The 144,179-nt window shown below is 42.8% G+C and overlaps 3 protein-coding genes across 7 annotated transcripts; 1 reads left to right on the top strand and 2 right to left on the bottom strand.

Annotated features, from left to right (window-relative positions):
• Positions 1-14,303: 14,303 nt before the first annotated feature.
• On the bottom strand, positions 14,304-38,659 carry LOC137269968 (lysophosphatidic acid phosphatase type 6-like). Its single transcript, XM_067803797.1, has 11 exons — positions 37,916-38,659; positions 36,580-36,711; positions 31,910-32,040; positions 29,938-30,026; positions 29,584-29,742; positions 22,955-23,025; positions 22,211-22,311; positions 22,034-22,123; positions 19,890-20,058; positions 16,326-16,461; positions 14,304-15,464 (listed from the first exon to the last, which is right to left on the bottom strand). The coding sequence occupies exons 1-11, from the start codon at positions 38,150-38,152 to the stop codon at positions 15,397-15,399; spliced, it is 1,383 nt and encodes a 460-aa protein (XP_067659898.1). The 5' UTR covers positions 38,153-38,659; the 3' UTR covers positions 14,304-15,396.
• LOC137269969 (uncharacterized) lies at positions 34,754-36,511 on the bottom strand. Its single transcript, XM_067803798.1, has one exon. The coding sequence runs from the start codon at positions 36,509-36,511 to the stop codon at positions 34,754-34,756; it is 1,758 nt and encodes a 585-aa protein (XP_067659899.1).
• Positions 38,660-46,843: 8,184 nt separating the features above from the next.
• Positions 46,844-139,637, top strand: LOC137269970 (adenomatous polyposis coli protein-like). 5 transcript variants are annotated; one of them, XM_067803799.1, is made up of 13 exons: positions 46,844-46,895; positions 53,945-53,975; positions 84,482-84,752; positions 107,627-107,789; positions 108,389-108,497; positions 111,657-111,842; positions 116,220-116,309; positions 117,006-117,210; positions 119,068-119,231; positions 125,110-125,227; positions 127,232-127,498; positions 127,688-127,789; positions 128,321-139,637. In XM_067803799.1, exons 3-13 carry the CDS (start codon positions 84,512-84,514, stop codon positions 137,092-137,094), a joined length of 10,419 nt encoding a protein of 3,472 aa, XP_067659900.1. In that variant the 5' UTR covers positions 46,844-46,895; positions 53,945-53,975; positions 84,482-84,511; the 3' UTR covers positions 137,095-139,637. The 5 variants fall into 5 exon arrangements, with proteins under 5 accessions (XP_067659900.1, XP_067659901.1, XP_067659902.1 ...); XM_067803800.1 differs by lacking the exons at positions 46,844-46,895; positions 53,945-53,975; positions 84,482-84,752 and adding an exon at positions 103,286-103,513; XM_067803801.1 differs by lacking the exons at positions 46,844-46,895; positions 53,945-53,975; positions 84,482-84,752; positions 107,627-107,789 and adding an exon at positions 108,176-108,184.
• Positions 139,638-144,179: the final 4,542 nt, after the last annotated feature.

Genomic DNA, 144,179 nt, shown 5'->3' with positions numbered 1-144,179 from the left:
AAATTATCAGAGGCCACTCGTTGGCAAATAATCGGCATGAGGAATGCTGGTATGTCTCTAAGACAAATCGGGACTCAAATCGGACGACATCATTCCATAATTTCAAAACTTTTGAAAAAATACCGGGCCACTAATGAAGTTAAAGACCTGCCTAGACCAGGAAGACCCAGGAAGACCACAGTCCGGGAGGACAGAGCTTTACTGAGACTTGTACGGCGCAGGTCCTTCGACTCGAGCTCTCGGTTGAGACAGGAGTGGCTTCCAGGGAGACCCATCTCGAACAGGACTGTTCGGAATCGTCTGAAAGCTGCAGGATACCGGGCAAGGAGGCCAATCAAGCGACCCAGACTGTCTCCAGCCCATAAGGCAGCCCGACTGGCCTGGTGTAATGACCGTTTGCACTGGAACATTGCCTCTTGGAGGAAGGTCCATTTCTCAGATGAGAGCCGGTTCTTGCTGCACATGGTGGACGGTCGTACTCGGGTCTGGAGGCAGAGGAACACAGCAATGGCTCCACGGAACATCCAGGAGACTGTGGCCTTTGGGGGAGGTTCCGTTATGGTATGGGGGTGCATTTCCATGAACTGCAAGTTGGATATCATTACCATCCGTGGCAACCTTAACGGTGTTCGTTACCAACAGGAGGTTCTTGACAGGGCTGTGGTACCTCATTTTGAGAACCATCCTCTGGCAACGAGACCCATATTTATGGACGACAATGCTAGACCTCACAGGGCGCATGCTGTAAATGATTTTTTGCGGCAAAATGCAATTGACAGAATTCCATGGCCTGCCATGAGCCCTGACCTCAACCCCATTGAACATTTGTGGGACTTTATTGGCCGTCGTGTGAGGCAGAGAGACCCACCAGTCCATAATCTCAACGAATTGACGGCTGCCCTGCATGAGGAGTGGAACAGGATCCCCCAGAATCAGATCCGGAGACTCATCCAAGGAATGAGGAGGCGTCTGGAATCGGTGGTGCGTGCGCAGGGAGGACACACTAGATATTGATGAAAGTCGGTGTGCAGACTCTCAGATGACTGTTCTTTCTTTCCATGTGACATTTGTGTTAATACACCTGACAACAACGTCTGTGGATGAATAGTAAATTGTGTCCATTTTTTCATGAATTTAAGACAGTTTTAAGAATTTGGATTTCGTTGCAATAAAGCAAAGTCTTGATACTTTTTCCCTTTAAGTTGTTTGTCAGAGATCGTCTGTTGAATAAAAAAGTGTCAAACTATATCAACCCGGCATATTTTGATTGTCAGAACACTTCAAAGTTGCTCCAATAGAAAAAAATGGGGTGTTGCTTGATTAATTTCCAGGTGTATAGAATGCACAAGAAATACTTGTCTAAAGTACTTACTTTGGATCATGATTTTATATGCCAATGCTTATGTATAAGACTCCCAGGGTCCAGAAGGTCATCAAGTTTGACTAGGAAGGTAGTCAAGATCAGTTATGTTCTTGTGTTTAATGTTATTTATGTACTTGTTCCCAATGTAGACCAGTGTACACGCCATACTGTGTGTGTCAACTGACATCACCTTATTTTGTCATTGCTCATCTTTCTCTGGTATCTCTAACAATGTACTACCAACCAAATGTTATAGCTGTGGGTTTCGTCATCATTGTTGTAAATCTCCTTGTCCATATACCTTTGGTCATTTAGAGGTCAAATTCAAAAGCGAGAACACCACCTCACCTTGGTCTTGGCTTTCCATGTTGTCTCTCGAAAACCTTTCATTCTATGCCCACAATGTGAAGGGTTTTCAGGACTATTTCTATGCCCACAATGTGAATGGTTTTCAGGACTATTTCTATGGGGAACAGGTCAAAATGGCCACACGAAAAAATGGCGACACAAAAAAGTCAAAATGGCCACACAGAATAGTCAAAATGGCCATACATTGATTTATTGGTTTTTAATGCTCATGACATTTGTATTATCGGATATCAAAGTGTGAGAATGACAAAAGAAGATACATCACACAACAAAACGGTGTTTATTATTGAGGTACTTTCCTGTCATTTCAAGACCCGTTAATCATAAATAAATAATAAGTAATGTTATGATTACACGATGCCATTTAGAAAGTGGTCAAATGCAACATATGTCATATTTGGGATTTCACTTTCTTAGTAAAGTACAAATTCTAGTACTTTTTTCGGTTGAGTCCCATCCGGGATTCGAACCCGCACCCTCAGACTTTGTGTGCTGGCGATTAGGTGCCTGACTCTGAGGGTGCGGGTTCGAATCCCGGATGGGACTCAACCGAAAAAAGTACTAGAATTTGTACTTTACTAAGAAAGTGAAATCCCAAATATGACATATGTTGCATAAGTAATGTTGTACATGAATATAGAACATACACATATATATTTGTTAATTCACTAGAATTAAAAATGGTCACACGAATGACATGTAAAAATAAACAGTAAAAAGGTGTTTGTACTTGAAAAACATCTCGAGTCACCTCCTCATGTTGGGTGCTGGGTAATGCTAACAGCCTGTCTCGAGTCACCTCCTCATGTTGGGTGCTGGGTAATGCTGACAGCCTGTCTCGAGACACCTCCTCGTGGTGGGTGCTGGGTAATGCTAACAGCCTGTCTCGAGTCTCCTTCTCATCTTGGGTGCTGGGTAATGCTGACAGCCTGTCTCGAGTCACCTCCTCGTGGTGGGTGCTGGGTAATGCTAACAGCCTGTCTCGAGTCTCCTTCTCATCTTGGGTGCTGGGTAATGCTGACAGCCTGTCTCGAGTCACCTCCTCGTGGTGGGTGCTGGGTAATGCTAACAGCCTATCTCGAGTCTCCTCCTCATGTTGGGTGCTGGGTAATGCTAACAGCCTGTCTCGAGTCACCTCCTCGTGGTGGGTGCTGGGTAATGCTAACAGCCTGTCTCGAGTCACCTCCTCGTGGTGGGTGCTGGGTAATGCTAACAGCCTGTCTCGAGTCACCTCCTCGTGGTGGGTGCTGGGTAATGCTAACAGCCTGTCTCGAGTCACCTCCTCGTGGTGGGTGCTGGGTAATGCTAACAGCCTGTCTCGAGTCACCTCCTCGTGGTGGGTGCTGGGTAATGCTAACAGCCTGTCTCGAGTCACCTCCTCGTGGTGGGTGCTGGGTAATGCTAACAGCCTGTCTCGAGTCACCTCCTCGTGGTGGGTGCTGGGTAATGCTAACAGCCTGTCTCGAGTCACCTCCTCATGTTGGGTGCTGGGTAATGCTAACAGCTTGTCCAAACAGGATAATGCTGGTTTAATTGGTCTGGTATATAGAATGCACAAGAAATACTTGTCTAAAGTACTTACTTTGGATCATGATTTTATATGCCAATGCTTATGTATAAGACTCCCAGGGTCCAGAAGGTCATCAAGTTTGACTAGGAAGGTAGTCAAGATCAGTTATGTTCTTGTGTTTAATGTTATTTATGTACTTGTTCCCAATGTAGACCAGTGTACACGCCATACTGTGTGTGTCAACTGACATCACCTTATTTTGTCATTGCTCATCTTTCTCTGGTATCTCTAACAATGTACTACCAACCAAATGTTATAGCTGTGGGTTTCGTCATCATTGTTGTAAATCTCCATGTCCATATACCTTTGGTCATTTAGAGGTCAAATTCAAAAGCGAGAACACCACCTCACCTTGGTCTTGGCTTTCCATGTTGTCTCTCGAAAACCTTTCATTCTATGCCCACAATGTGAAGGGTTTTCAGGACTATTTCTATGCCCACAATGTGAATGGTTTTCAGGACTATTTCTATGGGGAACAGGTCAAAATGGCCACACGAAAAAATGGCGACACAAAAAAGTCAAAATGGCCATAGCCCCTAGTCAAAATGGACACACAAAAAAGTCAAAATGGCCACACAGAATAGTCAAAATGGCCATACATTGATTTATTGGTTTTTAATGCTCATGACATTTGTATTATCGGATATCAAAGTGTGAGAATGACAAAAGAAGATACATCACACAACAAAACGGTGTTTATTATTGAGGTACTTTCCTGTCATTTCAAGACCCGTTAATCATAAATAAATAATAAGTAATGTTGTACATGAATATAGAACATACACATATAAATTTGTTATTTCACTAGAATTAAAAATGGTCACACGAATGACATGTAAAAATAAACAGTAAAAAGGTGTTTGTACTTGAAAAACATCTCGAGTCACCTCCTCATGTTGGGTGCTGGGTAATGCTAACAGCCTGTCTCGAGTCACCTCCTCGTGGTGGGTGCTGGGTAGTGTAACAGCCTGTCTCGAGTCACCTCCTCGTGGTGGGTGCTGCGTAGTGTAACAGCCTGTCTCGAGTCACCTCCTCGTGGTGGGTGCTGGGTAATGTAACAGCCTGTCTCGAGTAACCTCCTCGTGCTGGGTGCTGGGTAATGTAACAGCCTGTCTCGAGTCACCTCCTCGTGGTGGGTGCTGGGTAATGCTAACAGCCTGTCTCGGTTCACCTCCTCGTGGTGGGTGCTGGGTAATGTAACAGCCTGTCTCGAGTCACCTCCTCGTGGTGGGTGCTGGGTAATGTAACAGCCTGTCTCGAGTAACCTCCTTGTGGTGGGTGCTGGGTAATGTAACAGCCTGTCTCGAGTCACCTCCTCGTGGTGGGTGCTGGGTAATGTAACAGCCTGTCTCGAGTAACCTCCTCGTGGTGGGTGCTGGGTAATGTAACAGCCTGTCTCGTGTCACCTCCTCGTGGTGGGTGCTGGGTAATGCTAACAGCCTGTCTCGAGTCACCTCCTCATGTTGTGTGCTGGGTAATGCTATCAGCCTGTCTCGAGGCTCCTCCTCATGTTGGGTGCTGGGTAGTGCTAGCAGCCTGTCTCGAGTCACCTCCTCGTGGTGGTGCTGGGTAATGCTAACAGCCTGTCTCGAGTAACCTCCTCGTGGTGGTGCTGGGTAATGCTAACAGCCTGTCTCGAGTCACCTCCTCATGTTGTGTGCTGGGTAATGCTAATAGCCTGTCTCGAGTCACCTCCTCGTGGTGGTGCTGGGTAATACTAGCAGCGTGTCACCGACTGATCGTTCCCAGAACCTGCCCATGTGGCAGGAGTAAGGTGTGTTGAAGATCCATGTCACTCCATTTTCACAGAGAAAGTTCTGTAACTTCTCTCGAATGGAACTGACACCCAAGGAATCAGTAGCACCAACAAAACTAGTTCCACGATGGGACCTGCAGTGTTTCATTTGACTTCGTAAAAAAGGGAGTCATCTGACAGTAAGTGAAGGAACTGCTGCTCATGTGGTTTCCTGGGAATAAAGATGGGATGTGTTTCGTCAACATTTAGGTTACTTTTGTTCAACCATTCACATTGCAGTTTATTTCCTCAGAATAGTACTATTGTTCTACTGTGTGAATCATATAACTTTGAGCTTTACTATAACTGGTAGCTTACTTGAAAGTATCACACTGACGCCAACCTCTCCATGAGATATTGGGTTTGGACTTGAATGATTGCACAAATATGTTGCAGAAATGAGATTCCTTTGACAAGTTTCTTCCAACAGGAAAACTTTTCAACACTGAACACTCATTGTCGCCTTGTAAGGACATGACATGAGGTTTCTGAGCAAGATGTTTCCTTTAGTAACAACAAAAGCCAAGAAACCAATTAGATCACCGAGGCTGTGGAGTGAGGATAATATACCTCTTCTGGTGAAATGTTTGCTGTCAACTGGTACTTGAAATGTGGAAGCATCGCGAGTCAAGTCGTAACAGGGTTAGGGTTAAACGTCTCTGGAGTGGAGGAGTTTCAGTTCATAGGGCAAGATACTTGACTTGATGATACTTGTAACGGTATGGATTTAATGGCATGGATCTAATTGTATGGTTCTAATGGCATGGTTCTAATGGTATAGATCTATCGGCATGGATCTAATGGTATGGTTCTAATGGCATGGATCTAATTGCATTTATCTAATGGTATGGGTCTAATGGCTGATATTTTCCATGCGTTTTTTCTCACACTCAGCTCGTGCAGCCTGCAGTTGCTCCATGGCCAAATCGAAACGTTTCCATTCCGCTTCCATCTCAGTGACATTGTTCGATCATAATTGGGAGAAGAGGTAATTGCTTCTTAAAATTGCCAATGCTTAACAAAAGCCCTACCGGCCATCAGTGCGATTGTGGCCATCTTCATCTGCATCCCATTTCTTATTTCAATACGCTTTTTGTAATGTGTGTGTGTGTGTGTGTGTGTGTGTGTGTGTGTGTCTGTCTGTCTGTCTGTCTGTCTGTCTGTCTGTCTGTCTGTCTGTCTGTCTGTCTGTCTGTCTGTCTGTCTGTCTGTCTGTCTGTCTGTCTGTCTGTCTGTCTGTCTGTCTGTGTGTGTGTGTGTGTGTGTGTGTGTGTGTGTGTGTGTGTGTGTGTGTGTGTGTGTGTGTGTGTGTGTGTGTGTACTTTTTTGGAATTGTAACATGATGTGAGGATGTACTTTTAATTGAGCTGCTGCCAGTGGTGTTGGCACTTGTGACCCGTAAAGGTCCCATGGTAGAATAGGCCTTCAGCAATCCATGCTTGCCGTAAAAGGCAACTATGCTTGTAGTAAGAGGCGAATGACGGGATAGAGTGGTCAGGCTCGCTGACTTGGTTGACGCATGTCATCGGTTCCCAATTGCACAGATCGATGCTCATGTTGTTGATCACTGGATTGTCTGGTCCAGACTTGATTTTTTACAGCTGCCATATAGCTGGAATAATGCTGAGTGCTGCGTAACAAATAGTCACTCGATACTAGTGGTGGTGCTGTTGCAGTTCCTATTGGTTTGACTTTGTACGGCAATGCAGCCATGACGCTATGTATGCTTCTGATACAGAGTATGCGGTCCATTCATGGTTTTCTTCTGCTTTGGGGGGATTCTTTTTCAGGTGACAGTCTTAATCGGTTTCTCTGCCGTTGCTTGTTCCGGGAAAGGTTCTTGCTCCATCGGTTGTTGTTGTTCCTCTGTCACGTTGTATGCTAGGGTCTATATCTTTTTCTTTAAATCAAGAACCGTTGTTATGGCCACGGTCAGAGTTGTCAATGTCTTCAATGGACATTTCTTGAATTTTGCAGACAGGGTAGTGTTCTGCTTGGTGTTCATTGCACAGCGCCACGCCAAGAAAATATTGAGCATGCGAGCTATTACATATATATTTGCTTAAGTTTGTTTGAATGTTGCTTGAATGTTGCCTGAATGAATTTTCAAGCACATGAGGCACACCCAGACATCAATGCCGCCGACCGTAAGTGCCGTCTTATGATCGAGGTGTTGCCGAAGTTCAGCCTCCTTGTATGACAATATAGGGTGTGGGGGTGCGGATCGACCAATGACATAGCGCCTCGAGAAACCGTCACAGGCTTGAAATTGCCGAGTCTTGTCCCTTACCATGAACAGTGCATTCACCTTGATCGGCTGAGCATGACGAACAACCTTCAAGGCAAATGCCCTTCGACACTGTGCCGTGCCATTGAAAATGGAAAAGTACAACTCATTCAGAAAAGATGCGTCACACTGCACCTCAAACAACAGTGACAAGCTTATAGTCTGGGAAAATGTTTGACCCTCACAATCTCCAACTTCAGGAAAATGTGCGCTTTTGATGAACCTGGCGTCGAAGGCAAAATATATGGTTTAGAATTAAGAAACAATACTTACAGGTGAAGTTGTCCAAGATGGTGGTGAGGGTAACCTAGCAGATTTAGACGATGTCGACTCTGGACCTCTCTTTTAAAATGAGCAGTACAATCTGGTTTGCAATGACAACAAGAAATGGGTGATGGTTCAGGGATTTGATGGTAATCTAGACGATTTAGACAGCGTCATTACACGAGGTCTCTCTCAAAATACGTTGTACCAGCTCATCCTCACTGATAACAAATGGACATCGATCTCAACCCAAATTGATTGGCCGGTTTGTCCCTACGTGTTTGTGGAGTCAATAAGGGGACTCTCATCAGGGCAACTTACGCCCCCACACAATGAAAGAGTGTGACCATAAGCCTCATCCCAAATAAAGCGGGCCATTTAATAGCGAATCAGTGGGATGGTCGAACTGTGAGTATACAGTTAGTACTTGAATTCGAAGACAGAGTGTCCAATTTTGAGCAAGGGATTCCGAACAATTCCATGTTTTATATCAAAATCTTTCTTGGGAAGGTATTAAAATAATGAAGTTATACTGGGCATCAACCTCAAAAATAATCAAAATCATTAATTTATATACAGCAACACGGCACTGCTTATGCAAGTCTCAAAGACTTCACAATTAGATTGAATAATGCAAGAATTGTATGAGAACCAATTGAAACCCTTCCCTTAGTACAAGCGTAAAATCATGTCAACCTCAAATCAAAGTGCCACCATCGCGTTCTGTGCTCGTGGGGACAGGTTAGGAAGCTATCATAAAGCTATGAAACAAGGGCATTATACAGTTTTATTCCCTATTTTGAAAAAGGAATATACAAATCACTATAAACAGATCAAACGGGTTACTCACTTGTCACGTGTCTGAAATACAGAGAACAATATATGCAAATGAAAATTTCTGGAAAAGCTCCATGGAGACGTGCCATACAAGGTTCGACCATTATCACTAAAGTTTTTCTTAGAGATGCTGCCACACAAAGGTGAAACTTCATAGTATGTTGCACATACGCTGGTGTAAACATCAGGAAAATCAATGCTGTCATATAATTTTTCAAATGGAAACAGCATCCACCACAAATTTTGATGGAGTCAAGATTATTCACGATGACGATGATGATGATGATGATGATGATGATGATGATGACTCGACCATATACGATGACATTACGCTATCAAGATGTTTTGATTTTGTTAGCTTGAAGTATATTTACAGCCGATTGATGGAAGAACAATTATCATTTCATGAGAGAGGCCACAGCACCCCATTGCTTGTCGTAAGAGGCGACTAAATTGGGCAACCTGGTTGCCGTGGGTTGAGTCCTGTGTCGGTGGAGGACGGGATCCTGGTGCTTGTGGACAGTTGGGCTTTTATCTGCGTTCCATTTGCCCAACACACCACTTTGGCCCTTACTTCACCTAGACGGGTGGTTGAATTGGCCCGATTCAACCAATCGGCTGGTCATGCCAAGCCCTGTGCATGAACTATATATATATGTCATTGCACAACTTTGATTTGGACATTTAATTTCGGGACTGGCTAAATTATTCACCGACTTTCCTGGTTTTGAAATATATTTTTAAGTTCTGAATTTTGCCTAGAGTCTAATGCCCAGAAGGCGGTGGCTCATGGGCCGATCTGGTGGATTAATTATTTATAATTCTTCTACTGGAGTATATCATCCGGGTATCCTTGGTGCTGCAAACTGGAGGCCCGCTTGCTTCAGCATTGTCCTTGTGATACACCGTGGTGGGTGGGGAGCTCGGATGATGAACCATATTATACTTACTATGGCGTATGAAACCCCAACAAAAAAACAAACATCCACTTGATATTGACCCTGTTGATACTGACCAGAGACCGTCTGCATCGATTGAATATTAGCCACGTTTCATTGTGATTGAGACTCCTGACAAGACACTGTTAAAACCCCTTTGCTGTGTCCAAGGGTATTCACGGTATTGCTGGGGAGGTGAAAAACATTAGACGCTTGCGTTCGGGTGAGTGCGGGAAAAAGCAACAAGCAACGAACCTGATGAACATGAAATCTGTCGTGGGCATTCCGGTCACGGTCTCTGCTCACAAGACCTCAAACACCAGTAAAGGTATCATCAGAGATCGTGATCGATTGTTTGCTGATATGTCCGAAATTGACATAGCATCAGAAATGAAAGATCAAGGTGTGCTGTATGTCAAGCGCTTTTCAGCCCGAAAAAACAATGAAACATTCCAAACAAATACCTATCTGTTTACTTTCTCATGCCCAAATGCTCCCAAATCAGTGAAGGCAGGTTATTGTAACATACAAGTTGACCCCTACATCCCCAACCCGCTCAGGTGTTTTAAATGCGTGAAATATGGACACGGTGTAAATACTTGCACATTTTCTGTTGTGTGTGCTCACTGTGGTGAGAAAACACACACAACAGAAGACTGTGACAGTGATTTAAAAAAATGGACCAACTGCTCAGTCGACCATTCGTCATTTTCTAAACAGTGTCCTATTTGGAAAGAGCAAACAGAAATAAACAGAATAAAGTTTACTCAAAATATCACCTTTTCTGAGGCACAAAAACTGATAAAGAGGTCTGATCTTTCAGAAAGTTATGCTACAGTAGCAAAAACATCATCGGAGTCTACCTCTAAAATAACAAAATCATCCACAGGCTCCCAGACTGCCTTGACTTCGATAAATTGATATTCTCCACAGCTTTTGTACCCTGCTATATCATCACAGACTGAGGAATCACTTCCTAGTACATCAAAGTCTTCTTTTGATCACAAATCATCCTCATCATCTCAGTCACACTCAAAGCCTCAATCGACAGCTGACAGTCAACAAACTGTGAAAAGTAAACCGAAGCCAAAGCCTGATGCTTCAAAACAACAAATGTGGCAGAGCTCCTAAAGGGTCACAGAACAAAATTCAATTGTTCAATAAATACAGGTCTCTTGAAGATATGGACGTTTCTGAAAACGTCCATTCTAGGGCATATAGCTTGTCGCCCTCCAAAAGAGTGCGGGGTAGATCCCCCATAAATCCCCCCAAAAGATAGTTTATTCCAATAATATTGTAAAGTGGAACTGCAGAGGATTGAGGACTATTTTACATGAGTTACAGCTATTAGTCCCAGATTTTACACCTTCAGTGATATGTCTCCAAGAGACATATTTAAAACAAACAGATACATTTGACCTTCGTCAATTTAATGCATATCATTGTTTTTCACCACCGGGTGATAGGGCCACTGGCGGGTCATCCGTTCTAGTCAGACAAAACGTTCACTCAATACTAATATGCAGGCTGTTGCAGTGAGAGCTACTTTACATGTAGCGTTTACGCTATGCTGTCTTTATATTTCGCCGTCTTCGACATTTGCCAAAACTGATCTTCAAGCTCTATATGACCAACTCCCGAAGCCTGTATTATAATGGGAGATTTAAATGGGCACAACCCACTCTGGGGTAGTGTAACTACAAACACTAAAGGTAAGTTGTTAGAGGACTTTTGTTCTGACAATGACATGTATTTATAATGATGGTTCCAACACATTTCCTTCTGCATGGCGTGATGTCATAGTAGTACCTAAACCTGGACATGACCATACACATCCATCCAATTAACTATCTTTAACTAGCTGTGTTTGCAAGACCATGGAACGCATGATAAATAATCGACATGTTTGGTATTTGGAAACAAATAACCTTATCACAGATATACAATGAGGTTTCCAGAATAACAGAAGTACTGTCGATCACTTAGTGCGTTTAGAGTCATTTGCGAAAAACGCACTGATTAATAAACAACACGCTGTGTCTTTTTTGATCTCGAGAAGGCATATGACACAACCTGGAAATATGGCATTTTGAGAGATTTACATGATTTCGGTTTGCGAGGTCGTTTGCCTGAATTCATAGCCAAATTTTTAAATAACAAACAATTTCAAGTCCGAGTGGGTTCTACCCTGTGTGATCATTACAATCAGGATCAGGGTGTTATTCAAGGCAGTATTTTGTCAGTCACACTTTTTAGTATAAAGATAAATAGTTTATCCAAAGTTTTAAACGATTCAAGTGACGGATCGTTATTTGTGGATGATTTTAATATTTCTTGTCGTGGTAAAACTATGAATACTATTGAACGGCAACTGCAGCTTTGTTTAAACAAAATAAATAAATGGTGTCTTGAAAACGGCCTTAAATGTTCTAAATGCAAAACTAATTGTATACATTTTTGCAGAAAATATAAGCCACATAAGGACCCTGAACTATCTCTAGATGGCACTCCCATCAAAGTTGTAAAGGAGGCCAAGTTCTTGGGCCTAATCTTTGACTCCCATTTAACATTTCTGCCTCATATTAAGTCCCTTAAAACTTAATGCCTGAAGGCTCTTGACTTGTTGAAACTTATTTCCAACTCAAAGTGGGGAGGGGATCAAGCAACCCTCTTACACCTATATCGATCACAGGTCCGTTCGAAACTTATGGCTCCATCGTATATGGTGGAGCCTGCAAAAGCAACCTTAAACTTCTTGATTCTGTCCACCATCAAGGCTTAAGACTTTGTCGTGGGTCTTTCAGAACTTCACCTATTGACAGTCTCTACGTTGAGGCCGATGAACCGTCTCTTACTCAACGTCGTATAAAATTGTCTTTACAATACATTACTAACTTATATTCTAATAAATCTAACCCTGCCTATAACTGTGTGTTCAATCCGCTTTATGAGGATTTGTATAACAAAAAGTCTTCTCTTGTTCCACCTCTTGGGCACAGAATTAAACCATTTATTTCTTCTGCCGGCATTGAGATGGAAAGTATATCGCCTTCCCGTCTTCTTTCTTCTCCTCCTTGGCAACTGGTTAGGCCACAAGTTGACCTAACATTATCATCATTTAAAACATCAGAAACAAATGACTTACAACATAAACAAGAATATCATCAATTAAAACATAAATATAGCAATTACAAATCCTTATTTACAGATGGATCCAAGGACGATGGCGCAGTGGCTTGTGCCACCGTCATTGGATCCAGAACAATATCTTCTAGATTACCAGATAATAGTTCTATTTTTACAGCAGAAGCTAAAGCCATATTAACAGTTCTCAAATATATTCAAAGACACCCTAAACGTAAACAATATATAATCTATTCCGATTCTTTCTTGCCTTCAGGCTATTAAAAATATTTCTTGCAAACATCCACTTTTAATTGACATTATTGAATTGTATAATGATCTTGCAACTAGCCAATGCGACATCGTCTTCTGTTGGTTACCCAGCCATGTAGGCATTTCTGGTAACACATTGGCTGACCTTGCTGCTAAAGCAGCACTCAACAAATCTGTGACACCACTTCTTATTCCTTACAGTGATTAGAGCCACCATTAGATCTTATATCCGTGATCTGATGCAGAAGAAGTGGGACACCCAAGTGGGTATAAATAAATTACATGAGATAAAACCTTACATTGGTTATACCCACTTGGGTTGTCAGTCCAGATTTGAAGAGGTTATTTTACGACGATGTCGTATTGGTCACACTAGATATACTCTTGCATACCTGTTAAAAGGTGAGGATCCTCCATTTTGTATCCCTTGTGATGAGAGAGTCACGGTCAAGCATATTCTGCTTGACTGTGTTGAATTCTCCATCACAAGGGATATGTATTTTACAGTTAAAACAATGAAGGATCTTTTTACCAGCGTTAGTTTTTATTTCGTTATTGGTTTTCTAAAAAAAATTGATTTTTTGATTGAATTTTGAGCAATATGTTTCTGTAAAAAGATATATTTTAATAATTGGTAGTTTGGATTCGTAACTAGAATTGTTAGTGGCTGTACCCTCAAAGGGGGTTGAAGTATTGTAAAATTATTGTCCTCCTGAGAGGGTACGTAAGTCCAAAAACATTCACCGTAAATTTAAGTCTGCCAGGCTTGTAATCGTAGTATTCCTGTTGTTTTAGTTTTGGCTAGCATATTGTACACTCGCAAGCACCTGAAGGGATGGTGTAAATCGAAATAGGGTCCATGCAGGTAGCAAAGGTACTGTAAGTCCCCATAGTCCTAGTATGGCGATCTACCATCTGTTGTTTGCGATCTATAGCCTGTTTTTATATTGTATTGTCTAAATATTGATATTAGTTTCCAGGCTAGTCTTAATTCAAATTGTGATACTGTAGTTGTTTTACTGTCCTTTGTCGACAGGTTTTATAACACACATATATTCCTTTTCAGTATTTTGTTCCCGTCACGATATGGCTAAAATATTGCCGATGTGCACTCACTCACTCACTCACTCACTCACTCACTCACTCACTCACTCACTCACTCACTCACTCACTCACTCACTCACTCACTCACTCACTCACTCACTCACTCACTCACTCACTCACTCACTGCGATGACATCCCACCGAACCACTACAGGGGTTCGAGCCCTGGCTGAACTTCTGACATGTATAACATGCCAGCACCATCAGGGTTAGGGTTAACACTGCTTTCCCAACCCGCCACAGGGTTAGGGTTAACCCTGCTTTCCCAACCCACCACATGGTTAGGGTTAACCCTGCTTTCCCAACCCGCCACAGGGTTTCCACACATGTATATTACATCAAAGATCGTTAACCCTAACATCATAACCCTAACCCTGATCGTATGTTTTCTGAACTCCATATTTATTCAATTTGACACTTAACACCTTCCTGATACAATTTGAATTCACAAGCGAAGCAAATCCTTTTGCTGACCAACCTGATTGATATAAATGGCTGTGCAAGGCTTCACACATGATTCAAGCATTTAGAGGGTTAACCCCAACCCTAACCATTTAGAGATGGTTTCAGACTGTCAAGTGTTTGGAAATGACGTGAAGCTAGTAGTGCATTCTATTACAGTAAAGCCGATGTGTTACCGCTTCCATTGTGTCTTAAGAAACTGACTGTCAGATATGTAGATGGCATCCATTGTTCCTGAAGACACTGATATGTCCAGAGTATCAGAAACGTGGCCAGCAACTGGTATGTTCAATGTATGGAGATTGTAGAGATCTGGAGGCTTGAGATCCGACACAATTTAAGTATTGGTTAGTCTTGAAACACATGACAGTTTGATCCTCAGCAGACTCCGGAGCGTTGACTATGTCTGGAGCATTGCCTATGTCTGAAGAGTCAGCTATGTCAGGATTGTCTGGAGTAACAGTTATGTCTGAAGTGTTGGCTATGTCTGAAGTAACACCTATATCTGAAGTGTTGGCTATGTTTGGAGTATCAGCTGTGTCTGCAGTGTCAGCTGTGTCTGGAGCGTTGGTTATGTCTGGAGTAGCAGATATGTCTGGAGTGTTGGCTACGTCTGTAGTAACAGCTATGTCTTGAGTGTCAGCTGTGTCTTGAGTGGTAACTATGTCTGAGTGTCAGCTGTGTCTGGAGTGTTGGCTATGTCTGGAGTGTCTGAAGTAACAGATATGTCTGGAGCGTTGGCCATGTCTTGAGTGTTGGCTTTGTCTTGAGTGTTGGCTATGTCTATAGTAACAGCTATGTCTGGAGTGTCAGCTGTGTCTGGAGCGTTGGCCATGTCTTGAGTGTTGGCTATGTCTTGGGTGGTGGCTATGTCTGTAGTAACAGATATGTCTGGAGTGTCAACTGTGTCTGGACCGTTGGCCATGTCTTGAATGTTGGTTATGTCTGTAGTAACAGCTATGTCTGGAGTGTGGGCTTTGTCTGGAGTACTGGCTATGTCTGGAGCATCTGATCACAGTCCTGCAGGTCTTTCAGATCTTCCGTCATCATCCTCTTCTTTGCTGTCATGCACGAGCAGATCTGAAACAGCACAATCATTCTGTGTAACAAAACAACATTATAACCTGAAACAACACATACGTTTAAAACAAACATCTGTTAGTTTTGACAACCCTCCTCACTGTGTCCATGAAGTGTTGACATCCCTAAACAGTTCATGGACACAGTTCATCACTAAACAGTGTTCATGAATTGCTGACATCCCTAAACAGTGTCCATGAAGTGTTGACATCCCTAAACAGTGTTCATGAATTGTTGACATCCCTAAACAGTGTCCATGAAGTGTTGACATCACTTAACAATGTTCATGAAGTGTTGACATCACTAAACAGTGTCCATGAAGTGTTGACATCCCTAAACAGTGTCCATGAAGTGTTGACATCACTAAACAGTGTTCATGAATTGCTGACATCCCTAAACAGTGTCCATGAAGTGTTGACATCACTAAACAGTGTTCATGAATTGTTGACATCCCTAAACAGTGTCCATGAAGTGTTGACATCACTAAACAGTGTTCATGAATTGTTGACATCCCTAAACAGTGTTCTTGAATTGTTGACATCCCTAAACAGTGTCCATGAAGTGTTGACATCACTAAACAGTGTTCATGAATTGTTGACATCCCTAAACAGTGTCCATGAAGTGTTGACATCCCTAAACAGTGTCCATGAAGTGTTGACATCCCTAAACAGTGTCCATGAAGTGTTGACATCACTAAACAGTGTTCATGAATTGTTGACATCCCTAAACAGTGTCCATGAAGTGTTGACATCCCATCCACAGTGTCTATGAAGTGTTGACATCCCTAAACAGTGTCCATGAAGTGTTGACATCACTAAACAGTGTTCATGAATTGTTGACTGACAGCATGGAACATCTCACCTTTAGCTATTTTTTTCAGGATGTTTGATGAACATATCCTCTTGTAATCCTCTTTCTCTACCAAGAACTGAGAAATATTCTTGATGAAGTCCGAGTATTTACAGAAACTCCCATGACAACCTCGTATGTTCAGGGCCTGAAACAGTCAGTCAAACTTTACGGAACACACAAATAACATTTGAAAGACTTGGGGTTAGTCTTTACCAGAACACCAAATTCATTCTTAGAAAATGTGTGATTAATTAACACCGAACATTAAAAGGTTACCAAAAAGTCCCCTGCTTCACTCTCGTCCGCCAAGGAAACAACAGACAGGTTACGTAACTCTGTCGCCAGAGCCCTGCAGTGACGTCACGTGAGGAAGAAGTTTCATTCAGTTGTATATAAAATGTGTAAGAAGCTGATTTCCCAACATAAGCAAAGACATGCCGAATCATTGTGTTGCCGTCAAATGCTCCCAGGTGTCGATTTATGGTGTCACTATTCAGAGATTTCCACCAGACCCCTGAGTTTGTGCTAAATATGTTGTTTGTGAGTGTGAAGCGAGCATCATGGAACCCGGTATGTTTAAATAAGGTGGTTCGACACCTACCTCACTTCCAAGATAGAAGATGCTATTTAGATGTGTTTTTATTGAGTTAAAAATATCAACACTACTAAGTAGTTGTAGTAAATGGTTGATGACCAAGAGGATTTGCATGACACACTTGTACCATAATGATTTCTTCCTAGGCTGTGGTCGAAGTGACAATAATATTGAAATCAGTATAATATTGACACCTACATCGCTTCCAAGAAATTGTTATGTTATAAGCATTTACATGCAAAATCCTTTTGTCCATCAATCAAAAACATATTTTACTTTCAGAAAAAAGAAGTTTAGATTCTGTAACCCTGTGAAAACAATCGTAAACAGCATTGATTCTCAAACTGACAAATGTTTGCAACAGGGAGTCGTCAAATTTTAAAAACAATGGCATCACAGTCTACAGTCAGTGTGAGAATCAGTAAAATTATGGTTTGTTTTCTCATGTTAAAAGATCAAATCTACTTCCTACACGTAGTTAAATGTTTTTGAATCATGACCAAACCGCTTGTAAGAGAACTACAAGAACAATTTATAACCAATATAATCAGAAGTGATCTTGACAGAATCGTCAGTGAAAACAAGTTGTATCTCAGAAAATATAAGCAGGTAACAATATTAAGTGGCAGTAGATTGTGAAAACAAAGTTTTCAAAACAATTTTCATGATTGCAGGTTTAGACAAACTTTTAAACAAGAGTTATCAGAAGATGACACATCACCCCAGCCCCCACATGTTTGAAAGGACAACTCATCTGACAGTTACTTATTGTCCTTTTAGACAAAGTTTGAATTGTTTCCATGGAATTCATGGAAAATATAATACCATATATCTAAGTAATTAGAAAAAGTCAAAATGTCAAGATCTGACTCATATCACAGTGTCAATATCACACACTTCACTATAACAGTGTCTACATCACACACTTCACTATAACAGTGTCTGTATCATACACCTCACTATAACAATGTCTATATCACACACTTCACTATAACAGTGTCTATAGCACACACTTCAATATAACAGCGTCTATATCACACACCTCACTACAACAGCGTCTATATCACACACCTCACTTTAACAGTGTCTATATCACACACCTCACTATAACAGTGTCTATATCACACACTTAACTATAACAGTGTCTATATCACACACCTCACTATAACAGTGTCTATATCACACACCTCACTATAACAATATCTACATCACGCACTTCAGTATAACAGTGTCTATAGCACACACTTCAATATAACAGCGTCTATATCACACACCTCACTACAACATCGTCTATATCACACGCCTCACTATAACAGTGTCTATATCACACACTTAACTATAACAGTGTCTATATCACACACCTCACTATAACAATGTCTACATCACGCACTTCAGTATAACAGTGTCTATAGCACACACTTCAATATAACAGTGTCTATATCACACACCTCACTACAACAGCGTCTATATCACACACCTCACTATAACAGTGTCTACATCACACACTTCAATATAACAGTGTCTGTATCATACACCTCACTATAACAATGTCTATATCACACACTTCACTATAACAGTGTCTATAGCACACACTTCAATATAACAGCGTCTATATCACACACCTCACTACAACAGCGTCTATATCACACACCTCACTTTAACAGTGTCTATATCACACACCTCACTATAACAGTGTCTATATCACACACTTAACTATAACAGTGTCTATATCACACACCTCACTATAACAATGTCTACATCATGCACTTCAGTATAACAGTGTCAATATCACACACTTCAATATAACAGTGTCTATGGTACATACCTCACTGAAACAGTGTCTATATCACACACCTCACTACAACAGTGTCTATATCACACACCTGACTATAACAGTGTCTATATCACACACTTCAATATAACAGTGTCTATATCACACACTTCACTATAACAGTGTCTATATCACATACTTCAATATAACAGTGTCTATAGCACACACCACACTACAAACAGTGTCTATAGCACACACTTCAATATAACAGCATCTATATCATACACCTCACTAAAACAGTCTTTATATCACACGCTTCAATATAACAGTGTCTATAGCACACACCACACTACAAACAGTGTCTATAGCACACACTTCAATATAACAGCATCTATATCATACACCTCACTAAAACAGTCTCTATATCAAACACTTCAATATAACAGTGTCTATAGCACACACCACACTACAAACAGTGTCTATAGCACACACTTCAATATAACAGCATCTATATCATACACCTCACTAAAACAGTCTCTATATCAAACACTTCAATATAACAGTGTCTGTATCATACACCTCACTATAACACTGTCTATATCACACACTTCAATGTAACAGTGTCTATATCACACACTTCACTTTAACAGTGTCTACATCACACACATCACTATAACAATGTCTATATCGCACACTTCAATATAACAGTGTCTATATCACACACTTCACTATAAGTGTCTATATCACACACCTCACTATAACACTGTCTATATCACACACTTCAATGTAACAGTGTCTATATCACACACTTCACTTTAACAGTGTCTACATCACACACATCACTATAACAATGTCTATATCGCACACTTTAATATAACAGTGTCTATATCACACACTTCACTATGAGTGTCTATATCACACACCTCACTATAACAGTGTCTATATCACACGCTTCAATATAACAGTGTCTATATCACACACCTCACTATAACAGTGTCTATATCACACACCTCACTATAACAGTGTCTATATTACACATTTCAATATAACAGTGTCTATAGCACACACCACACCATAACAGTGTTTATATTACACACCTCAATATAAACAGTGTCTATATCACATACCTCACTAAAACAGTGTCCATATCACACACCCCACTATAACAGTGTTTATATCACACTATAACAGAGTCTCTACATCTCACCTTCCCACAGTATCGAGCGCGCACCCAGTGTTCCCCTTGCTTGTCGGCATACAGCTCCAAGCGGATGTCTGCCGCAAAGGGCGGCCATCTTCCATCATAGCTTCCCAGGATGACCGTGAGCGGCAGGATTAATGAGTCATGGACAGAGTAGAGACACACCCGCTGCTGGCTGACAACACAATCACCAGTTAGATAGCTGTGATTTCTTCTGTGTGTGGCATGTGTGTGAGGTATGTGTGATGTTTGTGTGATCTGTGTGAGGTATATGCCATCTATGTGTGATGCTTCTCTAGTATCTTTTCGATGTGAGAGATATGTGGGATGTGTGTGTAGTGTGTGTTATGCTTGTCAGTGTTGTGTATCTGATGTGTGAGATATGTGGGATGTTTGTCTGTGGTGCATGTGTGTGTAATGTTTGTCGGGACAGAGTTGAGTCATGTTTCACGTCACATCACTATTACTCCAGCCATATAGTGATGAGATCAAATTTGCATCTATTTCATTTTACTACCATTTAACAACACAAAATGTCATATCACAGAATAGAACAGCAGCAATTCGCTACTTTTTTGCATCATTTATGATGTGTGTAATGTTTGTCAGGGTTGTATGTGTGATGTGTGTAATGTTTGTCAGGGTTGTACATGTGTAATATTTGTCACGGTTGTATGTGTGATGTGTGTAATGATCATCAGGGTTGTATGTGTTATGTGTGTAATGTATGTCTGGGTTGTATGCGTGATGTGTGTAATGTTCATCAGGATTGTATGTGTGATGTGTGTAATGTTCATCAGGGTTGCATGTGTGATGTGTGTAATGTATGTCTGGGTTGTATGCGTGATGTGTGTAATGTTCATCAGGATTGTATGTGTGATGTGTGTAATGTTCATCAGGATTGCATGTGTGATGTGTGTAATGTTCATCAGGGTTGTATGTGTGATGCGTGTGATGTTCATCAGGGTTGTATGTGTGATGTGTGTAATGTTCATCAGGGTTGTATGTGTGATGTGTGTAATGTTTGTCTCGGTTGTATGTGTGATGTGTGTAATGTTCATCTGGGTTGTATGCGTGATTTGTGTAATGTTTGTCACGGTTGTATGTGTGATGCGTGTAATGTATGTCAAGGTTCTATGTGTGTAATTTTTGTCAGATTGTATGTGTGATGTGTGTAATGTTTGTCAGGGTTGTATGTGTGATGTGTGTAATGTTCATCAGGGTTGTATGTGTGATGTGTGTAATGTTTGTCTCGGTTGTATGCGTGATTTGTGTAATGTTTGTCAGGGTTGCATGTGTGATGCGTGTAATGTATGTCTGGGTTGTATGTGTGTAATCTTTGTCAGATTGTATGTGTGATGTGTGTAATGTTCATCAGGGTTGTATGTGTGGTGTGTGTAATGTATGTCTGGGTTGTATGTGTGTAATGTTTGTCAGATTGTATGTGTGATGTGTGTAGTGTTGGTCACGGTTGTATGTCTGATGTGTGTAATGTTTGTCAGGGTTGTATGTGTGCAATGTTTGTCAGATTGTATGTGTGTAATGTTTGTCAGATTGTATGTGTGTAATGTTTGTCAGATTGTATGTGTGATGTGTGTAATGTTTGTCCAGGAGGCATGTTTGATGCATGTACTGTTTGTCAGTGTTTTATGTGTGATGCATGCAATATTTGTCAGGGTTTTATGTGTGATGTGCGTAATGTTTGTCAGGGTTGTATGTGTGATGTGTGCAATGTTTCTCAGGGTTGTACGTGTGATGTGTGTAATGTTTGTCCAGCTGTTATGTGTGATGTGTGTAATGCTTGTCAGGGTTGTATGTGTTATGCTTTTCATGTTTGTCATTGTTGTATGTGTGATGTTTGTAATGTTTGTCAGGGTTGTATGTGTGATGTTTTTGATGATTGTCAGGGTTTTATGTGTGATGTTTGTAATGCATATGTTTGTAAGGGTTTGTGTGTGATGTTTTTGATGTTTGTCAGCTTTGTATGTGTGATGTTTGTGTATGTTTATCAGTCAGTTGTTGACAAGATAGTTGTGCATGATGATATCTTAGGTGTCTCATGTCTGTGTGTGATATGTGACTTGCCTGAGATATGAGATGTGATTTCATAGTATGTTGACATGAGTCTACGAGTGATATAACATTCCCACCTTGACCCCTTAATACAAGCCTTCATCTCTTTGACAGCCATCGTCAGGGCAGGCCCTGCCGTCATCCTCACAGCAAGTTCCAACTCTGCCCTGCAACAAGGAGTGCCTTGTACAAACCTGCGACACACAACATTTGGTAACAAGGTTCAAACTCACATTCAGAACGGAGCTACTCACTCATGCTGCCCACAGAAGGCATGATACATGATCCTGGTGGCATTTCTCTCAATCATGGCCTGCAGTAACAGGAGCTTCTCTGGAACATGAAGGCCGTGAGCCTGTGGACAGACAAACATCTACTGGTCATATTTCATACCATCAGGAAACTCACATACATACATGAGCCTGGATCCACTGATGGAACACACAACACAACCAGCAAGGCATGTGTGATGCTTTTGATGTTTGTCAGGGTTGTATATGTGATGTGTGTAATGTTTGTCAGGGTTGTATGTGTGATGTGTGCATTGTTTGTCAGGGTTGTATGTGTGATGTGTGCAATGTTTGTCAGGGTTGTATAAGTGATGTTTTTGCTGTTTGTCTGGATTGTATGTGTGATGTGAGCAATGTTTGTCTGGATTGTATGTGTGATGTTGTTGATGTTTGTCATGGTTTGTATATGTGATGTGTATAATGTTTGTCAGGGTTGCATGTGTGATGTGTGTAATGTGTGATGTGTGTATAGCCAGGCCAGGCATACAGCCAAACTGATATACAGCATCACAGACACAAACAGGTACAGACACGCATGCAACCAACTAACCAACTAACGTGCGAGTCAAACAAGACAGACAAACAGACAGTCAAAGAGGTAAACAGAAAAACAGAAGGGTCGAAGACAGAGAGATGTGCAGATGTACAAACACAGACACATGTACCAAGTGAACTGGCAGACAGACGGGTGAATAGAATCATTGTCACCTGTCTTGCTATCATGTCGTCTCGGACGACTATAAAGTTCAGTTTGTGTCCTGATGTGCTGGAGTCTACACCTGAAAGTAAAAAGTAAAGGTGAATACACCAAAACACTCCCAGTGAATACACCTTCAGTGAAGACACCAATACACTCAGTGAATACACCACTACACTAAAAAAATACACTAATACACTAGGTGAATATACCAATATAAATAAAGATTACAGATATAAACCCCAGCGAATACACCAATACAATCTGAGTGAATACACCAATACACACAGTGAATACACCAATACACTCGGTGAATACACCAATACACTCGGTGAATACATCAATACCCGCAGTGAATGCACCAATATGCTGCCAGTGAATACACCAATATTCTCCCAGTGAATACACCAATACACTCAGTGAATGCACCAATAAGGTCCCAGTGAATACACCAATATTCTCCCAGTGAATGCACCAATACACTCAGTGAATGCACCAATACACTCAGTGAATACATCAATACACTCAGTGAATACACCAATACACTCAGTGAATACACCAATACACTCAGTGAATGCACCAATATTCTCCCAGTGAATACACCAATACTCAGTGAATACACCAATACACTCAGTGAATACACCAATATTCTCCCAGTGAATACACCAATACACTCAGTGAATGCACCAATACACTCAGTGAATACATCAATACACTCAGTAAATGCACCAATATGCTCCCAGTGAATACACCAATACACTCAGTGAATGCACCAATATTCTCCCAGTGAATACATCAGTACACTCAGTGAATGCACCAATATTCTCCCAGTGAATACACCAATACACTCAGTGAATGCACCAATATGCTCCCTGTGAATACACCAATACACTCAGTGAATGCACCAATATTCTCCCAGTGAATACACCAGTACACTCAGTGAATGCACCAATATGCTCCCAGTGAATACACCAGTACACTCAGTGAATGCACCAATATTCTCCCAGTGAATACACCAATACACTCAGTAAATGCACCAATATGCTCCCAGTGAATACACCAGTACACTCAGTGAATGCACCAATATTCTCCCAGTGAATACACCAGTAAACTCAGTGAATGCACCAATATTCTCCCAGTGAATACACCAGTACACTCAGTGAATGCACCAATATGCTCCCTGTGAATACACCAATACACTCAGTGAATACACCAATACACTCAGTGAATGCACGAATATTCTCCCAGTGAATACACCAATACACTCAGTGAATGCATGAATATGCTCCCTGTGAATACACAAATACACTCAGTGAATACACCAATACTATCAGTGAATGGACCACTACTCTCCCAGAGATTACACGAATACATTGAGTGAGATACGATAAGTATATAAATATACAATTTATTTGTTAAAATTTCCATTTTTAAACTCATCCTATGATTGGACATCATGTCACAGATTACCCTAAGTTAGAAAGCACTGACAGTACACACTAAACATGCTAATGACGACCTTCACAGCAATGACCCAGGGAGGCTGGATCCAACTGACACAGGACATATACTAGTGATGGGTTCTCCTGTGGCTTACTAGGCATAAGCTCTCCCAGGGAGGCTGGATCCAACTGACACAGGACATATACTAGTGATGGGTTCTCCTGTGGCTTACTAGGCACAAGCTCTCCCAGGGAGAGGTTGCTCCCAACCAATGTGGTGTTCAGCCACAGTCCTCCCTCATGCAATTGTTGAACACTTCTACATCGCAATACAAAAGCTAAACACTGAAGATCCATATAGATGTCCATGTAGGTACCTTGAAATGTTATGGCTTTGGTTACCTGTGTATAAACTACAGGGGTATAGATATTCAGCCAGACAGCAGGATCATCCAGTGGTAATGACGCCCCTTGAAAGCGAATCGGAGATACCTCCAACGGTGTGGATGTGAAGGTGGGCATCTCGCTGGTCGAGGGAAATGAGATATCGAGCAATTCTTGCCTCTGACAAAAGGATATCTCCTGAGATAAAAACGTTCCCCTAGTCCAGCTACCATGACAGTACAAATGGAGTGCTGCATGCAGGAGGGTCAAGCTACAGGAACATTCACATTGTAAACAAATTGATGAAATTCGTAGTCACTTCATAGTCACTCTAATCATCAAAATTTCCTGTAAACAAACTGTAGTCAACCATTTGCAAACATTACCCACGATGCAACAGCCACATAAATCTGGACAACTCGGCCTTTAGTAAACCAGGCGAATCACAATCCATAAAATCCAGGTTAAGCAATTCTGGCTATTTGACGTCACTGCTACTATGTACAGTAACCTGACCCGTCTGTGAAGAAACTTACCGATGATGTAAGAGGAAGGGTTGTAAAAATCATGAAACAGGGAAAGACTGCACCCAGTGATACATCAAATCGCTGTTATGGTGTTAGTCTGTAGTAACTTGACTCAGAGAAGCATCGTAAAAAAAATCTGGTGTAGCAAATTAATCTAGCAATGCCCAATCTGGTGGTTGATAAGCGGATATCTACTCCAAAGGTTAGGGTTAGGGTTAGGGTTAGGGTTAGGGTTAGGGTTAGGGTTAGGGTTAGGGTTGAGATTCACTGAACCAAATCATTCATCAAACGTGAAGATCAGAAGTTACATTCAATCTGGAATGAGTTGAGCCCAGTCACAGAGGAGTCTTGAGAGCTGGGATCGTCAAAACATCAAGTGCCAAGAGTAATATGTCTAAATGTTTGCACTACTGACATAAAACGTAAACTAATTCAGCACAGTGAATCAAACAGCTACTATCTCTGTTCAGCCAGCAGAACAAGGGTACCAGGTGCGGTAAGTTTTGACTAAAAACTTTAAGCACCTCACAAGCGGTAAGGCAATTATTACTAGCTACTATAGTACACATATCTAGACAGCTATCACAAGCTCCAGGCACTGACACTGGAAATCTGAATAAACAAAACAGACTCTCAAGCTTCGAGATAACCACTCGGTAGTGAGGAATTCACAAAAGCCCTGAAAACTAGGATCATGTTGAAAACTATTATAGTTCAACAAATTTGGCAAATTCTAGATGCCAGTTTACGATCCTCATGAGGATGTCAAGTTCCGATCCTTCATGTTGAAGGTAATAATTAGCACATCAGGTATCCTTCTCTGGGTAGCCAGCAAACCAAGTGACCAAGTGTGGTGAATCAACCAACTCAATTCCTGCATCTCAAAGGTTACTGACTAAGCAAACATGAGGTTTGCTGTGGGTTAGTTAGTTACTATCTCCAATCTGAAATAAACAAACACGAGGTTTGCTGTGGGTTAGTTAGTTACTATCTCCAATCTGAAATAAACAAACATGAGGTTTGCTGTGGGTTAGTTAGTTACTATCTCCAATCTGAAATAAACAAACACAAGGTTTGATGTGGGTTGGCTGTTTTAAGAGGCACCACAGATACCAAACGGGGAGAAGACTCTTACAAACCAGTCGGCTGGAATGGTGCACCATGCATGAAATCACATGAGACAACAATGGGCGTTCACTGAATTCTGTAAATCAATGGAACTGGTAGGCAAGGTCTGAACGATGTATTATTGACAAATAATGACAGTGTCATGAATGTTGACAGTTGAGTAATCTTGAACAGCCAGGTGAACCAGTTCGGTGATATGAACCAGTTCGACGTGGTGAAACATTACGGCATAGGAAAGCAATTCAGGCTGATAAATCAGTTCAGCTTGGTGATCTAGTTCAGATTTATGAGCCAGAAATTGAGTGTGATCTGGATCGACACTGTGGTTTCGATTGGTTTGATACAGTGATCTAAGCCGATGGAGAGACCTGGAATGATCAGATGCACAAGTTCCATGAGGTGAAATGTTCTGGCCAAAGTGAACTGGTTCAAAGAGGTGAATCATTTTGGTGAAGAGAGCCATTACGGCAAAGCAAACCGTTTTGGTGCGGGGAATCTATTTGATGATGTGAGCCCTTTTGGCTATGAGAAACAGTCGTACATGGCAAACTGACTTCATGTTGTGACCCAATACTGTGGTGAAACAGTTCAGCCTCGTGAGCCGATTGAGTGTGGTAAATCAGTCCAGTGATTTGATGATGCAGATCGGCTGTGTAAGTTCAATGAGGCAGAACGACAAGTAAACATCTCATTAAACAATGCCATATGGCTTTGGATTCGAATCCCACATGGGTATCAACCCAACTAAAAACTAAAAGAACTGTTCTTAAGGAGTACTGTAGATAACTTGCCAATAAAATCATCACCTTCTAACAGTGGAATCTTCGAATGACTAGCATTTAAGATGGGTCATTGAATGCAGAGGTTTTGTCGGGCAATCAACCAGCCAGCCAACAGGAGCAAGCACATCTACATGCTCTAAAAGTGTCTTTGATAAAGGAGCACATTCAGGACAATGCTTGCTCCAGGTACCAATGATATATTTCTCAAGTTAACTGGCACAGTAGTGCATCGAGAAGAATAATGATCACTCTGAGGTAGTCACGTGGGTAGAAAGGGGATCATGCGGCATGCTCAGCATGCAACTAAAGGGTGTGATGAGACTAATGGGAGTGATGGGACCATGGGACTAATGGCTGTGATGGGACTAATGGGAGTGATGGGACTAATGGGAGTGATGGGACCATGGAACTAATGGGTGTGATGGGACCATGGGACTAATGGGTGAGATGGGACTAATGGGTGTGATGGGACCATGGGACTAAAGGGTGTGATGGGACTAATGGGTGTCATGGGACCATGGGACTAAAGGGTGTGATGGGACTAATGGGTGTGATGGGACCATGGGACTAATAGGTGTGATGGGACCATGGGACTAAAGGGTGTGATGGGACTAATGGGAGTGATGGGACCATGGGACTAAAGGGAGTGATAGGACTAATGGGTGTGATGGGACCATGGGACTAATGGGAGTGATGGGACCATGGGACTAAAGGGTGTGATGGGACTAATGGGTGTCATGGGACTAATGGGTGTGATGGGACCATGGGACTAATGGGTGTGATGGGACCATGGGACTAAAGGGTGTGATGGGACCATAGAACTAATGGGTGTGATGGGACCATAGGACTAATGGGTGTGATGGGACTAATGGGTGTCATGGGACTAATGGGTGTCATGGGACCATGGGACTAATGGGAGTGATGGGACCATGGGACTAAAGGGTGTGATGGGACTAATAGGTGTCATGGGACTAATGGGTGTGATGGGACCATGGGACTAATGGGTGTGATGGAACCATGGGACTAATGGGTGTGATGGGACCATGGGACTAATGGGTGTGATGGGACCATGGGACTAATGGGAGTGATGGGACCATGGGACTAAAGGGTGTGATGGGACCATGGGACTAAAGGGTGTGATGGGACCATGGGACTAAAGGGTGTGATGGGACCATGGGACTAATGGGTGTGATGGGACCATGGGACTAAAGGGTGTGATGGGACCATAGAACTAATGGGTGTGATGGGACCATAGGACTAAAGGGTGTGATGGGACCATGGGACTAATGGGAGTCATGGGACCATGGGACTAATGGGTGTGATGGGACCATGGGACTAATGGGTGTGATGGGACCATGGGACTAATGGGTGTGATGGGACTAATGGGAGTGATGGGACCATAGGACTAAAGGGTGTGAATTGACCATGGGACTAATGGGTGTGATGGGACCATGGGACTAAAGGGTGTTATGGGACCATGGGACTAAAGGGTGTGATGGGACTAATGGGAGTGATGGGACCATGGGACTAATGGGTGTGATGGGACTAATGGGTGTGATGGGACTAATGGGTGTGATGGGACTAAAGGGTGTGATGGGACCATGGGACTAAAGGGTGTGATGGGACTAATGGGACTGATGGGACCATGGGACTAATGGGTGTGATGGGACCATGGGACTAATGGGAGTGATGGGACCATGGGACTAAAGGGTGTGATGGGACTAATGGGAGTGATGGGACCATGGGACTAAAGGGTGTGATGGGACCATAGAACTAATGGGTGTGATGGGACCATGGGACTAAAGGGTGTGATGGGACCATGGGACTAAAGGGTGTGATGGGACTAATGGGTGTGATGGGACCATGGGACTAATGGGTGTGATGGGACCATGGGACTAAAGGGTGTGATGGGACCATGGGACTAAAGGGTGTGATGGGACCATGGGACTAAAGGGTGTGATGGGACCATGGGACTAAAGGGTGTGATGGGACCATGGGACTAAAGGGTGTGATGGGACTAAAGGGTGTGATGGGACCATGGGACTAAAGGGTGTGATGGTAACTGGCACTATCCATAATGATAACACTTGTTTCACTTGGTAAGCTAATGTTTGAACCAGTCCAAAAATACCTGCCCATTTCTCAATGGTAATCACCATCAGATTTCACCCAATCACAACCTCCAATCAGACTCTTAGTACAGTCACCAGCATGCAAGATGACCACTCGTCTACCTTTGCCTGATGGTAACACTGATGCCTTAGAACAATCTGAAGGAAGAGACATCCAATCAGTTGAGTGACTTTCATTACACCAGGTTTCAACTAAAAGTCGAATTCATGGAGTCCTACACAAAGCAAGTCTCACACAGTCTCACCTAGAATTTTCTCAAGATGTAGTCGGTCCTGTTGTATGCCGGGGATGTTGTCGAAATGGATCATGGCAGCATGATTGATGTCACGGACAACAGAGCAGACGTGAGGGTTAGGAAGGAGGACCTCATCCTTCTGTGGTGAGATACTGATGCTGGCACTCCCTGAAACGCAATGCCACTCAGTTAGGCAGATACTATATCAGTCAGTTAGGCAGACACTATGTCAGTCAGATAGGCAGACACTGTGTCAGTCAGTCAGGCAAATACAGGGGAGATTCGATGTCAGACAGCTATGTAATTTAGGAGAGACTCAGTGTCAGATTAAATGAGCCAAGGTCAGAGAGTCTGCTTCCTCACCTGAGTCATTGAGTTCATGTACACCAAATATACCAGCAAGTACACACCGAGCCGAGGCAATTGTTCGATTTATGTTGGTCGACCTCACACTGAAACACAACGTCTTCTCATCAGGCACAACTCTCAAGATCTTCAACACCATGAAAAGATCCAGCTTAGAGCTGGTCCTCACCAACCCCTGTAAGTTATAAAATGCCAGTGACGGTACTGGCATAAATCAATGCTCATGCTATTGATCACACTGGATCGTCTGTTCCACACACTATTATTTGTACACCACCGCATATATTGCTGAAATATTGCTAAGTGTCATATTAAACAACAAACAAAACATCTTCAGCATCAGAAATATGAATGAAGGGAAAATCAGTTAGAAGATCAAAAGCAATAACTGACAAGAAGAAGGTAACTGTTCACTCCCACTATTAACAAGTATATGCTAATCTTGCCTCAACCCTCATTACATCATAATAGATAATAGATATGTGATTCATTACTTATATATTCCTTCTTGAGGGTTGTACCAAGTATTGGAAGTAGCGCCCCCTCTCTGACGTACTGACTACATGTGTTCTTTCTTGAAGGTTGGATCAAGTCATGACCCAGTCCGACTTACTCTGACTGAAGTCGTTGACCCAACTCACTACACACATGGTACTTACTACACGTGTTCCTTCTGGAAGGTTGGATCAAGCAGCGCCCCCTGTCCAACATCTCTGACCGAAGCCGTTGACCTAGCTCACCACACACATGGTACTTACTACACGTGTTCCTTCTTGAAGGTTGGATCAAGCAGCGCCCCCTGTCCAACATACTCTGACCGAAGCCGCTGACCCAACTCACCACGCACATGGTACTTACTACACATGTTCCTTCTTGAAGGTTGGATCAAGCAGCGTCCCCTGTTCAACTTACTCTGACCGAAGCCGTTGACCAAACTCACCACACACATGGTACTTACTACACATGTTCCTTCTTGAAGGTTGGATCAAGCAGCGTCCCCTGTTCAACTTACTCTGACCGAAGCCGTTGACCCAACTCACTACACACATGGTACTTACTACACGTGTTCCTTCTTGAAGGTTGGATCAACTCACCAGCCACATGGTACTTACTACACATGTTCCTTCTTGAAGGTTGGATCAAATCATGACCCTGTCCAACTTACTCTGACTGAAGTTGTTGACCCAACTCACTACACACATGGTACTTACTACACGTGTTCCTTCTTGAAGGTTGGATCAAATCATGACCCTGTCCGACTTACTCTGACCGAAGTCGTTGACCCAACTCACCACACACATGGTACTTACTACACATGTTCCTTCTTGAAGGTTGGATCAAGCAGCGTCCCCTGTTCAACTTACTCTGACCGAAGCCGTTGACCAAACTCACCACACACATGGTACTTACTACACATGTTCCTTCTTGAAGGTTGGATCAAGCAGCGTCCCCTGTTCAACTTACTCTGACCGAAGCCGTTGACCCAACTCACTACACACATGGTACTTACTACACGTGTTCCTTCTTGAAGGTTGGATCAACTCACCAGCCACATGGTACTTACTACACATGTTCCTTCTTGAAGGTTGGATCAAATCATGACCCTGTCCGACTTACTCTGACTGAAGTTGTTGACCCAACTCTCTACACACATGGTACTTACTACACGTGTTCCTTCTTGAAGGTTGGATCAACGTACCAGACACATGGTACTTACTACACGTGTTCCTTCTTGAAGGTTGGATCAAATCATGACCCTGTCCGACTTACTCTGACCGAAGTCGTTGACCCAACTCACTACACACATGGTACTTACTACACGTGTTCCTTCTTGAAGGTTGGATCAACTCACCACACACAAGGTACTTACTACACGTGTTCCTTCTTGAAAGTTGGATCAAATCATGACCCTGTCCGACTTACTCTGACCGAAGTCGTTGACCCAACTCACCACACACATGGTACTTACTACACCTGTTCCTTCTTGAAGGTTGGATCAAGCAGCGCCCCCTGTCCAACATACTCTGACCGAAGCCGTTGACCCAACTCAAACATCTGCTGCTGACCAAGTGTCGTCAAACTGCCAGAGACACATCCACCCTGAAGTAAACAACATCCACCCTGAAGTAAACAACATCCACCCTGAAGTAAACTCCATCCACCCTGAAGTAAACTCCATCCATCCTGTCCAGGGGGCGATTGTTTTTTTTTTAACAGACAGCAACGCGAGCAACCTTAATGATTATCAGGGTGGCGCAATGGATATGTTGACCGAAATATAGTTTTCCTTGTTTCTTATGACTTACAAAATTAATCACAAACAAATCATATGACATAATTTATTATCCAAACTTACACTAATTTGAAAGTAATTCAGTTTACACCATTTCGGATTACAGCTCCTCTATGTTCTCTGACTCATCGCTGAACCATACAAAATCACTCTCAGGATCATTTGTCATTGTTTTCTTGCCAGCATGTCTGCTGTAGCATTTTCTCTTTCCTATTCAGAATGTCAATGCTAGTAGTGGGCCAAAGTCCAGTACACTTGATCCATTTATTTGAACTGACATCAGATCTGTGAGGCTATTGTGGTCAGTTTGGATCACTGTTCATTCTTTACTGTTTTGCACAGAGAAAATCCCCTTGCACAAATTGCTGTGTTCACAGGTAAAGACGGGATTATTTGAGCAACTTGAGTATCTGAAGTTTTGCACATGTCCATTGATTGAGTACAGTTTCAAAGCAGCAGGTTTTACTTGTCAGGTTCTTCATAGCGACTGAAAGTTCTTCATCACCAAACACATTTAATGAATCAAGTGCATTGGGCGAAAAGTCGGGATACATTTGCAGAAATCACTCACATCTTTCAAATCAAACCTGGAAGCAATGTTTTCTTTAACTCTGGTGACAATAGTTTCAGCTTCCAACAGTACACTTTCAACCTCAACCTCAACCTCACGTACAACTTTCTTTCTTGACTAATCTCCTTCTTGCTCTGGAACCTCTAACACATGGCCCTTGAAACTGTTTGTCTGCATTTTCCATGATAGTGACTCCTTTCTTGCTTTCAGACATTCTGGATCAGTAAATGTGTTGTTTAGGGACAGTGATGTCACCTCTGCTGCATCGTGGGTGTTCTGACAACCAGAACCATCAGTTTGCAATACCAGACTCAACTTTTCAAGCATATTCAAAAATAAAATGTAAAAAGTCACAAATTGGATTGTTTGCAGGTTCATCAGTATTGTCCACACTTTTTCCTCATTGTTCATATTTCCAGTTTGGGCTCCATTTTCAAGGTGAGTGACAAGAGCATCATACAAGTGATGCATAGCTTTGATGGCTTGCTCTTAGTGGGTTAGCCACCTCACACCTGACACTTCAGCGGAGTACAACAAACAACACCCATGGTCTGAGCCGCAGCTTGCAGCCACCACTCCCAACACACACACACATGGTAGATTGTCAATTACAGTGGGTGCAGCAATGTATCGCAAGCAAGGGTGGTGAAAATGTTTAAAGTCTAACTGCAACTCCACTTTGACAGCCCATCATTACTGCTGCACCATCAAAGCACACTCGAACAAGACTTCATAGCCACTCTGTAGCTCCACAGTCAAGTTTAGAAGTAAAAATGTCTACTAGTGCTTCCTTGATGTGAACCGCATCTGGCTTGTCTACTGATGAAACATATACAAACACTGATTTTGGTTTGCCTTCATGAACATAGCGAATAAACATTATTTCTTGTTCGGTTCTAGCAACATCGGTTGTACCATCACAAAGAACAGAAATGAACGCACCACTTTTCAGTTCACAAATGGTATCTTCAAATATTATTTCATTCATAAACAGTGAAAACCTCACCCAAACCCAGCAATTTCAAGACGTCAACAGTCTTTGGAACATCTGTGTAGGGTTTCTCACTCTTTGCAATGTATTAAACTACTCTAAATAATCTCATTAATATTTCTGTATTTACAGTCACTCTTCTTAACATTTTGTTCTAGTGGCAGTTTTCGTCTGCAAGCAAGAAATACACAGAGACAAATACAGCATCATCGCTGATCAAAAGGCATTTGATTGGAAAACCTTTGCGCTACTAGCTGAATGCAGCCAAAAGACGAACTTTTCATACTCTGATTGGTTGATCCTCATATCTCTGGACGATCCAGAGTTCAATTTTACAAAATCAATATTTCAAACTGATTCAAGGTTCTCTCTAAGTTTTCTGTTTAGCTTGACAAGCTGCATCGCAAATACAACCAGCCAGGTACTTTTCACATTTTACAATGACAGATAAACAACTCACTCTAGCTGAAACAGCAGTAAGAGTAAGTGATTGAACTGACAATGCTTTTGAAAACATTCATGTTCTAAATGGAATTTGGGACAAAATCTGTAATAATTACTACACTGAGTGCTACCTCAAATACAAAATACGCTGTACTCAGCAATTTTCACCTGCGGGGGAATTTGTAAATAGTGAAATCGACCTCTGCTGAAGTTAGCAACATCCAGCATCACGCAAACAACATCTACCTGTAAGTAAACTGCATTCACCCATAGGTAAACAACATCCTACCTGATGTAAACGACATCCACCCTTAAGTAAATAGCATACACCCATAAGTAAATAACATTCACCCCTAAATAAACAACATCCACCATCAAGTAAACAACATCTACCCTTAAGTAAACTGCATTCACCCATAGGTAAACAACATTCACCCATAAGAAAACAACATCCACCCTGCAGTACACATCATCCATCAGTTAACATTCACCCATAAGTAAACTACATCCACCCTTAAGTAAACAACATCCCAAACAAGCAAATGGACTTTGCTACCTGGGAAACCAGGACCTGCTGAGACACAAGGGACATTGTTACCTGGGAAACCAGGACCTGCTGAGACACAAGGTACTTTGTTATCTGGGAAACCAGGACCTGCTGAGACGCAAGGGACATTGTTACCTGGGAAACCAGGACCTGCTGAGACACAAGGGACATTGTTACCTGAGAAACCAGGACTTGCTGAGACACAAGGGACATTGTTACCTGGGAAACCAGGACCTGCTGAGACACAAGGTACTTTGTTACCTGGGAAACCAGGATCTGCTGAGACACAAGGGACATTGTTACCTGGGAAAGCAGGACCTGCTGAGACACAAGGGACAATGTTACCTGGGAAACCAGGACCTGCTGAGACACAAGGGACATTGTTACCTGGGAAACCAGGACCTGCTGAGACACAAGGGACTTTGTTACCTGGGAAACCAGGACCTGCTGAGACACAAGGTGCTTTGTTACCTGGGAAACCAGGACCTGCTGAGACACAAGGGACTTTGTTACCTGGGAAACCAGGACCTGCTGAGACACAAGGTACTTTGTTACCTGGGAAACCAGGACCTGCTGAGACACAAGGGACATTGCTACTTGGGAAACCAGGACCTGCTGAGACACAAGGGACATTGTTACCTGGGAAACCAGGACCTGCTGAGACACAAGGGACTTTGTTACCTGGGAAAGCAGGACCTGCTGAGACACAAGGGACAATGTTACCTGGGAAACCAGGACCTGCTGAGACACAAGGGACATTGTTACCTGGGAAACCAGGACGTGCTGAGACACAAGGTACTTTGTTACCTGGGAAACCAGGACCTGCTGAGACACAAGGTACTTTGTTACCTGGGAAACCAGGACCTGCTGAGACACAAGGTGCTTTGTTACCTGGGAAACCAGGACCTGCTGAGACACAAGGGACATTGTTACCTGGGAAATCAGGACCTGCTGATACACAAGGTACTTTGTTACCTGGGAAACCAGGACCTGCTGAGACACAAGGTGCTTTGTTACCTGGGAAACCAGGACCTGCTGAGACGCAAGGGACATTGCTACCTGGGAAATCAGGACCTGCTGATACACAAGGTACTTTGTTACCTGGGAAACCAGGACCTGCTGAGACACAAGGGACATTGTTACCTGGGAAACCAGGACCTGCTGAGACACAAGGGACATTGTTACCTGGGAAACCAGGACCTGCTGAGACACAAGGGATATTGTTACCTGGGAAACCAGGACCTGCTGAGACACAAGGGACATTGTTACCTGGGAAACCAGGACGTGCTGAGACACAAGGGACATTGTTACCTGGGAAACCAGGACCTGCTGAGACAAAAGGGACTTTGTTACCTGGGAAACCAGGACCTGCTGAGACACAAGGGACTTTGTTACCTGGGAAAGCAGGACCTGCTGAGACACAAGGGACTTTGTTACCTGGGAAATCAGGACCTGCTGAGACACAAGGGACATTGTTACCTGGGAAACCAGGACGTGCTGAGACACAAGGGACATTGTTACCTGGGAAACCAGGACCTGCTGAGACAAAAGGGACTTTGTTACCTGGGAAACCAGGACCTGCTGAGACACAAGAGACTTTGTTACCTGGGAAAGCAGGACCTGCTGAGACACAAGGGACATTGTTACCTGGGAAATCAGGACCTGCTGAGACACAAGGGACATTGTTACCTGGGAAACCAGGACCTGCTGAGACACAAGGTACATTGTTACCTGGGAAACCAGGACCTGCTGAGACACAAGGGACTAAGCAGAATCACCGCTGTGATACTCACCTGTAACACAGTCTTGCTGTAGTGCAGTTCGTAGAGAGATTTCTCTATCGTATCACCAGCCAGACTTTTCAGGGTGAGCTTGAAGTCTGTGTGAGGTAGGGTACGGTTGTGGATATCAGCTCGGTAGCTCGCCTGGAACACATGATGTACAGAACTCACCTGTTCTATGGTCAGTATGAGGTGTATGGGGATCTGTGTACAGAACTCACCTGTTCTATGGTTGGTATGAGGTGTATGGGGATCTGTGAACAAAACTCACCTGTTCTATGGTCAGTATGAGGTGTATGGGGATCTGTGAACAAAACTCACCTGTTCTATGGTTGGGATGAGCTATATGGCAGTCTGGACAAAACTCACCTGTTCTATGGTCAGTATGAGGTGTATGGGGATCTGTGAACAAAACTCACCTGTTCTATGGTTGGGATGAGCTATATGGCAGTCTGGACAAAACTCACCTGTTCTATGGTCAGTATGAGGTGTATGGGGATCTGTGAACAAAACTCACCTGTTCTATGGTCAGTATGAGGTGTATGGGGATCTGTGTACAAAACTCACCTGTTCTATGGTTGGGATGAGCTCTATTGCAGTCTGGACAAAACTCACCTGTTCTATGGTCAGTATGAGGTGTATGGGGATCTGTGTACAAAACTCACCTGTTCTATGGTTGGGATGAGCTATATGGCAGTCTGGACAAAACTCACCTGTTTTGTGGTGGGTATGAGGTGTATGGGGATCTGTGTACAGAACACACCTGTTCTATGGTTGGGATGAGCTATATGGCAGTCTGGACAAAACTCACCTGTTCTGTGGTGGGTATGAGGTGTATAGGGGTCTGTGTACAGAACTCACCTGTTCTATGGTTGGGATGAGCTATATGGCAGTCTGGACAAAACTCACCTGTTCTATGGTCAGTACGAGGTGTATAGGGTCTGTGTACAAAACTCACCTGTTCTGTGGTTGGGATGAGCTATATGGCAGTCTGGACAAAACTCACCTGTTCTATGGTCAGTATGAGGTGTGTAGGGTCTGTGTACAAAACACACCTGTTCTATGGTTGGGATGAGCTATATGGCAGTCTGGACAAAACTCACCTGTTCTATGGTCAGTATGAGGTGTATAGGGTCTGTGTACAAAACTCACCTGTTCTGTGGTTGGGATGAGCTATATGGCAGTCTGGACAAAACTCATCTGTTCTGTGGTGGGTATGAGGTGTATGGGGATCTGTGTACAAAACTCACCTGTTCTATGGTTGGGATGAGCTATATGGCAGTCTGGACAAAACTCACCTGTTCTGTGGTTAGTATGAGGTGTATGGGGGTCTGTGTACAGAACTCACCTGTTCTATGTTTGGGGTGAGATGAATGGGGGTGCGCGCGCCATGTCTGAAGAACACTTGCACCTGTTGAAGTTTCAGACCTCTCCTTGAAATTTCCTCAGAATCTCCCGATCGCTGTGGTGATCTGTCGATATTGTCACTGGCCCCATCCGTGAGACAGGTGCGCGCTACGCAACCCCCGCACACTACAACTGCCCCTAGATACCCGGTCACCCGTTTCAGTCTCCACCACCCCATCACACACTGCACTTTCGCTACAGTACTGTTAGATCGGATGTGTGCTTCATCCGCCAGCCTACATCAGCAGTTGTCTCCCCTTGTATGACATTCCCTTTCCGGGGATTTCCCAACTTGGTGGCCATGTGGTCAACTATTTTTAGACGCTCTCGTCACAGACCTTGTAAAGGTACATTAGGGACATACAACTTGGTCATCTTGACCTGTACTACTCTACGTATGTATGACACGGTAGGTCAGTTGGCACAAACGGCAGGTCGAGTTAACTTCAATAAATTGGGGAGAAGAGAATGTTAAACAGCGACCTTGCCTAGGCTGTCCGGATCACAATCAACTGATCAACTGAGATAGGTGAACACCTTCACAATAAAAGACCCAACAAGCTGTGACACTGTCACGAAATAGTTTAGCTTTCACCTGATCAGGTGATCAACACTCATTTGAGTGTCGCATTCCCTCGCCACAGTCCTGACTTCCGCACGTTAACATAATGACGCAAATTAAGATGGCGGGCAGCCAGTCCAGCTGACACGTGATTGGCACCAGAATGATACACTTACTTATGTATGAATTCAACAACCATTAATAAGTAAAATAAGGAATCCGGGGCAATGACACACACTACCCGGAAGCCTATAAAATTAAGGCCCGTTGTCTTACATAATTGTGTGTAATAACTATAATTAACGGACAAAGGATGTAATTAGAAAAAGGATTGCATTCAATCCGCACGACTCAAAAGAAAGAACTAACAAACCTGAGGATATCATATGTTTAATGTACATTTGACGTGCAATATCTGGAAAGTCAACTGAATTTGATAACGTAACTATAGCATATTAATACTTAATCTAAACAAACTGTTGCTTTGCATACATACAGGATGTCTAATATATTCACAAAGTTTAGTTTACAACATTTACGCTTAGTACAGACGCTACAATTTTGAATAAAGAAACCTTTACAAAACATGAAAAAATGTGGCAAGAAAGAATGATATTTTATACACAACTTGAGGTTACATAAATGGAGTCATTTCACCATCAGAAGCAAAAAATATCCATCTTATTTTAAAAGATTCCCGAGGCGCATGGCCAGTTTAGTGTTACGCCGCACTAATTATTTTAATATTCCAGCTATATGGCGACGGTCTGTAAATAATCGAGTCTGGACCAGACAATCCAGTGATCAACAGCATGAGCATCGATCCATCGATTGGGAACCGATAGCATGTGTCCGTCAAGTCAGCACGCCTGACCACCCGATCCCGTTAGTCGCCATTAACGACAAGTACATACGCCTTTTATGGCAAACATGGGTAGCTGAAGGCCTATTCTACCCGGGTCTCACCGGGCCTGTATATATATATATTCACTGACTCAAGTACCGTGGTGTTGACTACGGACTAAGTGTGATGACAGTCTACTGCATACAGACTTGCTTATGTATATCAGTATATAGCATGTCGTGATTTCCCTCAGATCCTCAGTTTAAGTTACTGAAGCTGGAACACCCATCACAGTATTCAAGGCGGTGTGGATGCAGTGAGAATGCAGTGAGAATGGAGTGAGAATGCAGTGAGAATGGAGTGTGAATGAAATGTGAATACAGTGTGAATGCAGTGAGAATGGAGTTTGAATGCAGTGAGAATGGAATGTGAATGCAGTGAGAATGGAGTGAGAATGGAGTGTGAATGCAGTGAGAATAGACTGAGAATGCAGTGAGAATGGAGTGAAAATTCAGTGAGAATGGAGTGAGAATGGAGTTTGAATGCAGTGAGAATGGAGTGTGAATGCAGTGAGAATGGAGTGAGAATGGAGTGTGAATGCAGTGAGAATAGACTGAGAATGCAGTGAGAATGGAGTGAAAATTCAGTGAGAATGCAGTGACAATGGAGTTTGAATGCAGTGAGAATGAAGTGTGAATGCAGTGAGAATGGAGTGTGAATACAGTGGGAATGCAGTGTGAATGGAGTGAGAATGGAGCGTGAATACAGTGAGAATGGAGTGTGAATGCAGTGTGAATGCAGTGGGAATGGAGTGTGAATACAGTGAGAATACAGTGAGAATACAGTGACAATGGAATGTGAATGGAGTGAGAATGGAGTGTGAATGGAGTGACAATGCAGTGAGAATGGAATGTGAATGGAGTGAGAATGGAATGTGAATGGAGTGTGAATGGAGTGAGAATGGAGCGTGAATACAGTGAGAATGGAGTGTGAATGCAGTGTGAATGCAGTGGGAATGGAGTGTGAATACAGTGAGAATGGAGTGAGAATACAGTGAGAATGGAATGTGAATGGAGTGAGAATGGAGTGTGATTGGAGTGACAATGCAGTGAGAATGGAATGTGAATGGAGTGAGAATGGAGTGTGAATGGAGTGAGCATGGAGTGTGAATACAGTGACAATGCAGTGAGAATACAGTGAGAATGGAGTGAGAATACAGTGAGAATGGAATGTGAATGGAGTGAGAATGGAGTGTGAATGGAGTGACAATGCAGTGAGAATGGAATGTGAATACAGTGAGAATGGAGTGTGAATGGAGTGAGCATGGAGTGTAAATGGAGTGACAATGCAGTGAGAATGGAGCGTGAATGCAGTGAGAATGGAATGTGAATACAGTGAGAATGGAGTGACAATGCAGTGACAATGCAGTCTTTGTGACAGAAACTGTTTTATTTGTGACACAGTCTTTGTGAGTTTAGCAACTGCAAGTCTAGGGTAAGGCAAAGCAAATGTCCTGTAAACGTCCGACACAACAATTTTAATTGATTTCACGTTTACCTCTGTGCAATGTTCCTTGAGAAACGAATGTAGCTAAATCACTATGAAAATCTCTGATAGTCATGTAAAGTTATACGTTATTAAGATTTTCATATACATATGAAAATGATTGAATAAATTGTTGTAGCATGGTAAGTCAACACCCTGAAGCACGTGCTGTTTAATCATCGAAAAGAAGACAACTTTCTAAAACGCTAAAGTGTTCTGTTGTGAAAGAAAATTCGTGATTATAAAATTTTTGTAATTGAAAATTAATTCATGGTCACTGGTAATTCACAATCAGAAAAAAATGGAACTGATCGAGGTGATACACACAGACCCTGGTGTCTTTGCGGGGATTGAGAGGTTTGAAAAATATGGCTTTTGAGATGACCTCAGATTCGAACTGCTTCACAGAACATGTACACATAGCCATGGATGTTTGTCATATCGAGCACCACTCACGACACACACCAAATTCTGCGTTGCTATTCCATGCAAGAAAATAGAGAGCCGACTTTCATACTCAACTAAAGGATCTTGACGCAAATGGGTGACGATAACTCCTCACACAAGAGCTAGGGGCGTGGTCGAGACAAGAATAATGTGGGATATTTCAGCCATGAAGATCACGAATTTTGCCTGACATAATTTCTTATATCAGAATTGTGGAGAATCGCTTCAGTGTGGTTGACAGTCTCCTGGCATTGCTGTACGGCGGATCTGTCGTATCTTCCTTTTTGTGAGCTTTCCGCATGCTTACATTTACTTTAGTGTTCTGGAAATATATAATTGAGTAAAAAACACTCTAATGGATCCACCTGTGGAGTCAAAATAGCCATGAATCGCCACTAGAAAGTGGAACACAGTCTATTCCTCAAGCCTGTACAAGTCCATGATTGGCAGAGAGCCATCTGCAACAACGTGTAGATCACAATCACCATCAAAACCATCATAAACATGGAGTAGATTGTTGTCTGAAAACAATTGTTTGTACAGACTATGTGAATGGAGCTTTGCACTATATTTTTGTATGTGTGGCATTTGGAGAGAGGTCATCGTACTGTCAATCACTTGCCATCGCTTGCAGGTACACATGTACTCGTTAAAATGCTACATAGACTGGGAAACTGTACCTGACGCACACAAAATTCCTCTTGAGATATAAAGAAATCATCTGATCTTGTGTCTTGTTTATTTAGGTGACATCATGGACACCATTTACTGGCCAAGAAAATGTTTATATCCAACTGATCGACTTATTGCCTTATTCTGAATGACCACAAAATCTTTCAATCTCAAATTATCCGTCACCAGTATTCAAGACTCAGGGACATTTCTAAAATATTATTTTAGTGAAACTGATGTTGAAATATTGTTATATATGACACAATTTCATGTTAAAAACATAATAGAATATGAATATTAAGTACTTAATTTTGATGTTTTACTCATATTTATCATTAAAATGGCTTTCACTGCAAATTACGACAAAAACAAAAGATATCTATGATATTGGTAGATATATATATCTAAGTAAATTATACAGTTGCAAGATACTATTATGTGTTCACTAGGAACATTTTAATCTTAGATACCACAAACCAAAGCTAGAGACACCATTTTATCTTTCTGTACCACGTATGACTGCAAGGACTCTGACAAATCACAAAGACTGTGTCAGACATCAAAAAGCTTCTATCGCAAACCTTACAAAGACTCCCATCCCATTGTAACTAAGTTCCCAGCCAGTGTCTCGGACCTTTGTAACTGCCTGATCTGAACCCGATGGAGCACATGACGTAAGTCGAACTTGATCGCCGCTTGCGTAAGCGTCACCATCGTCATCAGCCACGTGCACAACGTGCGTTGTTGTCTTGCAGAGGTGGAATGACGAAGAAATCCCCAAACAAATCAACAATGACTTGTGAATTACCTCCCCTTAAAACAATATGTACTGATATTGATCAGCAGTTTTCTTGTGACAAACTATCTTCACTCTATTTCTATAAAACAATTAAGTTTTCCAATGAATATAAAGATGATTTAAATATCGTGAATATTGATGCATTTAGTATATAACTGTTTCACTGTGTCCTGTGTCCTAGCTGTGACCAGCAGTGATATCATGATATCACACGGTAGAAACGTACGTACGTGCTGTACGTTTCATTTTTCTGATGAGGTTTACTTATGTTAGTACAATCACATCATGCCGGTTCACTCCACAAGACAGACCTCCACAAGACAGATCTCCACAGACCTCCAAAAGACAGACCTCCAAAAAGTCAGACCTCCACAAGACCTCCAAAAGACAGACCTCCACAGACAGACCTCCAAAAGACAGACCTCCACAGACCTCCACAAGACAGACTTCGATCCACAGTCCTCCACAAGACAGACCTCCACAGACCTCCACAAGACAGACCTCCACAGACCTCCACAAGACAGACCTCCACAGACCTCCACAAGCCAGACCTCCACAGACCTCCAAAAAGACAGACCTCCACAAGACCTCCAAAAGACAGACCTCCACAGACCTCCAAAAAGACAGACCTCCAAAAAGACAGACCTTCACAGACCTCCAAAAGGACAGGCCTTCACAGACCTCCAAAAAGACAGACCTCCACAGACCTCCAAAAGATAGGCCTCCACAGACCTCCAAAAGACAGACCCAGCGAATACACTTATTGGCTGAGCCATACCGTCCACCAGTGTTTCATTAATGAGCTGACCCCGAGTCACTATCTTGTTAAGCAGGACAGTTTAAAACAAAACGGAATTCATCGTTTATATTACTGGAACAGGAAATACATGTTCTATTTTTATGTCAATAATATAAAACCTTCCTGTTTCAATCTGTAAGTTTAGTGAAAAGAGTTGAAATTTCACAAATATTTTGCATAAGTTGCAAGTTGCATATATATATATCCAAAAATACAGACCTCCACAAGACAGACCTCCACAGACCTCCAAAAAGACAGACCTCCACAGACCTCCACAAGACAGACCTCCACAGACCTCCAAAAAGACAGACCTCCGCAAGACCTCCAAAAGACAGACCTCCACAGACCTCCAAAAATCAGACCTCCACAAGACCTCCAAAAGACAGACCTCCACAGACCTCCAAAAAGACAGACCTCCAAAAGGACAGACCTTCACAGACCTCCAAAAAGACAGACCTCCACAGACCTCCAAAAGATAGGCCTCCACAGACCTCCAAAAGACAGACCCAGCGAATACACTTATTGGCTGAGCCATACCGTCCACCAGTGTTTCATTAATGAGCTGACCCCGAGTCACTATCTTGTTAAGCAGGACAGTTTAAAACAAAACGGAATTCATCGTTTATATTACTGGAACAGGAAATACATGTTCTATTTTTATGTCAATAATATAAAACCTTCCTGTTTCAATCTGTAAGTTTAGTGAAAAGAGTTGAAATTTCACAAATATTTTGCATAAGTTGCAAGTTGCATATATATATATCCAAAAATACAGACCTCCAAAAGGCAGACCTCCACAGACCTCCAAAAAGACAGACCTCCACAGACCTCCAAAAGACAGACCTCCACAGACCTCCAAAAAGACAGACCTCCACAAGACCTCCAAAAGACAGACCTCCACAGACCTCCAAGAATCAGACCTCCACAAGACCTCCAAAAGACAGACCTCCACAGACCTCCAAAAAGACAGACCTCCAAAAGGACAGACCTTCACAGACCTCCAAAAAGACAGACCTCCACAGACCTCCAAAAGATAGGCCTCCACAGACCTCCAAAAGACAGACCCAGCGAATACACTTATTGGCTGAGCCATACCGTCCACCAGTGTTTCATTAATGAGCTGACCCCGAGTCACTATCTTGTTAAGCAGGACAGTTTAAAACAAAACGGAATTCATCGTTTATATTACTGGAACAGGAAATACGTGTTCTATTTTTATGTCAATAATATAAAACCTTCCTGTTTCAATCTGTAAGTTTAGTGAAAAGAGTTGAAATTTCACAAATATTTTGCATAAGTTGCAAGTTGCATATATATATATCCAAAAATACAGACCTCCAAAAGACAGACCTCCACAGACCTCCAAAAAGACAGACCTCCACAAGCCCTCCAAAAAGACAGACCTCCACAGACCTCCACAAGACAGACCTCCAAAAAGACAGACCTCCACAGACCTCCTAAAGACAGACCTCCACAGACCTCCAAAAAGACAGACCTCCAAAACGACAGACCTCCACAGACCTCCAAAAAGACAGACCTTCACAGACCTCCAAAAGACAGGCCTCCACAGAGGCCTGTCGTTTTGGAGGTATATATATATGTATGTATAGTCCAATTTACTAAGTTAAGATTGTATACATATACCAGCGCCGCCTTGAGCATGCACTATAGTGCATATATATATATGCATGCTCAAGGCTCCGGTATATGCATACAATCTAAACTTAGTAAATTTTCACAACTGACTTCCAGTAAACGTGAAAGCATGATCAAAGAGTGTTTGTTTAATGACAAGCAGATAAGAGACATTCAGTTCTTGCTTATACCATATATCACGAAAACCAAGAGTTGCAGTGTGTCTCAAAGTCATAATTCACAACATAAATTAGTCAACAATATTGTAAGGGTTTTCATCTGGACACATACTATTATTATCAAGAGTACATATTAATATAGCCTTATGCAACCAACCATGTGATATTGTAAACGGTCTGCCTTTTGGATGGTCTGTCTTATGGGAGGTCTGTCTTATGAGAGGTCTGTCTTTAGAGAAGGTACCATCTACCCCATCTAACCCATCTCTCTCTCGATGAAACAATATACATGTAGTTGCCCGACAATCGCACAGTCTAGATCTCTCAGTGGGTGGTTCAATCTACGTCCAACCTAAACACCAGTATAATGACAATATAATTCGTATATCCACAGACAGAGACAGGTGTCTATATTACGACTCATGTGCTCTGTCCTATGCAAAGGCAAAGACAATGACACAGCTTTTTCATGAATGGACTCCCCAGCAGGAGCACACTCTGGGTACTCGAGTCCAACTTTGCACGCACTGAAACCCTAGTAGATTTAACAAACTAAAGCAAACATTTCAAGATGAAAAGCATCCATTAATCAAATTATTAGTATCATAAGAGGCGTTTCGGAATTACATGCATTTTCTTCGTAAAGACGGAAAATTTGCAGCTAAGTTGAGTATATATTACGAGTTGTAAAGCAGACAGGTGACATGGTCCTGGGTTGGCAGGCGCCTACATGACGCATAGATTCATCGTTGTCAGCTTGTTTCTGTCAAACACGGATTAACTGAGTACAGACATGGAATAAGCATTACCGTTTCAAGACAGTACAACCCCCTCCTCATACACATGCACTGCCATTTAAACATCTTTTATATGGGTCCAATACAGTGGGTAACCAGGACATTGACAACCCAGCAGTTTATACGCGATATATTTCATTGTCCCTTTAACTGTTTACTAAAGTAGTGATAATACTGTTTAACTCCAATGTGTCGACACTATAATAATGTCCAGTTTCTGTGTATTTCTATCTCTGATGTAATTACTAACTCCTCAGATCAGGGAGACTATAAACAGACTGTACATTATCCCTGCTTAAAGATATACATGTTTTAATCTCATTCGTTCGTTTTATATTTTATAATGCTAGTCAGTTTGTGATATAGATTCCCCTTGAATGATATCTAGTTTATCTCCAGTGTTATAGCACCCACGAACTACTGTGACACTGGAACGGGTTTTGGGGAAAAGTACGAGTAGACGTTGAAGTAGGGTGGGGTGGGGTGGGTGTCACTTGAAACGCCACACGGACTCCAGTCGAGCGCTATTTTAAGGGAGACAACTCGTGACTACAGGTGCGCTTTTACGGAAGTCCAATGAAGTGATGGCTGTGACGTCATAGCTAAGCTTGAATGGCGGAAGAGCGAAGAGAAGAAATAAAGGTAAAATTCATTCTAACTTCCGCACTCACGCAGGGTTGAGTAGTGCGACGGTTAAACCGCACTGACCGCCTCTTAGGCAAATTACGTTATCAACCATTGCAGTAGGTGTTTAAGAACAGTGGCAGCTAAATCGTTAGCTATCATTTAAGAGGGAAATCCTCGCGATGTGGTCATCACAACAATGAAGCAAGCGGCATGTCTGTGTGGTGGCATGTCAGGGCGCAGTGCCGAGTACATTCCTCATCAAACCTTAGCGATATTACAAATTATGCTAATTGCCTCGATTGGAACATGCATGCTGTTTAGAGAACGTGTGGTGTTTATCAACAAAGAACAATATTCTGAAAGAAACACTTCTCCAAACAACACTTGTTTGACACGAAACAACAGTTCAACTGTTCTGTGGCGACATTTGGGGTACTTTTAGAATCCATACAGTGAATTCCTACCGTTATTGTTAGCCTGTTGAAAAGACAACACATTCAAAACATTTCCATAAATGTGTTGACTATGTATCCTTTCAATAAATGCTATCTGAACTCAATTTGTTGAACACTACTTCCACGGGAATCCATTGTGAACGAATAAAATATGCGAATGTGGCCTGTAGATTGTCTGTGTGTTACCCACATGGTGATAACCAGTCTAGGGTATCGTTGCATGGAATGTGTGAATGTGACCAATGACATGTACTTATGAAAGAGTTGCAATGAACATACGGCGAAATACATGAACAAATTATAAAAACACAAGGATAGACCTTATCTATTGATAAGTCTGCAAAAGATTCAGAATTTATGTGACAGATATATGTGTTCCACACTGGGCTTGCATAGTTGGGGGGTTTTGTGTGTCTAGTGTTGGCAGAAAGCACAAATACACGTGTAACGAGTACTAATGGTCCAAACTGAAAGTCATGCAGTTATCAAGTTCAGCTGTTTGCGAGGTGGACTCCAAGTTCAGGGTATGTTTTTAGTTTTCTGGAGTGTTATTTTGTCTGCCAAGCCGAGGTCTTTTTGTAGGTAATATATCAAAAACGTAAGGTTGTGAGGCAAGTATATTCAAATATGGGTAAGTTGACGTGTGCACAGCTGATAGCTAACTATACTATTAAAAGTAAACATGGTAGTTTTAATCCCTGCATATAACACAATGCAAAACAAAAACAACAAAAATGGTAAACAGTCTTGCTTGGTGATGTTTACTGTCTTTGCTGACAAAGTTGTCTTCTCTTCTTTCACGCAAAATGATGTGATATATCATTTTCTTACCCCCTGAAAAAACTTTCACGGCATGAAATACCTATATATATATATATATATACACACACACCCTCGCCTCTTGCTTAGAGTCAGATCCCCTTCTTGTGAAACAATCAAGGGTACGGGTGATGTCATCTTCAATACCAGATTCCTTGATGCACTACTGCATTGTTAAATGAAGCAAAGGCCAAAGTAGCATGTAAATAATTTAAATTTAGTAACTTCAAATCAAGTGGCACTGATACCTTTAAGTTGCAGTGGTTGGGAAAGGCAGGGGCCATTTTGTACATTAGAATAAGAAATGACCCATTAAAAATTTTGAAGTTTACTATTGATGGATGGGCAGTGGCCCTTTCTAAATGCAGAAAATGGCCCATTGTCAAAGTTTTTTATCCCTGTCCCAGAGCTGACTCCAGCCTTACTTGTATGTTAAACCAAGTATATGAAGTTCCCATTGAGGTTCTGTATCATTCACATTGTTGCCTGTTTGAACAGTTGTTCCTTGATCAGAGACCACTTGGCATTGGATTAATAGTTTAATAAATTAGGAGGTGAAGTCTTAGCTTTTGTGTAGTCTTGATTTAAAAGTTAGTTAACTTGTTTACATTGCTTGATTTGACCAGCATCATTTAACAAACTGTTGTAGGGAGAGAATTCACATACTTACATACTCATGTACCTGCAAAAAGAACAACAGAAATTATTTTGTTGAAAATCGAATATCTTTGTAAAATGTTTGACCCCCAACTTTGATTTTGAGGATAGGTGAGGTTGTACAGGGTTGGTGAGGTTGTACAGTGTGGGTGACATTGTACAGGATGTGTGAGGTTGTACAGGATGTGTGAGGTTGTACAGGGTTGGTGAGGTTGTACAGGATAGGTGAGGTTGTACAGGGTTGGTGAGGTTGTACAGGATGGGTGAGGTTGTACAGGGTTGGTGAGGTTGTACAGGATGGGTGATTTTGTACAGGGTTGATGGGGTTGTACAGGATGGGTGAGGTACAGGGTTGGTGAGGTACAGGATGTGTGAGGTTGTACAGGATGTGTTAAGTTGTACAGGGTTGGTGAGGTTGTACAGGATGTGTGAGGTTGTACGGGGTTGGTGAGGTACAGGATGGGTGAGGTATAGGGTAGACAAGGTTGTACAGGTTTGGTGAGGTACAGTGTTGGTGAGGTTGTACAGGATTGGTGAGATTGTACAGGGTGGGAGAGATACAGGATGGGTGAGGTATAAGGTAGATGAGGTTGTACAGGGTTGGTGAGGTTGTACAGAGTGCATAAGTTGTACAGGATGGGTGAGGTTGTACAGGGTTGGTCAGGTTGTAGAGGGTGGGTGAGGTGCACGGTTGGTGAGGTTGTACAGCTTGGGTGAGGTTTTACATGATGGGTCAGGTTGTAGTTGTACTGGGTTGGTGATGTTGTACATTGTGGGTGAGGCTGTACAGGGTGCTGAAGTTGTACACGGTAGGTCAGGTTGTACAGGGTTGGTGAGGTTGTACAGGGCTGGTTAGATTTTACAGGATTGGTGAGGTTGTACAGGGTTGGTCAGGTTGTAAGGAGTCAGATTGTACAGCTTGGGTGAGGTTGTACAGGGTTTGTCAGGTGGTACAAGGATGGGCATTTTGTACAGGGCGTGTGAGCTACAGGGTTGTTGAGGTTGTATTTGGTGTTGTACTGGGTTTGCCAGGTTGTACAGAATCAATATGACACTGTCTATTCTTCTTTTCAAACTCTTACTGCAATATCTCCTGCACTACTGTACCCAAAGTTTGGTGACATTCTGCATTTGGAGTGACTAATTGACCTTATTTTCAAGGTCACCACAACACTTTGACCATATTTAGGTCACAGTATTATTTGTTACACTCCTCTGCTGAGTCTACATACCTTTTGAAATTTTACCTCAAAAAGGTTTGCACCCGATTGATTCTGAATGCTATTTTCCTAATGATTACTACCGGGTAATGCACATGGAACGCACTATAATGCTGTCAACAATGAGTGAACAGTCACTGAAAATAGCGTTTTCAATATTCAAGCATGTAAGCTTGCGGAAATATTAACTAATGGTAACCATGTCATGAGAAAGCCCAAAGCGTTTGTCCTGCAGGCCAAATACCTGAGTTTTATGTGGATTTTTGTCCCTCACCAAACTGCGGAACAGAGGGACTATGTATTCAGCAGTGTGTGTACATAGTCCCGTTTCATGTTAGCGTGATGTCTCATGAAAGGGGATAAAAGGTCACGTATATACGCTAGGGCATGTAATTGCATAAATCACTCATTGGCATCACTATATATGAAACCCTGTCATTAGAAGTACTCATTTTGATCTTTATTTACCTTAAATCAACCTTTTTTGACAACAGTGCACAATTCTCAGCCGCAAACGAAATTTCAACCAATCAGAGCGACACATCTCCGTGACGTAATATGAGGTGTAGATATGAGGGCCTATGCAGAATTCATCTACATTTTAGGGGGTAAACTATTTCGTTACAGGTTTGTATCAACCTGACCGCAGAAATTAACTGTAATCGTGATGAGTGAGGCTGATGACGATTACAGTTAATTTCTTCAACCTAAACAGTGCTATGATTATGGAGGGCGGATGCCCATCAGATGCAGTTACGTGAAAATATCCGCGGTAGTTCTTGTTTAATTGTAATAAAGTATCAAAGCATGCGGAGTGGTCTTTTTCCGGTTCTCTAACACGTGGATGACTGATCCAAACTGATCCCATTTCTGTGTTTTTATGCCTCAATATTTAATTGTGTAAAAACATGACGTCTGTTACGTATGGTAAAAAAACCTGACATTTCATTTATTTGAAACCGTGAAATAAATAATCCTACTTCGCCACTGCTAGAAGAATCTGAAAATTTATTGAGGTAAATACAGTTCTAGCACATGGCAGATGCTTATATACTGAGCTCATAAAGAAACTGTGCACACAAATATAGCCTATCTAAATTTATCAAACCTGTTGAGACACATAAGGATTTAAACTCGAGATTAGTGACATGTATCCAACATGCATGCTCGTGCCACGTTCTGTGAAGTCAGTGGTTTCGTCCTTGAGACGAGCCAAAGTGATGGCCGTCAACGTGCCTATAGACGCTTGAGTGAACGTTTTACACAGGCCTGTGTCTTTGAGAGGGATCGCACTGATGGTGGTGGTGGTGGTGGTTCCGTGTGACTTGGGGAGGAGTAACGGCACACCCAAGAACTCCTTTGGTGATTGTACAGGGCAACATAACTGGCGTGGGCTAGAGGGATCAGATTCTTCGACCTGTGGCAATTCCTTTTCTGCAACGTCATGGCCCAGGGTTAACATGTACCTTTGAAATTGTCATGGTACTTATCAAGTGGGATAATATTTTGTGAAAGAGCAGTTTCTTTATGTGGCTAGTATACATGCATTGTATGTATATCTTTCTTATCCAAAAATAAATTTTCACATGCAAAACAGCAATTAATACTCCCTTGTTGTAACCTGTGTTAGGTGGTTTAAACCAACACGTTATTTGTCATCATTCACTTGATGGTCACATAATGAATTTATAACAGGTTTGATTAGTGGTAACCCCACTTAAAAGTTATATTACCTGACAAAGATCCCCATATGGCATTTCTTGTGTCTGGATCTATCAAAAGGTTAACCGATAACACACCAACTGAGTAATCACATGTATTTGGATTTAAATGCAAATATAAATCGGTAGTGTTTATGTATGTACATTCACTAGCCTTTACTGAATACACTTTGTCATGTCTGCGTGAAAACATCACCCTTCTTTCAAAGGATTAACCGCCAATACACTGATTGATTGCTCATTATTGGCTAACTTAACTAAATTACTTTTTTGAAAGAATGATGGACTTTATGCAATTAGTCGCCAGGTGTGCTATCTTCAGTGACCAATGAGACTATACACCAATGTGAAAAACCTGAAACGATGCGTCACTTTTTTCATATGTTAAACTGTTTCAAAAAGACACATCTCATGAAAGTGGCATATCACTCCTTTTTGTGGATATTGATGGAGGCATCCCTGACATTGCTCCTGTAACTTTAATTTGTTTTAATTTTAATATTTGCATTTTGTTTCTATTAATTTGTCATAGCATTCAACAGAATTATTTTCGTCATGAAGTGTAATGATACAGACAACATACACACTGGCATGTGTGCAAATTGTGATTCACACTGGCAAACTATACAATGTCTAGATGTTACGTTCCTGTTATACATTCGCTATAAGTATCAGTATGATTATAAACTAATTAGGATTATTAGACCAATGACTATTGTCTACATTCTTGTGAGTGGACGTTTATAGACGTCAATGTTGCAAGGAATATATTGCACAGTATTCTCACTTCAACCCGCTCCTCGCTTCCGTGGAAGAAGTCGTCATGTTACAAGTTGTGTCATGCAATGTCCTTTTGGTCATTATTCAGATACATATTTAACTACTAGTAGAAAGTAGTTTTGATTTTCTAACTTGATGAAAACAAACCATAATCTCATTAATTCTAACGGACTCCATGACTTCAGGATTTTCAAATGGTATGTAAGCTTGTTTTCACTGAGTTATAAAATCAAAATTACATCATAATTTTGCATGACATTGCTTATTACATAACAGTTTCACTCTTGGAAGTGGGGTAGGGATCAATATAATATTACTTTACAATATTATTACTACTTCAACCTCCATCTCGCTTCCGTGGAAAGAGTCATTGTGTGACAAGTTATGTCATGCAAAATCCTTTTGTCCATGACTCAAATACATATTTATCTGCTAGTAGAAATTGGTTTTGAATTTCTAACTTGATGAAAACAAACCATAATCTCAATAATTCTGACTTTAGCCCGTGACTTAATGATTTTCTAATATGGCTGCACCCTGTCTGAGGATAAATTCTATTTAAGTTTATTTTCACTGACTTACAAAATCAAAATTACTCTCTACTGATAAAATATGTATTTGATGAACAATATGATTTTGCATGACATTGCTTAAAACATAACAATTTCACTCTTGGAAGTGATTTGGGTGTCAGTATAATAAATACTGCTTACAATATTATTATCACTTCGACACCCACCTCGCTTCTGTGGAAGTAATCGTTATGTTCAGCACAGATTTACTACAAGTAGTCAGTAGTTTTGATTTTATACCTCGATGAAAGCAAATCTCAATGGCATTTTCTGTCCTGGAAGCGAGGTAGGGGGCAAAACGTCTGATTTAGTATACTGAACAGGCTTCCGCAAGGTAGGGGGCAAAACGTCCCGATTTTGCATATTCAACAGGTTTCCACAAGGTAGGGGGCAAAACATCCGATTTAGTGTATACCACAGGCTTCCACAAGGTAGCAGGCAAAACATCTGATTTAGTGTATACCACAGGCTCTCATAAGGCTCACTTCACGCTCAAAAACAACCCATGTAGCTCGAACTTTGGGGTTTGGTGGAAATCTATGCTTGGTGACACCATCACCCAACCCCAAGGAGCAATTGATAACAACACAACAATTCACATTGTCTCTGTTGGCGTGGAGAAATCACAAGCTTCCTACACATTTTCTATACAGCTGACTGAAAATTGTTCCTCACATAACATCGTCTTCTTCCGTGTGACCAAAACATGAAAATTAGTAAATGCGTTATTCTTTTGCAGCTAGAGACATTGCAATCTTAGTAGCAAACTCTTGTTTTGTAAACAACCTAAACTTGTCATGGTCTATCATTGTCCTGACTGAGGTTGTCTTTCTGTTACAGGGGCCAGTCTGGCTGCACTAAGTCACTGAAGGTGAGTTTCATCATTTACATGTGTGGATTAATGACCTGGAATTGTACATCTGTGAATTAATGACGTAGAATTATACGTCTGTGAATTACTGACAGAATTATACGTCTGTGAATTACTGACATAGAATTATACGTCCGTGAATTACTGACCTAAAATTATACGTCTGTGACTTACTGACAGAATTACACGGATGTGAATTACTGACATAGAATTATACGTCCGTGAATTACTGACATAGAATTATATGTCCGTGAATTACTGACCTAAAATTATACGTCTGTGAATTACTGACAGAATTACACGGATGTGAATTATTGACGTAGAATTATACACATATGGATTATTGACCTCAAAATGTACTTGTGTGGATTGTTAACTTAAACCAATGCAGATGGATACTTACTGATCCTGATGGATACAGTGTGATAAACATTGGATATTATAGATGAATTATTTGAATAATGAGTGATAGAGATGAATACTGGGTGGTACTGATAATCATTGGATATTATAGATGAATTATTTGAATAATGAGTGATACAGATGAATACTGGGTGATACTGATAATCATTGGATATTATAGATGAATTATTTGAATAATGAGTGATACAGATGAATACTGGGTGATACTGATAAACATTGGATATTATAGATGAATTATTTGAATAATGAGTGATACAGATGAATACTGGGTGGTACTGATAAACATTGGATATTATAGATGAATTATTTGAATAATGAGTGATACTGATAAACATTGGATATTATAGATGAATTATTTGAATAATGAGTGATAGAGATGAATACTGAGTGATACTGATAAACATTGGATATTATAGATGAATTATTTGAATAATGAGTGATACAGATGAATACTGGGTGGTACTGATGAATACTGGGTGGTACTGATGAATACTGGGTGATACTGATAATCATTGGATATTATAGATGAATTATTTGAATAATGAGTGATACAGATGAATACTGGGTGGTACTGATGAATACTGGGTGGTACTGATAAACATTGGATATTATAGATGAATTATTTGAATAATGAGTGATAGAGATGAATACTGAGTGATACTGATAAACATTGGATATTATAGATGAATTATTTGAATAATGAGTGATAGAGATGAATACTGGGTGGTACTGATGAACATTGGATATTATAGATGAATTATTTGAATAATGAGTGATACAGATGAATACTGGGTGATACAGATGAATACTGGGTGGTACTGATAAACATTGGATATTATAGATGAATTATTTGAATAATGAGTGATACAGATGAATACTGGGTGGTACAGATGAATACTGGGTGGTACTGATAAACATTGGATATTATAGATGAATTATTTGAATAATGAGTGATACAGATGAATACTGGGTGGTACTGATGAATACTGGGTGGTACTGATAAACATTGGATATTATAGATGAATTATTTGAATAATGAGTGATACAGATGAATACTGGGTGGTACTGATGAATACTGGGTGGTACTGATAAACATTGGATATTATAGATGAATTATTTGAATAATGAGTGATACAGATGAATACTGGGTGGTACAGATGAATACTGGGTGGTACTGATAAACATTGGATATTATAGATGAATTATTTGAATAATGAGTGATACAGATGAATACTGGGTGGTACTGATGAATACTGGGTGGTACTGATAAACATTGGATATTATAGATGAATTATTTGAATAATGAGTGATACAGATGAATACTGGGTGGTACTGATGAATACTGGGTGGTACTGATAAACATTGGATATTATAGATGAATTATTTGAATAATGAGTGATACAGATGAATACTGGGTGGTACTGATAAACATTGGATATTATAGATGAATTATTTGAATAATGAGTGATACAGATGAATACTGGGTGGTACTGATGAATACTGGGTGGTACTGATAAACATTGGATATTATAGATGAATTATTTGAATAATGAGTGATACAGATGAATACTGAGTGATACTGATAAACATTGGATATTATAGATGAATTATTTGAATAATGAGTGATAGAGATGAATACTGGGTGGTACTGATGAACATTGGATATTATAGATGAATTATTTGAATAATGAGTGATACAGATGAATACTGGGTGGTACTGATAAACATTGGATATTATAGATGAATTATTTGAATAATGAGTGATACAGATGAATAATGAGTGATACTGATAAACATTGGATATTATAGATGAATTATTTGAATAATGAGTGATAGAGATGAATACTGGGTGGTACTGATAAACATTGGATATTATAGATGAATTATTTGAATAATGAGTGATACAGATGAATACTGGGTGGTACTGATAAACATTGGATATTATAGATGAATTATTTGAATAATGAGTGATACAGATGAATACTGAGTGGTACTGATAAACATTGGATATTATAGATGAATTATTTGAATAATGAGTGATACAGATGAATACTGGGTGGTACTGATGAATACTGGGTGGTACTGATAAACATTGGATATTATAGATGAATTATTTGAATAATGAGTGATACAGATGAATACTGGGTGGTACTGATAAACATTGGATATTATAGATGAATTATTTGAATAATGAGTGATACAGATGAATACTGGGTGGTACTGATAAACATTGGATATTATAGATGAATTATTTGAATAATGAGTGATACAGATGAATACTGGGTGGTACTGATGAATACTGGGTGGTACTGATAAACATTGGATATTATAGATGAATTATTTGAATAATGAGTGATACAGATGAATACTGGGTGGTACTGATGAATACTGGGTGGTACTGATGAATACTGGGTGGTACTGATAAACATTGGATATTATAGATGAATTATTTGAATAATGAGTGATACAGATGAATACTGGGTGGTACTGATGAATACTGGGTGGTACTGATGAATACTGGGTGGTACTGATGAATACTGGGTGGTACTGATAAACATTGGATATTATAGATGAATTATTTGAATAATGAGTGATACAGATGAATACTGGGTGGTACTGATAAACATTGGATATTATAGATGAATTATTTGAATAATGAGTGATACAGATGAATACTGGGTGGTACTGATGAATACTGGGTGGTACTGATGAATACTGGGTGGTACTGATGAATACTGGGTGGTACTGATAAACATTGGATATTATAGATGAATTATTTGAATAATGAGTGATACAGATGAATACTGGGTGGTACTGATAAACATTGGATATTATAGATGAATTATTTGAATAATGAGTGATAGAGATGAATACTGGGTGGTACTGATGAATACTGGTTGGTACTGATAAACATTGGATATTATAGATGAATTATTTGAATAATGAGTGATACAGATGAATACTGGGTGGTACTGATGAATACTGGGTGGTACTGATAAACATTGGATATTATAGATGAATTATTTGAATAATGAGTGATACAGATGAATACTGGGTGGTACTGATGAATACTGGGTGGTACTGATAAACATTGGATATTATAGATGAATTATTTGAATAATGAGTGATACTGATAAACATTGGATATTATAGATGAATTATTTGAATAATGAGTGATACAGATGAATACTGGGTGGTACTGATAAACATTGGATATTATAGATGAATTATTTGAATAATGAGTGATAGAGATGAATACTGGGTGGTACTGATGAATACTGGTTGGTACTGATAAACATTGGATATTATAGATGAATTATTTGAATAATGAGTGATACAGATGAATACTGGGTGGTACTGATGAATACTGGGTGGTACTGATAAACATTGGATATTATAGATGAATTATTTGAATAATGAGTGATACAGATGAATACTGGGTGGTACTGATGAATACTGGGTGGTACTGATAAACATTGGATATTATAGATGAATTATTTGAATAATGAGTGATACTGATAAACATTGGATATTATAGATGAATTATTTGAATAATGAGTGATACTGATAAACATTGGATATTATAGATGAATTATTTGAATAATGAGTGATACAGATGAATACTGGGTGGTACTGATAAACATTGGATATTATAGATGAATTATTTGAATAATGAGTGATAGAGATGAATACTGAGTGATACTGATAAACATTGGATATTATAGATGAATTATTTGAATAATGAGTGATACAGATGAATACTGGGTGGTACTGATAAACATTGGATATTATAGATGAATTATTTGAATAATGAGTGATACAGATGAATACTGGGTGGTACTGATGAATACTGGGTGGTACTGATAAACATTGGATATTATAGATGAATTATTTGAATAATGAGTGATAGAGATGAATACTGAGTGATACTGATAAACATTGGATATTATAGATGAATTATTTGAATAATGAGTGATACAGATGAATACTGGGTGGTACTGATGAATACTGGGTGGTACTGATAAACATTGGATATTATAGATGAATTATTTGAATAATGAGTGATAGAGATGAATACTGAGTGATACTGATAAACATTGGATATTATAGATGAATTATTTGAATAATGAGTGATACAGATGAATACTGGGTGGTACTGATGAATACTGGGTGGTACTGATAAACATTGGATATTATAGATGAATTATTTGAATAATGAGTGATAGAGATGAATACTGGGTGGTACTGATGAATACTGAGTGATACTGATAAACATTGGATATTATAGATGAATTATTTGAATAATGAGTGATACAGATGAATACTGGGTGGTACTGATGAATACTGAGTGATACTGATAAACATTGGATATTATAGATGAATTATTTGAATAATGAGTGATAGAGATGAATACTGAGTGATACTGATAAACATTGGATATTATAGATGAATTATTTGAATAATGAGTGATACAGATGAATACTGGGTGGTACTGATGAATACTGAGTGATACTGATAAACATTGGATATTATAGATGAATTATTTGAATAATGAGTGATACAGATGAATACTGGGTGGTACTGATAAACATTGGATATTATAGATGAATTATTTGAATAATGAGTGATACAGATGAATACTGGGTGGTACTGATGAATACTGAGTGATACTGATAAACATTGGATATTATAGATGAATTATTTGAATAATGAGTGATACAGATGAATACTGGGTGGTACTGATGAATACTGAGTGATACTGATAAACATTGGATATTATAGATGAATTATTTGAATAATGAGTGATAGAGATGAATACTGAGTGATACTGATAAACATTGGATATTATAGATGAATTATTTGAATAATGAGTGATACAGATGAATACTGGGTGGTACTGATGAATACTGGGTGGTACTGATAAACATTGGATATTATAGATGAATTATTTGAATAATGAGTGATAGAGATGAATACTGAGTGATACTGATAAACATTGGATATTATAGATGAATTATTTGAATAATGAGTGATACAGATGAATACTGGGTGGTACTGATGAATACTGGGTGGTACTGATAAACATTGGATATTATAGATGAATTATTTGAATAATGAGTGATAGAGATGAATACTGGGTGGTACTGATGAATACTGGTTGGTACTGATAAACATTGGATATTATAGATGAATTATTTGAATAATGAGTGATACAGATGAATACTGGGTGGTACTGATGAATACTGGGTGGTACTGATGAATACTGGGTGGTACTGATAAACATTGGATATTATAGATGAATTATTTGAATAATGAGTGATACAGATGAATACTGGGTGGTACTGATGAATACTGGGTGGTACTGATGAATACTGGGTGATACTGATAAACATTGGATATTATAGATGAATTATTTGAGTAATGAGTGATACAGATGAATACTGGGTGGTACTGATGAATACTGGGTGGTACTGATAAACATTGGATATTATAGATGAATTATTTGAATAATGAGTGATACAGATGAATACTGGGTGGTACTGATGAATACTGGGTGGTACTGATAAACATTGGATATTATAGATGAATTATTTGAATAATGAGTGATACAGATGAATACTGGGTGGTACTGATGAATACTGGGTGGTACTGATAAACATTGGATATTATAGATGAATTATTTGAATAATGAGTGATAGAGATGAATACTGGGTGGTACTGATGAATACTGGTTGGTACTGATAAACATTGGATATTATAGATGAATTATTTGAATAATGAGTGATACAGATGAATACTGGGTGGTACTGATAAACATTGGATATTATAGATGAATTATTTGAATAATGAGTGATACAGATGAATACTGGGTGGTACTGATGAATACTGGGTGGTACTGATGAATACTAGGTACTAGGTGATACAGATGAATACTGGGTGGTACTGATGAATACTGGGTGGTACTGATGAATACTAGGTACTAGGTGATACAGATGAATACTGGGTGGTTCTGATGAATACTGGGTGGTACTGATGAATACTGCGTGGTACTGATGAATACTAGGTACTAGGTGATACAGATGAATACTGGATGGTACTGATGAATACTGGATGGTACTGATGAATACTGGTTGGTACTGATGAATACTGGTTGGTACTGATGAATACTAGGTACTAGGTGATACAGATGAATACTGGGTGGTACTGATGAATAATAGGTGATACCACTGTTAAGTCATTGGTCATGTTTGCACATGCCATATCCTTCAAAGGGAGGTAACTCTGGCTGGCCTGCTGTGTAGTATTGATTTCACATGATGTTGAGTTAAGGGAGGCAACTCCAGCTGACTTGCTGTTAGTATTGATTGTGCCCTGCTGGGGGTCCAAAGGGAGGTCACGTGACTTTCTTTATAATGGCTTGTATTGATTTTGGCGTGGAATCGTCTGCGTCTCTTTCATCTCCACAGCCAGTCATCATGTATAGTGGAGGGACCTTGGTATGAGTGATCTGTCACTGTCAGGATTCACTGAATCTGTCTTACAGTCCTAGGGGTGATCTGGCTTAAAGACCTGGACACTGTGTAGGGCAGATCACCCCATCACTGGTAGGACACACCATTCCCATCAATGTAGTTCAGACAACCCCACCACTGTGGGACAGATCTCCCCCACCACTGTAGAAATGATCACCACCACCGCTATAGGACAGATCACCCCCTACCACTGTAAACCATATCACCCCTACTACTGTAGGACAGATCACCCCCACCCCTATAGGACATATCACCCCACCAGTGTGGGTCAGATCACCCCCACCACTGTAGGACAGATCACCCACACCACTGTAAACCATATCACCCCCATCACTGTAGGACAGATCACCCCAACACTGAAGGATGGATTTACACATTTCTTTACAGTTACAGATGTGCACAATGTTGTACAATTATAGACCCACACATCGTACAGTGACAGGCCCACACATCGTTGTACAGTTACAGTTACAGTTACAGACACAAAGAATCAGTCAGGCCCACACAATGGTGTACAGGTACAGATCCACACAATGGTGTACAGGTACAGATCCACACAATGGTGTACAGGTACAGATCCACACAATGTTGTAAAGCTACAAACCCACACAATGTTGTACAGTGACAAACCTACACAATGTTGTACAGTGACAGACCCACACAATGTTGTACAGTGACAGACCCACACAATGTTGTACAGGTACAGACCTACACAATGTTGTACAGTGACAGACCCGCACAGTGTTGTACAGTGACAGACCCACACAATGTTGGACAGTGACAGACCCACACAATGTTGTACAGTGACAGACCAACACAATGTTATACAGCTACAGATCCACACAATGTTGTAAAGCTACAAACCCACACAATGTTGTACAGTGACAGACCAACACCATGTTGTACAGTGACAGACCCACACAATGTTGTACAGTGACAGAGCCACACAATGTTGTACAGTGACAGACCCACACAATGTTGTACAGTGACAGACCCACACAATGTTGTACAGTGACAGACCCACACAATGTTGTACAGTGACAGACCCACACAATGTTGTACAGTGACAGACTTGCACAATGTTTTACAGCTACAGACCCACACAATGTTGTACAGTGACAGACCCACACAATTTTGTACAGTGACAGACCCACACAATGTTGTACAGGTACAGGCCCACACAATGTTGTACAGTGACAGACCCGCACAATGTTATACAGCTACAGATCCACACATTGGTGTACAGGTACAGATCCACACAATGTTGTAAAGCTACAAACCCACACAATGTTGTACAGGTACAGGCTTACACAATGTTATACAGCTACAGATCCACACAATGGTGTACAGGTACAGACCCACACAATGTTCTAAAGCTACAAACCCACACAATGTTGTACAGTGACAGACCCGCACAATGTTGTACAGTGACAGACCCACACAATGTTGTACAGTGACAGACCCACACAATGTTGGACAGTGACAGACCCACACAATGTTGTACAGTGACAGACCCACACAATGTTGTACAGTGACAGACCAACACAATGTTATACAGCTACAGATCCACGCAATGTTGTAAAGCTACAAACCCACACAATGTTGTACAGTGACAGACCCACACCATGTTGTACAGTGACAGACCCACACAATGTTGTACAGTGACAGAGCCATACAATGTTGTACAGTGACAGACCCACACAATGTTGTACAGTGACAGACCCACACAATGTTGTACAGTGACAGACCCACACAATGTTGTACAGTGACAGACTTGCACAATGTTTTACAGCTACAGACCCACACAATGTTGTACAGTGACAGACCGACACAATGTTGTACAGTGACAGACCCACACAATGTTGTACAGGTACAGGCCCACACAATGTTGTACAGTGACAGACCTGCACAATGTTATACAGCTACAGATCCACACATTGGTGTACAGGTACAGATCCACACAATGTTGTAAAGCTACAAACCCACACAATGTTGTACAGGTACAGGCTTACACAATGTTATACAGCTACAGATCCACACAATGGTGTACAGGTACAGACCCACACAATGTTGTACAGTGACAGACCCACACAATGTTGTACAGTCACAGACCCACACAATGTTGTAACTTGTACAGTGACAGACCTGCACAATGTTATACAGCTACAGATCCACCCAATGGTGTACAGGTACAGATCCACACAATGTTATACAGCTACAGATCCACACAATGTTGTAGATTCACAGACCCACACAATGTTGTAGATTCACAGACCCACACAGTGTTGTACAGTCACAGACCCACACAATGTCGTAGATTCACAGACCCACACAATGTCATAGATTCACAGACCCACACAATGTTGTAGATTCACAGACCCACACAGTGTCACAGACCCACACAATGTTGTAGATTCACAGACCCACACAGTGTCACAGACCCACACAGTGTTGTAGATTCACAGACCCACACAGTGTCACAGACCCACACAGTGTTGTAGATTCACAGACCCACACAATGTTGTAGATTCGCAGACCCACACAGTGTCACAGACTCATACAGTATTGTAGATTCAGAGACCCACACAATATCACAGACCCACACAGTGTCACAAACCCACACAGTGTCATAGACCCACACAATGTTGTAGATTCACAGACCCACACAGTGTCACAGACCCACACAGTGTCATAGACCCACACAATGTTGTAGATTCACAGACCCACACAGTGTCACAGACCCACACAGTGTCACAGACCCACACAGTGTTGTAGATTCACAGACCCACACAGTGTCACAGACCCACACAATGTTGTAGATTCACAGACCCACACAGTGTCACAGACCCACACAATGTCACAGACCCACACAATGTTGGAGATTCACAGACCCACACAGTGCTGTAGATTCACAGACCCACACAATATCACAGACCCACACAATGTCACAGACCCACACAGTGTTGTAGATTCACAGACCCACACTGTGTCACAGACCCACACAATGTCACAGACCCACACAATGTTGTAGATTCACAGACCCACACTGTGTCACAGACCCACACAATGTTACAGACCCACACAATGTTGTAGATTCACAGACCCACACAGTGTTACAGACCCACACAATGTCACAGACCCACACAATGTTGTAGATTCACAGACCCACACAGTGCTGTAGATTCACAGACCCACACAATGTCACAGACCCACACAGTGTTGTAGATTCACAGACCCACACTGTGTGACAGACCCACACAATGTCACAGACCCACACAATGTTGTAGATTCACAGACCCACACTGTCACAGACCCACACAATGTCACAGACCCACACAATGTTGTAGATTCACAGACCCACACAGTCTTTATTATTTATTGTTATTTATGTAGATAATACAAACTTTTGTTTTATCAGTGCTAAGGAATCTTTCTATTACTGGAATTATCAGGTGTGCACGAATTTTCATTGACCATGGTTAATGTATTTGATAGGTTTTACTTCAGTCTTTTCCCGTGGTAAAGGAATCTTAAATTTGTGTGCTGAATTAGCTGTCAATGCCAGGCCATCTGTCAGATGACATCTCCATGTCAACCAAACCACAGGGGCCATCTCAAAACCACATTTCCACCCTTGACTCTTGGACATGATGGAACCTTGTGGTTGATGTGTTTCCTAGTCACAACAAACAGCTACAGTCACACCCTACATGGGTACAATGTTGGAAGCCCATTTCTGGTGTCTCCCTGCTGTGATATTGTTGGAATATTGATAAAATCAGTGGACAAACTTACCCATTCAATCATTAGTGAAGTTGGTATACAAGTCAATGCATTATCTGCAACTTGTTGCAACAGCTGTTGAGATGGTCCCCCACTTGTTGCGGCATCTGTTGAAATGGTCCCCTGTTATTCTGCTGCATCTGTTGAGATGGTCCCCTAATTGTTGCTGCATCTGTTGAGATGATCTCCCATTTTTCGCTCCATCTGTTGAGATGGTCCCCCACTTGTTGCTGCATCTGTTGAGATGGTCCCCTACTTGTTGCAGCATCTGTTGAGATGGTCCCCCACTTGTTGCAGCAGGTGTTGAGATGGTCCCCTACTTGCTGCATCAGTGTCTAATAGTGCTCCCACTGTTTCTTCATCAGAAAGTCAAATTGTTCATTTCACACCATGCCCGGCAAGGGAATAACAGTGTCAGTCAGAACACCTTCATCTTATCTCTCCATCCCTTCTTCACCATCTCTGATTGGCCAGCCATCTGTAAAGGTCACTGTGATTGGCTGGTGGGCTCAGTTGTCCACTTCCAGCAGAGGTTGGTGACTTGACAGAGTAATTACCTTAGGCCACAAGATTCATGAGAGCTGACTCACCGCTTCATGGACGGTCATAGCTGTCCTTTGTTAGATTGATCAGTAGCAAAATACTGACTCAAGCAAATCACAACGTAACTTGGTACAGACAAATTATAACAAATGAATTGTTTGTTTATGTGTAGGTAAAACTACCGTCAATAGTCCACCTGATGGTAGACGTGAACCTGGACCATAGTCCAGCTGATGGTAGTCATGAACCTGGACCATAGTCCAGCTGATGGTAGACATGAACCTGGACCATAGTCCACCTGATGGTAGTCATGAACCTGGACCATAGTCCACCTGATGGTAGACATGAACCTGGACCATAGTCCACCTGATGGTAGTCATGAACCTGGACCATAGTCCACCTGATGGTAGACATGAACCTGGACCATAGTCCACCTGATGGTAGACATGAACCTGGACCTTAGTTCAGCTGATGGTAGTCATGAACCTGGACCATAGTCCACCTGATGGTAGACATGAACCTGGACCTTAGTCCAGCTGATGGTAGTCATGAACGTGGACCATAGTCCACCTGATGGTAGACATGAACCTGGACCATAGTCCACCTGATGGTAGACATGAACCTGGACCATAGTCCACCTGATGGTAGACATGAACCTGGACCATAGTCCACCTGATGGTAGTCATGAACCTGGACCATAGTCCACCTGATGGTAGACATGAACCTGGACCATAGTCCACCTGATGGTAGTCATGAACCTGGACCATAGTCCACCTGATGGTAGACATGAACCTGGACCTTAGTCCAGCTGATGGTAGTCATGAACCTGGACCATAGTCCACCTGATGGTAGACATGAACCTGGACCATAGTCCACCTGATGGTAGACATGAACCTGGACCATAGTCCAGCTGATGGTAGTCATGAACCTGGACCTTAGTCCAGCTGATGGTAGACATGAACCTGGACCATAGTCCAGCTGATGGTAGTCATGAACCTGGACCATAGTCCACCTGATGGTAGACATGAACCTGGACCTTAGTCCAGCTGATGGTAGTCATGAACCTGGACCTTAGTCCACCTGATGGTAGACATGAACCTGGACCATAGTCCACCTGATGGTAGTCATGAACCTGGACCATAGTCCACCTAATGGTAGTCATGAACCTGGACCATAGTCCAGCTGATGGTAGTCATGAACCTGGACCATAGTCCAGCTGATGGTAGACATGAACCTGGACCATAGTCCACCTGATGGTAGACATGAACCTGGACCATAGTCCACCTGATGGTAGACATGAACCTGGACCTTAGTCCAGCTGATGGTAGTCATGAACCTGGACCATAGTCCAGCTGATCGTAGTCATGAACCTGGACCATAGTCCACCTGATGGTAGTCATGAACCTGGACCATAGTCCACCTGATGGTAGTCATGAACCTGGACCATAGTCCACCTGATGGTAGACATGAACCTGGACCATAGTCCACCTGATGGTAGACATGAACCTGGACCATAGTCCAGCTGATGGTAGTCATGAACCTGGACCATAGTCCACCTGATGGTAGACATGAACCTGGACCATAGTCCAGCTGATGGTAGACATGAACCTGGACCTTAGTTCAGCTGATGGTAGTCATGAACCTGGACCATAGTCCACCTGATGGTAGACATGAACCTGGACCATAGTCCAGCTGATGGTAGTCATGAACGTGGACCATAGTCCACCTGATGGTAGACATGAACCTGGACCATAGTCCAGCTGATGGTAGTCATGAACCTGGACCATAGTCCACCTGATGGTAGACATGAACCTGGACCATAGTCCAGCTGATGGTAGTCATGAACGTGGACCATAGTCCACCTGATGGTAGACGTGAACCTGGACCATAGTCCACCTGATGGTAGACATGAACCTGGACCATAGTCCACCTGATGGTAGTCATGAACCTGGACCATAGTCCAGCTGATGGTAGTCATGAACCTGGACCATAGTCCACCTGATGGTAGACATGAACCTGGACCATAGTCCAGCTGATGGTAGACATGAACCTGGACCTTAGTCCACCTGATGGTAGTCATGAACCTGGACCATAGTCCACCTGATGGTAGACATGAACCTGGACCATAGTCCACCTGATGGTAGTCATGAACCTGGACCATAGTCCACCTGATGGTAGTCATGAACCTGGACCATAGTCCACCTGATGGTAGACATGAACCTGGACCTTAGTTCAGCTGATGGTAGTCATGAACCTGGACCATAGTCCACCTGATGGTAGACATGAACCTGGACCATAGTCCAGCTGATGGTAGTCATGAACGTGGACCATAGTCCACCTGATGGTAGACATGAACCTGGACCATAGTCCAGCTGATGGTAGTCATGAACCTGGACCATAGTCCACCTGATGGTAGACATGAACCTGGACCATAGTCCACCTGATGGTAGTCATGAACCTGGACCATAGTCCAGCTGATGGTAGACATGAACCTGGACCATAGTCCACCTGATGGTAGTCATGAACCTGGACCATAGTCCACCTGATGGTAGACATGAACCTGGACCATAGTCCACCTGATGGTAGACATGAACCTGGACCATAGTCCATCTGATGGTAGACATGAACCTGGACCTTAGTCCACCTGATGGTAGTCATGAACCTGGACCATAGTCCACCTGATGGTAGACATGAACCTGGACCATAGTCCAGCTGATGGTAGACATGAACCTGGACCATAGTCCACCTGATGGTAGACATGAACCTGGACCTTAGTTCAGCTGATGGTAGTCATGAACCTGGACCATAGTCCATCTGATGGTAGACATGAACCTGGACCTTAGTCCACCTGATGGTAGTCATGAACCTGGACCATAGTCCACCTCATGGTAGACATGAACCTGGAACACAGTCCACCTGATGGTAGACATGAACCTGGACCATAGTCCACCTGATGGTAGACATGAACCTGGACCTTAGTCCAGCTGATGGTAGACATGAACCTGGACCATAGTCCAGCTGATGGTAGACATGAACCTGGACCATAGTCCAGCTGATGGTAGACATGAACCTGGACCTTAGTCCACCTGATGGTAGACATGAACCTGGACCATAGTCCACCTGATGGTAGTCATGAACCTGGACCATAGTCCACCTGATGGTAGTCATGAACCTGGACCATAGTCCACCTGATGGTAGACATGAACCTGGACCATAGTCCACCTGATGGTAGACATGAACCTGGACCTTAGTCCAGCTGATGGTAGTCATGAACCTGGACCATAGTCCACCTGATGGTAGTCATGAACCTGGACCATAGTCCAGCTGATGGTAGACATGAACCTGGACCATAGTCCACCTGATGGTAGACATGAACGTGGACCTTAGTCCACCTGATGGTAGACATGAACCTGGACCATAGTCCAGCTGATGGTAGTCATGAACCTGGACCATAGTCCAGCTGATGGTAGTCATGAACCTGGACCATAGTCCACCTGATGGTAGTCATGAACCTGGACCATAGTCCAGCTGATGGTAGACATGAACCTGGACCATAGTCCACCTGATGGTAGTCATGAACCTGGACCATAGTCCACCTGATGGTAGACATGAACCTGGACCATAGTCCAGCTGATGGTAGTCATGAACCTGGACCATAGTCCAGCTGATGGTAGACATGAACCTGGACCTTAGTCCAGCTGATGGTAGTCATGAACCTGGACCATAGTCCAGCTGATGGTAGTCATGAACCTGGACCATAGTCCAGCTGATGGTAGACATGAACCTGGACCATAGTCCAGCTGATGGTAGACATGAACCTGGACCATAGTCCAGCTGATGGTAGTCATGAACCTGGACCATAGTCCAGCTGATGGTAGACATGAACCTGGACCATAGTCCACCTGATGGTAGACATGAACCTGGACCATAGTCCACCTGATGGTAGACATGAACCTGGACCATAGTCCAGCTGATGGTAGTCATGAACCTGGACCATAGTCCACCTGATGGTAGACATGAACCTGGACCATAGTCCAGCTGATGGTAGACATGAACCTGGACCATAGTCCACCTGATGGTAGACATGAACCTGGACCATAGTCCACCTGATGGTAGACATGAACCTGGACCATAGTCCAGCTGATGGTAGTCATGAACCTGGACCTTAGTCCAGCTGATGGTAGTCATGAACCTGGACCATAGTCCAGCTGATGGTAGACATGAACCTGGACCATAGTCCACCTGATGGTAGACATGAACCTGGACCATAGTCCAGCTGATGGTAGACATGAACCTGGACCTTAGTCCAGCTGATGGTAGTCATGAACCTGGACCATAGTCCAGCTGATGGTAGACATGAACCTGGACCATAGTCCACCTGATGGTAGACATGAACCTGGACCATAGTCCACCTGATGGTAGACATGAACCTGGACCATAGTCCAGCTGATGGTAGACATGAACCTGGACCATAGTCCACCTGATGGTAGACATGAACCTGGACCATAGTCCACCTGATGGTAGACATGAACCTGGACCATAGTCCACCTGATGGTAGACATGAACCTGGACCATACTCCACCTGATGGTGGTCATGAACCTGGACCATAGTCCACCTGATGGTAGTCATGAACCTGGACCATAGTCCAGCTGATGGTAGACATGAACCTGGACCATAGTCCAGGTGATGGTAGACATGAACCTGGACCTTAGTCCTCCTGATGGTAGTCATGAACCTGGACCATAGTCCACCTCATGGTAGACATGAACCTGGACCATAGTCCAGCTGATGGTAGACATGAACCTGAACCATAGTCCACCTGATGGTAGACATGAACCTGGACCTTAGTCCAGCTGATGGTAGTCATGAACCTGGACCATAGTCCACCTGATGGTAGACATGAACCTGGACCATAGTCCAGCTGATGGTAGTCATGAACCTGGACCATAGTCCAGCTGATGGTAGACATGAACCTGGACCATAGTCCACCTGATGGTAGACATGAACCTGGACCATAGTCCAGCTGATGGTAGTCATGAACCTGGACCATAGTCCACCTGATGGTAGACATGAACCTGGACCATAGTCCACCTGATGGTAGACATGAACCTGGACCATAGTCCAGCTGATGGTAGTCATGAACCTGGACCATAGTCCAGCTGATGGTAGACATGAACCTGGACCATAGTCCAGCTGATGGTAGACATCAACCTGGACCTTAGTCCAGCTGATGGTAGTCATGAACCTGGACCTTACTCCAGCTGATGGTAGTCATGAACCTGGACCATAGTCCACCTGATGGTAGACATGAACCTGGACCATAGTCCAGCTGATGGTAGACATGAACCTGGACCATAGTCCAGCTGATGGTAGTCATGAACCTGGACCATAGTCCACCTGATGGTAGACATGAACCTGGACCATAGTCCACCTGATGGTAGACATGAACCTGGACCATAGTCCACCTGATGGTAGACGTGAACCTGGACCTTAGTCCAGCTGATGGTAGTCATGAACCTGGACCATAGTCCACCTGATGGTAGTCATGAACCTGGACCATAGTCCAGCTGATGGTAGACATGAACCTGGACCATAGTCCAGCTGATGGTAGACATGAACCTGGACCTTAGTCCAGCTGATGGTAGTCATGAACCTGGACCATAGTCCACCTGATGGTAGACATGAACCTGGACCATAGTCCAGCTGATGGTAGACATGAACCTGGACCATAGTCCACCTGATGGTAGACATGAACCTGGACCTTAGTCCAGCTGATGGTAGTCATGAACCTGGACCATAGTCCACCTGATGGTAGACATGAACCTGGACCATAGTCCAGCTGATGGTAGACATGAACCTGGACCATAGTCCAGCTGATGGTAGACATGAACCTGGACCATAGTCCAGCTGATGGTAGACATGAACCTGGACCATAGTCCACCTGATGGTAGACATGAACCTGGACCATAGTCCAGCTGATGGTAGTCATGAACCTGGACCATAGTCCACCTGATGGTAGACATGAACCTGGACCATAGTCCACCTGATGGTAGTCATGAACCTGGACCATAGTCCACCTGATGGTAGTCATGAACGTGGACCATAGTCCAGCTGATGGTAGACATGAACCTGGACCATAGTCCAGCTGATGGTAGACATGAACCTGGACCTTAGTCCAGCTGATGGTAGTCATGAACCTGGACCATAGTCCACCTGATGGTAGACATGAACCTGGACCATAGTCCAGCTGATGGTAGACATGAACCTGGACCATAGTCCACCTGATGGTAGACATGAACCTGGACCTTAGTCCAGCTGATGGTAGTCATGAACCTGGACCATAGTCCACCTGATGGTAGACATGAACCTGGACCATAGTCCAGCTGATGGTAGTCATGAACCTGGACCATAGTCCACCTGATGGTAGACATGAACCTGGACCATAGTCCACCTGATGGTAGACATGAACCTGGACCATAGTCCAGCTGATGGTAGTCATGAACCTGGACCATAGTCCACCTGATGGTAGACATGAACCTGGACCATAGTCCACCTGATGGTAGACATGAACCTGGACCATAGTCCACCTGATGGTAGACATGAACCTGGACCATAGTCCACCTGATGGTAGACATGAACCTGGACCATAGTCCACCTGATGGTAGACATGAACCTGGACCATAGTCCACCTGATGGTAGACATGAACCTGGACCTTAGTCCTCCTGATGGTAGTCATGAACCTGGACCATAGTCCACCTCATGGTAGACATGAACCTGGACCATAGTCCAGCTGATGGTAGACATGAACCTGAACCATAGTCCACCTGATGGTAGACATGAACCTGGACCTTAGTCCAGCTGATGGTAGTCATGAACCTGGACCATAGTCCACCTGATGGTAGACATGAACCTGGACCATAGTCCAGCTGATGGTAGTCATGAACCTGGACCATAGTCCAGCTGATGGTAGACATGAACCTGGACCATAGTCCACCTGATGGTAGACATGAACCTGGACCATAGTCCAGCTGATGGTAGTCATGAACCTGGACCATAGTCCACCTGATGGTAGACATGAACCTGGACCATAGTCCACCTGATGGTAGACATGAACCTGGACCATAGTCCAGCTGATGGTAGTCATGAACCTGGACCATAGTCCAGCTGATGGTAGACATGAACCTGGACCATAGTCCAGCTGATGGTAGACATGAACCTGGACCTTAGTCCAGCTGATGGTAGTCATGAACCTGGACCTTACTCCAGCTGATGGTAGTCATGAACCTGGACCATAGTCCACCTGATGGTAGACATGAACCTGGACCATAGTCCAGCTGATGGTAGACATGAACCTGGACCATAGTCCAGCTGATGGTAGTCATGAACCTGGACCATAGTCCACCTGATGGTAGACATGAACCTGGACCATAGTCCACCTGATGGTAGACATGAACCTGGACCATAGTCCACCTGATGGTAGACGTGAACCTGGACCTTAGTCCAGCTGATGGTAGTCATGAACCTGGACCATAGTCCACCTGATGGTAGTCATGAACCTGGACCATAGTCCAGCTGATGGTAGACATGAACCTGGACCATAGTCCAGCTGATGGTAGACATGAACCTGGACCTTAGTCCAGCTGATGGTAGTCATGAACCTGGACCATAGTCCACCTGATGGTAGACATGAACCTGGACCATAGTCCAGCTGATGGTAGACATGAACCTGGACCATAGTCCACCTGATGGTAGACATGAACCTGGACCTTAGTCCAGCTGATGGTAGTCATGAACCTGGACCATAGTCCACCTGATGGTAGACATGAACCTGGACCATAGTCCAGCTGATGGTAGACATGAACCTGGACCATAGTCCAGCTGATGGTAGACATGAACCTGGACCATAGTCCACCTGATGGTAGACATGAACCTGGACCATAGTCCACCTGATGGTAGACATGAACCTGGACCATAGTCCAGCTGATGGTAGTCATGAACCTGGACCATAGTCCACCTGATGGTAGACATGAACCTGGACCATAGTCCACCTGATGGTAGTCATGAACCTGGACCATAGTCCACCTGATGGTAGTCATGAACGTGGACCATAGTCCAGCTGATGGTAGACATGAACCTGGACCATAGTCCAGCTGATGGTAGACATGAACCTGGACCTTAGTCCAGCTGATGGTAGTCATGAACCTGGACCATAGTCCACCTGATGGTAGACATGAACCTGGACCATAGTCCAGCTGATGGTAGACATGAACCTGGACCATAGTCCACCTGATGGTAGACATGAACCTGGACCTTAGTCCAGCTGATGGTAGTCATGAACCTGGACCATAGTCCACCTGATGGTAGACATGAACCTGGACCATAGTCCAGCTGATGGTAGTCATGAACCTGGACCATAGTCCACCTGATGGTAGACATGAACCTGGACCATAGTCCACCTGATGGTAGACATGAACCTGGACCATAGTCCAGCTGATGGTAGTCATGAACCTGGACCATAGTCCACCTGATGGTAGACATGAACCTGGACCATAGTCCACCTGATGGTAGACATGAACCTGGACCATAGTCCACCTGATGGTAGACATGAACCTGGACCATAGTCCACCTGATGGTAGACATGAACCTGGACCATAGTCCACCTGATGGTAGACATGAACCTGGACCATAGTCCACCTGATGGTAGACATGAACCTGGACCATAGTCCACCTGATGGTAGTCATGAACCTGGACCATAGTCCACCTGATGGTAGACATGAACCTGGACCATAGTCCAGCTGATGGTAGACATGAACCTGGACCATAGTCCAGCTGATGGTAGTCATGAACCTGGACCATAGTCCACCTGATGGTAGACATGAACCTGGACCATAGTCCACCTGATGGTAGACATGAACCTGGACCATAGTCCACCTGATGGTAGACATGAACCTGGACCATAGTCCAGCTGATGGTAGACATGAACCTGGACCATAGTCCAGCTGATGGTAGACATGAACCTGGACCTTAGTCCAGCTGATGGTAGTCATGAACCTGGACCTTACTCCAGCTGATGGTAGTCATGAACCTGGACCATAGTCCACCTGATGGTAGACATGAACCTGGACCATAGTCCACCTGATGGTAGACATGAACCTGGACCATAGTCCACCTGATGGTAGACATGAACCTGGACCATAGTCCACCTGATGGTAGACATGAACCTGGACCATAGTCCACCTGATGGTAGACATGAACCTGGACCATAGTCCACCTGATGGTAGACATGAACCTGGACCATAGTCCAGCTGATGGTAGACATGAACCTGGACCTTAGTCCAGCTGATGGTAGTCATGAACCTGGACCTTAGTCCAGCTGATGGTAGTCATGAACCTGGACCATAGTCCACCTGATGGTAGACATGAACCTGGACCATAGTCCAGCTGATGGTAGTCATGAACCTGGACCATAGTCCACCTGATGGTAGACATGAACCTGGACCTTAGTCCAGCTGATGGTAGACATGAACCTGGACCATAGTCCACCTGATGGTAGTCATGAGCCTGGACCATAGTCCACCTGATGGTAGTCATGAACCTGGACCATAGTCCACCTGATGGTAGACATGAACCTGGACCATAGTCCAGCTGATGGTAGTCATGAACCTGGATCATAGTCCAGCTGATGGTAGACATGAACCTGGACCATAGTCCAGCTGATGGTAGACATGAACCTGGACCATAGTCCAGCTGATGGTAGACATGAACCTGGACCATAGTCCACCTGATGGTAGACATGAACCTGGACCATAGTCCACCTGATGGTAGACATGAACCTGGACCATAGTCCAGCTGATGGTAGTCATGAACCTGGACCATAGTCCACCTGATGGTAGACATGAACCTGGACCATAGTCCACCTGATGGTAGTCATGAACCTGGACCATAGTCCACCTGATGGTAGTCATGAACCTGGACCATAGTCCAGCTGATGGTAGACATGAACCTGGACCATAGTCCAGCTGATGGTAGACATGAACCTGGACCTTAGTCCAGCTGATGGTAGTCATGAACCTGGACCATAGTCCACCTGATGGTAGACATGAACCTGGACCATAGTCCAGCTGATGGTAGACATGAACCTGGACCATAGTCCACCTGATGGTAGACATGAACCTGGACCTTAGTCCAGCTGATGGTAGTCATGAACCTGGACCATAGTCCACCTGATGGTAGACATGAACCTGGACCATAGTCCAGCTGATGGTAGTCATGAACCTGGACCATAGTCCACCTGATGGTAGACATGAACCTGGACCATAGTCCACCTGATGGTAGACATGAACCTGGACCATAGTCCAGCTGATGGTAGTCATGAACCTGGACCATAGTCCACCTGATGGTAGACATGAACCTGGACCATAGTCCACCTGATGGTAGACATGAACCTGGACCATAGTCCACCTGATGGTAGACATGAACCTGAACCATAGTCCAGCTGATGGTAGTCATGAACCTGGACCATAGTCCAGCTGATGGTAGTCATGAACCTGGACCATAGTCCAGCTGATGGTAGTCATGAACCTGAATCATTGTCCAGCTGATGGTAGACATGAACCTGGACCATAGTCCAGCTGATGGTAGACATGAACCTGGACCATAGTCCAGCTGATGGTAGACATGAACCTGGACCATAGTCCACCTGATGGTAGACATGAACCTGGACCATAGTCCAGCTGATGGTAGTCATGAACCTGGACCATAGTCCACCTGATGGTAGACATGAACCTGGACCATAGTCCACCTGATGGTAGTCATGAACCTGGACCATAGTCCACCTGATGGTAGTCATGAACCTGGACCATAGTCCAGCTGATGGTAGACATGAACCTGGACCATAGTCCAGCTGATGGTAGACATGAACCTGGACCTTAGTCCAGCTGATGGTAGTCATGAACCTGGACCATAGTCCACCTGATGGTAGACATGAACCTGGACCATAGTCCAGCTGATGGTAGACATGAACCTGGACCATAGTCCACCTGATGGTAGACATGAACCTGGACCTTAGTCCAGCTGATGGTAGTCATGAACCTGGACCATAGTCCACCTGATGGTAGACATGAACCTGGACCATAGTCCACCTGATGGTAGACATGAACCTGGACCATAGTCCAGCTGATGGTAGACATGAACCTGGACCATAGTCCACCTGATGGTAGACATGAACCTGGACCATAGTCCACCTGATGGTAGACATGAACCTGGACCATAGTCCAGCTGATGGTAGTCATGAACCTGGACCATAGTCCACCTGATGGTAGACATGAACCTGGACCATAGTCCACCTGATGGTAGTCATGAACCTGGACCATAGTCCACCTGATGGTAGTCATGAACGTGGACCATAGTGCAGCTGATGGTAGACATGAACCTGGACCATAGTCCAGCTGATGGTAGACATGAACCTGGACCTTAGTCCAGCTGATGGTAGTCATGAACCTGGACCATAGTCCACCTGATGGTAGACATGAACCTGGACCATAGTCCAGCTGATGGTAGACATGAACCTGGACCATAGTCCACCTGATGGTAGACATGAACCTGGACCTTAGTCCAGCTGATGGTAGTCATGAACCTGGACCATAGTCCACCTGATGGTAGACATGAACCTGGACCATAGTCCAGCTGATGGTAGTCATGAACCTGGACCATAGTCCACCTGATGGTAGACATGAACCTGGACCATAGTCCACCTGATGGTAGACATGAACCTGGACCATAGTCCAGCTGATGGTAGTCATGAACCTGGACCATAGTCCACCTGATGGTAGACATGAACCTGGACCATAGTCCACCTGATGGTAGACATGAACCTGGACCATAGTCCACCTGATGGTAGACATGAACCTGGACCATAGTCCACCTGATGGTAGACATGAACCTGGACCATAGTCCACCTGATGGTAGACATGAACCTGGACCATAGTCCACCTGATGGTAGACATGAACCTGGACCATAGTCCAGCTGATGGTAGTCATGAACCTGGACCATAGTCCACCTGATGGTAGACATGAACCTGGACCATAGTCCACCTGATGGTAGACATGAACCTGGACCATAGTCCAGCTGATGGTAGTCATGAACCTGGACCATAGTCCACCTGATGGTAGACATGAACCTGGACCATAGTCCAGCTGATGGTAGACATGAACCTGGACCATAGTCCACCTGATGGTAGACATGAACCTGGACCATAGTCCAGCTGATGGTAGACATGAACCTGGACCATAGTCCAGCTGATGGTAGACATGAACCTGGACCTTAGTCCAGCTGATGGTAGTCATGAACCTGGACCTTACTCCATCTGATGGTAGTCATGAACCTGGACCATAGTCCACCTGATGGTAGACATGAACCTGGACCATAGTCCACCTGATGGTAGACATGAACCTGGACCATAGTCCACCTGATGGTAGACATGAACCTGGACCATAGTCCACCTGATGGTAGACATGAACCTGGACCATAGTCCACCTGATGGTAGACATGAACCTGGACCATAGTCCACCTGATGGTAGACATGAACCTGGACCATAGTCCAGCTGATGGTAGACATGAACCTGGACCTTAGTCCAGCTGATGGTAGTCATGAACCTGGACCTTAGTCCAGCTGATGGTAGTCATGAACCTGGACCATAGTCCACCTGATGGTAGACATGAACCTGGACCATAGTCCAGCTGATGGTAGTCATGAACCTGGACCATAGTCCACCTGATGGTAGACATGAACCTGGACCTTAGTCCAGCTGATGGTAGTCATGAACCTGGACCATAGTCCACCTGATGGTAGTCATGAGCCTGGACCATAGTCCACCTGATGGTAGACATGAACCTGAACCATAGTCCAGCTGATGGTAGTCATGAACCTGGACCATAGTCCAGCTGATGGTAGTCATGAACCTGGACCATAGTCCACCTGATGGTAGACATGAACCTGGACCATAGTCCAGCTGATGGTAGACATGAACCTGGACCATAGTCCAGCTGATGGTAGTCATGAACCTGGATCATAGTCCAGCTGATGGTAGACATGAACCTGGACCATAGTCCAGCTGATGGTAGACATGAACCTGGACCATAGTCCAGCTGATGGTAGACATGAACCTGGACCATAGTCCACCTGATGGTAGACATGAACCTGGACCATAGTCCACCTGATGGTAGACATGAACCTGGACCATAGTCCAGCTGATGGTAGTCATGAACCTGGACCATAGTCCACCTGATGGTAGACATGAACCTGGACCATAGTCCACCTGATGGTAGTCATGAACCTGGACCATAGTCCACCTGATGGTAGTCATGAACCTGGACCATAGTCCAGCTGATGGTAGACATGAACCTGGACCATAGTCCAGCTGATGGTAGACATGAACCTGGACCTTAGTCCTGCTGATGGTAGTCATGAACCTGGACCATAGTCCACCTGATGGTAGACATGAACCTGGACCATAGTCCAGCTGATGGTAGACATGAACCTGGACCATAGTCCACCTGATGGTAGACATGAACCTGGACCTTAGTCCAGCTGATGGTAGTCATGAACCTGGACCATAGTCCACCTGATGGTAGACATGAACCTGGACCATAGTCCAGCTGATGGTAGTCATGAACCTGGACCATAGTCCACCTGATGGTAGACATGAACCTGGACCATAGTCCACCTCATGGTAGACATGAACCTGGACCATAGTCCAGCTGATGGTAGTCATGAACCTGGACCATAGTCCACCTGATGGTAGACATGAACCTGGACCATAGTCCACCTGATGGTAGACATGAACCTGGACCATAGTCCACCTGATGGTAGACATGAACCTGGACCATAGTCCAGCTGATGGTAGACATGAACCTGGACCATAGTCCAGCTGATGGTAGACATGAACCTGGACCTTAGTCCAGCTGATGGTAGTCATGAACCTGGACCTTACTCCAGCTGATGGTAGTCATGAACCTGGACCATAGTCCACCTGATGGTAGACATGAACCTGGACCATAGTCCAGCTGATGGTAGACATGAACCTGGACCATAGTCCAGCTGATGGTAGTCATGAACCTGGACCATAGTCCACCTGATGGTAGACATGAACCTGGACCATAGTCCACCTGATGGTAGACGTGAACCTGGACCATAGTCCACCTGATGGTAGACGTGAACCTGGACCTTAGTCCAGCTGATGGTAGTCATGAACCTGGACCATAGTCCACCTGATGGTAGACATGAACCTGGACCATAGTCCAGCTGATGGTAGTCATGAACCTGGACCATAGTCCACCTGATGGTAGACATGAACCTGGACCATAGTCCAGCTGATGGTAGTCATGAACCTGGACCATAGTCCACCTGATGGTTGACATGAACCTGGACCATAGTCCACCTGATGGTAGTCATGAACCTGGACCATAGTCCACCTGATGGTAGTCATGAACCTGGACCATAGTCCAGCTGATGGTAGTCGTGAACCTGGACCATAGTCCACCTGATGGTAGACGTGAACCTGGACCATAGTCCAGCTGATGGTAGATATGAACCTGGACCATAGTCCACCTGATGGTAGTCATGAAGCTGGACCATAGTCCACCTGATGGTAGACATGAACCTGGACCATAGTCCACCTGATGGTAGACATGAACCTGGACCATAGTCCACCTGATGGTAGTCATGAACCTGGACCATAGTCCACCTGATGGTAGACATGAACCTGGACCTTAGTCCAGCTGATGGTAGACATGAACCTGGACCTTAGTCCAGCTGATGGTAGTCATGAACCTGGACCATAGTCCAGCTGATGGTAGTCATGAACCTGGACCATAGTCCAGCTGATGGTTGACATGAACCTGGACCATAGTCCAGCTGATGGTAGACATGAACCTGGACCATAGTCCAGCTGATGGTAGTCATGAACCTGGACCATAGTCCACCTGATGGTAGTCATGAACCTGGACCATAGTCCACCTGATGGTAGTCATGAACCTGGACCATAGTCCACCTGATGGTAGTCATGAACTTGGACCATAGTCCACCTGATGGTAGACATGAACCTGGACCATAGTCCACCTGATGGTAGTCATGAACCTGGACCTTAGTCCAGCTGATGGTAGACATGAACCTGGACCATAGTCCACCTGATGGTAGACATGAACCTGGACCTTAGTCCAGCTGATGGTAGTCATGAACCTGGACCTTAGTCCAGCTGATGGTAGACATGAACCTGGACCATAGTCCACCTGATGGTAGACATGAACCTGGACCATAGTCCACCTGATGGTAGACATGAACCTGGACCATAGTCCAGCTGATGGTAGTCATGAACCTGGACCATAGTCCAGCTGATCGTAGTCATGAACCTGGACCATAGTCCACCTGATGGTAGTCATGAACCTGGACCATAGTCCACCTGATGGTAGTCATGAACCTGGACCTTAGTCCAGCTGATGGTAGACATGAACCTGGACCATAGTCCACCTGATTGTAGTCATGAACCTGGACCATAGTCCAGCTGATGGTAGTCATGAACCTGGACCTTAGTCCACCTGATGGTAGACATGAACCTGGACCTTAGTCCAGCTGATGGTAGACATGAACCTGGACCTTAGTCCAGCTGATGGTAGTTATGAACCTGGACCTTAGTCCAGCTGATGGTAGACATGAACCTGGACCATAGTCCACCTGATGGTAGACATGAACCTGGACCATAGTCCACCTGATGGTAGACATGAACCTGGACCATAGTCCACCTGATGGTAGACATGAACCTGGACCTTAGTCCACCTGATGGTAGACATGAACCTGGACCATAGTCCACCTGATGGTAGACATGAACCTGGACCTTAGTCCAGCTGATGGTAGTCATGAACCTGGACCATAGTCCACCTGATGGTAGTCATGAACCTGGACCTTAGTCCAGCTGATGGTAGACATGAACCTGGACCATAGTCCACCTGATGGTAGACATGAACCTGGACCTTAGTCCAGCTGATGGTAGACATGAACCTGGACCATAGTCCACCTGATGGTAGACATGAACCTGGACCATAGTCCACCTGATGGTAGACATGAACCTGGACCATAGTCCACCTGATGGTAGTCATGAACCTGGACCATAGTCCAGCTGATGGTAGACATGAACCTGGACCTTAGTCCAGCTGATGGTAGACATGAACCTGGACCTTAGTCCAGCTGATGGTAGACATGAACCTGGACCTTAGTCCACCTGATGGTAGACATGAACCTGGACCTTAGTCCAGCTGATGGTAGTCATGAACCTGGACCATAGTCCACCTGATGGTAGACATGAACCTGGACCTTAGTCCAGCTGATGGTAGACATGAACCTGGACCATAGTCCACCTGATGGTAGACATGAACCTGGACCATAGTCCACCTGATGGTAGACATGAACCTGGACCATAGTCCACCTGATGGTAGTCATGAACCTGGACCTTAGTCCAGCTGATGGTAGACATGAACCTGGACCTTAGTCCAGCTGATGGTAGACATGAACCTGGACCTTAGTCCAGCTGATGGTAGACATGAACCTGGACCTTAGTCCACCTGATGGTAGACATGAACTTGGACCTTAGTCCAGCTGATGGTAGTCATGAACCTGGACCATAGTCCAGCTGATGGTAGTCATGAACCTGGACCATAGTCCACCTGATGGTAGTCATGAACCTGGACCATAGTCCACCTGATGGTAGACATGAACCTGGACCATAGTCCACCTGATGGTAGACATGAACCTGGACCTTAGTCCAGCTGATGGTAGACATGAACCTGGACCTTAGTCCACCTGATGGTAGACGTGAACCTGGACCATAGTCCACCTGATGGTAGACATGAACCTGGACCATAGTCCACCTGATGGTAGACATGAACGTGGACCTTAGTCCAGCTGATGGTAGACATGAACCTGGACCTTAGTCCACCTGATGGTAGACATGAACGTGGACCATAGTCCAGCTGATGGTAGTCATGAACCTGGACCTTAGTCCAGCTGATGGTAGACATGAACCTGGACCTTAGTCCACCTGATGGTAGACATGAACGTGGACCATAGTCCAGCTGATGGTAGTCATGAACCTGGACCATAGTCCACCTGATGGTAGACATGAACCTGGACCTTAGTCCAGCTGATGGTAGACATGAACCTGGACCTTAGTCCAGCTGATGGTAGACATGAACCTGGACCTTAGTCCAACTGATGGTAGACATGAACCTGGACCTTAGTCCAGCTGATGGTAGACATGAACCTGGACCTTAGTCCAGCTGATGGTAGACATGAACCTGGACCTTAGTCCAACTGATGGTAGACATGAACCTGGACCATAGTCCAACTGATGGTAGACATGAACCTGGACCTTAGTCCAGCTGATGGTAGACATGAACCTGGACCTTAGTCCAACTGATGGTAGACATGAACCTGGACCATAGTCCACCTGATGGTAGACATGAACCTGGACCATAGTCCACCTGATGGTAGACATGAACCTGGACCTTAGTCCAGCTGATGGTAGACATGAACCTGGACCATAGTCCAGCTGATGGTAGACATGAACCTGGACCATAGTCCACCTGATGGTAGACATGAACCTGGACCTCATACATATCTTACTGATAGTGATGTTTGCAGACTGATTCTGTGGCAGTAGATTCTCAATTTCTTATCAATATTCAGAAATATGTCTCAGCACAGGATCAATGTACTTATAGTATTCCCAGAAATTATTGAGAATCATGTTGCGTCATGTAACTCATTACGTTTATTAACTTCTGGCGTTTTACTTACATAAACATGTTAAAACATCATCCTTTTACAGCCTCAGTCTTGTTTTAGTACTTTGTTAGACCTCCTCGCTCAGCAATGCATGCCTGAATACGCCTAGGCACACTACCCATCAAAGTTTGTAGGTAATCGTGTGACAGGGTATCCCAATATTGGACAACATCGGCCTTCATATCTTCAATATTTCTCAGCCCCTTTTGGTTTATTCTGTCCTTCATGACTCCCCACACATTCTCAATTGGGTTTAGGTCTGGGCTGTAACTGGGCCAGTCTAAAACTTGAACATTTTCGCCCGACAACCACTGTTTTGTGTAGCGTGCAGTGTGTTTTGGGTCATTATCATGCTGGAAAATCCAATCATCTTCATACAATGTTTGTGCTGTCGGAAGAAGGTGACCATTTAGAATGTCAGCGTATCTTTCATTTGTCAAGTTTCCCGTGAAAACACACAATGGCGTCACTCCGCGAGCCGATATGCCACCCCACATGTGAAACTTCGGGCTATGTTTTGGTCGCTGGTAGATAGGTTTGACAGTATCTTTGGTCCAAATTTTCACACAATTAGGGAAAAGCCAAACAGAACTTTCATCCGAAAAGAAAACATTATCCCAAACTTGATTTTCATGAGCCCGACACCAGTTAAAACGTTTTTCCTTTTGTGCATCTTTCATCAACGGCGAGGGAATTCCACGTTTTTTCACCCAATTAAGTCTCTGTAATTCCTGCCTAACTGTTTCATTGCATACCTGAGGACTTCCTCTGCTAATCACTTCATTTTTGATGTTCTCAACACTTTTCAATTTGCCCCTACTCACAATCTGCCCAAGTCTTCGGCGATCCACAACACTGAATTTCCTAGGCCGACCTGCCCCTGCTTTGTGCTCTATCCCGGTTCCTGTTTGAATATTCTTCAAAGTTCTGTATACTGTAGACAGAGGAATACCATGTCTACAAGCTAACACTTTAGCATCAGCCTCACCCTTCTCAAAATCATCTAGAATGAGCTTTCTTTTCTCTCTTGCTGTAAATTCTACCATGTCAACACAGGAAGCCGTCTGCTCAGACAAGGGAGATAACTCTTGATGTAATGAGCTGCCTTCTAAGCCTTTAAGAGTTGTCTCCCTTATTTAGTATGCTTAGTGCATAGTGAAGGCCCTTTTTCCAATCTTAGCATCATTAGAAAAAAAACAAAGATTTTCTCAATAATTTCTGGGAACACTGTACTTTAGGGATCAGTGTCACAATGTTTGAGTTTGTCCAAAATCTAATTTCAATTTGGCATTTCTATGTATTTCAGCATCTGACATGAGTTCATGTGACATAAGGTCATAAACCCATCATATTAGACTTATATTGTGGTATATCTGTATTTCAGCATGTGATACGAGGTCATATCTCCACCGTCATGTCACTGTCGTCATATGACGAGCTGCTGAAGCAGGTGGAATGTCTGAAGTCCGAGAACTCCCACCTGAGAAGAGAGTTGCAGGACAACTCGAGTCACCTGACGAAGCTGGAGAATGAGGCATCCAACATGAAGGATGTCCTCTCCCACATCCAGCTGGCGATGCAGGACAGTGAGTGCGAGTACCAGGAGGGGGAGGAACCCTGCGATGCTGGGGCCAGCATCAGCACCAATCTAGAGGGTGAGTACAACCTGACTAGGGTGTGGAGGGTCAGTACAGCCTGACTAAGGTGTGGAGGGTCAGTACAGCCTGACTAGGGTGTGGATCAGTACAGCCTGATTTGGGTGTGGAGGGTCACTACATGTCACTAGGGTGTGGAGGGTTAGTACAGCCTGACTAGGGTGTGGATGGTCAGTATAGCCTGACTAGGGTGTGGAGGGTCAGTACAGCCTGATTAGGGTGTGGATGGTCAGTACAGCCTGATTAGGGTGTGGAGGGTCAGTACAGCCTGATTTGGGTGTGGAAGGTCAGTACATGTCACTAGGGTGTGGAGGGTTAGTACATCCTGACTAGGGTATGGAAGGTCAGTACATCCTGACTAGGGTGTGGATGGTCAGTACAGCCTGATTAGGGTGTGGATGGTCAGTACAGCCTGATTAGGGTGTGGAGGGTCAGTACAGCCTGATTTGGGTGTGGAAGGTCAGTACACGTCACTAGGGTGTGGAGGGTTAGTACAGCCTGACTAGGGTATGGAAGGTCAGTACATCCTGACTAGGGTGTGGATGGTCAGTACAGCCTGATTAGGGTGTGGATGGTCAGTACAGCCTGATTAGGGTGTGGAGGGTCAGTACAGCCTGATTTGGGTGTGGAAGGTCAGTACATGTCACTAGGGTGTGGAGGGTTAGTACATCCTGACTAGGGTATGGAAGGTCAGTACATCCTGACTAGGGTGTGGAGGGTCAGTACAGCCTGATTAGGGTGTGGATGGTCAGTACAGCCTGATTAGGGTGTGGAGGGTCAGTACAGCCTGACTAAGGTGTGGAGGGTCAGTACAGCCTGACTAAGGTGTGGAGGGTCAGTACAGCCTGACTAGGGTGTGGATCAGTACAGCCTGATTTGGGTGTGGAGGGTCACTACATGTCACTAGGGTGTGGAGGGTTAGTACAGCCTGACTAGGGTGTGGATGGTCAGTATAGCCTGACTAGGGTGTGGAGGGTCAGTACAGCCTGATTAGGGTGTGGATGGTCAGTACAGCCTGATTAGGGTGTGGAGGGTCAGTACAGCCTGATTTGGGTGTGGAAGGTCAGTACATGTCACTAGGGTGTGGAGGGTTAGTACATCCTGACTAGGGTATGGAAGGTCAGTACATCCTGACTAGGGTGTGGATGGTCAGTACAGCCTGATTAGGGTGTGGATGGTCAGTACAGCCTGATTAAGGTGTGGAGGGTCAGTACAGCCTGATTTGGGTGTGGAAGGTCAGTACACGTCACTAGGGTGTGGAGGGTTAGTACAGCCTGACTAGGGTATGGAAGGTCAGTACATCCTGACTAGGGTGTGGATGGTCAGTACAGCCTGATTAGGGTGTGGATGGTCAGTACAGCCTGATTAGGGTGTGGAGGGTCAGTACAGCCTGATTTGGGTGTGGAAGGTCAGTACATGTCACTAGGGTGTGGAGGGTTAGTACATCCTGACTAGGGTATGGAAGGTCAGTACATCCTGACTAGGGTGTGGAGGGTCAGTACAGCCTGATTAGGGTGTGGATGGTCAGTACAGCCTGATTAGGGTGTGGAGGGTCAGTACAGCCTGATTTGGGTGTGGAAGGTCAGTACACGTCACTAGGGTGTGGAGGGTTAGTACAGCCTGACTAGGGTATGGAAGGTCAGTACATCCTGACTAGGGTGTGGAGGGTCAGTACAGCCTGATTAGGGTGTGGATGGTCAGTACAGCCTGATTAGGGTGTGGAGGGTCAGTACAGCCTGATTTGGGTGTGGAAGGTCAGTACACGTCACTAGGGTGTGGAGAGTTAGTACAGCCTGACTAGGATGTGAAAGGTTTGTACAGCATCACTGTGTCCTTGAGAAACAGACAGGTGTTTGGTCTTTTTTTTGACATTTTGACATGTGATTTTGAGAAAGAGACAGGTTTTTGGTGGGTCTTTAACCTAATTTTTGTACTTGTGACCTTGAGAAAACATAGATGGTTCAATGAGTACCAGAAATATATAGCTCCTGCCACGAAAATACAACACTTATAGTTCAAGAAATGGGCTCTCCTCTTGGGACCCTTAGTTGCCTTTCTCCACATCAATTACATATTTCTGGTCATTCTCTTCCCACAGTGGTTACTTCTCATATCTTCCTAAGAACCTCTGTTCTTGCTGGTGTACCTACAGTGGTCATGTTCTATATATTTGACATATTGCTGGTGTACATGCATTGATGGCATTCTATATAGAGGACATATTGCTGGTGTACATCCATTGGTGTATTCTATATAGTGGACATATTGCTGGTGTACCTACAGTGGTCATGTTCTACAGTAGAACACGGATATAACGAACTCCAAGGGACCAAGGGATTTAGTTCGCTATATCCGTTGTTCGTTATTCACGTTTGACCGCCATATTGGCAAGGTGCGCACATTCTTCAAGCATCTAGACTTTTCTGACTTTCCGACGACTAACAGCTTAAGTTTTTCACATCCAGTCATGTTTGCTGCTACCAACAATGTTATCCTCTCCTTAGAATTTTTTCCACCACTGCATTTTTGCGACTTGAAATGAAGCGTTCTGTTTGGCTTCATTTTGTAGAAGAGGCCAGTTTCGTCAGCATTAAAAATGTTTTCAGGTTTGTATTCCTCAAGATAGCCAGGTAGACGAGTTTTCAGCCAATCATTGACGAGGTTGGGGTCAACTGATGCACTTTCCCCGCATACGATACCATGCCTCTGTTTGAACCTGTCAATCCAAGCACTGTTGCAACTGAAATCTAAATGACTAACTTGGATGCCAATTCATTTGCCTTAGTCTGCAACATGGGACCACTCAAGGGAATGTTTTCACTTCTCGCTCCTTGAAACCATTTTTAGAGCGCATCTTCCACATCTTGGTGATTTGCAGTTCGTAACTTCTTGCGGGCGGGGCTGAAATCACTAGAGACACATTTTGCCAGTATCGAGTTGCGATTTTTAATGGAACTGAGTGTTGATTTCGGAATGCCAAAGTTGAGAGCGATGTTTGTCTTCGATCTTAATCCTGATTCTACAGCCTGGATTATCTGAAGCTTTGTGTCAAAGGTGATAGCTTTACGTTTGCCTGCCATAGCGACGAGAGCGAACTGAAGATCTGTGTATCAGTCAAGCTTTTAAACACGATATGTTTCTTTTGTTAATTAATTAATGACTATCAAACAATGTTGATTCAACGCCAACGAGGTTAAACAATGTTGATTCACCGCCAACGAGGTTAAACAATGTTGATTCACCGCCCACAAGGTTGATGTATACCGCTAAGTCGCTGAGTTGACACTGAGCTGACACTGAGTGAGTTCGCTACTCACATCGTTGATTGGGCTTGGGGTCAGGAAATCAGTTCGCTATAACCGTTAATTCGCTACTCACGAGTTCGTTATTCAGGTATAATTTTAATGATATTATAAAGGGACCATTGACGGGACTCTATACTAGTGTACATACAGTAAAGGTACATAATGGAGGGCATATTGCTGGTGTACGTACAGTGGTGGTATTCTATATAGAGGGCATATTGCTGGTGTACCTACAGTGGTCATGTTCTATATAGATGACATATTGCTGGTGTACGTGCATTAGTGGCATTCTGTATAGAGGACATATTTCTGCTGTACATACAGTGGTCATGTTCTATATAGATGACATATTTCTGGTGTACAAGCATTGATGGCATTCTATGTAGAGGGCACATTGCTGGTGTACATACAGTGGTGGTATTCTATATAGAGGACATATTCCTGGTGTACCTTCAGTGGTGATATTGTATATAGAGGACATATTGCTGGTGTACCTACAGGGGTTCAAAAATCCCATCGCCCGACGCCCGGGACAAGGCAGATTTCATTTCGGGCGTATAAATAATGATAGCTTACTTGCCCATGGGCTACCTGATAATTACTGCAATGCTTACGGTTCCAACAGGTAAATGTGAGACGATACGAGAGCAAAATGAGGGAACTTTCGCAATGATAATAAACTAGAGTTATCTTTCTTTGCTATTTATCCCTCCCCGATCGGGGCCTCGCAGTAAAGCTATTGGAAACTGAAGCGAGCATTTTTATAAATAACTGACCAATCACTGACAAGAGAGCCGGCAGGCACGTTTGAGTGAACTGTCAGACCGCGGCTGAATAGCAGACGACTGCCTCGTGTTTTATGAAAAAAAAAACATGTCACAGAAACTGATGGACAGTTTTTTACAGTCGGACACAGGGGTGAAAAGGAAGGCCTTGGGTGATGACACCGAAGCCGAGGTTTGCACCAAACAATCTAAAGATAAAAAGTACGACAACGAGAAACGGTGTAGACAGTTTCAGAAGTCTTGGTGTTCAAAATGGCCGTGGTTACTTTACAACGAAGAAAAAGACATTATGACTTGTGAATATTGTGCGCGATTTCCGTCTGTATCCACGAGACATGGGGTAAAGAACACTTTTGTCAGTGGGTGTTCAAAATTCAGAGTAGAATATCTGAAAATCCATGACAGTTCAGCCGTTCATGCCGAGTGTTTGTCATATTATATTCATAGCGGTGAAACTGGTGATTTGGAGGTTGGGGCAAGCTGCGATAAAGTAGAGAGAGACGGGAAACTTTTGAAGTGTTTTAAAAACATGGACAAGAAGAATTACGATCAAATTGAGAAACTGTTTGTGACAGCATTTCTCATTGCCAGCAAAGGAAAACCACTAAGTGATTTTGCAATGCACTTAGACTTGCTTGACAGGGTTGGTGTGGACGTAGGGCATAATTACAGAAACATTGATGGTGCGAGCAAGTTTATTCAAGCAATTTCACATAGTTTGAAAAAAGACTTCCAATCAGATATTAATGAAGCAAACTATGTATCCATTCTTAGTGATGGGAGTACTGACTCGGCAATTCTTGAACAGGAAACTGTGTTTATTCGTTATGTAAGCCATGGTGTTCCAGTTTCATTCCATGCTGCAGTTGTAACTCTAGATCATGCTACTGCTGATGAGGTGTTGGGTGGAATAAAAACTGCTCTTGAAATGAATGATATTAGTTATGAAAAGCTTGTATCACATGACTGTGAGGGGCCCAAACTAGTGTCTGCAAACTTTGATGGTGCATCTGTTATGATGGGTAACCGTTCTGGAGTTGCAGGAAAGATCACACGAGAAGCTCCTTACGTTGTACCTGTTCATTGTGTAGTACACAAGCTGGAATTGTCAGTGTTGGATGTAGTAAAGGGCCTGTTGCCATTGAAAAATTTTGAAGAGGTATTGAAACATGGTCTTCACGAGCAAGCAGGCATATCTTTGCCATATGCACACTGTTTCAAGTCCGCCACCAGTCCAGAGATGCATAAAGCCTTAGAGTAATCATACTGGTATTGATTTAAATTACGTTTCAACAATATGAGAGTCAGAGACTGTTCTGTATAAAAACAGTGCCAATTATTACCTGTAAAGAGAGAAAAAAGACGTCCAAACAGTAAACAATAACATCAAATACCATGTTGATTTATTCTTTCACAATATCATCACAATTATGTCGTAACAATCAGGGCAAGTGGAAAATTAGTCAGGGCAAGTTACTTTCTTGAAGTCACTTGCCCTGTGGCAAGTGGCTTTTAAAAAAAATTTTGAACCCCTGACCTACCGTGGTGGTATTCTATATAGATGACATATTGCTGGTGTACATACAGTAATGGTACACTCTGTGGAGGACATAATGCTGGTGTATATACAGTGGTGGTATTCTTATATAGATGACATGTTTGGTGGTGGACGACCTACAGTGGTGGTATTCTTATATAGATGACATGTTTGGTGGTGGACCTACAGTGGTGGTATTCTTATATAGATGACATGTTTGGTGGTGGACCTACAGTGGTGGTATTCTTATATAGATGACATGTTTGGTGGTGGACCTACAGTGGTGGTATTCTTATATAGATGACATGTTTGGTGGTGGACCTACAGTGGTGGTATTCTTATATAGATGACATGTTTGGTGGTGGACCTACAGTGGTGGTATTCTTATATAGATGACATGTTTGGTGGTGGACCTACAGTGGTGGTATTCTTATATAGATGACATGTTTGGTGGTGGACCTACAGTGGTGGTATTCTTATATAGATGACATGTTTGGTGGTGGACCTACAGTGGTGGTATTCTTATATAGATGACATGTTTGGTGGTGGACCTACAGTGGTGGTATTCTCTGTGTAGAGGACATGATGCTGGCGTGTATATAATATTGGTATCCTATGACACCAACACTACCCCGTGTGTGTGAAGTATTCTCTATTTAGATGGTGTAATGCAGGTGTATATGATATTGGTATCCTATGACACCAACACTACCCCGTGTGTGTGAAGTATTCTCTATTTAGATGGTGTAATGCAGGTGTATATGATATTGGTATCCTATGACACCAACACTACCCCGTGTGTGTGAAGTATTCTCTATTTAGATGGTGTAATGCAGGTGTATATGATATTGGCATCCTATGACACCAACACTACCCCGTGTGTGTGAAGTATTCTCTATTTAGATGGTGTAATGCAGGTGTATATAATATTGGCATCCTATGACACCAACACTACCCCGTGTGTGTGAAGTATTCTCTATTTAGATGGTGTAATGCAGGTGTATATAATATTGGCATCCTATGACACCAACACTACCCCGTGTGTGTGGAGAATTCTCTATTTAGAGGGTGTAATGCAGGTGTATATAATATTGGCATCCTATGACACCAACACTACCCCGTGTGTGTGGAGAATTCTCTGTTTAGAGGGTGTAATGCAGGTGTATATGATATTGGCATCCTATGACACCAACACTACCCCGTGTGTGGAGAATTCTCTATTTAGAGGGTGTAATGCAGGTGTATATGATATTGGCATCCTATGACACCAACACTACCCCGTGTGTGGAGAATTCTCTATTTAGAGGGTGTAATGCAGGTGTATATGATATTGGCATCCTGTGACACCAACACTACTCCCTGTGTGTGGAGAATTCTCTATTTAGAGGGTGTAATGCAGGTGTATATGATATTGGCATCCTGTGACACCAACACTACTCCCTGTGTGTGGAGAATTCTCTATTTAGAGGGTGTAATGCAGGTGTATATGATATTGGCATCCTGTGACACCAACACTACTCCCTGTGTGTGGAGAATTCTCTATTTAGAGGGTGTAATGCAGGTGTATATGATATTGGCATCCTGTGACACCAACACTACCCCGTGTGTGTGGAGAATTCTCTATTTAGAGGGTGTAATGCAGGTGTATATAATATTGGCATCCTATGACACCAACACTACCCCGTGTGTGTGGAGAATTCTCTATTTAGAGGGTGTAATGCAGGTGTATATGATATTGGCATCCTATGACACCAACACTACCCCGTGTGTGTGGAGAATTCTCTATTTAGAGGGTGTAATGCAGGTGTATATAATATTGGCATCCTATGACACCAACACTACCCCGTGTGCACCAAACAATCTAAAGATAAAAAGTACGACAACGAGAAACGGTGTAGACAGTTTCAGAAGTCTTGGTGTTCAAAATGGCCGTGGTTACTTTACAACGAAGAAAAAGACATTATGACTTGTGAATATTGTGCGCGATTTCCGTCTGTATCCACGAGACATGGGGTAAAGAACACTTTTGTCAGTGGGTGTTCAAAATTCAGAGTAGAATATCTGAAAATCCATGACAGTTCAGCCGTTCATGCCGAGTGTTTGTCATATTATATTCATAGCGGTGAAACTGGTGATTTGGAGGTTGGGGCAAGCTGCGATAAAGTAGAGAGAGACGGGAAACTTTTGAAGTGTTTTAAAAACATGGACAAGAAGAATTACGATCAAATTGAGAAACTGTTTGTGACAGCATTTCTCATTGCCAGCAAAGGAAAACCACTAAGTGATTTTGCAATGCACTTAGACTTGCTTGACAGGGTTGGTGTGGACGTAGGGCATAATTACAGAAACATTGATGGTGCGAGCAAGTTTATTCAAGCAATTTCACATAGTTTGAAAAAAGACTTCCAATCAGATATTAATGAAGCAAACTATGTATCCATTCTTAGTGATGGGAGTACTGACTCGGCAATTCTTGAACAGGAAACTGTGTTTATTCGTTATGTAAGCCATGGTGTTCCAGTTTCATTCCATGCTGCAGTTGTAACTCTAGATCATGCTACTGCTGATGAGGTGTTGGGTGGAATAAAAACTGCTCTTGAAATGAATGATATTAGTTATGAAAAGCTTGTATCACATGACTGTGAGGGGCCCAAACTAGTGTCTGCAAACTTTGATGGTGCATCTGTTATGATGGGTAACCGTTCTGGAGTTGCAGGAAAGATCACACGAGAAGCTCCTTACGTTGTACCTGTTCATTGTGTAGTACACAAGCTGGAATTGTCAGTGTTGGATGTAGTAAAGGGCCTGTTGCCATTGAAAAATTTTGAAGAGGTATTGAAACATGGTCTTCACGAGCAAGCAGGCATATCTTTGCCATATGCACACTGTTTCAAGTCCGCCACCAGTCCAGAGATGCATAAAGCCTTAGAGTAATCATACTGGTATTGATTTAAATTACGTTTCAACAATATGAGAGTCAGAGACTGTTCTGTATAAAAACAGTGCCAATTATTACCTGTAAAGAGAGAAAAAAGACGTCCAAACAGTAAACAATAACATCAAATACCATGTTGATTTATTCTTTCACAATATCATCACAATTATGTCGTAACAATCAGGGCAAGTGGAAAATTAGTCAGGGCAAGTTACTTTCTTGAAGTCACTTGCCCTGTGGCAAGTGGCTTTTAAAAAAAATTTTGAACCCCTGACCTACCGTGGTGGTATTCTATATAGATGACATATTGCTGGTGTACATACAGTAATGGTACACTCTGTGGAGGACATAATGCTGGTGTATATACAGTGGTGGTATTCTTATATAGATGACATGTTTGGTGGTGGACGACCTACAGTGGTGGTATTCTTATATAGATGACATGTTTGGTGGTGGACCTACAGTGGTGGTATTCTTATATAGATGACATGTTTGGTGGTGGACCTACAGTGGTGGTATTCTTATATAGATGACATGTTTGGTGGTGGACCTACAGTGGTGGTATTCTTATATAGATGACATGTTTGGTGGTGGACCTACAGTGGTGGTATTCTTATATAGATGACATGTTTGGTGGTGGACCTACAGTGGTGGTATTCTTATATAGATGACATGTTTGGTGGTGGACCTACAGTGGTGGTATTCTTATATAGATGACATGTTTGGTGGTGGACCTACAGTGGTGGTATTCTTATATAGATGACATGTTTGGTGGTGGACCTACAGTGGTGGTATTCTCTGTGTAGAGGACATGATGCTGGCGTGTATATAATATTGGTATCCTATGACACCAACACTACCCCGTGTGTGTGAAGTATTCTCTATTTAGATGGTGTAATGCAGGTGTATATGATATTGGTATCCTATGACACCAACACTACCCCGTGTGTGTGAAGTATTCTCTATTTAGATGGTGTAATGCAGGTGTATATGATATTGGTATCCTATGACACCAACACTACCCCGTGTGTGTGAAGTATTCTCTATTTAGATGGTGTAATGCAGGTGTATATGATATTGGCATCCTATGACACCAACACTACCCCGTGTGTGTGAAGTATTCTCTATTTAGATGGTGTAATGCAGGTGTATATAATATTGGCATCCTATGACACCAACACTACCCCGTGTGTGTGAAGTATTCTCTATTTAGATGGTGTAATGCAGGTGTATATAATATTGGCATCCTATGACACCAACACTACCCCGTGTGTGTGGAGAATTCTCTATTTAGAGGGTGTAATGCAGGTGTATATAATATTGGCATCCTATGACACCAACACTACCCCGTGTGTGTGGAGAATTCTCTGTTTAGAGGGTGTAATGCAGGTGTATATGATATTGGCATCCTATGACACCAACACTACCCCGTGTGTGGAGAATTCTCTATTTAGAGGGTGTAATGCAGGTGTATATAATATTGGCATCCTATGACACCAACACTACCCCGTGTGTGTGGAGAATTCTCTATTTAGAGGGTGTAATGCAGGTGTATATGATATTGGCATCCTATGACACCAACACTACCCCGTGTGTGTGGAGAATTCTCTATTTAGAGGGTGTAATGCAGGTGTATATGATATTGGCATCCTGTGACACCAACACTACCCCCTGTGTGTGGAGAATTCTTTATTTAGAGGGTGTAATGCAGGTGTATATGATATTGGCATCCTGTGACACCAACACTACCCCGTGTGTGTGGAGAATTCTCTATTTAGAGGGTGTAATGCAGGTGTATATGATATTGGCATCCTGTGACACCAACACTACCCCCTGTGTGTGGAGAATTCTCTATTTAGAGGGTGTAATGCAGGTGTATATGATATTGGCATCCTGTGACACCAACACTACCCCCTGTGTGTGGAGAATTCTCTGTTTAGAGGGTGTAATGCAGGTGTATATGATATTGGCATCCTGTGACACCAACACTACCCCCTGTGTGTGGAGAATTCTTTATTTAGAGGGTGTAATGCAGGTGTATATGATATTGGCATCCTGTGACACCAACACTACCCCCTGTGTGTGCAGAATTCTCTATTTAGAGGGTGTAATGCAGGTGTATATGATATTGGCATCCTGTGACACCAACACTACCCCCTGTGTGTGGAGAATTCTCTATTTAGAGGGTGTAATGCAGGTGTATATAATATTGGCATCCTATGACACAGCACTATCCCCTTTGTGTGGAGTGTTCTCTGTGTAGAGGAAGTGATGCTGGTGTATATAATGTTGGTGTTCTGTGACACCAACACTATCTTCTGTGTGTGGAGTGTTCTCTGTGTAGAGGAAGTGATGCTGGTGTATATAATGTTGGTGTTCTGTGACACCAACACTATCTTCTGTGTGTGGAGTGTTCTCTGTGTAGAGGAAGTGATGCTGGTGTATATAATGTTGGTGTTCTGTGACACCAACACTATCTTCTGTGTGTGGAGTGTTCTCTGTGTAGAGGAAGTGATGCTGGTGTATATAATGTTGTTATCCTATAACACGAACACTACCCTCTGTGTGTGGAATATTCTCTGTGTAGAGCTCTGCTGTGGGATGATCATCTGTTAACAGGCAGACAGATGCTTGTGCAATATGTGTAATCCGAGCTGGGCCGCAGCTCCATGTGCTGGTGAATCAGACAACCCACACACTGTATATTCTGGTTTACCTCCTGGACGACTCACACACTGGCACTCCTTGCTTTAGTGGAGGCTGTTCCTGTCTTCCACCTGGCACAGGTCTCACAGTCACATCTGTTACACTTGGATCACATAGACTTACTGATCATTGATGAGTCTGCTATTGATCACAGTGCAGTACGGTAGTCACACAGGAACTTACCAGGAAGAATCTGGACAGGACAGGCAGCATTCTGTAGATACACCAATGTTGATCTCAGCCATTACTGGTTAATGTATTGTTGATATCAAAGATTGCTGGAGGAAGTCGACATCAGTGACTGCCGAGCAGATATGTCATTGATGTGAGTTGATATCACATTGAAACTGGTGACTTACCAACAGATATACTGTGTTACTGTCAGTGACTAGCTGGTGGATATACTGTGTTACTGTCAGTGACTAGCTGGTGGATATACTGTGTTTCTGTCAGTGACTAGCTGGTGGATATACTGTGTTCATGTTGATGACTAGCTGGTGAATATCCTGTGTTGACATTAGTGACAAGTTGGTTGATATACTCTGTCAACATCAGCGAGGAGCTGGTGGATATATCATGTTACTGCTGGTGACCCATGTTACTGCTAATGCCCATTACTAATTGGTTGATATATTATGGTAATGCCAATGACTAGCTGATGGATATACTGTGTTAACATCAGCCACAAACTGATGGACATACTGTGTTAACATCAGGGAGTAGCTGGTTGATATTACTGTGTTAACATCAGTGACCAGCTGGTGGATATACCATGTTAACATCTGTGGCTATCTGGAAGATATCCTGTGTTAAGATCAGTGACTTGCTGGTGGATATACTGTGTTAACATCAGGGACAAACTGGTGGATATACTGTGTTAACATCAGTGACTGGCTGGTGGATATACTGTGTTAACATCAGTGACTGGCTGGTGGATATACTGTGTTAACATCAGGGACAAACTTGTGGATATACTGTGTTAACATCAGGGACAAACTGGTGGATATACTGTGTTAACATCAGTGACTGGGTGGTGGATATACTGTGTTAACATCAGGGACTGGCTGATGGATATTCTGTGTTAACATCAGTGACTGGCTGGTGGATATAGTGTGTTGACATCAGAGACAAACTTGTGGATATACTGTGTTAACATCAGGGACAAACTGGTGGATATACTGTGTTAACATCAGTGACTGGGTGGTGGATATACTGTGTTAACATCAGGGACTAGCTGGTTTATATGGTGTGTTAATGTCAAGGACTAGCTGGTAGATATACTCTGTTAGTGTCTTGCTGCTTTGTTGAAGCTGCAGTGAGCAGGTTGGAAATGTGTGTTCTCAATGGAGATGTGTGTTGCCGAGGGAGGTCACGGTGGCTGATGAGGGGAGATGTAGGTTGATGATGGAGACAGTTTCCTGGGATTGATCTCTCCATGATGAAGAAGCAAGCCACACTCCCCAATCAATGTGGCGCTGCCACTGCTGTGTGTCATGCTACATCGTTACTTCACTCACTGCCCATTCAGCTTTAACACTCAGTAATTGATCTGTGGCGCCGTGCTGAGTTTGTAAGGAGCGTTGTCATTGGCTAAGAATGATGTAGATCAGTGTCTGCAGTAATGTCCGATTCCGATTCCTCTTCGGACAGTTCCCTGGACGAGGACGTGGAGTGTGATGGGGAAGTGGAGCGGTATCGTAATGGTGGGTAATTCCTCTCACTCCTGCCCCTGGGCCTGTGTGTTGCCGAGTGGTGGGCTGCTGTTGCACCAACACATCTCATCTCACAGGGGGCACCTGCACCTCCTCATCTTATGTCAGTGTGTTAGTCAGGGTGGGGTGGCCGGGTATGGAGGGGGTGCTGTTTACACTCACTCTACCCTTTATGTCCTATTGTGTCAATATCCAGAGGACACCTGCCCTGTTTACTGGCTGTATCATCTCTGCTCATGTTTAACATAATTACTGCGAGCTATCTATATTTATTGCTATCAACTTTGTATCACTTGTTTATGCTATGTGTTTTTGATATGGCAGGTGTACGATTTATACCATGTGATAATGCCCTTCTTTTGTATCCTCCTTGACTGGACACTACATTCAGGTGCAGTGGCAGACACATAACACCTCTGACTTTGAACTGATATTGATATTTATATGATCCCAGTACAGTAGGTCACATGGTATAATATCCCGGTACATTATGCAGGGACATGTGATGTTTTATCCCAGAACAGGGTAACATGATGTCGTATCCCAGAACAGGGTAACGTGATGTTATATCCCAGAACAGGGTAACATGATTTTGTATCCCAGAACAGGGTAACATGATGTCGTATCCCAGAACAGGGTAACATGATGTTGTATCCCAGAAAAGGGTAACATGATGTTATATCCCAGAACAGGGTAACATGATGTTGTATCCCAGAACAGGGTAACATGATGTTGTATCCCAGAACAGGGTAACATGATGTTGTATCCCAGAACAGGGTAACATGGTGTTGTATCCCAGAACAGGGTAACATGATGTCGTATCCCAGTACAGGGTAACATGATGTTATATCCCAGAACAGGGTAACGTGATGTTATATCCCAGAACAGGGTAACGTGATGTTATATCCCAGAACAGGGTAACATGATGTTATATCCCAGAACAGGGTAACATGATGTTATATCCCAGAACAGGGTAACGTGATGTTATATCCCAGTACAGGGTAACATGATGTTATATCCCAGAACAGGGTAACATGATGTCGTATCCCAGAACAGGGTAACATGATGTCATATCCCAGAACAGGGTAACATGATTTTGTATCCCAGAACAGGGTAACGTGATGTTATATCGCAGAACAGGGTAACGTGATGTTATATCGCAGAACAGGGTAACGTGATGTTATATCCCAGAACAGGGTAACATGATGTTATATCCCAGAACAGGGTAACATGATGTCGTATCCCAGAACAGGGTAACATGATGTTATATCCCAGAACAGGGTAACATGATGTCGTATCCCAGAACAGGGTAACATGATGTTATATCCCAGAGCGGGGTAACATGATGTTGTATCCCAGTACAGGATCACAAGATGTTATGTCCCAGTTTAGGGTGACTTGGTGGTGCATTCCAGTGCATGGTCACTTGGTGTTATATCCTAGTACAGGGTCACCTGGTGTTATATCCTAGTACATGGTCACTTGGTATTATATCCTAGTACAGGGTTACTTGGTTTTACATTTCAGTACAGGGTTACTTGGTGTTATATCGCAGTACAGTGTACTGGATGACATGGTGTTATATCCCAGCAAAATGTACGGGTTAAATTATGTTATATCCCATTGCAGTGGAGTCACGCTAAATGCAAATACCTTGGTACAGGGTCACATGGTGTTAGATTCCAGTACAGTGTGTCAGACACTAGGTGTTACATACCAGTAGAGTATGTGTTTCAGATCGTGTTATATCCCAGTGCAGTTTTTAGGTCACATGGTGTTTTATCTCAGTACAGGGTGACTTGGTGTTATATCCCAGTACAAGGTGTTGTGATGTTATATCCTAGTGATAATATACAGGGTTACATTGTGTTATATCCCAGTGCGGTATAGGGTCACATGGTGTTATATTCCAGTACAGTGTTCACAAATTGTATTTCAAAGTAACAGAAGATTGGTTCTTGTAAGTTTCAGATGTCTATCTGATCCACAGACCCCACGGAAAAAAAATTAAACACACATTTCAGATGTAACATTTCTTATAGCTGGCTTATAGCTATTCACAATCGTGTGACATGTCACATGACAACTTCAGTCAAAGTCATTGTGAAATATGCAGTCAGACACTGGGGCTGGTGGGTTGTAGACTTCTATCAGATCATCTGCGAATCTGACAGATTTGTCACAGGGTCAGATGCTATTCTTGAACACTGCCTGTGTGTCGGTCGCTTTGTGTTATATCCCAATACAGTTTGTAGGCTACTTGGTTTCCTATCCCAGCACAATGTACAGGTCATGTGGTGTCATATGTGAGTGAAGTGTGTTGGTCGCTTGGTGTTATATCCCAGAACATTGTACAGGTCGCATGGTGTTATATGTAAGTAGAGTGTGTTGGTCTCTTGGTGTTATATCCCAGGACAGTATACAGGTCGCTTGGTGTTATATGTAAGTAAAGTGCGTTGGTCGCTGGGTGTTATATCCCAACACATTCTACAGGTTGTGTGGTGTTATATTCCAGTAAAGTGTGTCAGTCACTTGTGTTATATCCCAGAATGGTATGCTGGTCGTGTGGTGTTATATCCCAGTAGAGTGTGTTGGATGCTTGTTGTTATATCCCAGGACAGTGTGTAGGTTACATATTGTTATATCCCAGTACAGGGTGTAGGTCGCATGGTGTTATATTCCAGTACAGGGTGTAGGTCACACGGTGTTATATTGCAGTACAGGGTGCAGGTTACATGGTGCTATATCCCACTATAGTATACATGTGACATTGAGTTATAACCCAGTACAGGGTGTAGGTCAGATAGTGTTACATCTGAGTACAGAGTTAAGATCATATGGTGTTAATCCCATTACAGTGTACAGGTCACATGGTGTTTCTATTCCATTACAGGGTGTAGGTCACATAGTGTTATGTCCCAGTACAGTGTGTATGTCTCATGGTGTTATATCCCAGTGCATTGTGTAGGTGACTTGGTTTTATATCCCAGTACATTGTGTAGGTCACATGGTGTTATATCCCAGTACAGTTTATAGGTGACATGGTGTTTTATCCCAGTACAGCGTGTGGTTACATGGTGTTATATCCCAGTACAGCGTGTAGGTTACATGGTGTTTTATCCCAGTACAGCGTGTAGGTTACATGGTGTTATATCCCAGTACAGTGTGTAGGTCACATGATGTTGTATCCCAGTACATTGTGTAGGTCTTGTGGTGTTATATCCCAGTACAGTTTATAGGTGACATGGTGTTATATCCCAGTACAGCGTGTAGGTTACATGGTGTTATATCCCAGTACAGCGTGTAGGTTACATGGTGTTATATCCCAGTACAGTGTGTAGGTCTCATGGTGTTATATCCCAGTACAGTGTGTAGGTCTCATGGTGTAACAGGGTGAAGGCTGCTTAGTGTTACATCCCAGTAGAGCTCACATGGTGTTATGTTTTAGTACAGTATGGGAGTCACAAGGTGTTATATTCCAGTACAGTGTACAGATCACATAGACAGTGTTATATCCCAGCACAGGGTGAAGGTGTGTGAGTTTAGTCTTACGCCGCACTCAGCAATATTCAAGTTAATTGGCGATGGTCTGTAAATAATCAAGTCTGGACCAGATAAACCAGTGACCAACAACATGAGCATCAGTCTGCGCAATTGGGAACTGATGACAAGTAAACCAAGTCAGCGAGCCTGACAACCCGATCCTGTTAGTTTGATGAAGGCACATTCTACCACGGGACATTCATGGGTTCCTCGTAGTGTTATATCCCAGTACATTGTTTATGTCATGTCGTGTTATATTCCACTAGAGTGTGTAGGTCACAGCTGATAGCTGAGTGTAATGATCAGTCATTTATCCAGGTTCACTCATAGTGGTATTCAATTAATGTTACTGTTTTTTATTGCAGTAGTTAAATGATCATAGTTGTAGATACAGTTTAGGAATATCCATGCAATTTGTCTTCCAGCTGTCGCTGCATCGAGTGATGTTTGTGGTCAGTGAATATGTGATGGGTAACCAGATGAGAGAAAGGAAAACAGTTAAAACCTCAGTTTCATTAACTTCTGCGACATTAACCCATAGTTTGGCTGTCACAAAAAATAAGCTGTGAGTCTAGAGGTCACAGGACCTTAGAGGAAATTCAGGGGTGCTTTTAAGTACTTATGTTGTTTAGTATACAGTAACAGTTACTTTAATACTTACCTTTTTACTCCTCTTATGGAGGATCTGCTATAATGAATGTCACTGTGCATGACCTGGAACACAATACATCTGTCATTTCTCTGGCTACTCCATATAGTTATTTATGTGTACTGGGTGCTCATTTGTATCATATAAAACCCTGAACAACCTGTGCTTGAAGACCTACTCTCATCAGCCCTTGATGGTTTGGGTGGCAAGACTTAATATCTTCACTGATGTCATCACATCCCGACAGTGTGTACATTGATCCTCCATTGATCCATCCTCCATTGATCCTGGTCGTCATCGGATTGTCGGTTCCATTCCATTGTGCTACTTCATGTACACACAGCAGTTGTTTGAATATTGCTGAACCAGATTTTACTTCCCCAGTAATTAAGAATATTGACTGGCCCTCTGCTGGTAATATCACCATTTTCAACTGTTCAGTGATCAATAATAACTTGATATCTAATCTTGACGGAGGGTGACATGATATTTTTATACTTGGTGACCAGTGCCAACCCACTTTCTAAACAATGTTTCAAAGCTGATTACTAAGTTAATACACAGACTTTCACTGATTTTTATGATTAAGTTTGTCATGCACCTAGTGGATTGTTGTGTGGGTATGAGGTAAACATCTCACTTGTTCTCTTTGCCCTTGGTCTGTCGTACAGACCCTGAAGTATATATATCCAAGAAAGCCCACGCAAGTCTAGAAAATGTGGCAAGTCTAGCTTCTTTAGCTTCTGAAAATGAAGAAAGTCTCAGGGCTCCATTTCATTATATTATTTTTTTCCACTATGAACGTTTTTTCAGTAAAATATGTTCATTTCAGAGACTAGCTGTTAGTCTACTTTACCCTCAACTCAGTGTATAATTTGTAGTATTTACATATGCTTCCCCTCTCATTTTGTGCCTCTCCACTGTTCCACTGTCTTAAACTGTTAGCTTCACCTGAAGAGCCCCCTCCCCCCATCACTGTTCCTCCATGGCAGAGGGAATCAATTGTCAGTGTAGCAGCAGGAAGATATTGCTGACAGATGGAAGCTGCACACACTGATTAATATTGGATCTACAGTGGCAGCCTTGGCCCCACCAGCTGTGTCACTGTACCCATGTCATGCTCCTGTACAAGCAATAGTGCAAATCTCTTTTGTAGCCATAGTGGATGTCTCCATCCCTTCTGTTCATTAAGTCTGTGCTATAACAGGGCATCTATTGTTGGCTGTGCTTGCGTTATAGCGAGGTAATGGTGGCTCACTCACAATGCTACAGCAGCCAGGCTATTACAGCAGCAGCAGCAGAACAAGCCCCAGCCATTCTTCATTGGCTTACTGTCAGGTCGGGGGTCAAGGTGAAGGTCGTATATTCTGAGAGGAATGCCAGGGTAGGAATGACTAAGGCTGGCAGTTGTGTCCAGGTGTGAAACTGGTGGTGTGTGATATGGATGGTATAGCATGGAGTCTAGGACTCACATATAGCTTGCTACTGAGAGAGGAGACACAATACTGGGGAATACTGGGAGGATACTGGGAGACAACACTATGTCTGATGTGACAAGATGGAGGCCGTCAGTACCCGACACAATACAGGTACTCAGTTTTAGATATAACAAAGTATCAGTACCCAGTGTCAGATATGACACAATACAGGTGACCAACATCAGATATAACACAATATAGGTACACAACATTAGATATAACACAGTATAGGTACACAATATTAGATGCATCATAATATGTGTTCTAGACTCTTTTATTGCTTGTCTGAGGTACTGTGCATTAGATGTGTCATAGTATGCAGACTAGACTCTTGTATGACATGTCAGAGGTACTGTGCATTAGATGTATCTCAGTATAGATACCATTAGATATAACACAATATGTGCACATAGGATCAGATATATCAGTATAGATACCATTAGATATAACACAATGTATGCACACAACATTAGATATATCACAGTATAGATACCATTAGATATAACATAATATGAATGCACAACATTTGGTATATCACAAGAAAGGTACACAACATTTGGTATATCACAAGAAAGGTACGCAACATTAGATATAACACAATATAGATACACAAGATAAGATATCTCACAAGATAGGTACACAGCATTTGATATATCACAATATGTGTACACAACATTTGATATCACACAATATAGATACACATCATTAGATACATCACAAGATAAATACACAACATTAGGTATATCACAAGATAGGTACACAACATTAGGTATATCATAGTATAGATACACAACATTAGGTATATCACAAGATAGGTACACAACATTAGGTATATCATAGTATAGATACACAACATTAGATATATCACAAGATAGGTACACAACATTGGATATATCATAGTATAGATACACAACATTAGATATATCACAAGATAGGTACACATTTGATATATCATAGTATAGATACACAACATTAGATATATCACAAGATAGGTACACAACATTTGGTATATCACAAGATAGGTACACAAGATTAGATATCTCACAAGATAGGTACACAACATTTGATATATCACAATATGTGTACACAACATTTTATATCACACAATATAGATACACATCATTAGATACATCACAAGAAAAATACACAACATTAGATATATCACAAGATAGGTACACATTTGATATATCATAGTATAGATACACAACATTAGATATATCACAAGATAGGTACACAACATTTGGTATATCACAAGATAGGTACACAAGATTAGATATCTCACAAGATAGGTACACAGCATTTGATATATCACAATATGTGTACACAACATTTGATATCACACAATATAGATACACATCATTAGATACATCACAAGAAAAATACACAACATTAGATATATCACAAGATAGGTACACACCATTAGATATATCACAATATAGATACACAACATTAGGTATATCACAAGATAGGTACACAAGATTAGATATATCATAATGTAGATACACAACGTTAGATATATCACAAGATAGGTACACAACATTTGATATATAGTATAGATAAACAACATTAGATATATCACAAGATAGGTACACAACATTTGATATATCATAATATAGATACACAACATTAGGTATATCACAAGATAGGTACACAACATTAGGTATATCATAATATAGATACACAGCATTAGATATATCACAAGATAGGTACACAACATTTGATATATGATAGTATAGATACACAACATTAGATATATCACAAGATAGGTACACAACATTTGATATATCATAATATAGATACACAACATTAGGTATGTCACAAGATAGGTACACAACATTAGGTATATCATAATATAGATACACAGCATTAGATATGTCACAATATAGATACACAACATTAGATATATCATAATATAGGTACACAACATGGGATATATCACAATATAGATACACAACATTTGATATAGGTACAGAACATTAGATAAATCACAACATATGTACATCGCTCTGGATCTGTCATAATATAGATACACAGCATTAGGTATATTACAATATAGGTGCATAACATTAGATATATCATAGTATAGATACACAGCATTAGATATATTACAATATAGGTGCATAACATTAGATATGTCACAGTATAGATACACAGCATTAGATATATGACAGTATAGGCAGGGTTTTACATAGCGCCTCAAAACTGGGAGTCCTGGGGACTCATGGCATGTTTTGAGAAGAGTCTCATTTCCAAATTTGGGAGTCCATCAAATTCAGATCTGCACAAAATCAGTGATCATGGATGTTTCCCATTTGATAATGGTTTTATTTTAATGTAGTTACTTTTAATGTTATTAGAATGAATGGAAACAATATTTTAATCTACATTAATCCAGATTGAACTACAACATAATAAGCCTAGAGAAACTGTCATAGTGACAATACTTAAACCCATTCAACACTGTGGGCCGGATTAACAGCCAAGACGACATGAGTCCCTGACACCATAGGCCAGTAAACCAGCCAGGCAGTAGTTGCATCAAAACGATAATCTTGTCAAATCTGTCATTTTGCACAACGTCTGAAAACCCTTATGAAATTTCAAATGAATGTGTTATCAACAGTGTTAAAGTAATAAACTGTTTTTTGCAGTGTTATTGAAAAAAAATTTTTCGGACACATGCTTAGCCAATCAATTTGGGGAAACCTAGTGATCTGCTAATAAGGGGCCGAACTGGATATTATAGGCAGTTCTGCCTATTTGGTTATAGGTCGTTTGAACTATAGTTGGACTTATTTCTAATTGTTTCACAAACTATCAATTTCTGCACCAAATGGTTTTATTTGATCATAGAGATGAAAAGTTAATGGGCTTCCTCAGCTTGAATCAAAATTTTTTTTGACAAAATTGAAATTTATAAAATGTTCGGGAAAAGATGTTTCATTAAGAACACAATCTTTCATAGATTTTTCTTCTGATAATTATCACTGAATATCATTGTCATAAATTTTCAATGAAATTTCTCAGAAATATTATATTCCTTATATTTTATTTGCTAATTTCCGCACTCCATTGTTATGTGATGAATATCTCCAAAAGGTTTGAATGAAAACCTTGTCACATCAAAACTTAATCATATTAATGTCCTCATGCAGAAATGCACCACTTCAGATTTATCTGATAAATATCATAATCATAGGCCGGTCAGCCTATAGCAAAATAGACAGAATGACCTGTTTGGCCTATTACTGGCTGGTCGGTTGGTTTCCCAAACCTCCCAATGGGTCCACATCAAAGTTATCAAGTAATGATGTTTCGAGAAAATAATTAAACAAAGTAAATAAACTGAAGAATAAAATCAACAACAGTTCTCATAAAAGTTGTCAAACGTACATAATAACTTACTATTTCCATCTTTCTTGAGTGTACTATAATTTGACATCGACGAAAACTGAGGTATTTCCGTTGTTGCTTCAAATTAGCGCCTGGAAAGCCACTGAATTTAGGAAATGGACAAGCGTACATTTTTTTGGAAATCTTTTGTAAAATAATTTTCAAGTATTGTGTCCATAAAGATTCACTGGATTTTAGTTTTGGGTCTTTCATCAAATTTCTGTGACCGATATGCAGGAATCCTGTGTCCCGTATAACCATGTAAAGGTACAGAACATTAGATATATCACAAGATGGAAACACAAAATTAGGTATATCCCAATATAGATACACATTAGATGTGCCACAAGACAGGTACATTACATTAGATATATAGCACAATATAGGTACACAACATTAGATATATAACACATAGGTACACAACATTAGATATATAACACATAGGTACACAACATTAGATATATAACATAATGTAGGTACACAACATTAGATATATAGCACAATGTAGGTACACAACATTAGATATATAACACATAGGTACACAACATTAGATATATAACATAATGTAGGTACACAACATTAGATATAATGCAGCATAATTACACATTAGATATAACATTGGTACTGTGCAGACAACAAATGGTTCTGTGGGTCTTGTGGTCTGTCACAGCTGACCTCTGGCTGGGTTCTGATGTTCTATCCAGAGAGTGAACGGTTCTGTGGGTCTCATGGGAGATCCATAGCAAGGTATTGATGTTTTGATAATATGGCATTCTGGGATACTTGTTCCTGTAATGCAGGTGTCTACAAGTTGTATTTTGCTCTTTTCAGACTTAAGTACAGACGACCTGGGTGAGCGTGATGACAATGAGAGCTGGGCTGATGCCGTGGACAATGTCACATGTCTCAAGTCTGAGGTCAACTCCCCCAACGGCCATTTCACCCATGCAGAACATGAGATCTACGCGCAGTTGCACAACCTTGACCTGGAGAGGTGAGATACATCTCCATAGCAACATATCTTAGTGCATGGCACAGCAATGCCATAGCAACATATCTCATCATAGGACCCAACTTTGACTTAAAGAGGTGAGATATATCGCCATAGCAACATATCTGAGGATATGACATAACCTCGACCTGTAGGGGTCGGATATATCACTACAGCAACATATCTTAATTGTTGACACAACCTCAATCTAGAGAGGTGAGACAAATCGTCATAGCAACATATGTGAGTGCATGACAGAACCTTGACCTTGAGAGGTGACCTAGAGATGTGACATATATCTGCCAACATATCTGAATGTATGACAGAACCTTGACCTAGAGAGGTGACAGATTTCTCCAAACATATGTGAGTGAATGACAGAACCTTGACCTGGAGAGGTGACATATATCTCCCAACATATGTGAGTGCATGACAGAACCTTGACCTAGAGAGGTGACATATATCACAATGTGACTACACACTAGTGTCTTAAATGTATGTTCAGGAATACCTTCGCACAATGTTGTGAGATGTTGGCAGGATTGTGCTGATCAGTGAGAGATATTTTCACAATTGTGTTGATCAGTGAGATATGTTTGCAGGAATGCGTTGATGCGGGAGATACAGACAGAAGACAGTCTCAGAGAACGTTTCTTCCAGCAGCTGGAGATATTGTCACAGAAACTGGAGAGTCTTCCACTCTCGGAAACGGTAAGCTTGACAAACCTGGTGGAGAATCTCATATCTAAGGTTGACACACCAATTGGAGAATCTTAAGGAAAGTTTGACTCACTATGCGGAGAATCTTGTATTCTACAGTATTTTTTTTACACACCATCTGGAGAATCTTGTATCCTACGGTAAGGTTGACTCACCATCTGGAGAATCTTGTATCCTTTGGTAAGGTTGACACACCATCTGGAGAATCTTGTATCCTACGGTAAGTTTGACACACCATCTGGAGAATCTTAAGGTAAGTTTGACTCGCTATGCAGAGAATCTTGTATCTTATGGTAAGTTTGACTCAATATGTGGAGAACATTGTATCTTACATTAAGACTAATACAAGTTGTGAGTCTTCCACTCTTGGAAATTGTAAGTTTGATACGTCATGTGGAGAATTGTATATCTTACGGTAAGTTCGACTCACTATGTGGAGAATTGTATATCTTACGGTAAGTTCGACTCACTATGTGGAGAATTGTATATCTTACGGTAAGTTCGACTCACTATGTGGAGAATTGTATATCTTACGGTAAGTTCGACTCACTATGTGGAGAATTTCTTATCTTACGGTAAGTTCGACTCACTATGTGGAGAATTTCTTATCTTACATTAAGTTTGATATACCATGTAAAGGGGAGGTGTATTTTATCCAGTTCTCCTCAAAACTACTCTATGGAATTTATTTAGATTATGCATGTGCTTTATGGGGACTCTAAAGCTGTGCATATCATATTTTGATTTTGTATTTTATTTTTCCAATTTTAATGCTGTTTGAACTTGCATAAATTTGGTGAAATTCTCTTTGAATATAGTGTTTGTAAGGAAGTTATCCACTTTTCCACAAAAGCTGCTTAACAGAATTCATTGAGCTTCTACGTGTCTTTCACTGGAACTCTAAAGGTGTGCATCTCATACCTTGTTCATCCAATTTCTTAATTTTGTCACTTCTGCAGATGTCTGAACTTAACTGAATTTGGTTCTTATCATCCTGGTCGTCCCATACCACAAGGGGTGTGCTTTATCCACTTTCTCAAAAAAACACTGTGCAAAACTCATTTAGCTTACATGTCTTTTATAGAGACTCTAAAGGTGTGCTTTTCATATTTTGTTTTTGTATTTTATAAGGTATTTTTTAGTATGTTTAGAAACATTTGAACTTGGATAAATTTTGTGGAATTTCTCTCTGATGATAGCGAAATACTGGATTACGTCTGTCCACTTCTCGACAAAGACTGCTTAACAGACTTGATTAAACTTGGACACATTTCATTGGGACTTGAAAGGTGTGCATCTCATAGTTGCATATATGTTTATTGAACTTGTTTAGAGGAAATTAATGACCAGAGCACACTCAGTGTAGGGCATACTTCCTACAGCAGCGGGAATATCCTTGTCCCCGGACTTTATTGTCTTCTTTTGAATAACAATTTTCTTTGCTTATGATTATGTAGGCAGTTCTTAGGTTTACCATTAGAATATAGAGGTAAGGTTTGTCTCAATTAAGACATGACACGGTTTATGTATTTTGAAACTATTTTTGTGTAAATATTGTTGGAGTATAATGTAACTACAATATGTTTAATCGAATAATTTATTCTGTTATCAAAAACAATAACAGTGAATCATAAAACGTTTCTCAGAAACACTCCTGGCCAATCATATTTTGTTTCTAAAATGACAGTTCCCTTAAATATGAGTGCATATGCATTTCATAAAATGCATAAATCATGTCCATTAATATTTTCAGTTTTACTTATAAGGTTGAATCAAATTGCTGTTAAGTACATGACTAAATGTAGATACTGAAATTAGGTTCATGAAAAAATATCTGATCAATACGCAAAATATACATGCTAATATTGAAAATATTATTGGAAGGATAGCCACATTATTTGTCCTTTGGGATCATTAAAGTTGGGTATTCTCAGTTTTGTTTGACCTCCCATGAATACGGCGGAAACAGATGTACCTCAGAGTTGTTTTGCGTGTTTTCTTGGTGGATTGAAAACATTCGAAAGTCTAGTAAAGTCCTTTAAATCAAGCATAGTAACGCCCAGGCTTTACTGATATTGTGCATGGCATGTAAGAGCAGGGCGCTGCTAAGCTAGACATAGTGTGTTTCGCCTGACATTAGCTACACCCAACATGTGCATATGTCCACTGGTGTTGCACTATTACCACAACATCGTCATACCCTTGGTGCACTATTACCACAACATCGTCATACCCTTGGTGCACTATTACCACAACATTGTCATACCCTTGGTGCACTATTACCACAACATCGTCATACCCTTGGTGCACTATTACCACAACATCGTCATACCCTTGGTGCACTATTACCACAACATCGTCATACCCTTGGTGCACTATTACCACAACATCGTCATACCCTTGGTGCACTTGCAGCACAGCATCATCATATTTCGTGTTACACTTGCAGCACAACATCGTCATGTTTGGTGTTACACTTACAACAAAGCATCGTCATACCTGGTGCTACACTTACAACAAAGCACCGTCATACCTGGTGCTACACTTACAACAAAGCACCGTCATACCTGGTGCTACACTTACAACAAAGCACCGTCATACCTGGTGCTACACTTACAACAAAGCACCATCATACCTGGTGCTACACTTACAACAAAGCACCATCATACCTGGTGCTACACTTACAACAAAGCATAGTCCTACCTGGTGTTTTACAGCAGAGTAACGTCCTACCTGGTGTTTTACAGCATAGTAACGTCCTACCTGGGGTTTTGCAGCATAGTAACGTCCTACCTGGTGTTGCACTTGCAACTAAACATCAACATACCTGGTGCTGCACTTGCAACTAAACATCGACATACCTGGTGCTGCACTTACCGTAGTATCGTCACTTAGCAATAATAATTATATGTACACCTATTCAGCGGTGAACTCCAAGCTGCAGACAAAATGAAGTCACCGCAGAAAGGTCACTGGCAGGGTTTTTCATTGGTGCTCACAAGTTAAAGAAAGTCGTGAGGATATAGGTTTGAGCTGGCTCAATGGTAGTTATATAATGACACTCGTATACACAGTAGCATACAGGTATCATGGGCCTAGGACCTCTTTATTGAATATATCTGTTTGTCACAACACATTATTGTGTTCCAGTACAACCTGCAGACCGACATGACTCGCAGACAGGTCGAGTATGAAGCCAAGAAACTGGAGGAAGCCATGACAGAGAAGTTTGGGACAAGTGAGCATATCGCTCAACGACAGGAAGCCAGACTGCAGCGAATACGCAACATTGAGGCTGAGATGATGATGCTGCAACAACGTCATCGAGAACAGCAGGTGAACACAACACACTATACATCCCACAACACAACAGGTATACACAACACTATACATCTGTCAACATTAGAGTGTACACAACACATAATACATGCCTCAACACAACAGGTGCACACAACACATTGTACGTCCCTAAACAACAGACTAACACAACATCAACACATTTTAGCTATATATTTACTCACTCACATGACACATCCTCACATTCAATGATATATTTATTCATGCAAGTCCCACATGCTCGACGATAGCTATCAAACTGGGTGTATGTTGAGTAAGCCAAGTCTATCTCGTCTTGTTGGTACAAAGAGTCAAGTGCTTTAAGTAAGGTTTTCAATCCTCCTTTTCTGTTTAAATCTGTCACATCAATCTCCAAAGCTTTAGCCTTAGCTTGACCAGTAAGTGTGAGAGTACCTGCCAATGCTTGCTTTTCTTCAACTACATCTGTCATAAGACTCCAAACATTCAACTCATTTTTCCAAACTTCATAAACTTTATCTTCTTTCAGTGTTGGTGGTGATTAAGATTCACGGCCATTTTCCTCTTTTAAGTGAATTTTACGCTCTGCTACCATGTAAATTTAGCTATATATTTACTGACACATGACACATCCTCTCGTGGCCACTGCGTGTAGTCAGCTGCTTGTCCCCTTCATTAAGTCTAGTCCGCTTTGTGCAGTCTAAGCCAGTCAGTATCCAAGCCCATCGTTTGTGTTTGTATTACAGTCCAGCTGCTATCATGCGAGCTACACTCTGGTAGCTCTAGCATCAAACTTGACTTGTATCATACTTCCCTTAACACAATAGACAGCCGGCGAACGCAACATCAACACACTAGACATCCCTTAGCACCACAGACACAACAGGTGTTCAATACACACCATGTATCTCTAAGCACAGCTCACACAACGCAAGAACACATCACAACATCCCACAACACAAAAACAAGACACACAACCTGCACAACAAAATATGCAATCACAATACAAGCGACTCGCAGAATTCCCTTGCATATGCCCATACTCCTCTTGCACAATACGCCCCCTTTATACACCACAGCAAGATTTCTCACACACACCATGCCCTCAACCCATGTACAACTGACATTGTACACCACAGCCAAATCTTGCACACAAACACTACGCCCCGAATCCACTGCAGACTTCGCACAAACAGACGCTACGTCCCACACACTACGTACAGCAAAGCAAAACTTTGCACACACACTAAGCTCAGACCCATGACAGACACAGTACAACACAGCCAAATTCGCACACAAACACTAACCCTAACTCCCAGCAGACACAGTACAATACAGCCAAATTTTGCACAAACACTCACCATGCCCCGACACCTGACAAACACAGTACACCACAGCCAGACATACATATAGACAGCCTTTCAATGGCATAGATGTACATGCATAGGGACTGCCACTGGGTCAGACATACATATAGACAGCCTCTCAGTGACATAGATATACATGCATAGGGACTGCCACTCAGTCAGACATACATATAGACAGCCTGTCAGTGACCTAGATATACATGCATAGGGACTGCCACTCAGTCAGACATACATAAAGACAGCCTGTCAGTGACCTAGATATACATGCATAGGGACTGCCACTTGGTCAGACATGCATACAGACAGCCTGTCAGTGACCTAGATATACATGCATAGGGACTGCCACTCAGTCAGACATACATATAGACAGCCTGTCAGTGACATAGATATACATGCATAGGGACTGCCACTCAGTCAGACATACATATAGACAGCCTGTCAGTGACATAGATATACATGCATAGGGACTGCCACTCAGTCAGACACACATAAAGACAGCCTGTCAGTGACCTAAATATACATGCATAGGGACTGCCACTCAGTCAGACACGCATAAAGACAGCCTGTCAGTGACCTAAATATACATGCATAGGGACTGCCACTCAGTCAGACATACATATAGACAGCCTGTCAGTGACCTAGATATACATGCATAGGGACTGCCACTCAGTCAGACATGCATACAGACAGCCTGTCAGTGACCTAGATATACATGCATAGGGACTGCCACTCAGTCAGACACACATAAAGACAGCCTGTCAGTGACCTAAATATACATGCATAGGGACTGCCACTCAGTCAGACACACATAAAGACAGCCTGTCAGTGACATAGATATACATGCATAGGGACTGCCACTCAGTCAGACATACATATAGACAGCCTGTCAGTGACCTAGATATACATGCATAGGGACTGCCCCTCAGTCAGACATACAAATAGACAGCCTGTCAGTGACATAGATGTACGTGCATGGGGACTGCCACTCACTCAGACACACATATAGACAGCCTGTCAGTGACCTAGATATACATGCATAGGGACTGCCACTCAGTCAGACATGCATACAGACAGCCTCTCAGTGACCTAGATATACATGCATAGGGACTGCCACTCAGTCAGACACACATGTAGACAGCCTGTCAGTGACATAGATATACATGCATAGGGACTGCCACTCAGTCAGACACACATAAAGACACCCTATCAGTGACCTAAATATACATGCATAGGGACTGCCACTCAGTCAGACATACATATAGACAGCCTGTCAGTGACCTAGATATACATGCATAGGGACTGCCACTCAGTCAGACATACATATAGACAGCCTGTCAGTGACCTAGATATACATGCATAGGGACTGCCACTCAGTCAGACACACATAAAGACAGCCTGTCAGTGACCTAGATATACGTGCATAGATACTGCCCCTCAGTCAGACATACATATAGACAGCCTGTCAGTGACCTAGATATACATGCATAGGGACTGCCACTCAGTCAGACACACATATAGACAGCCTGTCAGTGACCTAGATATACATGCATAGGGACTGCCACTCAGTCAGACACACATAAAGACAGCCTGTCAGTGACAATGATATACATGCATAGGGACTGCCACTCAGTCAGACACACATAAAGACAGCCTGTCAGTGACCTAGATATACATGCATAGGGACTGCCACTCAGTCAGACATGCATACAGACAGCCTGTCAGTGACCTAGATATACATGCATAGGGACTGCCACTCAGTCAGACATACATATAGACAGCCTGTCAGTGACATAGATATACATGCATAGGGACTGCCACTCAGTCAGACACACATATAGACAGCCTGTCAGTGACCTAGATATACATGCATAGGGACTGCCACTCAGTCAGACACACATAAAGACAGCCTGTCAGTGACCTAGATATACATGCATAGGGACTGCCACTCAGTCAGACACACATAAAGACAGCCTGTCAGTGACCTAGATATACGTGCATAGATACTGCCCCTCAGTCAGACATACATATAGACAGCCTGTCAGTGACCTAAATATACATGCATAGGGACTGCCACTCAGTCAGACATAGATATAGACAGCCTGTCAGTGACATAGATATACATGCATAGGGACTGCCACTCAGTCAGACACACATAAAGACAGCCTATCAGTGACCTAGATATACATGCATAGGGACTGCCACTCAGTCAGACATACATATAGACAGCCTGTCAGTGACCTAGATATACATGCATAGGGACTGCCACTCAGTCAGACAGATATAGACAGCCTGTCAGTGACCTAGATATACATGCATAGGGACTGCCACTCAGTCAGACATACATATAGACAGCCTGTCAGTGACCTAGATATACATGCATAGGGACTGCCACTCAGTCAGACACACATAAAGACAGCCTGTCAGTGACCTAGATATACATGCAATGGGACTGCCACTCAGTCAGACACACATAAAGACAACCTGTCAGTGACCTAGATATACATGCATAGGGACTGCCACTCAGTCAGACACACATAAAGACAGCCTGTCAGTGACCTAGATATACGTGCATAGATACTGCCCCTCAGTCAGACATACATATAGACAGCCTGTCAGTGACCTAGATATACATGCATAGGGACTGCCACTCAGTCAGACACACATAAAGACAGCCTGTCAGTGACCTAGATATACATGCATAGGGACTGCCACTCAGTCAGACACACATAAAGACAGCCTGTCAGTGACCTAGATATACATGCATAGGGACTGCCACTCAGTCAGACATGCATACAGACAGCCTGTCAGTGACCTAGATATACATGCATAGGGACTGCCACTCAGTCAGACATACATATAGACAGCCTGTCAGTGACATAGATATACATGCATAGGGACTGCCCCTCAGTCAGACATACATACAGACAGCCTGTCAGTGACCTAGATATACATGCATAGGGACTGCCCCTCAGTCAGACATAGATATAGACAGCCTGTCAGTGACCTAGATATACATGCTCTATTGTTTTAGTTGCTGAAGCAGCAGCAGTTGAGCCTGGACCGGGGTCTGAATCCTGGTTGTGTGAAGGACGTGGCTACCAACACAGCATTATGTGGAGAGGTCAGTCAGCTGTGTCGTAACTCTCTCCTGTGTCATAAAAATGTCCTATGTTGTAGCTGTGAGCTGTGTTCTCAGGACTCTTTGGTGTGTCCTCTGTACCCTTTGATCTATCCACTTTAGTCTATCCTCCGTCCACTTTAGTCTCAGAAGCTAAAGTGGTGCCTTTTGCTATGTACAAGTTTTTGGGATTTATTATTTTCTCGGGTTCCTTGGACATGTTTTGGACTTAGTCTCAACATGGTGGAATAGGCTTTGTTTTCAGAGCATAACTCAAAAACCATTTGATATCTTTCAACATATCTTGGCAGATATATGAGGCACATCTTGAAGTGGTGCCTTTTGCTGCTGACAGATATATGGCATTTATATTTTTCATTATTTCCATGGAAACAATTCAAACTTAGTCTAAGAAAACATCAAGTAACCTTCAGATGATTTGTCCTTTCAAATATGTAGGGTGTGGGGGGATATGTCATCTTCTGATGACTCTTGTTTGATATGGCTGAAGTAATGCTGACACGGCTGAAGTAATGCTGAAGTAATGCTGACACGGCTGAAGTAATGCTGACACGGCTGAAGTAATGTCGATGCAGTCGACGGAAAATGTTAATGTGCATTGCCAGTAAGTGGTGATTGAAATTGTGAGAAATTGAGTTTGTTTCCCTATGTTGACTACACTGATAATGTCTCTTTCAGATATTCGTTCCAAAGCCTGGCATTGACAATGCTCGAACGAGTGACAAGTCTGTATTTGGTTTAACCCATGGGTCTGTGATGATCAGCATAGCAACGCAGACATCTGATGTCATCATCCAGGAAAATCCAGACATTCTGCAGGCCAATATCTCCCAGAACAACACTTTGTCTTCCATATACCATGGGTCGTGGCCAATAGGGAAAGGTAAGTGAAACACCTGTCTTCCATATACCATGGGTCGTGGCCAATAGGGAAAGGTAAGTGAAACACCTGTCTTCCATATACCATGGGTCGTGGCCAATAGGGAAGGGTAAGTGAAACACCTGTCTTCCATATACCATGGGTCGTGGCCAATAGGGAAGGGTAAGTGAAACACCTGTCTTCCATATACCATGGGTCGTGGCCAATAGGGAAGGGTAAGTGAAACACCTGTCTTCCATATACCATGGGTCGTGGCCAATAGGGAAGGGTAAGTGAAACACCTGTCTTCCATATACCATGGGTCGTGGCCAATAGGGAAAGGTAAGTGAAACACCTGTCTTCCATATACCATGGGTTGTGGTCAATAGGGAAAGGTAAGTGAAACACCTGTCTTCCATATACCATGGGTCGTGGCCAATAGGGAAAGGTAAGTGAAACATCTGTCTTCCATATACCATGGGTCGTGGCCAATAGGGAAAGGTAAGTGAAACACCTGTCTTCCATATACCATGGGTTGTGGCCAATAGGGAAAGGTAAGTGAAACACCTGTCTTCCATATACCATGGGTCTTAGCCAGTAGGGAAGGGTAAGTGAAACACCTGTCTTCCTTATACCATGGCTCTTAGACAGTAGGGAAGGGTAAGTGAAACACCTGTCTTCCATATACCATGGGTCGTGGCCAATAGGGAAAGGTAAGTGAAACACCTGTCTTCCATATACCATGGGTCGTGGCCAATAGGGAAAGGTAAGTGAAACACCTGTCTTCCATATACCATGGGTCGTGGCCAATAGGGACAGGTAAGTGAAACACCTGTCTTCCATATACCATGGGTCGTGGCCAATAGGGAAAGGTGAGTGAAACACCTGTCTTCCATATACCATGGGTCGTGGCCAATAGGGAAAGGTAAGTGAAACACCTGTCTTCCATATACCATGGGTCGTGGCCAATAGGGAAAAGTACGTGAAACACCTGTCTTCCTTATACCATGGGCCTTAGCCAATAGGGAAAGGTAAGTGAAACATCTGTCTTCCATATACCATGGGTCTTAGCCAATAGGGAAGGGTAAGTGAAACACCTGTCTTCCTTATACCATGGGTCTTAGCCAATAGGGAAGGGTAAGTGAAACACCTGTCTTCCATATACCATGGGTCTTAGCCAATAGGGAAGGGTAAGTGAAACACTTGTCTTCCTTATACCATGGGTCTTAGCCAATAGGGAAGGGTAAGTGAAACATCTCTCTTCCATATACCATGGGTCTTAGCCAATAGGGAAGGGTAAGTGAAACACCTGTCTTCCATATACCATGGGTCTTAGCCAGTAGGGAAGGGTAAGTGAAACACCTGTCTTCCTTATACCATGGCTCTTAGACAGTAGGGAAGGGTAAGTGAAACACCTGTCTTCCTTATACCATGGGTCTTAGCCAATAGGGAAGGGTAAGTGAAACATCTGTCTTCCATATACCATGGGTCTTAGCCAATAGGGAAGGGTAAGTGAAACACCTGTCTTCCATATACCATGGGTCTTAGCCAGTAGGGAAGGGTAAGTGAAACACCTGTCTTCCTTATACCATGGCTCTTAGACAGTAGGGAAGGGTAAGTGAAACACCTGTCTTCCTTATACCATGGGTCTTAGCCAATAGGGAAGGGTAAGTGAAACACCTGTCTTCCTTATACCCACGGGTGTGTCCATGAGTCTGATTGGCTCTTAGGTCTGTTTCCAGTGGTCGGTTCAGTGATCTGATTATGTATGAGGTCTGTATCAAGTGGTCTGCATGTGGATCTGATTCTCACTCTGGTGTCTATATACAGGGTTTATTCAATGATTTGGTTAGTTCTGATGTCAGTCGCATTTTCTTGCAGAGCTTCCAAATGGAGAAGAGGGAGTGATCCCAGACCTCAGAGGTCATGACCTTGCAAGCGTAATGAGCTTCAACTCTACCAACACCAGCAGCACTAACAGCTCTGCTGCTGCACCTAGTGATGACAGGACTGAGCAGCATCCCCATCAGCAGCTTGGCACCAAGGTAAACATCACATCCTCAACATAGACTTGGCACCAAGGTAAACATCACATCCTCAGCATAGACTTGGCACCAAGGTAAACATCACACCCTCAACATAGACTTGGCACCAAGGTAAACATCACACCCTCAACATAGACTTGGCACCAAGGTAAACATCACTTCCTCAACATAGACTTGGCACCAAGGTAAACTTCACATCCTCAACATAGACTTGGTACCAAGGTAAACATCACATCCTCAGCATAGACTTGGCACCAAGGTAAACATCACACCCTCAACATAGACTTGACACCATGGTAAACATCAATTCCTCAACATAGACTTGGCACCAAGGTAAACATCACATCCTCAACAGACTTGGCACCAAGGTAAACATCACATCCTCAACATAGACTTGGCACCAAGGTAAACATCACACCCTCAACATAGACTTGACACCATGGTAAACATCACATCCTCAACATAGACTAGGCACCATGGTAAACTTCATATTCTCAACATAGACTTGGCACCAAGGTAGACTTCATATTCCCAACATAGACTTGGCACCAAGGTAAACATCACACCCTCAACATAGACTTGGCACCAAGGTAAATATCACATCCTCAACATAGACTAGGCACCATGGTAAACTTCATATTCTCAACATAGACTTGGCACCAAGGTAAACATCACATCCTCAACATAGACTAGGCACCATGGTAAACTTCATATTCTCAACATAGACTTGACACCAAGGTAAACATCACATCCTCAACATAGACTTCGCACCATGGTAAACATCACACCCTCAACATAGACTTGACACCAAGGTAAATATCACATCCTCAACATAGACTAGGCACCGAGGTAAACTTCATATTCCCAACATAGACTTGGCACCATGGTAAACATCACATCCTCAACATAGACTTGGCACTAAGGTAAACATCACACCCTCCACATAGACTTGGTACCAAGGTAAACATCACATCCTCAACATAGACTTGGCACCAAGGTAAACATCACACCCTCAACATAGACTAGGCACCAAGGTAAACATCACACCCTCAACATAGACTTGGTACCAAGGTAAACATCACATCCTCAACATAGACTTGACACGAAGGTAAACATCACACCCACAACATTGACTTGACACCATGGTAAACTTCACATCCTCAACATAGACTTGACACCAAGGTAAACATCACACCCTCAACATAGACTTGACACCATGGTAAACATCACACCCTCAACATAGACTTGACACCAAGGTAAACATCACACCCTCAACATAGACTTGGCACCAAGGTAAACATCACACCCTCAACATAGACTTGGCACCAAGGTAAACATCACATCCTCAACATAGACTTGACACCATGGTAAACATCACACCCACAACATAGACTTGACACCATGGTAAACGTCACATCCTCAACATAGACTTGACACCAAGGTAAACATCACACCCTCAACATAGACTTGGCACCAAGGTAAACATCACATCCTCAACATAGACTTGACACCAAGGTAAACATCACATCCTCAACATAGACTTGGCACCATGGTAAACATCACATCCTCAACATAGACTTGGCACTAAGGTATACATCACACCCTCAACATAGACTTGGTACCAAGGTAAACATCACATCCTCAACATAGACTTGACACCAAGGTAAACATCACACCCTCAACATAGACTTGGCACCAAGGTAAACATCACATCCTCAACATAGACTAGGCACCATGGTAAACTTCATATTCTCAACATAGACTTGACACCAAGGTAAACATCACATCCTCAACATAGACTTCGCACCATGGTAAACATCACACCCTCAACATAGACTTGACACCAAGGTAAATATCACATCCTCAACATAGACTAGGCACCGAGGTAAACTTCATATTCCCAACATAGACTTGGGACCATGGTAAACATCACATCCTCAACATAGACTTGGCACTAAGGTAAACATCACACCCTCCACATAGACTTGGTACCAAGGTAAACATCACATCCTCAACATAGACTTGGCACCAAGGTAAACATCACACCCTCAACATAGACTAGGCACCAAGGTAAACATCACACCCTCAACATAGACTTGGTACCAAGGTAAACATCACATCCTCAACATAGACTTGACACGAAGGTAAACATCACACCCACAACATAGACTTGACACCATGGTAAACTTCACATCCTCAACATAGACTTGACACCAAGGTAAACATCACACCCTCAACATAGACTTGACACCATGGTAAACATCACACCCTCAACATAGACTTGACACCAAGGTAAACATCACACCCTCAACATAGACTTGGCACCAAGGTAAACATCACACCCTCAACATAGACTTGGCACCAAGGTAAACATCACATCCTCAACATAGACTTGACACCATGGTAAACATCACACCCACAACATAGACTTGACACCATGGTAAACGTCACATCCTCAACATAGACTTGACACCAAGGTAAACATCACACCCTCAACATAGACTTGGCACCAAGGTAAACATCACATCCTCAACATAGACTTGACACCAAGGTAAACATCACATCCTCAACATAGACTTGGCACCATGGTAAACATCACATCCTCAACATAGACTTGGCACTAAGGTATACATCACACCCTCAACATAGACTTGGTACCAAGGTAAACATCACATCCTCAACATAGACTTGACACCAAGGTAAACATCACACCCTCAACATAGACTAGGCACCAAGGTAAACATCACACCCTCAACATAGACTTGGTACCAAGGTAAACATCACATCCTCAACATAGACTTGACACGAAGGTAAACATCACACCCACAACATAGACTTGACACCATGGTAAACTTCACATCCTCAACATAGACTTGACACCAAGGTAAACATCACACCCTCAACATAGACTTGACACCATGGTAAACATCACACCCTCAACATAGACTTGACACCAAGGTAAACATCACACCCTCAACATAGACTTGGCACCAAGGTAAACATCACACCCTCAACATAGACTTGGCACCAAGGTAAACATCACATCCTCAACATAGACTTGACACCATGGTAAACATCACACCCACAACATAGACTTGACACCATGGTAAACGTCACATCCTCAACATAGACTTGACACCAAGGTAAACATCACACCCTCAACATAGACTTGGCACCAAGGTAAACATCACATCCTCAACATAGACTTGACACCAAGGTAAACATCACATCCTCAACATAGACTTGGCACCATGGTAAACATCACATCCTCAACATAGACTTGGCACTAAGGTATACATCACACCCTCAACATAGACTTGGTACCAAGGTAAACATCACATCCTCAACATAGACTTGACACCAAGGTAAACATCACACCCTCAACATAGACTTGGCACCAAGGTAAACATCACACCCTCAACATAGACTTGGCACCATGGAAAACATCACATCCTCAACATAGACTTGACACCAAGGTAAACATCACTTCCTCAACATAGACTTGGTACCAAGGTAAACATCACATCCTCAACATAGACTTGACACCAAGGTAAACATCACATCCTCAACATAGACTTGACACCAAGGTAAACATCACATCCTCAACATAGACTTGGCAGCAAGGTAAACATCACATCCTCAACATAGACTTGGCACCAAGGTAAACATCACATCCTCAACATAGACTTGGCACCAAGGTAAACATCACTTCCTCAACATAGACTTGGCACCAAGGTAAACATCACATCCTCAACATAGACTTGGTACCAAGGTAAACATCACATCCTCAACATAGACTTGGTACCAAGGTAAACATCACATCCTCAACATAGACTTGACACCATGGTAAACATCACATCCTCAACATAGACTTGGCACCAAGGTAAACATCACTTCCTCAACATAGACTTGGCACCAAGGTAAACATCACATCCTCAACATAGACTTGGCACCAAGGTAAACATCACTTCCTCAACATAGACTTGACACCATGGTAAACATCACTTCCTCAACATAGACTTGGCACCATGGTAAACATCACATCCTCAACATAGACTTGACACCATGGTAAACATCACATCCTCAACATAGACTTGGCACCAAGGTAAACATCACATCCTCAACATAGACTTAACACCATGGTAAACATCACATCCTCAACATAGACTTGGCACCAAGGTAAACATCACATCCTCAACATAGACTTGGCACCAAGGTAGAGATCACATCCTCAACATAGACTTGGTACCAAGGTAAACATCACATCCTCAACATAGACTTGGTACCAAGGGAAACATCACATCCTCAACATAGACTTGGCACCATGGTAAACATCACATCCTCAACATAGACTTGGCACCAAGGTAAACATCACATCCTCAACATAGACTTGGCACCATGGTAAACATCACATCCTCAACATAGACTTGGCACCATGGTAAACATCACATCCTCAACATAGACTTGACACCAAGGTAAACATCACATCCTCAACATAGACTTGACACCATGGTAAACATCACATCCTCAACATAGACTTGGCACCAAGGTAAACATCACATCCTCAACATAGACTTGGCACCAAGGTAGAGATCACATCCTCAACATAGACTTGACACCAAGGTAAACATCACATCCTCAACATAGACTTGGTACCAAGGTAAACATCACATCCTCAACATAGACTTGACACCATGGTAAACATCACATCCTCAACATAGACTTGACACCAAGGTAAACATCACACCCTCAACATAGACTTGGCACCAAGGTAAACATCACATCCTCAACATAGACTTGACACCATGGTAAACATCACACCCTCAACATAGACTTGACACCAAGGTAAACATCACACCCTCAACATAGACTTGACACCAAGGTAAACATCACATCCTCAACATAGACTTGACACCAGGGTAAACATCACACCCTCAACATAGACTTAACACCAAGGTAAACATCACATCCTCAACATAGACTTGGCACCATGGTAAACATCACACCCTCAACATAGACTTGGTACCAAGGTAAACATCACATCCTCAACATAGACTTGGTACCAAGGTAAACATCACACCCTCAACATAGACTTGACACCAAGGTATACATCACATCCTCAACATAGACTTGACACCAAGGTAAACATCACACCCTCAACATAGACTTGACACCAAGGTATACATCACACCCTCAACATAGACTTGACACCAAGGTAAACATCACATCCTCAACATAGACTTGGCACCAAGGTAAACATCACATCCTCAACATAGACTTGACACCAAGGTAAACATCACATCCTCAACATAGACTTGGCACCAAGGTAAACATCACTTCCTCAACATAGACTTGGCACCAAGGTAAACATCACTTCCTCAACATAGACATGTCTGCATGACACCAATCTAAGTCACATCACTTTCATGTCAGGTTGTCACCCTATCACCTCTGCAGTGTTCACGAATAGCATCTGACCCTCTGACAAATCTGGCAGATTCATCAGCGGTCAGATAGAAATCACCAACCTGCCAGTCCCAGTGTCTGACTGAATATTTCACAGTGTCTTTGTGTGAAGTTGTTATTTGCGGCATATTGCACTTGTTTGCTGTTCAGAAATCTTATGTTTGTTATCATATAATGTTAATAATTTCAATGCCAATTATAAGAAATGTTACATCTGAAATGTTTGTTAAGCTTTATTCTGTGGGTCCTGTAGATTTTCAGTGGGTCATACAGACATCTGAAAATTACAGGACCCATTGTCCTGTTACTTTGGAACACCATCATGAACACTGCTCTGTAAACATCATCTTGTGTATGTAACCTTCATTAGCGTCACTTCTTGAGTGTCACATGTGTTTGTTTGTGCCACCAGGTGGAGATGGTGTACTCACTACTGTCGATGCTAGGCACACATGACAAGGATGATATGAGTCGTACCCTCCTGGCAATGTCCAGTTCTCAGGACAGCTGTATAGCCATGAGACAGTCAGGTGAGTCTTAACTGTATAGCCTTGAGACAGTCGGGTGAGTTTAGCTGCATAGCCATGAGACAGATGAGTAAAGCTTTATAGCCATGAAACAGGTGAGTCTAGCTGTATAAGCACGCATGACAAGGATGATATGAGTCCTACCCTGCGGGCAATGTCCAGTTCTCAGAACAGCTGTATAGCCATGAGATAGTAGGGTAGGTCTAGCTGTATAACCATGAGACAGTCAGGTGAGTCTAGCTGTATAGCCATGAGACAGTAGGGTAGGTTTAGCTGTATAGCCATGAGACAGTCAGGTAAGTCTAGCTGTATAGCCATGAGACAGTAGGGTAGGTCTAGCTGTATAACCATGAGACAGTCAGGTGAGTCTAGCTGTATAGCCATGAGACAGTCAGGTGAGTCTAGCTGTATAGCCATGAGACAGTAGGGTAGATCTAGCTGTATAACCATGAGACAGTCAGGTGAGTCTAGCTTTATAGCCATGAGACAGTCAGGTGAGTCTAGCTGTATAGCCATGAGACAGTCAGGTGAGTGTAACTGTGTAGCCATGAGACAGTAGGGTAGATCTAGCTGTATAACCATGAGACAGTCAGGTGAGTCAAGCTGTATAGCCATGAGACAGTCAGGTGAGTCTAGCTGTATAGCCATGAGACAGTCAGGTGAGTCTAGCTGTATAGCCATGAGACAGTAGGGTAGGTCTAGCTGTATAACCATGAGACAGTCAGGTGAGTCTAGCTGTATAGCCATGAGACAGTCAGGTGAGTCTAGCTGTATAGCCATGAGACAGTAGGGTAGATCTAGCTGTATAACCATGAGACAGTCAGGTGAGTCTAGCTTTATAGCCATGAGACAGTCAGGTGAGTCTAGCTGTATAGCCATGAGACAGTCAGGTGAGTGTAACTGTGTAGCCATGAGACAGTAGGGTAGATCTAGCTGTATAACCATGAGACAGTCAGGTGAGTCAAGCTGTATAGCCATGAGACAGTAGTTTGTGTCAGTTGTATAGCCATGAGATAGTAGTTTGTGTCAGCTGTATAGCCATGAGATAGTAGTTTGTGTCAGCTGTATAGCCATGAGACAGTAGTTTGTGTCAGCTGTATAGCCATGAGATAGTAGTTTGTGTCAGCTGTATAGCCATGAGACAGTAGTTTGTGTCAGCTGTATAGCCATGAGATAGTAGTTTGTGTCAGCTGTATAGCCATGAGACAGTAGGATGTATCATTCTTCGCCTCTATCACCCCTGTCAGCTTCTGGTTCAACGGAGTGAAGGAACAAGAATGAGCAGAACTTAAAAAGAAATACCATATTGCTTCGTTTTATTATGAACCTGTTGGAGTTTATTTGTGTTAACTGTCGTTATTGTTAGTCTTTTTGTAACATTCATTCTACAATAACTACACTTCTAGCGTAGTGGGCGTATGACGCATGGGAGTTAAATCTCTATGTATTCCATACAGAATGATAACCTGTTCCTTCACTCCATTGAACCGCAAGTTGGCAGGGGTAATGGAGGCGAAAACGGTCTGATGTACCCCGAGTTGCACTTAAAATGTTGAATAAAACATATTTCATGGGGTTGGAAATCTGAGAGCACAACCCAGTGAGGAAATAGGAATATACCTTTGATTGTGGTGATGTTTTACTTTGACATGAAAAATATTTTTAAATCAAAGCGAGGGAAGTGCGTTACCAACCTTTGCTTGCTTCACTCGCATATAAGAAGACTGGTCATATTCATAACCCCATTTGCACTACAGTTTGCCTGTAATCCATGAGACAGTCAGGTGGGTCTAGCTGTATAGCTGTTGGACACATGGGTGACAGTTGTATCAGGACACATGGGTGACAGTTGTATCAGTAATGAACAGTGTTTCACTTGGGGTGACAGCATAAACATGAAACCCTAGCCTCGTAACATCTTTAGTTATCATCACTGTCTTATGGCTCCTAATGTAGCTGTTTGATTTTGTTCTTCCTGTTACTGATTTCACTCTCTCCTGCTTCCAGGGTGTCTCCCATTGTTGATACAGTTGTTGCATGGGAGTGACAAGGATTCTGGGTTACTCGGCAACACAAGAGGAAGTAAAGCTGCCCGAGCACGTGCATCTGCAGCTTTGCACAACATTGTACATTCTCACCCAGATGATAAGCGAGGACGGCGAGAAGCCCGTGTGCTTAGACTTCTGGAACAAATACGAGCTCACTGTGACCAATTAAGGGGAGACAACTCTGAAGAGGAAGACGAACCAAAAAACAACAAGCCAGGTAGTGGAGGTAGGCTATAGTTACTTGTAATAGGAGATGGGCCACTTGTGTTGGGAGATGGGCCACTTGTGTTGGGAGATGGGCCACTTGTGTTGGGACATCCTGTTCATCCTAGAAGAGATCCTGTCGGTAGCCATTCTCCTGTTTGTAGACGTGACCTTGTGGGTAGACATTTCAATGCATCCTTTCCTGTTGCAGCAGCTCGAGCCTCCGACATAGACCACCATCCTGGCCCGGCCATAGCTGCTCTCATGAAACTGTCCTTTGATGAGGAGCACCGCCATGCTATCTGCACTCTGGGTAAGGTCATTGCATTGTCTTAGTGTGCTATGCACATGGTCCGCTGCATTGTCTAGATGGCCTAACTGTACATTGTGGCTTGTCCATCTAGATTTTCTAGATGATCTGGGCTGGTGAAGTAGCTTTTGGGTGAAAAGCGTCCACTTGACAAGCTAGATTCCACACGTGGGTAAAATGTGTGAAACCCATTTCTGGTGTTCCCCACCGTGATATTGCTGAACTGTTGCTGAAAGAGGCACAAAACCATACTCACGATGATCTATCTGTACTTTGTTGGTCTGACTGTACACTTCAGATGGGTCAAACTGTACATTTCAGATGGTCCAAATGTACTTTCTGTATGGCCTAAATATGCATTCTGTATTGCCCAAATATGCAGTCTAGATGGTCCAATGTGACATTCCAGAGGATCTCTCTGTACTTCCTGTGTGGCATAACTAAACTTTTCAGATAGTCTTCTTGTATATTCTAGATAGTCTTACAGTATTCTGTACCCCAGATGGTTCGATATATTGACTGTCTTTATTTCAGGTGGTCTGCAGGCTATAGCAGAGTTGCTGGAGGTGGATCATGATGCCCACGGCCCCACCACTGAGCAGTACAACATCACGATGAGACGGTATGCATGTATGGCCTTGACCAACCTGACATTTGGTGATGGTACCAACAAGGCATTGCTCTGCTCCATGAAGGGTGCAATGGAGGGCCTAGTGGCCCAACTTGGCTCGCCCAATGAAGACCTGTGTCAGGTAGCCGCCAGTGTGCTGCGTAATTTGTCCTGGCGTGCTGACCTTGCCAGTAAGAAGACTCTGCGTGAGGTGAACGCTGTCACCACGCTGATGGCAGCAGCTATGCAAGTGAAGAAGGAGTCCACTCTCAAGAGTATTCTAAGTGCCTTGTGGAACCTGTCTGCTCACTGCACTGAGAACAAGGCAGACATCTGCGCTGTGTCAGGAGCACTGGAGTTCCTGGTCAGCATGCTCACCTACAAGAGCCCTTCGAAAACTCTGGCCATCATAGAGAATGGTGGTGGAATCCTGCGCAACGTGTCCAGCCACATTGCTGTGAGGGAGGACTACCGCAAGGTGTTACGGCAACACAGTTGCCTACAGCTCTTGCTCAAGCATCTGCGCTCAACAAGTCTGACGATTGTGAGTAATGCGTGTGGGACCCTGTGGAACCTGTCTGCCCGATGCCAGGAGGACCAGCAAGCCTTGTGGGAGATGGGTGCTGTCAGCATGCTGAGGAACTTGGTTCACTCCAAGCACAAGATGATATCCATGGGAAGTGCTGCTGCTCTCAAGAATCTCTTATCAGCACGACCAGCTATGAAGAATCTGGATCTTGACAGGATCTCGGGATCCAACCGTCCAGGACTTCATGCCAGGAAAGTCCGAGCGTTAGAACAAGAGTTGGATGAAAACCTGGCAGAGACCTGTGAGAATGTTGAGAGTCCAAGAAACAGTCCAACTGAGACCAAGAAGGAAAACACCTACACACGCCGCTACTCTGGTGACAACGTGGTGGTTTTCCCAGTCGCTGACACAGAACCTCGCAGGCCGATGATGCGCGGTCACATGTTCCCAAGGTCGGGAAGTACTGACAGTGCAGGAGTGGATGGTAAACTGCGCTCTCCGCAGCGGGTTGCACGGTCTGGCAGTCAAGACAGCGTTGGAAGCACACACTCTGATATCTCCCATGACCGGTCACGGGCTCACACCATGCTGGCCAAGAGTTCACGTCTACTGCATGAACGTCAGGCTGGCAGCCTGGAGAGGAAGCGAGATGGTGGACTGCACAGGTTCAACTCAGATGGTGGTGCTGTGGACAGAACCAGAGTGGGCGGAGCACCAAACAGTCGTATACTGCAGGTGATGCAGGAAGTTGCAATGCATGCTGGTCTACCAGCCAACTCAACAGCGGAACCTGAATCCCAACAAAGTCCTCGCAATGTTCGTGCTCTGGCATACCAGTCGGCTCAGATCAAGGCAGGTAACTTCAATGGTCCTCAAAGAAGTCTCATTGAACAATTTGGTAAGAAGCCTTTCAACTACCTTCCGAATGCAAAGGAAATGTATGTCGGTCCCAAGAGGAACAATGTCGACGTGGGTGATACAGGGGCCGAGGGGGATGAACAGCCAATCAACTACAGCCTAAAATATCAGGATGTTGGAGCTGGCAGTAGTCGTGACCAGCTTAATAATCGACCTCAGGTCAAAGTTGGAAATTTCGTTGGCTCCACAATGGTACCAAGAGCTATGCCAAACATGGTGCACAACCGATTCCCAGCTCCCAACAATACCCGCAATGTTTACGAGCCTCGTCACCGCAATGTTGGAGCACATCAGGGCATCCCCACCCAGTATGGAGCATATGCAGAGACTGACATTGACATGGATGATCAGCCCACCAACTTCAGTCTCAGATATGCGGAGAATGTAGAGGAAACTTTCCAGGACCAGCCAATTAACTACAGTGTAAGATATCAGGAGGCAGACCCCAGTCAACGGTATCACCAGGCTGAAAACAATGGTCGGTATCAAGAAGCAGATCCCAGTCAACGATATCACCAGCCTGAAAACAATAGTCGATATCAAGAGGCAGATCCCAGCCAACGATATCACCAGCCTGAAAACAATGGTCGATATCAAGAAGCAGATCCCAGTCAACGATATCACCCTCCTGAAAACAATGTACGATATCAGGAGGCTGAGACAGATTCAAGCCCACCATATGAGGAATCTGACCCGCACTGTGCCGATTGCAAACTGGAGGAAGCACGCAGGACCAATGAGAGACTTGACGAGTACATGCCTAGTTTCTTCACAGATGACCAGGTCAAGACGTTCTGCACGGAAGGGACACCCTACCTGTCCACAGCTACGTCACTCACAGATCTCACAGGCAAGATTCAATACAAGGAGGAAGCAGAGCCTAAGAAAGAGTGTGAAGAGGCAGAGGATGAAACAAAGGACTACAGCAACACTTTTGAAGAGACAAATTGTGTGTCTAACCCTGCTGAGACAGGGTCGACTGTGGTGGCAGGAGACACCAGCAGTGCCAACCCTGACGGCGGGGACGCTGCAGATGGGATACTGGAGCAGTCATTTCATTCCCCAACGTCAAGAGATGTGCCCATAGACCAACCCAAGACATACTGCGAGGAAGGGACACCAGTCTGCTTCTCCAGGGTCAGTTCTCTCAGCAGTCTGCACAGCAGTGAAGCTCGAGATCTGCCGGAGTCCCATGGTGGCCGCCATCACCTTGTCCTTTCCAGCATAGAGGAATCAGAGAAGGGAGAGGCAATGTCTGCATCAGTGATTGAGAACTCTGAGGCCAGAAAGACAATCAAGACATCTGGGGCAGTTTCATCTGCCACGCCTGGAACAACTGGATCTGCAACTCCTGGCACAGCTGGATCAACCACACCGGGAACAGCAGAAGTGGTGGAGAAGGAGCACAAAACAGTTACGTTTGATGATCACCACCACGTAGAGGAGACTCCACTCATGTTTTCCCGCTGCAGCTCGCTGGGGTCTCTCAGTAGTTTTGATACTCAGTCTGTGCACAGCTCAGTCATCAGTGAGTACAGTCGGCGGGCGAGTGAGGTTGTGTCTCCCAGTGAACTCCCTGACTCTCCAAGTGAAACAATGCCTACAAGTCCCAAACCAGAACCCCAGGATGAAAAGGCAGGCTTGGAGCAAAAACCAGAAGACTTCACAGAGGCAATTGTCTGTGATTCAGATGTTGCCCAACCTGTGTCCAGCCTTGCAGCCCTGATAGCTGCAGACAACCTGTCTGTGGTCAGCAAAATGGAAGCACCGGTGGTGTATGCAGACGAAGGCACACCACCCACTATGTCTGACACACATAGCATGCTCAGTGCTCTGACAATCGATGATGAGGCTGTAGGAAAGAAGACCGACCTCAACCAGGATGACAGTACATCTGAAGACACCAAGGCTTCCAACCACTTGAATGAAGAGAATTCTTCCATGTCGGAGGTGTCTGAAGGAGAAGAGGACATCTTAGCTCAGTGCATCAATTCCGCTATGCCAGTGCCAAATAACTCAAGCCGTAAGATGAGGAAAAGCTCCTCAGACAATGCAATCAAGAAGAAGACTGGTGTGCCAAAGATTGATAACCTTGGGTCAGCCACTAAATCCAAACTTCCAACGAAAGTGACAAATATCACAGCTCAAGCTTCCAAATCCCCCACAGCTGTCAACAAACTCCCTCGTAAAGATCCAAAATCTCCTGGCGGGAAGTTAAGCCCTCCGGGTAAGACTGTTCCACTGACACCCAGTAAATTTGAAGACAGGAAGTCTGGTTCCCGTATAGCTCAGAGCACAACTAAATCATCACTAACATCACATTTAGCTCAAACTGCTACCAGATCACCACAGACTCCCCGTGGGGGACCAAATCGGGGACCTCAAACACCTAGAGGTACTCAAAACAACCGCCTTCCACAGACCATCCAGACAGGAGGTCCCCGCTCTGTTGGGCCTCAAGCTCGTCCTCAACTCACACCGAACAAAGCTCCTGTTGTGCCAGCTGTCTCCACACCACATCAGCTTCAGTATGTGAGCGACGCCCAGCAACAGTCTACCCCCAGACAGCTTAGTCATGTAGACATGGACAGTTACTCCCCAGACTTCAACTCAGATACAGTCAAGACGTACGCCACAGAGGGAACACCTCTTAACTTCTCCAATGCTAATTCAGTGAGTGATCTGAGTTCGCTGTCATTTGACGATACTTCCATAAAGCAGTCTCCAGCCCCCGCAGTGGAGGACGTAACCTCTGACATCACATCTGACAACAGCTCACTCTGTGAGGAGACTGAGGAGCTGCTTGTGTCACAGGTCATTCAAGCAGCCATGCCAAAAAGTAAAGTAGCCCGACGTTTAGACATGGACCGTCAAGCAGAAGGTGCAGAAGATAGCAACCGCAAACCAGCATCCCAAATTGTCCCACACATCAAATATTCACCACCTTCTTCATCTTCTAAGATCCCAGCAGCTCAAGTTGCTCCAGTCCGACAGTTGCTTGGTGCTCCAGCTACTTTCCAACCACAGAGAACATCAAGTGTTGCTACCCAACCACAAGTGACGTCCAAGTCCTGTGAAGTGGCCGATACCGTGAAGTCTTATGCTGTTGAGGGGACTCCTCTCAACTTTTCGAATGCAACGTCACTCAGCGATCTGACTATTGATTCTGTGGATGATACAGCCAGGTTCAGGGTGTCCGACACTCATAAGATTTCCAACATGACTTCGGCTAGTCAAGGGCAGATAGATGACTCTGTGTTCTATGGAGGTGACTCAGTGGACTCTCCACAAGTGTATCAGGTAGAAGGCACGCCTCTCATATTCTCACGCAATGATTCCCTGAGTGAGCTGAGCATGCTAAGCGGAGACCTGCAGGGCTTGGTGGAAAAGCATGACGAGGTGTCTGACACAGTCAGCTCCAGCTCCAGCTCCATCCCCAAAGAGAGACATGTTGTGGGGCAGTCCAGTGAAGAAAGCAGTGTCATCGTTGACCACACCAAGGACAGTGAGGATAACTGTAAGCGATATGCAATGGAAGACACTCCCATGTGCTTCTCTAGAAACTCCTCACTGAGTTCTCTACATAGCCCTGAGCCCAACAAACCTACATCAGACACCACTGTGATCACAGACCAGCGTGTGCCTTTCAAGGTGGAGGACACTCCAACTGTGTTTTCTCGGAACAGCTCTCTTAGTGAGCTCAGCATTGAATCTACAGCCTTTGATCCTACACCATCGGAACAGGCGCTACTGGATGAGTGTATCAGTTCAGCTATGCCAAAAAGTCGGATCAGTCGTGGGGAGGAGAAGTTTAGACGATCAATTGGGGGTAAAGGTAAGAGTGACAAGAAGTTGTCCAAGAGTACGTCCTTGGAGATAAGGTCTGATGACTCCATTGATGAGGGTGTGTTCAAGAAGCCTGGCAGCAAGACTATGTCCTATAGCTGCTCTGATGCTGGGGAAATACAGCGGGTGTCTCAATCCTCCAGCACTCAGGAATCTCTAGCCAATTCCTGGCACACTCAGTCCTCACAACACAACTCTCGCTTTGGCTGGAAGCGGTCCCACTCACAGGACAGCGAATACTTCATCAAGGCCAAGAAAGACAGTTCTAACAGTGAAATTGCCAAAATGAACCGGCCCTTTCGTGGGTCTGCTGACACGGTGGAGGAGACGACTGTATCATATGATAACCGCATGCTGGAGGAGGCGAGGGCATTGCGGGAGAAACTGCTCACGGCGAGCTGTGACTCGGCAGTCACTGACTCCATGACAGAGAAGATTGACAGTGAGAAGTCCCATCTAAATGACAGTTTCATCATGAAGATGGCTCTGACCCAGTCCCAGGGCAGCTGTGATGATGTAATGGACACCTCCTTCCCACAGGATCCCAACACAGAAGATGACGGAATCATTGATGACTCTGAGGTGTCAGGGAATGAAGCCGACACTACAGTTGTCAGAAACGTCCTGGCTGATGAGACAATTGTGAGCAACCGAGACACCTCCAGCTCATTTGAAGAAGAAATCTCACCTGAAGATATTTTGTTACTTGAAGAAAATGCCAGCTTGATTGTGTCTGAACTATCCACCAACCAGATGTCAGGTAGTGTCTGTGATGATGACATGTTTATTGAGAACGAGACGATGTCACTTGTGTCTAATGACTACACCTCGGACACGGCATCGGAGGTGTCTGTGTCATGGTCCAACACGTCGGAGAAAGTCAGTGAGTACTCAGGATCCACCATCTCACAGACAGAGGGATCAGTAGCATCACAGAAACGGCCAAAAATAGTGAAACCTGACAAAGAGAACATGAACCGAACACCGCCCAAGGCGAACACAGCAGCTGTGAGAGGACGCAGAAAACCTCTGTACACCAACAGCAGCAGGTCGTCTACATCATCGGTTAGATCAACATCAACAACCAGATCAGAAGTAAGCACCCACAGTGCACGCCCTGTCACCACCAGCAGGTCTACAGCTGCCAAGCCTCAGAACCAGACTACAGGGTTGAAGAAAGTGTCTCCTCGATCTCAGACCCAGGGTCCAAGTGCCAGTAGCACACCCAACAAAACTGCTGCTAACAGACGTCAGTCTCGCAGCCCAGCAGCAGCTAACAGGAGCAACTCATCATCCAGCATTCCAAGGTCACCGCTGGCTAAAACCAGTCCCCAATCGAAGATACAGTCAACTAAAGACAATACAGCCAAGACTAAGACTGACCGACCCAAACCTCTCATCAAACAAGGGACTTTCACTAAGGACACAGCATCTGTGAGTGCACCTACTATAGATATGGACCACAATGCCAACAAGACCAACTCCGAATCAGTGAAGATAAGAGAAAAGAAAGCCTCTCAACCCCAAAATCAGCGTAATTCTGGAGGTTCCAATAGGAATTCTGGAGGAAGCCAAAACGAGGCTTGGAGTAAAGCACTGGATAGTTTCAACTTCATGGTAGACAACCCACAAGAAAATGGTTATGATGCACGGTACAAACAAATTCAGATGCAAAGAAATGGAAATGAGGGGTCATGCTCAGTGAAAAGACCTGCAAATACTTCTTTGGCTGGTAAGAAGCCATCTAACCTTGCTCGTCCAGTCCAGGGGCAGACTACTCCTCCAAGAAGTAACAGCAAGAGTAATTTGAATAAGTCAGGGAGTGGCGGCAACCTGCGCAAGACCAGCAGTGGAACAAGCCTCACCAAAACCCAGAGTGGGTCCAGCCTCTGCAAAACCAGCAGTGGAAGCTCCCTCAACCGTGGCGGTTCAGCCTCCAACCTAAAAAGACTGGAGAGCAAGTCAGAACTTAAGAAGTCTGACAGTAATGCAAGTTTGAAAACTAATTCAAGACCTACAACCCCTGTTGGACGACGTCCATCTAACACCAGTGTTGGAGGGAGGAAGAGTGAGGGAGCATCGCCTAACAAGACATTCTCAGCAGGTGGAGACAAGAAGGTTGCCACACCCACTTCTGACAAAAAGCCACCGGTAGGTGGCAAGAAGCAGGTGCCAAGTAAGATTGCAACTCTTTGGAAGAAAGAGGATGGAGACTCTCCACCACCAGCAACAGCTTCCAGACTTCCTGTTTCTGCAGCAGCAGCTAAGACCAAGCGTTCCCCTCCAAAGCCCAGCAACCTCCCAGCACCCAGTGGCAAACCAAGAACCAACAAGCCACCACCACCCAAACGAACAGACTCTCTTGCTACTGAACCAGTTCCTAAAGAGGGTATAACTAAAAGTAGCACATATGACAAGATCACTGCTGACCTGGACGTTGGCAGTGTCCCTTCCTCTGATGTTGTGGATGTTGAGGACCTTGAATGTGATTTAAACACGGCCTTCCAGGAAAGTCCATCTCTAACCCAGCTGAATAACTGCGAGACAACTGATAGCATCCTTGTGGCTGTCAATGGTATCAATGACAAATCAGACACCACCCTCCTGTATGACAACAGTTGCATGTCTAGCCTCTCCTGCTCAGTTGACTCCCTTGACGACATCTCCATGCATTCCCTGCCTGTCAACAGTGGAACTTGGAAGAAGAAGCGAGCAGAAGGATCTCTTACTCTCCCCAATGCAGACGAAACATGTCGGTCTGTGCCCAGCTCCTTGTCTACTATTGTCAACCAATCCTGTGATGACAGCGTGCCGGGGAACGTGTGGCGGAGATACCCTGATGAGATGACCTCAGCCCCAACAGGGGAACCGCAGATTTGGGTCAAGCGAGACAGCAAGAAGGATGGAAAATCAAAATCCAAAAACTCGAAGAAAGAAGGGAAATCTGTTGCTCAAAGCATCAAGTCAACGCTGTTTGGAAAGAAACAAGGCCTTAGCAAAATCTTTGGTTCTCAGAAACAGGGGAAGGACAAGAAGAGCAAGGATGATGCCAAATTGACAGAGAACTGTCGCAATCTGCTGGCAAACCCCAAGGCAGGAACTCTCTGGCAGGAGTCTCGCACCAGCCCCTCGGCAATAGTTCCCCCATTTAACTACAGCCCACCAGCTGCCCCCAAACCAGAACAACAACCAGTGGTCCAGAACAACAGGTCAGAGGTCACAACTGATATCGTGATCACAGACAACAAACGATCAGGTCTTCCAACTCTGGGTTCTAAACATGCAACCAAAACTGAAATGTTGTTAGCAAGACGAAGGCAGTCATATCTGAATAACTCAATGAAGATGGATGAAAACAGTGTAGAGGATGACAACAAAAGACCATGTATGGTGACAACTGTGTGAAGTTGTGACTCTGGTACTTGTGACATACTTCATTTCCTGTGTGACACCTGTTGACATGGTGACTCTATTTTGAGGGACACTTGTGTGTTACTGTGTGTCTCTGCTGATTATTGCCTTAAGCGATGGAATGACATTGCCAGCCTCTGCAGTAGACTGCTGTATGTACAGATAAGGCAGAGTGTGGGAACTGTGGTCCTCAGTTAATGTGGATAGACACATTCTTTGGCAGATTGGCTGCCGGCTTTACCTAGTACACAAATGGTCAAGTGGTGTTATAGTGCATGTGTTGTGCTGTTTAAAAATCCCTGATGTCTTGGAGGACAATGCTCCAGCTTCTCCTGATAATGTGTTCTGCCACGAGGACCTTCTGCTTGCTACTTCAGTGTGTTAATTTATTGTGTGATGGTGACCATGGTGGACAGTGGCCAAGTGTACATAGTATGCCCCTGTACATACCCTGTATATAACCATGTATATACCCTGAACATGTACATTATCACCTCGATGTGTGTAGCTGCGCCTTCATCAACTGTAGTGATGTAACAGCTGTTGTGACGTGAGACAGCCATAGTGACTTCAGACAGCAGTAGTAAAATGACAGATGTAGTGACCTGACAGGTGTAGTAATGTGACAAATGTAGTGACTCGAGACAGCTGGTGACATGACAGATCTACTGATATGATGGCTGTAGTGACATGACAGATGTAGTGACATGATGGCTGTAGTGATGTGTGACAGCAGTATTGACCTGTGACAAGTCACAGATGAAGTGTCTTTCTCTTGTGTTTGCATGTGAAGAACGTAGTGAAACTAGCTGACATGAAGGTGCTATCCTGAGGAGAGACAGCTGTGCTAAAAGCAGGAGAATCCAGTGTGTTGATATGGCCTGAGATAATGTGCGTTAATAAAGCAGGAGATCACCGCTTGGAGATATAATTAATATGCTATGTGTTGTGGAGGTTCTAATATCGAACTGACCAGTCTAAAGACTGTGTAACATTATGACAGGTCTAGCTGGCAGAATCCTAAAATTGTGTAATGTTATAACACTCAGTTGCAAATCCAGCTGAGGAATCTCTAACACTGTGTAATCCTTAGTGTCTTAACATTGTTACACTTCACTTCACTACACATCACTTCAGGATGTTCAGTGTAGATTAATATTGTCTTTGCTTCTTCAAATATTTGTTGTGAACATTTGTCCCTGAGACACCTAACAGTTAGCAACACTGAATAACCAGCCTGACATCTGTTAGCCACATTTTTACTTATCTACACCAGGTAACAGCTGATCCTAGTCTCCCCACAATACAGTTGTTCATTTTTGTATGTACATCTCTGGTCTGTGTTTGTGTTTAAGTGATGGCAAGTCTCATAGATATTTCAGTATGCAGTCCCCATGCCCCCATGTGACTTGACATCACCCTTCTGGTCATTGTTGGCTTTTGCCATCACTTCAACTTGTTCTAACATGAGTGCAGTGACAAGTTTGTGGTTACTCACAAGTCTCCCCTGAGTTGCTGTAGTTGTGATTCCACTGTGAAGGGTCCTCAGAAAGATGTAGTCATGATAATTCTCCAGACTCATGTAGAGGATGTTCACAGGCTACTGGTTTGATGTTTTAAAGAGCAAGTTGGAAATATTCAGTATTTGAATTGTACTTTTAGTTTCTGAGTTTGCACAGCTAGGAAACTTAAGTGAGTGTTCTAGTTTTGTGGGTCAGCATTTACAGTTTTCAGTCTTTATGGGGCTTCTATACACAGGGTACATGTGCAATAGTCCTGACGCCAAGTCCCCACTTTCACAATAGTCTTGACACAAAGTTCCCTTTTTAACTAAAGTCTTCATGCAAAGTCCCCACTTTAAACAAAAAGTCTGTATACAAAGTCCCCACTTTAACGAAAAATGTCTTGATACAATGTCCCCATTTCATCCAAAAAGTCTTGATACAAAATCCCCCACTTTAAGAAAGGTACAATATCCCCACATTAACAAAAGTCTTAATACAAAGTTCCCTCCTTCAGAAGTCTTGATACCAAGTTGATTCCATCAAAATATTTCACATGAAATCTCCCCAGTCACAGTAGTTTTTGTTCATGTTCCTGACGAGAACATCTCACCAAAACATATTGTTCTAATTGAATTGCTGGAATTTACAAATGGTGTCAATCTGCTGTTTTCTGTATATACACCGAGGAATGCATGACACTTCAGGCAGTGCTGTATCAAAATTGCATTTCCTGCAGTCGTGCAGCATGTTATTCATATAGAAGACTGCAGAGAAATAATCACTTTCTGTACCCATGTCTGGTTATCAACACTGGAAGCAGAACTAGTTTCCACGGTGACATTAGCCCGGCGTGCATGAACATAATTACTTTTCGGCCTGGTGTTTTGTATGGTCTTGTGTTGTGTTTTCTTGTCAGCAGTCAATGTGTTTTGTACAAACATTCTGTAAAATTATACAATCCCGTGTACTGTTGTTACCATGGCAACCTTAGAACTAGAATCAACTTTGCAAATAAATTATTTATTGACCATATTAAGATGAATGTTTTGTTCTCTTTCAAGAAGTTATTGTGCCTGCAGAGTGGATTATTGCCGGTGACTGGCTCCAGGTAACACAGAAAGTCCTAGGTGTATAATTATAAAAAGATGCTTGAAATTAAACAATGCTCTTCAGACTAGCAGACTATAGATAATCATTTAAAGCTTATGTCATTGCCTGGTATATTCAAAACTGAAATATTAAGGCAGCTAGATTAAATTAAGAAATTATTTTTCTTTTGCGTTTGTCTCAAAATGTGTCAAAAACGATTAATACAAGTATTTCTTAGTAAACGACTTGCATTGGTTTTCTGGAAGATAAAATGGCATAGAATCTGTGTTATTTTTTTCCACAGTGCTCATCTAAACTATTGGGTAAAATAATGTTGGTCACTTGTAAATTAGTTGTATGAAAAACAAAAAGGCCGGTACAGGTTTGAGCCCAAGCAGAAAACATTTGCAAAAAGAATGCCCAGCTTTCCCCAAACTTCAAAAGAATCATGCATTTTTCGAAACATGAAAAACGTAATTGAGGGCCATTGGTCCAAATATACATTTCCGAAATTTTGGCATAAATACCAAGGTTACACAGAGCTAACAAGAGCCGATGCCAGCCAATTTTTTTGTATAAACAAGCATTGGTCGTAATGGGACAGGAATTCGAAGTGTCACTGGATCATCGACCCCACTGATTTCAATTAAAACAAAAGTTTTAATTTCAATATTTTCATTTTGTGAATTTGGACACCCTAATCCTAACCCTAACCCTGGAATGGGCCAGTGACAGTCTAGCAATAGTAAACTTCAAAATGTAAATAGTTCATTTTTAATTCAAATGTGCAAAATGACCCATGGCCCCTGCCTTTCCCAATCCTTGTAGAACGCAACATAACATATGGGCCGTCTTTTTATTTGTTGTGTGCAACATCGCTCATGACGGCTGCCTTTCCCAGTCCCTGATAAAGGCATCATAACATACGTAAAAGGAACATGTCAGTGTTCAATAATTCCGTCATATTATGCAGGTCATAGAGGATTCTAGTCAATACGTAATTTACCACGAAGAAAAAAGAAAAAAAAGAATCAATTGTATTTATACTGCAAATAATTGACTTTGACGAAATACGCAATACTAAACTAAATACAATCAAGGTGACTGATCATTTTATGAGCGCGTCAAAGGATAATTCAGGCAGTTGTTTCTCAAAGTAACAGCTATTTCTGTTATTTTATCTTTCCATGGATTGTTAGATTTTACAAATGTCCTTCGTTGTTGAGATAAATCTGTCACATAATAGGGTAAGCTGTTTTTGTAATATTGATTCAGAAAATATACATGTCTATTAATGTCAGACTGCTTTATCTTTTGGCGAAAAGTAGAGAATTTGACTGCTGTTTCCACAGTAATCTGAAAGTAACAAAATAATGTGTACTGTTTGAGTTTGGCTCAAACAATCACATAGTTTATCATATCTTACGCATAGCCAAAGTTAACACACACAATATCAGTAGGTGTTGTCAGCAAGAACCCCACGTCCACTCACAATTCATCAGTGAAGCCACGCATTGAAGGACTTGCATACCCGTACCAGTTATATATTGTAATTTACACAGACCCACATTTTAACTGACAGTGGCAAAAGTAATTTTCATCAATTTATATTTCGTAAGATCCAAGTCAAATGTTTGACATTTGTCAGGAATCACCTTCTCTGGGATCACTTTATTTCTTTCAAATTCCCCATGGCTTATTTATCAAAATGCAACAATTTAATCAACATATGTACAGTGCCGTGAACTCAGATTAATTTTGCATCATTATTAACGGATTAACAACACACATTTTCAAATGTAATGAAATAACTGAAAATAATGCGACATTGTGGTTGACGTCACGGCATGTTTTGTGCATTTATTTTTGTGACGTCGGAAAAGACAACACTGGTTTGCTGATTAGTATATATCTAACCTAATTTCCACTCAATGTGTAAAAGGTCTCGGCTTCTATGTCAAAATTCAACACTTTTTAGACAAAACATAAAATGAATGGCTTTACCTCTGAAATAGTTTCCTGAATATTTCATCAATTAGACGGTGTTACTACGTATCTTATTGTGAGCAACACGCCCACCTGTCTGGCATCGATTTAGCGTAAATGAAAACTTCACAACACCTGAATATTCATTGAATGTTCATTTAGGATATAAACTTTTCTTCTTATGATTATGTAATTATTTCACTTCATAAGTATGTAATGAAAGGTACAAAGAGATCGCTTTCATAGTATGGAACTACTGGAATATGGACGTAAGGTTTGTCCAAATTAAGACATGACCTGGCTTATATATTTTCAAACAATTTCCGTTTAAATATTGTTTGAGTTAGATATTCTGCCATCAAAACATGTTTTAGTCGAATTTGAAATGACGTTATTAAATAAAACAAATGATAATGAATCTTGAAACGTTTTTGACAAACGCGCACCTGGTCAGTCAATGTTCATAATTGTTTTGTCCATAAAAACGACACAAACCAATGCAAGGAACAAGACAATTCCTTTAAATATGTGTGGCTATACATTTCATAAAATGTACAAATCATTCTCATTAGTATTATCAGTTTTACTTATAAAGTTAGATAAAATCGCTATCTATTAACCTTTTCATAAGAAACTGCAATATGTGTCTCAACGTATTGAATATTGTACATCACAGGAACTAAAGCACATGTTGCAGTAATCTTCTAACACTTGTGTAGAGGCTTAAAATGTGGTATAGTACACTTACTACGTCAATTTTATTCAAACAACCAAAAGCTTTCAAAGAATATAAACGTATACCCTACATCAACATTATAATATGGTGTTGAACAAATATATATGTAGATACTGAAATCACTTTCATGAAAAAATATACATCACAATACTGAAAGTGCAGTCGGAATGATATTGTGACCATTGTGTTTACTCTTGTTCAGCCTCAAAGAAATTGCCTAATATGTGCAACAATGTTGACGTGAGACATCTCTACCGATGACCGATTTCTTTCAAAATGGCGGCCTCGGTGACAAGGATACACGGGATTTTGCGAGGACTCTTTCCTTGATTCAGAGATCTTTTGTACATAGATGTAAGACGTAAGTAATCAGAATTATTATGACCACCTGTGTATTGTTATTATAGGTTTTATAATTTACATTGTAAATGACGGAAGAAGCCAGAAATGCCGATAAGTACCGTTGTCGTTCTGCGTGATTTTGTGGTCACGCTGCACTAAAGGTTTGACAGTTTCTTATGAATCATCAAATCATTGCATTGTATCTGTTTTTAATTTGCTATTTCATGCTACGATACTCTTCCCTTTACCATTCTAAGCGTACTTAGCCATTGTAAGCAATGATTAGACTGCTGGATTTAAAACAAGCGCGGTCTTTCGAGCACTGCGTTCGTTTTCATACCCAATACCTTTCGTTGCGTTTTATCTAGACAGATGGTATTGGTGACAAAGACCATTTGTAATTTGATTCTAAGGGGTGTGGGGAATTCGATGATGCATTTGTCGCAGGTGACTATGAAATATACTTGATGTAATAGCCGTCTCAATACAGGCCTTCTTGAAGCGTGATTTTGTAAATACTATCCAATATGGCGGAAAGCGCACTTCGGCGTTCGTGTAAGTGTATAAATTTTCAAAAACCTCCCAACCTGGGTTCATCGGCGACTTTTCAGAATTATCATTACTGGTTACATGAAAACTTGATATCAGTGATCATTAATATTCTGTTTTTGAGGGGCGGTTGAGTAGCCTAGTGGTTAAAGCGTTCGCTCGTGACGCCGAAGACCCGGGTTCGATTCCCCACATGGGTACAATGTGTGAAGCCCATTTTCTGGTGTCCCCCGCCGTGATGTAGCTGGAATATTGCTAAAAACGGCGTAAAACCAAACTCACTCACTCACTGTTTTTGAAATTCAATACTCACAGTATTTTTCCGATTTTCATATTTCAAAACATACAGCAAATAACGCCCTGAATCGCGATTTTGGATAGTGTAACAAATGGCGACATTTTCGATGAAGCCCATTTTGAAAGACAATTTTAAGCACTCTAGTTTGGTCTGAGATAAAAGTGGTTGGTATCAAGAAGCAGGGAATTTTCCGCAGAATTCAAAACTGTGAAGTATATATAAGTGCGCTGTATATTTAGAATGTTATTGGACTTGAAAGTGGGGACTGACGAGGAATATATGTATGTAGCGGCCGATGGGATCGTGCACTGTGGAACCATACGTAAGCAGGGATACTATATATAGAATTGTAGATTATCCCTGACATAACTTGATAATCATTTGTTGAAAAAACGTCGGAAAATTGAACTGAAATTATGTACACAGAGCAGAGATGTTTTCATATTTGCCGGTCAAATCTTACAAAGATCAATCCTACACTCACTTCATGAAATATATTTATACTGAAACGGAAATGTCAAGTGTCCAGGAGTCTGTTGAACACTGTAACGGATATAATTCCACTTTGAACTTA

The sequence above is a fragment of the Haliotis asinina genome, unplaced genomic scaffold, assembly GCF_037392515.1.
Source record: "Haliotis asinina isolate JCU_RB_2024 unplaced genomic scaffold, JCU_Hal_asi_v2 scaffold_21, whole genome shotgun sequence".
Taxonomy (NCBI): Eukaryota; Metazoa; Mollusca; class Gastropoda; order Lepetellida; family Haliotidae; genus Haliotis; species Haliotis asinina.
Note: the sequence above shows the minus strand (reverse complement) of the source record. Positions and strands in the feature narration are given on the sequence as shown.

Excerpts from the sequence above, each read along its gene's own strand:
- LOC137269969 (XM_067803798.1), bottom strand. The coding sequence starts at position 36,511 with ATGTACCTTGTGTCTCAGCAGGTCCTGGTTTCCCAGGTAACAATGTCC.
- LOC137269968 (XM_067803797.1), bottom strand. The coding sequence starts at position 38,152 with ATGGGGTGGTGGAGACTGAAACGGGTGACCGGGTATCTAGGGGCAGTT. Across the intron at positions 32,041-36,579 it reads ACAGCAAGACTGTGTTACAG|GGTGGATGTGTCTCTGGCAG; the intron begins GTGAGTATCACA and ends TGTTTACTTCAG. Across the intron at positions 22,312-22,954 it reads ACGACATGATAGCAAGACAG|GCTCACGGCCTTCATGTTCC; the intron begins GTGACAATGATT and ends GTCTGTCCACAG.
- LOC137269970 (XM_067803799.1), top strand. The coding sequence starts at position 84,512 with ATGTCACTGTCGTCATATGACGAGCTGCTGAAGCAGGTGGAATGTCTG. Across the intron at positions 108,498-111,656 it reads GTCTTCCACTCTCGGAAACG|TACAACCTGCAGACCGACAT; the intron begins GTAAGCTTGACA and ends ATTGTGTTCCAG. Across the intron at positions 116,310-117,005 it reads ACACAGCATTATGTGGAGAG|ATATTCGTTCCAAAGCCTGG; the intron begins GTCAGTCAGCTG and ends TGTCTCTTTCAG.